This window comes from Leptidea sinapis, chromosome 33, assembly GCF_905404315.1.
Source record: "Leptidea sinapis chromosome 33, ilLepSina1.1, whole genome shotgun sequence".
NCBI lineage: Eukaryota > Metazoa > Arthropoda > Insecta > Lepidoptera > Pieridae > Leptidea > Leptidea sinapis.
In genome coordinates this window covers 10,222,642-10,353,635 of record NC_066297.1, presented here as the reverse complement: position 1 = coordinate 10,353,635, position 130,994 = coordinate 10,222,642, and the positions used below count along the sequence as shown (strand labels likewise).

General features: G+C 35.1%; 2 protein-coding genes across 9 annotated transcripts; one reads left to right on the top strand and one right to left on the bottom strand.

Annotated features, from left to right (window-relative positions):
* The first annotated feature begins 37,551 nt into the window (after positions 1 to 37,551).
* On the top strand, positions 37,552 to 107,073 carry LOC126974633 (synaptotagmin-5-like). 3 transcript variants are annotated; one of them, XM_050822145.1, is made up of 9 exons: positions 60,731 to 60,828; positions 67,186 to 67,476; positions 73,031 to 73,174; positions 78,620 to 78,846; positions 89,042 to 89,274; positions 93,977 to 94,184; positions 100,374 to 100,600; positions 103,175 to 103,320; positions 104,009 to 107,073. In XM_050822145.1, the coding sequence occupies exons 2-9, from the start codon at positions 67,321 to 67,323 to the stop codon at positions 104,153 to 104,155; spliced, it is 1,488 nt and encodes a 495-aa protein (XP_050678102.1). In that variant the 5' UTR covers positions 60,731 to 60,828; positions 67,186 to 67,320; the 3' UTR covers positions 104,156 to 107,073. The 3 variants fall into 3 exon arrangements, with proteins under 3 accessions (XP_050678101.1, XP_050678102.1, XP_050678103.1); XM_050822146.1 differs by having other exon boundaries at positions 60,792 to 60,915; XM_050822144.1 differs by lacking the exons at positions 60,731 to 60,828; positions 67,186 to 67,476 and adding an exon at positions 37,552 to 37,860.
* A 5,411-nt stretch (positions 107,074 to 112,484) lies between these two features.
* Positions 112,485 to 123,828, bottom strand: LOC126974629 (uncharacterized). 6 transcript variants are annotated; one of them, XM_050822135.1, is made up of 9 exons: positions 123,710 to 123,828; positions 123,287 to 123,505; positions 122,026 to 122,127; positions 114,395 to 115,818; positions 114,113 to 114,312; positions 113,811 to 114,005; positions 113,367 to 113,738; positions 112,928 to 113,167; positions 112,485 to 112,662 (listed from the first exon to the last, which is right to left on the bottom strand). In XM_050822135.1, the coding sequence occupies exons 2-8, from the start codon at positions 123,480 to 123,482 to the stop codon at positions 113,068 to 113,070; spliced, it is 2,589 nt and encodes an 862-aa protein (XP_050678092.1). In that variant the 5' UTR covers positions 123,483 to 123,505; positions 123,710 to 123,828; the 3' UTR covers positions 112,485 to 112,662; positions 112,928 to 113,067. The 6 variants fall into 6 exon arrangements, with proteins under 6 accessions (XP_050678092.1, XP_050678093.1, XP_050678090.1 ...); XM_050822136.1 differs by having other exon boundaries at positions 123,738 to 123,757; XM_050822133.1 differs by having other exon boundaries at positions 123,287 to 123,809.
* Between the last annotated feature and the right edge of the window lie 7,166 nt (positions 123,829 to 130,994).

Below are 130,994 nucleotides of genomic sequence, written 5' to 3'. Positions count from 1 at the left end.
CGTATTTATAATATATTTTGATAATATCCAAACAAAACAATCGCCTTGGGTCTGTCCAATTACGGAACTGAAAAGACTTTTTCATCTTAGTAGATCTATTGATAAGAATCATTGAGAGCAAAATTCAAAGAAATTAACATCTTGACGGTTGCTTCTCAATATATTCTTGATAATATAATGTATGTTCATAGGCACATATGTGAATTTGCCAGAAACTGTCATAACCATAATGTTATAACACCAGGATTAGACATAAACTTATAATGCCTACTACTCGGCTCCGTCGGGCTAGTAAGTCTTTTGTGGGGCGATGTATATGTTTTTACAACAAGATCCCAGAAAATGTTCAAAACAAAAGGATTACGACATTCGAAAAAATTGTTAAAAACGTTAGTGTGGTAAAGGTTACTATAACATAAATGACTCTTTTAATGACACCACAGATTGGGAATGGAGCGACCGCCTTGAGGCTATTAAATAATAAGTTTAATTGTACAATATTACTTTGTAAACATATTTATTCGATGAAAATAAAAAACCCGCTGAGTTTGTTGCGCCCATTCTTCTCAGGTCTGATTGAGGCATTGATTTTGGAATGAGTGGTAGTTTTTGACTTTCAATAAGTTATGTCATATCCTATTTTGAATTAAAATATTTGAATTTGAATTTATTTTATTTAATTAGTACTACCAAAAATTGTTACATCAAAAAAAATACTTAAATATCCAAATACACATTATAAGACGTACAACTTATTATAGGAGTCACATCATTTTCCAAAATAAAAAATGAGTAAAAATTTAATAAAAAATTACAGTATTAAAAATAAAACTTAGTAGGTAATACTTAACAAAAGTGAAAAACTATGAATATAGGTATAAAAATAATATACATCGGTATTATTACTGCAAAGTTATTACATTTTATAATTTAAGGCCTTAACAATCTTTATTGAACCTACTCTACCTAGTTTTAGAAGTTAGATGAATATAAATCATGATAAAATGTGTTAGTGTAAAAATCTTTATAATTTGTCATCAAGCTAGGCAGATACTCGTAGATAGGCATCGTATAGGATAACTTACTAGGGATGCCACGGCAATGGCATATGGATATGTAATATATACATCAATATCTACAAGATGGCAAAAAGTTGTCGAACAAAATAGCACATATTATTAAGTAATTAAATATAAATAAACTTGGCAAGATAATGCGAAGAATCTTTTTCTCCAACCTATTAAAAAGGCATAAAAGGCATTAATTTTCTCAAAATTGATTCCTTTAGAATTCTTGTTGATGTCATTTCTAATATACTGAGACTAATAAGAATATAATAATTGCGAAGCGAATTTCCAAATTTGAATAATGCTAATATTTAATTGCTGTTGTTAACTGTGTCTCTAAATTTTTCAAAATATACACTCAATACAAATTTCCATCTCTGTGCTAAGTTCTGAGTAAACCTTAAACCTCACAACTTGAATAAGTACAGGCGAAGATTATTCTCATTTCTATTTCCGACATAACTTGCTGCCAAAGCCTCGTACCCTCTAATATCCTGTGTTTTCAATCTCCTTTTCAATTACTTTAAACATGACAGCTAGTTCCTTGTCCCTAGGGACAAAGGACAAAGGACTAGTCCTTTATCCTTTTGAGTAAATGTTTTCAAACTTGACATAAGGGGCATTTAATTTACTCACACAAAAATACGGAATCACTACATAATATTATAAAACAAAGTCCTCCGCCGCGTCTATCTGTCTGTCTGTTCGCAATAAACTCATAAATTACTGCATCGATTTTCATGTTGATTTCACCAATGTATAACGTAGTTCTCGAGGAAGGTTAAAGTATATGATTTGTTAAGTTTTAAATAAACAAATTTGTATACATGAACGATATTTGTTGGTGGTGTCGGAAAACAATAACCCGTCTGGGGGCTTTCAATGGAAACGCTGTCTAAACCCTTAGAGATATAACAAAATGATGTATCTTGGACGTACATATGTCTACTGTGGTAGAAGTGTGTATCTAATATAGCTCTACAGAAAAGTTCGTGATGGCATATTTCTATCTCTTAAGGATAACATATCATACCAAATTTAATATTTAAAAAAAATGGCAATTATAAAGCGGTAATGTAAAAGCTTATTAAATATTATAAAATCATTCAGAAATACGTTTTTGTTTCATTTTTGACTCATTTACTTTGATTTCACATTTCCGATGGCTTTAGACTACAATGTTGTTCCCGAATACCTATATCATTTCTTTTCTATTTACAGAACAGCGTCTGTCGGATCCGCTAGTTTATAAATAAAATTTCAACTTAATTATAATTTAATAATGTCTTTCGTTTATTTAAATAAAAGTCATTTAAATGGATTAACCTGTCAGTATCATCATTATCATAAGTTTTTTTTTTATGGAATAGGAGGACAAACGAGCGTACGGGTCACCTGTTGTTAAGTGATCACCGCCGCCCATACTCTCTTGCAACACCAGAGGAATCACAGGAGCGTTGCCGGCCTTTAAGGAAGGCGTACGCGCTTTTTTTGAAGGTACCCATGTCGTATCGTCCCGGAAACACCGCACAAGGAAGTTCATTCCACAGCTTTGTAGTACGTGGAAGAAAGCTCCTTGTAAACCGCACTGTGGAGGACCGCCACACATCCAGAAGGTGAGGATGATATCCTAACTTGTGGCGTGTCGTGCGAAAGTGGAATTCGGCGGCAGGAATTAGGTAAAACAGCTCTTCGGAACACTCCCCGTGATAAATGCGGTAGAAGACACACAATGAAGCGACGTCTCTACGCAACGCCAAGTGATCCAGCCGTTCACAGAGTACTGGGTCCCCGACAATTCGCGCTGGTCTGCGTTGCACGCGGTCAAATGGATCGAGCTGATACTGGGGTGCGCCAGACCAGAGATGACAGCAATACTCCATGTGTGGCCGGACCTGCGGTTTGTGCAGCGCTAGAATGTGGGCCGGCTTGAAGTATTGCCGTGCTCTATTAATGACGCCCAGTTTCTTTGAAGCCAATTTGGCTTTGCCCTCCAGATGGCCACGGAATTGGCAATCGCTCGAGATTTCGAGACCCAGTATTCCGATACTAGGCGAGGCTTTTAGGGAAGTGTTGTCGAAGAGCGGTGATGCGACAAATGGGGTTTTTTTAGTGGTAAACGCGCAAACTTGAGTCTTCTGGGGGTTAAATTGGACAAGGTTCAATAAGTCCATCAGTCTCATTCCCAGGACAGTTTCCAGGATGATACGTCACAGGGTATCTTCAAAAAAGGGCTCGAAACACCTGAAAAGTTGAAAGTGCAAAGTCTTGTCTCAAGCGACTGCTAAAAGTCTCCTTCAGTTTTATTCCTTCGATTTGAGAACACTTCACTATTATATGGCGGTATATCGAGTAATGTCCGGTAGTAAGAAGTTAGAAGTTAACTAGATATTTCGAATCCCGGTAGATGCAAACATTTATATGATGAATATGAATGTTTGTTTCCGAGTCATGGATGTTTATAAGTATTTATGTATGTTTAAGTATGTATATATAATTTTATATATATAGAGACATGTTTCTTTATTTTACTTAGAATAAAATTTATTATTCAAACAAAACAAATCTTATAAATAGTTATACACAACAATATATTAAGACAACGATATTTAATACAATATACATAGCGCTGGCATCTATTTCGGTCAACGGATCAGCCTTGCTATCCAACGCGGTAATGCTGCCAGTATTCTTGGTACGCTTCCACGTAATGATAGTTTTAATTTTATGTAGTCGTAGTATTGTAAATCTATATTTACAATATTTTTACTTGTACCCATAGTACAGGCTATGCCAAGTTTGGGGCAAAATTATTTATTATTATTTATATGTTCAATTCCATTGACTTGGAAGAGAAGGCCAAGGTGGCTCTTCTAAATAGCTCGGTGTATTCATCACACCACCGCCTGAAACTATATAAGGCGTAAGACCTTCTCGAATTATAATATAGTCCAGTAAGTTTATTATGTAAAATAAGGATAGAGAGTCAAATAATCGGAAATTAGCTTGCAGGGGTTTTTAAAACAATAAAAACTACCCCCGAAACAGCTTTTTGGCGAATTGAATCGATAGATAATAAAAAAATCTACAAATTTGTTTATTATCACTTTCCTCGTAAATGCAATAGAAAAAGAGATATTTGCATCTAAAACTTTGGGACTCGGAATAATTCATCTCTGTCACTCCTATTATGCATAAACTGTCTGTTACTCCTACAGAAGTTGTATTGGACTGATGCGCATACATATTTTGTGTATATTTTTACACTCTATTGTTGACTATAACCACGTTTTTTTTCTAATATTGCTGATATCGTGTTGTTATTCTTGTTTATGAACTCCAAAAATTATTGTAATAACGCAGTCAAGTATTTAAATATTTCGTACAGGAAAGTTTTTTTTTTAATTTTTGAAGTGTGTGTTATTGAAACATAAAATGGAAACTGAGGATCATGTTGATTTATTTTGTAACTAAGAATTTTTTTTAAAACTAAAGTCTTAATATTCATACTAATACATTTTTTTTTGAAAATCATGATTTTTTCATAATAAAATCATGATTATTTAAGTAGAGCATGTTGGTACTGATATTATAAACTAAATTAACAATATATCACCAGAAGTTGAATGTTAATAATACGTCTACTTATTAATTTATTTTTTACATGAATTTCCTATTAACTGATAAGAACTAAGCAAGGATATGATCTATTCTATTAAAATACATGGAAAATTATTTATAATAAAAGAAGTAATAAAAATGTTACAAAACCTTCCATTTGAGTCTACTTCATTCTTTCAAAAATCAAAAACTGTTGAAATCAAGTACGGTACCATCAATATCTTCTAGTTCTTCTTCGGAATCATCATTAAATAACATTTCACGGATCTCCAGGTATCTTCTCTCTCGTTGTAATCGTTCGCGCTCCTAAAACACATCATCACTATCTGAACTGAATTCATTATCGCTGTGGTAATCAAAATTATCTTCATTTTCATTGGGTTTATCGTTTGCTTAAAGCTTATCACTATCATCTTCAATAGGAAGATCAGAAGTTTCTTCATTATGAAGAGTTTTGACAGGAACATGCTCATGATCTTCTGCATCAGACTGCTTAGAAATGTCCGATGCATTGCTACAAGTGATTCCATAACAATTAAGACAAGAATTGGAACAGCGTATACCAGCTTTTCGACATGTACTACGCTTTTTGCACAATTACCGGTGCAGCCAATAGTTATTCGTCTTCGATCAGCTTGACTCTATGTCTCCCTACATCTTCTTATATTCTACCACATATTTTTTTATTAAAATAAGGGACGAGATGAGCAGGACGTTCATTTGACGGTAATTGATACGCCTTGCTGAATTCACCACCGAATATTACGTCTAAATGTAAAATTTCATCCGCATCACTTTGGTGTTCGGCAGTTCACAACCGCGGATTACGCAATTTTATTTCATGCCTTCCATGCCATCCACAGCCTTTGTGGAATGTGGGTCGCATAAAACATATGTATTTTAATCTTACATCTCATCACGCATCTCTTGAGCTCTGGTATTGAAGACGTCCATGAGCGACTGCTTTTAAAAACGGACTACTAAATATAGCGGTAATTACCGTTCATTATGCGGTAGTTCCATTTTCATCATCATCATCATCAGCCGGAACACCACTGCTGGACAAAGGCCTCCCCCGAAGATTTCCCACGACGATCGGTCCTGCGTTGCCCTCATTGTAATTCAATGTATTCCGGTAATCTTGACCATATCGTCGGTCCATCTTGTGGGGGACCTACCAACACTGCGTCTTCCGGTACGTGGTCACCATTCGAGGACCTTACAGTCCCAACGGCCATCTGTCCGTCGAACTATGTGCCCTGCCCAATGCCACTTCAGTTTTGCAATTATTTGGGCCATGTCGATGACTTTGGTTCTCCTACTGATCTCCTTTTTCTGATTATCCCATTTCTGATTCGATCTCGCAGGGAAACTCCGAGCATAGCCCTCTCCATTGCCCTCTGAGCGACTATGAGCTTTCTCATAAGGCCCATAGCTAGCGACCACGTCTGCGTAGTTCCATGTAAATATTACAAAAAAAAATTAGTGAAGTAGGCGTTACTGTTAATTCCGCCAATATTTGTCTTTAAACAATTCGACATGTGTTTCGCCTCTACACTAGGCATCCTCAGGACGTGTTGTCTCGCCAAAATATGGCACGAGATTGAATCAAATGAGCCGGAATCCATTGGCTCATTTGATTCGATGACTATACACTATAATAATATAACACTAAAGAAAACTCAAATCATTTGTATAATTACAAAAAATGCCATGGAATGTCATCAAGTTTTTCTACCTATTCTATTTTGAAAGAAAACAGATTAATTATTTAATGGAATATGACACAGTTAAGTAACAGAAATCACGTCTATGTAATAAAATACTCAACATTTACTACTCACGGAGACTGTCATCACGACAACACTCACTGGAATATATTATATATACCTACTGAACCGATTTTTGAATTCTGTTAAAATTCTGTTACCATTAAACAGTCACATTTTTGTCAGTGTTAGATGAATCGGAAAATAGAAAATATGTTTTCCTGGTAGTCTGATTTGCAAATTCAGAGAAAAAATGGTCGAACAAAACCATTTTTTAATGAACACTGCCTTAACTATGGTAGATATATGATTGTTTTGTAAATGAATGTGGTAGATTTGGAACACCAACTAATATGGTAACAATGGTAATATACTAGCACTGGCAATAGCATTAACTTTACGCTTAAAAGACTTCATATTTATTATATTTAATCTTAAACGAATCTCGGAAACGCCTCCAAAGATTATCATAAAAATTTGGTATACAGGGAATTTCGGACACGATAAATCAATCTAGCTAGGTTTCAACTAAAAAAAAAATAGTTTTATAAGAGGTAAATTTCGCCACTATATAGCACAAGACTATAATAGCTCATTGCGCGATCCGGAAAGCAGAAGACCCCGGTTCGAATTCAGGTGTCCTTTTAGTTTTTTTACATTCTTAAAAATCCGAGCAAGGCTCGGACATCCGGATATTATATTAAATACGAGATGTTAATTAAAATTCGTTAATAATATATATTTTAGACATGTTGATACTATATGTAGCATCCCTCATTTGTCCACACTAGGGTTAATACTCATAAATAAAATTTTATGAACGGACAAAGATTAGGATATATTTATTCTTTTTTATACAAAGCTACAATTTTGTAATAGAGGTTGAACCATATTTCCCGTAAAATCTAATTCTAAATAAAACATGAAATAAAAACAATGGCATTAATCCGTGCCCCGGGGAGTCCCTAATTGTTCCTTCCGAAACTTGTACTGAACAATCAAGTTACGCAGACTTTTCTTAAAAGGAAAGTAAATGTTGCCACTTTGTTTCACCAAGTTTCTTTTTATTTTATTTTGTTTCTTTTGCTACTGATTTAAGTTAATCATTTTTTAATATATTAATGTTGAACCAAATATATCTTGTACTGTCATATTATAAGACATTTATTGCTTAAAATTGATTCCTTTCGAATTCTTTTTGATGTCACTGCAAACACTACCGTCGCTTTAGAAACAAATGGTGCCCTAAAAGAGAAGAAATGGCGCACGAAATTCTTCCAGCTTTCTTTTTTGGATTTTTAAAATAAACAATATTGTACTGTGATTGCTATTGCTATAAAATATTCTAGTCCCAGCCTGTGTGATCACTTAGAAATTCAGCTATGGAGAAGTAGGATTTATGGCAGAGACATTTTATAATAAAAAATGTCAATTTATTTATAGATAATACCTGAACAGTTGCTGGGACTTTATAATAAAATATATTATGAATCATTATCCTTTTTATATTTATAAATATTAATCAGCAAAGTAGCAGCAAAAATATGGATGACAATTATGTTATCCATATTTTTGCTGCTACGAAATAACAGGTATGAATGAAATGCCTTTTGATGGGCCTAAATTTTCCGAACATTCACCATTGTAATGTATAGTTTTTTTTACACCATCGGAAAGATTATAACGAACAGAAAACACTCCAACTTTTTGAAAAAAAGCTGATATTTTTACGGGTGAATTTTCGACTGAAAATAAGGGTTCTTTTTTCGATATTTGAGTCAAAATAAGGTGAAAAAATAAATATTTCAATTCAAACGAATTACAATATTTGTTTTTCGTAAAAGTTAAAAATAAAAAGCCAAAATCTTGGTTTTATGTATTTTTCACATAAATTTTGAGGTTATCTGAAAAAAGTTGTAGATCTTTTCATTACCTACAACTTTGCTTTTTGACTGATGTTGTATTTATTTAATTTTACTATTTTCTTTAGACAGAACTCTGTCCGGGCAGCGAGTAAATCTATAATGCTATCTTGTCGATGTGAACGTTTCAGTAATTTAATTTGGACGACGAAGAATCTAACAAGATCCAGAGGCAGACAACTAAGATGAACATCGTACCGTCGTAATCAGATTAAGAGCTGATTTCATTTTGGGCCACAACCACTCCGTGACTTGAATCGTGATTTATCGCGAATGGACACATTTTCACGAGCTTTCTATTTACTTCGCCTGCATGTGTAAGGTCTGCATTATTTTATGTCTCAACGTATTATTTTAAATTTGTAATATTTTCGAAAGTATTCATATACCTTTGTTTTACCTGTCATTACATACCTTTTTAAATGGTACAATACTGTAGTACATTATTTTGAGCTATCTCGTAAGGTTCAGCCAGCGTTTACAATGTAAGCGCAAAAAAAATGTGTCCATTTACGACATCTTAATAGAAACCTCTACATTATGCATGTATTATACATGTAAACCTTCCTTTTGAATCACTCATCTATGAAAAAAAAAACCGCATCAAAATCCGTGGCGTAGTTTTAAAGATCTTAGCGTACATAAGGCGGCACAGCGGTAAGCGACTTTGTTTTATATTGTAAAATAAATAATTAATAAGCCTGAGATTTAAATGAAAATGTACAAAACAAATCTGTTAGGAAATTTAAAAGAATTGTTAAAAAACGTTTGTGTGGGAAAGGTTACTATAGCATAAACGATTTTCTTAATGACACCACAGACTGAGAATGCAACGAACACCCTCAGGCTCTCATTTTATTGTACGATATCACATTGTAATCCATATTTTATATAAAAAAAAGCCCGCTAAGTTTCTTGCGCCCATTCTTCTCAGGTCTGAGGCAGTCTTTTTTTTGAATGGGTGGTAGTTTTTGACTTCAATAAGTGATTTTGAATCCTATTTTTAATAAAAATATTTGAATTTGAATTTGAATATAAAACATACAAAGACATTGCTCAGACTTAAAACACGTAAAACTAAGCTATAAGTGTAAGCTTAGTATAATCTTTAATTTTGTTTTTATCGTCACTTGATAACTGAAATTATGCTGAGCTTAACTTAAACCTAAAAAATCATAAGTCTAAGTAAGCTCTATACATAGCTTTGGTGTCTACGTAGGTTAAAGAAAGTCTTGAATTTAATTTTCACCCCTATTAAGACTTCCTATTGAAATAAAAATTTGCACTATCAAAGACCGACGATAACACACTATTTTACTTTCGACTTTACTGCAACACAATTTTGTTACATTTATTTTATAGAAGAGAGAGCCAGACGAACGTACGAGTTATGTTAAGTAATTCTCTTGTAACACCAGAGGGATAACAGGAGCGTTGCCTGCCTTTTAGAAAAGTATACGCGCTTTTTTTGAAAGTACCCATGTGTTCTGGAAACACCGCACAAGGAAGGTCATTCTACAGCTTGGTTGTACGTGGAAGAATGTTGCTTAATTATCGCACCATGGAGGAATACCACAAATCGGTAGGGATGATATCCTAACTTGTGGCGTGTATTGCGAAAGTGGAATTGTATGGCAGGAATCACGTCAAACAGCTCTTCGGAACACTCCCCGTGATAAATGCAGTAGAAGACACACAAAGAAGCGACGTCTCTTCGCAACGCCAAGTGATCTAGAAGTTAGAGCACTGAACATTGACTTGAATTTCTTTTTTTTTAATTCTGAGCGGTTTGCAATTGAGACATAAGATGTTAAGTCTCATTTGCCCAGTAATTTCACTAGCTACAGCGCCCTTCAGACTTAAATACAATAATGCTTACACATCACTGCTTCACGGCAGAAAAAGGTGCCTTTGTACCCATAATCTAGCCGGCATCCTGTGTAAAGAAGCCTCTCAATTGTAAGTTATTACTTATTCAAGTCAAGTAAAGACACCCTTCTGGTATCCCACTTCCTACTCCAATCCTCCAAATTGCATCGCAAAAAAAAATTACATTTAAAAAAAACCGACTTCAAAAACTGAAAAGTATCAAATAACTAAACATTTAATTGAATACACCTCTTATGCAAACCTTTACCTTTAATATTAATAAAATACTATTATTTATATGTGCTACTTATTGATAGGTTTTGAGTCAATGCCAAGCCCTAAACAAAATAAAACTTAATATTATAAACAGTTTACTTACTGTAATTATTTAGGTTGTCTGGCCACCCGTATCTGTCCGCTTGGGTTGTTTTGTTCTAGACGAAGCTATCCCGCTCGAAGTCACGCGTGGCGAGTGTAGGTACTTACTTATTACATTTGGCTTGGCACTGACTTCAAAGCTATCAATATGTAGCACATACAAATGTAAGCCAAATAAGCTATATTTTATTAATATTAAAGGTAAAGGTTTGCATAGAAGGTGTATTAAATTAAATTTTTAGTTATTTAATAATTTTCAGTTTTTGAAGTCAGTTTTTATTTTATTTTTTACGTTTTAGTATGAGTTTATCGACTTGAATGAAAACTCGAAAAAAAAGCCGTACACAGAAAACAATTATGTCATCCAGGTAGACGAAAATTTTCTAATAAATGTTCATAAAACGAAAACTACTGGGCCAAACTATGTAAAGTTTTATGGGACATTATGGTTTGGGAAGAATTACGTAAATCGGATCATAAATCTCAGAACAATCGGTGTACATACATAAAAAAATACCGATCGAATTGATAACCTCCTCCTTTTGTGAAGTCGGTTAAAAAGAAAACGCATTTCCCTCTCCATTAAGAAACTACAGCTCGGTATAAATGAGCATCAACAGTCTATAATGAATCCAACAGACATTGATAATATAGGTTAAAAAGCACATTGTATTCTCCGTATTGTCTGCGCTTCAGATAATATTACGTATGACATTATCATTGTTCTGTTTCCAAGTGTGTTCCCTTATAACTGAAACAGAAGCGTACGGTCCAAATTCAAAATGTTAATTTTTATTTTTAAAATGAAATCCAAAAAGAAAATTTAAGAAATGACATGACTACATTTTCCTTTACATAATAATATGCTGGACTTTATACAATTCAAGGCCGGTACGCATTACCGCGGCGCTGCGCAGCGCTGCACTGGGCGGCACTGAGCGTCAAAATATTATTTCAACCATTTTGTATGGAGCATGTCGCACTAGAGCGGTGCTGCATGCGCCGCGACGCGCTCTTCAGTATGCATACTATTAATTGTTAAGTTTATAGAATTTTGTCTTATAAATTATTTTAATAACTAAATAAAAATTATTAAATTATTATTTAAATTTAATTAATTATTAATTTTCTTTTATTCATATATTGGATGCATACCTATACAAATATATTTAATATATTACAGCCATTGTAAAATACTCTATTGATTAAAATGAGTGGCCGTTGTATTTCTTGTAGGTTCTTCTCAAGAGCTCAACAGCTTGAACATTATGGTAGATTCAGTAAGCTGAAATAAAGATTTATAATGACGATACAAAAGCGCTAAGTTTAAGCCTAACTGAATAAAGTTTATTTGACTTTAACATCTTATTTTGACTTATTTTTTTTCTCTTTCATAATAGGTTCTTCTTCTGCACACAATAAAGAAATAATGATCAATTCCTCGTCACTGTCACGTAATGTTGCTCGCACGCGAACTGATAAAGAAATGACGCGAGCTGCCGCTTACTGCAGTTGTAATGCGATCTGCACTCATCTAGCGACGTGAAGCGATGTGCAGCTGTAATGCGGTCCGGCCTTTATATCACGTAATACGTACATCCACGTTGTTATCCAATGATATTATAAAGTATACATCACCCCCACGTCAACAACATGTATACGGGTCATCTGATGGTATGAGGCGTGTGAACATGAAACGGGGGGTCCCATGGTGAAAGTCATAGGTTTAACCTGTTGCGCCACCGTTGCTAATGATATTACTGGGCAAATGTGTCTCAAAGTGTCATGTGATCTTATATCTCAAAGTGAATTGAGAATTTTCTGAGCGGGTCCTGAGCGGCACTTCATTTTAATAGGTGAAAAAAACTACAAGAACGAAATAAATAAGAAGGCTTTATATTATTTATATTTAGTTGAATTACGTTAAGCAGCAAATTAAATAGTTTATCACATAATACTTCAGTGTACCAAAGAATACTATTATAAAACAATAACATTGTTATATAATGAACGTCACAGCTCACAGGTACCTTAACGAGCACACAAAAGAAATTGCATCTTGCATACAAAAGTGATACAAGGTGCTCTCTCACAGCCAGGCTCCGTTATTTCCTTGACACAATATTCATATTAATGTTTACTTGATCGTAATTTGTTTACGTGACCAAATTAACTATAACTTATAAAAATACAACTGAAAACAACATTTTATGAACGATACGGGACTCGTATCCGCGACCTTGATGTCGAGATGACTGTTTAGATTGTTTAGATTTAGAAGAGCGACATCTCAAGTCAAATTCCTAATATGCAAATATTTGGGTTGAACAGGTCATCAACTTTAAATCAGATCGTGTAGATGAAGCCACAACCTGAGAGTTCAACAAAACATACAAAATTTTATAATTATCAACGATACGTCACTCGAACGGTTGGCTCAGTTGGAAAGAGCGTTCGCACAGAACGCGAGAGGTCGCGGGTTTGAGTCCCGCGTCGTTTATAAAATTTTGTTTTCAGTTTTATTTATGCAATTAATTTCAAAAGTGAGGGTTATCACTTTAAAAACATAAAAAAATGCAAATAACTTAATATTGAACCTTGGTTTGCCGCCAAGCAGTATTTCTGTTCTAGTGAAAATACTGGCCTAATGAAACGTTAATATCTTATGTCTACATTGAGACAATTGCGATGCCGCTAACAATTTTGGTTTGAATCAAGAATCCCATTTCATTTCAGCCCATTAGGGCAGGCCGTATCAATATGTAAATAATAATAAAAAATTAACAAAAAACAACCGACTTCAATAACACTATTCCAAAACAATAGATATAATATGCACTAAAAAGTATAAAAATAATTGCGTATTTTTATACTAGGTGCGTGCGTGCGTACGTAGGTCATCCTGCACCTGTAGGACCTACTTTGCGCACTTGTATCGTAAACTATTTTTCCTATTAAGTTGCTCAAAGTTCGTCCACTATAATTATTTTCAAACATTCCCGCACGCTCAGCTACTATACCGCACGCTCTTGTCAACGTGTGGGAAAGTAGTACTTTGCGAACGCAAATGCATGCGCAAAATCAAACTTTGCGCACGATAATAGGTATATATATATATATATACTCATAATACATACAATTTTCATGCAATTTACCGCTATATATAAGGCTAACAAAAATTTATAATTCTATTAGTAAAGAGGTTGACATATTTCACGATACATTACCCAAATTAAAAAAACACGTATTACGATTGTTAAGGCCTTAAATTATAAATTGTAATAACTCCACGAATAACACAGATGTTTATTATTTTAATACCTTTATTCATAGTTTACCACTTTTGTTAAATATTATTAAGTTTTCGTTTTGAATACTGTAATTTTTTTAATTATTTTTTGGAAAGTGTTGTAACTCCTGTAATAAGTGTACATCTTAAAATGTGTGTTTGTATATATTTAAGTATTATTTTTTGGATGTAACGTCTTTTGGTAATCCTAATAAAATACAAATAAAATAAAAAGCAAACACTTACAAAGTTCTATCATACTCTATCATGTTTCCGACCGCATTATATCAATACTAATTTATTTTTGACGTCAGCTGAATCTTTTTAAGTAATCTAATTTTCTTTTCATGTCTTCTTTTCTTTGAATAAAGATTTTAATTAAGCTTCTGTCGCAAAAAGGGCACCTTATTTATATGTATGTAATTTGACTGTCAAGGCCAGACAGCTAATTAGGTTATTAATATTGGTTTATAAATAAACATAGAATATATTTCCCTCGCCGTATTTAATACCATTTAAACATAAACAAAACATAATCCTTAAATCCTGATAATCATGAAATATATTCAGGTAATCAAATTTTAATATTCAAAATAGGATATAAAATCACTTATTGAACGTTAAAAACGAACTCCCATTCATAATAATATATGCCTAAGACCTGAGAACTATGGGAAAAGAGACGAGAAAACCAGAGAGCTTCTTTACAAACAAAGTAACATTTACAAAGTAACAAAGTAATATTGTACAATCAAACTTATTATTTAATAGCCTGAAGGCGGTCGCTCCATTCCCAATCTGTGGTATAATTAGGAAAGTCGTTTACGTTATAGTAACCTTTACCACACAAACGTTTTTTAATAACGTAATACTTTTGTTTGGAACATTTTCTGAGATCCTGTTGCAATAGTTATTTATGCAACTGTTGTGTAATAAGGGGTATTAAAACACGAATGTGGATTTATCTCACGAGGCGAAGCCGAGTGTGATAATAGTATCACATGAGTGTTTTAATACCTAATTATCAACAGTTGCATACAAGACTTTATCTACACCCAGAATTTGAATCAGCCAGTCCTAGTAGTAACCTAATATCATCCATCACTGATTATAAAAAAAATAACTAAGTATTAAGAAAAAAATATTTTTTTGTAGTAATTTACATTTTGTATAGTGCAATAATTAAAATTCACTTGAATATTATGTTCATTTGCAGCGTTTAAAATGAATCGGCCATTTTTTGTAAACAAAACAATAAAAATATCGAAGAAAAATAGCGGGGAGTCGAATAACCTACTTTTTTTTACGGCGCGCGACGTTCTGGTAGTGTGGAACGCGCGTAAACTAAAATGTTCTTTTTTTGAAATTCATACAGATACCACGCATCGAGCAATAAGAATGTGGCTGTCTGCTAAAACTCTTTGAGCGTGAAGGGATAGAAAAAAAAACATAGGAGTGTTGTTATGAAATTCAGTACAACATTACAACACTCGTTTGGATGATGTAATGGTTATTAGAACATTGGGAGTTTTAATGTTGGCAATAAGCTAACTGTTTCAGAATCTTTAATAGAGGATTTAAAGCACGAGTGTAGATAAAAGCATATACATCGTCCCACAAAAGACTTGCTAACTCGACTTAGCCGAGTAGTAGGCATTATAAGCTTATGTCTGTTCCTGGTGTTAACATTATTGTTATGACAGTTTCTCGCAAATTCACTTATGTGCCCTATTAACATACATTACATTATCAAGAATATATTGAGATGCAGTCAAGATGTTAATTTCTTTGAATTTTGCTCTCAATGATTTCTTAGGGCCTAGGTTATAAATAGCGCGAATAGCCCTCTTCTCCAGCACAAATATTGTATTAATATCGGCAGCGCTGCCCTACAGCAATATGCCAAAGGACATAATACTATGTAAGTAACTAAAACATACAAGTCGCGCCGTATCTATGTCAGTTAATTGTCTAATCTTTTTAAACGCGTATGCTGCAGAACTAAGTCTGTTTGCCAATCTTTCAATATTGGAGCCCCATTGTAAATTGAAATCCAGAGTAATGCCATGAAATTTTGCAGATTCCACCAGTTTTATCACCTCTTCGTTCAACAAAACTCTTGCATCAACATTTTTGACATTTGGTACGGTAAATTTTATATATTTCGTTTTCTTGCTATTTCACAATAGGTTATTAGCGCTAAACCAGTACACGGTGTCAGATAGAATATCGTTCACTTCGTCATACATAGCTTGGTTTCTCTTCTCTTTGAAAATCAGTGAAGTGTCGTCCGCAAACTACTATACTACCTATACTACCTTATGTTTTTTAAGATTAGGAACATCATTTATATGGATAAGGAAGAGAAACGGTCCGAGAATAGACCCTCGTGGTACCCCATAAAGTATACACTCATATACTTTTGTTATTTCTTTAAATTTTTCTCTTAATGATTCGAATCAATATTGAATTCAAAGTAACTAGTATTTCCTTTGATTAACGCGAGTGTTACACATTTAAATAAAACACTTTTAAAGGATTAAAACGCGTGTAATTGTAACTGTTTTTACAGTAGATTTTTCTATGTATAAAATGTAATTATTACGCAATAATGTAATGTTACAATTACACGCATCTTAATCCTTTAAAAGTGTTTTATTTCAAAGTAACTAATTATCTTTTCGAAACAAATACACAGCGCACATATAATACATGTTTGCAGAGATCACGGCCAGAGATAGCTAAGACACTTGAACACTACAATCATAAGTAGCATGGCAATTAAAGTAATTATGCTGAACACATGATACATTAATGAATGAACTCATAACGTAATCATATTAGCTTTATAACGGTATGAATCTTATCACTGTAAAACTAGATGACTGCTAGCTAAGCGATATTAGTACTGAAGACGAATATGTAACGTCAAATTTGAAAACAAAATTTTGTGAACGATATCGTCATAATATCTTGTATGCTTTGTTCAACTCTCAGGTTGTGGCTTCATCTACAGGATCTACTTTACAGTTGATAACCTGCCCAACCTTAATATTTGCATATTAGGAAATTGACTTGAGATATTGCTCTTGCTAATCTAAACAATTTGTTATGTTTTTTAAAGTGATAACCCTCACTTCTGGGATTAATACACAAATAAAATTTAAGTAAATAATCTATGAACGATGCGGGACTCGAACCCACGACCTCTTGCGTTCGGTCATAAAATTTTGTTTTCAAATTTTATACGTGTAGAGTGAGGGTTATCAATTTTAAAAACATAACAAATTGTTTAAAAATGTAACGTCAATTTCTTCCATCATGCTGAGAACGTATACGCCTGAGTCGACTCCGAAATGGCTCCCGGACTCATCAGTCCGCCCTTGTACATCCGATCCTAAAGAAAATGGCAGTTCGGATTCTGTTATTGTCAGACTGTCACCTCCCTGCACTCATAAATAATGGAAAAGATCATTGACGACCATCTATTGGAGTATATAAGAGGTCACCAGTTGATCAATGACGGCGTTCTTCTGGTATACCTAACACATAAACCGGCGGCGGCTATAATTGGTAACAAGGGAGCAAGCATGGCAGTCTGTCTGGATACATTAAAGGTCTTCAATCACGTATGGCACTTCTCTTAAAAATTTCCATCCAGCTTCTTCCACTTCCACTGGACACAGAATACATACAAGCCTGTTATTGATAGAGTTTCCAAAGCAGTGTGATGTTTCTCTTGTATCAATCATTATTATGCCATATGTCTCTAGCATGCATTGACAGTTCTGGAGATGCGTAGGTATGTCGACGAATGCGGGAAGAATGTTGTATTTCTTCTATCGAGTGCTCTGTGGAAGAAGTAGAAGGTGATGGAATGGGGTAAAATGAGCCATGTTCATTTAAACCCCCGAAAGATGTTTGGGAATTTACAAAAAAAAACAATTGTCGTATTACCTCTCCTTGCCATTGCTTAATGCCTATCCATCCTAATAACCTCGGATCGGAAGACTAGGTCTCAAAATATAGAGCATTTGCCAATTCCGCCGTCATCTGGAAGGCAAAGCCAAATTTGATTCGATGAAACTGGTACTCATAAATACCAAGAGGACGGCAATACTTCAAGCCGGTCCACATTCTAGGGCTTGGCAAAGCAGAGGTCCAGCTGCTATACAGTATGGAGTATCAACTCGAATAATTTGATTGCGTACAACGCAGAGCTGCTCGAATAGTCGAAGAGAAGTACTCTGAGAACGGCTCGATTACTTGACGTTGCTAGAGAGCTCACTTTTTGTGTACACCGCATTTATCACGGGGAGTGTTCCGAAGAGCTGTTTAACCTGATTCCTGCCGCCGAATTCCACCTTCGCACGACACGCCACAAGTTAGGATATCATCCCCACCGTGAATGTGTGGCGATCTCCACAGTGCGGTTTTCAAGGAGCTTTCTTCGACGTACTACAAAGCTATGGAATGAGCTTCTTTGTGCGGTGTTTCCGGGACGATACGACATAGGTACCTTCAATAAAATGCGCTTTCCTTAAACGCCGTCACCGGTTCTGTGATTTCTCTGGTGTTGCAAGAGAATGTGGACGGCGATCATCACTTAACACCAGGTGACCCGTACGCTCGTTTGTCCTCCTTTCCATAAAAAAAAACTTCACCATCATCCCCACCATCTGGGTATGTGGCATTCCTCTGCAGTATGGTTTTCAAGGAACTCGTGTACATAATATTATTTGTAACAGGCTGGTAACGCGCCTGCGATTCCTCTAACCTTGCAAGAAAGTGTGAGTGATGGTGACCACATCCGGATCACCTCTTAGTTCCCGTCCCTCTCCCGTAAAAAAATAAGTCGACAAAGTTTCATCGCAATCAGATAAATCGTATGACAGCGCAATTAACATGAACAAACAAGTATAATTTTTATACATTTGTTGGTATTATTTATGCACAAGTATTTGCTATAAATTATGAGTGACGTTACCAATGAAAAATAAACCTTTGTTAAAATTACATTGAACCAGCCAGTCACGGCGAATGAATAGTCTTATAAATCAGTAAATTATTGTTCATTTGCTAATGAAAAACATAGTCCTTCAAGGCTTCGCTTTCTTTAGCATTGTAAAATTCAATGGTATTGCATTAAATGGTTTCACATAAGATTTCTTTTCATATTGTACTGCAATGCATTCAATAACATAAAAAGGTAGGGTTAGAACTGTTACCACACATTGCCGGAAACCGTTTACAAATCGGGCACGTACAGAAAGAGTGAATCGAACCTTAACAGCTGTCCTGTGGCTATGTATTACGTAGTATATTGCAAGGAGGTCAAGATATTATAGTGGATAGGGCTGCCACTCGTACTATTCATTTTTTAATGAAAATAAGGTAATTGATACGCCCTGCCCATTACATTGCAGTGCCGCTCCGGATTCTTGACAAACCCAAAAATTCTAAGCGGCACTACAATTGCGTTTGTCACCTTGAGACATAAGATGTTAAATCCCATTTGCCCAGTAGTTTCACTAGCTAAGGCGCCCTTCAGACCAAACGGTACAAATAGGCGCCGTTGTGGTACCTATCCATAATCTAGCCGGCATCCAGTGCAAAGGAGCCTCCCACTGGTAAGTAAGCTTAACATTGTTTTGGGGAAATGTTAAATTTTTCATTAAATATTTTTCTTGTCTGTTAATGTTTTTAAAAGAAAAGAGTTTTAGATTACTAAAATAAGGTAATTTGATATAATCATCATTATCATAGATAATATTTGTTCAAGTAAGCTATATCCTAATAAAAATAAGAAACTTAGGCGTCATCAGAAGAATGAAAATGTAATAACTAAGTATAAATAATATAGAAACAACAGGAAATGCGGAAAGAATCCCTAATAGGACTGCATGACAAACAGACGAGATCTCCTACATGTTACATACATATATCATGTTTAATTATTATCCCTAAAGGTGCTGTTGTGGGTATTTAAATAGCTATTTGAACAAAAATGTGATAGCCCTATTAATGTAAGTTATATCATTGGTTTAACGTAACTACCGTTTTACAACTTCACGTACAGCCTGCCAACATGAAGCGCTTAGACAAGATCAAGTTACTTACATATGAATAGAGCCTACAACTTAGGCATACAATAATCAAAATACTCAGGAGCTAACTCCAATGCCTGGCTGACTTTTTACGACTTATCAATCAAAAACGGTTACAATAACAATAGATTCGCTTACCTTTTCTATCTTGCTGTATCACCGTTAGAGAAGCCGTTATCTCTTCCACGCTTTGATAATGAACTATCAAAAATTAAATATACAAAAATTGAGAATACATAACAAGCAAGAAGCGGCCTTTTCGCTTAAGAGCGATTTCTTCCAGGCAACCTGTAGTGAAATAGTTTTAGTTGATCAAATAACAGTAGGTGGTGTTATTGATATATATATAATTTTAACATACACATTATAATAATAAGAAAAGAACTAATGAATTTATCGCAGTAATAAAGAATAAAAATTAAGGTGCATTGTATTCAAAGATTGGAGAGTTTGAGCCTTTCTGATTTCAGTGGGAAAATAATTCCAGGGGAATTACAACAGCTAGCACAGTGAGAAGGAAGTTTTATGAACGGGAGTACAAAGCAAGAGGTTATGGACAGACCGAAGATATTTTTATTGAAAAGAGCGCAAAAAAAAAGAATGCTGGGAGAGTTTCTTGCGCCGCTTCTTCTCTCTCAGAGCGCCATTTGTTTCCGAAGCGGTAGTAGTATCTAGTAGCATAAGAAATGACATCAAAAAGAATTCCAAAGGAATCAATTTTGAGAAAATAAATGCCTTTGATGCCTTTTTATAGTTGGTGAGTACTTAATGCTGAAAATTTTTCCTTGAGATATAAATGAGGTTTAGGATCAAATAGGACACGATAGAGTATAAGTACGTATATGGAAATTCCTAAGCGGATAGGGAGCCATTTGAGCTTTTGTTGGTCTGCACCCTATATTCAAAGTAAATGTTTATAGAAATAGTCAAAGTTTAAGTAAAAAACTAATCTCTTTATATCTTAATATATAAATTACGCGGCACGTTGCTTGTCCGCGATGGACTCGTAAACTAATGAACGGATTTAAATGAGGATTACTCCATGGAGTGCAGATTGGTCAAACTTGAGAGATAGGATAGATTTTATTTCGATTTGGGACCGATAATTGTTTTTACTTTCAATATTTGTTTCGTATGGACATATTTTGTCTGAGAGAATTTAGTGACGCACGGTTTGACAACAACGCTGTGAAACAATTTCATTATAACAACAGGCAGCATTTTTTACGAAATCATTCTTGATGTTTGGAAATATTATTGGCAAATTCCTATAAAACAGTATTTTTTTATTATCTACAGAACAACGTCTGTCTTGTCAGCTAGTACTTATATAAGTATTTCGTGTCACGTTGTTTGTCCGCAATGAACTCCTAAACTACTGACCCGATTTTAATCAAATTTTGCGCACTATGTGCAGTTTGATCCAACTTGAGTGATAGAATAGTTTCTATTACGATACGTGACCCTTAATATTTCAATTTCAAATTTTCTTTCTGTATAAATAATTCTATGACAATTTTTTTTAAGTAGCTACAGTTCTGCTGTGACATTATTTCGTTACAAGGACATGGAAAAACGATATAAATATTGTAATGATTGAACTTTAACAAATTTGGTGAGTAACTTAAAAGATTTTGAGCTTTGTTATGAATCTTTGTACATAAATACAATTGTTTTTATGAAGCGAAGGTTTTTCAAGAGGTAGTAATAAGATATATTTTTGTTTATATATTCATCAAAAAGTGGTTCAAGAACTTAATTATATAAATTAGTCTCGCACACAATACAAATTCAAATATTTTTATTCAAAATGGGATGTGACACCACTTATTGAAATTCAAAAAACTACCACCCATTCCAAAATGAATGCCTCAGGCCTGAGAAGAACGGGCTCAACAAACTCAGTGGGCTTTTTTTTTTCATCAATAAATATGTTTACAAAGTAACATTGTATAATTAAACTTATTATTTAATAGCCTGAGGGCGATCATTTATTTTATAGTAACCTTTACCACACAAACGTTTTTTTACAATTCTTTTGAGTAACGTAATACTTTTGTTTTGAACATTTTCTGGGATCCTGTTGTAAAAGCATATACCGACATCGCCCCACAACTCGACTTAGCCGAGTAGTAGGCATTATAAGCTTATGTCTGTTTCTGGTGTTAACATTATGGTTATGACAGTTTCTAGCAAATTCACTTATGTGCCTATGAACATACATTACATTATCAAGAATATATTGAGATGCAACAGTCAAGATGTTAATTTCATTGAATTTTGCTCTCAATGATTCCTTAGGGCCTAGGTTATAAATAGCGCGAATAGCCCTTTTCTGCAGCACAAATATCGTATTTATATCGGCGGCGCTGCCCCACAGCAATATACCATAGGACATAATACTATGGAAATAACTAAAGTATACAAGTCTCGCCGTATCTATGTCAGTTAATTGTCTAATCTTTTTAGTTATACGCGATGCTGCAGAACTAAGTCTGTTCAATATGGGGGCCCATTGTTATTTGGAATCCAGAGTAATGCCAAGAAATTTAGCAGATTCCACCGGTTTTATCACCTCTCCGTTCAACAAAACTCTTGCATCAACATTTTAGATATTTGGTACGATAAATTTTATATATTTAGTTTTCTTGCTATTTAACAATAGGTTATTAGCGCTAAAGTACACGATGTCAGATAGAATATCGTTCCTTCGTCATACATACCTTGGTTTCTTTTCTCTTTGAAAATCAGTGAAGTGTCGTCCGCAAACAATAGAAGAGGAACGGTCCGAGACCCTTGTTGTACCCCCATACTGAGAGGAGTCCCAGGAGATCTCCTGCCATTCACGTCGACCTTCTGAATTCTATTTTTTAGATATGAAATCAGAAGATCGAGCACAGTTCCTTTTATGCCATAGTGACATAGCTTCCTGAGTAGCGTTGAATGTTGAACACAATCAAAAGCTTTAGATAAATCACAGAAGATGCCAAGTGCATTCTGCGATTCCTCCCAGGCATCAAAAATCTTCTTGATAAGCTCAACACCTGCATCCGTTGTGGAACGTCCCCTAGTAAATCTAAATTGTTTCAAATGAAGTAACGTTTGAGAGTTAAAGTAAGTAAGCATTTAAGGCTTAAAATTATTTTTTCAAAAACTTTATTAAGGGTCGGCAAAACCGACACAGGACGATAGTTATTCGGGTCAGAAGAGCATCCCGACTTAAATATTGGTGAACATTTCCTTAAAAGAGGCCATCTGTAAATAACGTCACAGAAATTTTATGGCTTTTGCAGTATCAGCATTTACGTTTTGATTATTGTGTAAGTTAAAAAAAAAGCAGTAAAGTAACAATTGCAGTGAATATAAGTACCGGGCCCACGACGCCACCACGAGAAGTGCCGCGAGCGTGACATGCCCTATTCCGGGGAATCACTGATTACGCACTCTTAGTTCAATTGAGCACAAAAAGTTGCCGACCAGAATTTCAAAGCCTCAAGAAATATTTCACTTCAAATATTTAAAGCCCTACGTAATATGCAATGATATGTGATACAATAGGTGAAACCGAAATGTGAAACCTGGATGTGCGACTAGTATAATAGTAAATATACTAATTTACCGTACCAAATGTCAAAAAAGTTCTGCAGCATACGCGCTTAAAAAAATTAGACAATTAACTGACATAGATACGGCGCGACTAGTATACTTTAGTTATTTCCATAGTATTATGTCCTATGGTATATTGCTATGGGGCAACGCTGCTGATATTAATACAATATTTGTGCTGCAGAAGAGGGCTATTCGCGCTATTTATAACCTAGGTCCAAGAGAATCATTGAGAGCAAAATTCAAAGAAATTAACATCTTGACTGTTGCTTCTCAATATATTCTTGATAATGTAATGTATGTTCATAGGCACATAAGTGAATTTGCCAGAAACTGTCATAACCATAATGTTAACACCAGGAACAGACATAAACTGATGATGCCTACTACTCGGCTTAGTCGAGTTAGTAAGTCTTTTGTGGGGCGATGTATATGCTTTTACAACAAGATCCCAGAAAATGTTCAAAACAACGGTGTTACGTTATTCAAAAGAATTGTTAAAAAACGTTTGTGTGGTAAAGGTTACTATAACATAAATGACTTTCTTAATGATACCACAGATTGGGAATGGAGCGACTGCCCTCAGGCTATTAAATAATAAGTTTAATTGTACAATGTTACTTTGTAAATGTTACTTTAATTGTAAAACATATTTTTGATGAAAAAAAAAGCCCGCTGAGTTTGTTGCGCCCATTCTTCTCAGGCCTGAGGCATTCACTTTGGAATGGGTGGTAGTTTTTTTTGACTTTCAATAAGTGATTTCACATCCTATCTTGAATAAAAATATTTGAATTTGAATTTGAATTATTATTATTATTATTAACGTGTATATATACATACATACATACATACGGGTCACCTGATGGTTTGTGATCTCAGTGGCCCATACTCTATTGTAACACCAGAGGATTACAAAAATACTGAACTTATAAAGCGATGAGTAAACGTACTAACATAATATATGATATTGTCTCATTTTATGTTATAAAACTATTAGTTTTTGTAAATTAATCAAAGTTTAAAAAAAATTACTTGACGACTTGGTTTCTTGAGGATTTGAGGATTTGCGGGCACTCTATAAATATTAAACACACACATTATTATCTATCCATAGTGTAGTCATGGTCAATAATATTGTATTATAAAAAAGCGGCCAAGTGCGAGGTGGACTCGCCCATGAAGGTTTGCGTAGCAGCAAGAAACATTGAAGAAAAGGTGATTTGACTTACGATTTATGACGAATTAAAAAAACTACTTACTAAATCTCGTTCAATCCAAATTTCGGAATGTACATTTTAGTTTTATCATTCTCTTATTTTAGATGTTACGGGGTGGGGAGGGGGGTTACCACTTTAGAAGTGCCCCTCGCGCAAACTAAAAGTATGGGTTTCACAAATTTTTGAGTTTCAGTTCTACGCATGGGGAATCCCCAAACTTTGTTGTTTTTTCTGTTTTTGTGTGAAAATCTTAATGCGGTTCACACGTTCTGTGAACCTATCAAGTTTCAATAGTGTATTTCTTATAGTTTCGGAAAAAAAAATGACTGTGACATACAGACGGACAGGCAGTCAAGTGGTAAGGAAGATGAGAATACGAGACAAAGACAAGCCAAAAAGACAAATAGTCGGTTTAATTTCTTATTCACTTCTCATGCTCTGAAAGTGCTTATTTGTGCACTATATAGGCTCTGTGCACAATATCGATTTTTGTGCACAAGTGCATTAACGTATATACTCATAAATGTATCTTTTTTTTTTATGGAATAGGAGGACAAACGAGCGTACGGGTCACCTGGTGTTAAGTGATCACCGCCGCCCACATTCTCTTGCAACACCAGAGGAATCACAAGAGCGTTGCCGGCCTTTAAGGAAGCTGTACGCGCTTTTTTTGAAGGTACCCATGTCGTATCGTCCCGGAAACACCGCACAAGGAAGCTCATTCCACAACTTTGTAGTACGAAGGAGAAAGTTTCTTGAAAACCGCACTGTGGAGGACCGCCACACATCCAGATGGTGGGGATGATATCCTAACTTGTGGCGTGTCGTGCGAAGGTGAAATTCGGCGGAAGGAATCAAGTTAAACAGCTCTTCGGAACACTCCCCGTGAAAAATGCGGTAGAAGCCACACAATGAAGCGACGTCTCTACGCAACGCCAAGTGATCCAGCCGTTCACAGAGCACTGAGTCCCCGACAATTCGAGCTGCTCTACGTTGCACGCGGTCAAATGGATCGAGCAGATACTGGGGTGCACCAGACCAGAGATGACAGCAATACTCCATGTGTGGCCGGACCTGCGCTTTGTAGAGCGCTAGAATGTGGGCCGGCTTGAAGTATTGCCGTGCTCTATTGATGACGCCCAGCTTCTTCGAAGCCAATTTGGCTTTGCCCTCCAGATGGCCACGGAATTGGCAATCGCTCGAGATTTCGAGACCCAGTATTCCGATACTAGGCGCGGCTTTAAGAGAAGTGTTCTCGAAGAGCGGTGATATATATATATATATGATATCTATAATAAGGCAAAGAAAATGAACCATACAGCCAAACACACTAAAAAGTTCAGAGATAGAATTTGTTAATTTATAATATTTACTTTAATTTTTTTGCGTCATGTCTTTTTTAAGACATAAAAGATATTAAATTTTAAATTAAAACACGGTAGGTTATTTAATTAATTAAAAAAATATATATATTACAAAATTAATTTAATAGAAGGCTGTATAGGTCTGGAGCCCAAACCTAATATCAATGTCGTAAGATTAAAAAAAAAAGCGGCGGGAAACAGGTCTTGTTTCTTCGTGCGTTTATTAATTTCTTCAAATTTGCTCTAATTGTTAAAAATGTCCATGTTATGCTATTGTTTTATTTCCTCGCAATCGAAATGAAAAGCAGAGTTTATAACTCGTCCACAAAACCATTTTATCCTCGACATTACGTACTATCAGTTATTAGTTGGTCATTGATGTTAATTTTAAATTTCAACCGTTATCTTTAACTTTATTTACTTTTATTTATTAACTTTATCTAATACTAGGATATCGTCGAATACCAAAGAGAATTTTTTGCTCATTATCGAGTTTTTTAGTTCATTTAAACTAGTATTATTTATAATTATTACTTCAAGGATGCTGATAAGATGTCTGGATTTAAATTTTTTAAGCGACTGGTGGCGCTAACACTCATTTGATTTTCTTGAGCGGCTTTAAATATTTAATATCCGGACAACCGAGCCTTGCTCGGATTTTTAAGAGTGTACAAACTTGAATTAAAAAAAAAAAACTAATAGGGCATCTGGATTCGAACCGGGTCTTCTGCTTTCCGGATCACCCAATGTCCCATCTGAGCTACTATAGTCTTGTATATAGTGTCGAAATTTACCTTTGTATTCTAAAGTTATTGAAGCTGTTTCTCATTAAAACGGATAAAACTACATTTTTTTAAATTGAAACCTAGCTAGATCGATTTATCACTCCCGAAACCCCCTATATACTAAATTTTATGAAAATCGTTGGAGCCGATTCCGGGATTCCAATTATATATATATATATATATAATTGGAATCCCGGAAATATATATATACAAGAATTGCTCATATAAGATAATGGTAATATAACATCGATTCATAATATCCGCTACTTTTTATATCGAGGGGGAAAACGGACAAGGGACTCACGTGATAGTGAGTGGTGAGGTATTCATATATTTTTTCTTAAAAACAGCAAATAAAGTCTTGTATTTATAAACAGTATAAAAATAATACTTACTTTTAATAACACTTGGAAGTGGATGCCGAGTAAAACATATAAACAAACGGTAATATAAAGTCTAACATATTTCGTATTTAATGTTACTCGGTATTACTTAAGTACCTTTACCAGTATCATAACATATGAGCACTGAGAATAATAATTTTTATGTGTAACTTGAGACAGACTTCATAAAAGTTATATGTTTCCCTGTTTAAATTATAAGTATATTTTGCCGTGAAGCAGTAATGTGTAAGCGTTTCTGTGTTTCGGTCTGAAGGGCACCGTAGCTAGTGAAATTATTGGGCAAATGAGACTTAACATCTTATGTCTCAAGGTGACGAGCGCAACTGTATTGCCGCTCAGAGCAAGAATCTGGACCGGCACTGCAATGTAATGGTCAGGGCGTATCAATTGCTATCAGCTGAACGTCTTGCTCGTCTCGTCCCGTATTTTCATAAAAAATAAAAAAAAAATAACATATAAACAACCGACTTCAAAAACACTATTCCAAAACACTAGATATAATATGCAATAAAAAGTATAAAAATAATTGCGTATTTTTATACAATCTAATTAATTAATCTAATTCTAGTTAAAATTTTTGTTATGTTTGCAAAAATTGGAAAAATTATCAAAATCGGTTCACCCAGTCGAAAGTTTTGAGGTAACAAACATAAAAAAATACCGACGAATTGAGAACCTCCTCCTTTTTTGAAGTCGGTTAAAATGAAGAATTTACGAAATCGATTAGCTGCCAAAATTACAATATTTTATTATGATCACGGATTGGTTGTAAGACCCAACTGTGTAAACAATAAATTTCTTATTACTGTTATTAAATAGTCAAGAACGTTAAACTCACAAAAGAATTTGTTTTATGCTTATTATTTAATTACACAATCCTTAGCAGTTATTTCATTCAGCAACATGTTAATAAATATTAAAAACTTACCAGAAATATAAATCCTATTTAAAGTTACATTTACACTTATTATTTAAGTAACTACCACATTAACAACACTCATTTATTCTAGTATATGCATCTCAACACTTTTGTCCTTAAAACAATACTTATAAACAATGTTTAATTAATCATTCATTTCGCCTTAATATTTGTAAACAAATACATTGTTTGTTTACTCGTAGTGAGGAGCGATTCTGAATCTGCGAGCGATCTACTCCACAATCACTTAGTAACTGCGAAGTGTGAACTTGACTTGAGACTGAAAGGTAAGGCGCTAGGTTTTCCATTTTACTGATAAAGTTTGTTATTAAAGTCTTAAGATATAGCATTCAACACCTGGTCTTCAAAATTTTCGCTCGTAAACATTACTATTTTATTTTAAGCTTTCGAGAGCACCTAAAATATTTATATCACACATTTTAACGTAAAATCTCATGGTGATGACAAAAAATATCAGAGTTATCAATTTGATAAATTAGTGTTTCGATTTTATAAATAGAACAGATAGTTTTATAAATTCAACTTGCCAACATTTAAAATCATTTCAACTCAATTTTGAGTGAAATAAATAAAATAGAAAACATTTCATTTTGTAGATTCTCTGCGAGCTGATCAGATATTTTTCTAAATATGTATTAAAATAACATGACGACCAGGACGTTCAGCTGATATTATGATTAGCCCTGCCCATTACAATGCAGTGCCGCTCAAGATTTTTGAAAAACCCAAAAATTCTGTGCGGCACTATAATTGCGCTCGTCACCTTGAGACATAAGCTGTTAAGTCTCATTTGCCCAGTAATTTCAATAGCTACAGCGCCCTTCAGACCGAAACGAAGTAATGCTTTAAACATTACTGCTTCACGGCAGAAATAGGCGCCGTTGTATATAATCTACGCGGCATCCTGTGCAAAGGAGCCTCTGACTGGTAAAGTATTTAGTTTATTGTATAAATTGAAGTCTGTTTTTTATTGTTAACTAGCTGACCCGACAGACGTTGTTCTGTATATAATAAATAAAATAATGTTTTTATATGAATTGTCAATAATATATCATAACATCAAAAATTACTTCGTAAAATATACACCCTGCTGTCATAATGTAATTGTTTCACAGCAGAACTGTCAAACCGTGCGTCAATAAATTCTCTCATAGAAATTATGTATGGACACATCAAAGGAAAAACAAATTTGTTGATTTTAGTTAATTTAACAGCGTTTTCCTATTTATTCACCTTTTAAACCTTCTCTTGACTTCCACAAATAATTCAAGACCAAAATTAGCCAAATCGGTCCAGCAGTTCTCGAGTTTTAGCGAGACTAACGAACAGCAATTCATTTTTATATATATAGGTGTCAGTAATAAAAGCAATTATCTTTCGTTTCTTAAATAGTGATCTAAAACTCATAAAGGTTGACAGCGCCACTAAGAATAAGAAATTACTTTTGCTTTTGTTCATGTTATCATAAATGGCAGCACTTTAAAAACAAAATTTTAGATTCCAAGTTTGTACAAATACTTCACAGTATATATTTAAAAGCGTGGCATTTGAGATTCTTGTATTCTTCATTGTCGCTACTTCATCTTATACTTTAAATAACTGTCATCATTACCATTGTATGCGGCATGCATCAACTTTGGGGAAACCCCTTGCAATGATGAATACTATCAATCAAATAAAACCCCCGGGGACTCCCTTTGGTAAAACTGGTATTTTATGACCATTATACTTCAAATATATTTTAAATTCCTTAAATAAAATGGTATGGTAAATATATTTAAATGTTAGGACCATCTGGACTTATGAATCAAGTTTTTGATAAATTCATGTTGAACCCGCGACATATCCACACATATCTATCGATCGCTCGCGGATTCTACCACTGGGTTGACTTTTTTGTCTCTCAAAGACGTATTGCAATGGCACTCACAAGGTACTATCAAGTGAATTAGTGATCTGATCACCTCTGCCCGTCACATTAGCGATAATCCGTCACCAATCGAATTTTTATATTTACACCACGTAATAGTTACCTTTTTTATGGAAAAGAAGAACAAACGAGTGTACGGGTCACCTGGTGTTAAGTGATCACCGCAGCCCATATTATCTTTCAACACCAGAGGAATCACATGAGCTTTGCCAGCCTGTAATGAAGGTGTACGTGGTTAGTAAGGTTAGTGGTTAGTTTCACAAGGTGAAGCTGAAAGGTACATTACGCACTTCATTCATGAATTTAGGTATCTTACAACCCGAAGTATAATCGAGTTACAACACAAACACGAGTTCAAAAGGTAATTTTGTAGCATTGATAGGCAGACATTATAATTACCGCACTATGGAACGCTATAAATAAGATGATGTTAAAAGGTTCACTTTTATTTTCTCAAAATTGATTCCCTTAGAATTCTTTTTAATGTCATTTCTAACGCTACAACCGCTTCAGAAACAAATGGCGTTCGGAGAGAGATGAAGCGGCGCAAGAAACTCTCCCAGTATACTTTTCAGCAGTCTTTTTAAAAAATATACACTATTTTACTGTTTGTCGTTATGCTATAAAATAATCATAATCTAGTCCCAGGCTGTCGGATCACTTAGATATTCAGCTGTGGAGTAGTAGGATTTACGACAGAGCCATTTTAATAAAACATTTATATATTTATAGACAATGCCTGAACAGTAGCTGGGACTTTATTATAAAAGTGTATACATTTACCCATAAAGCTATTATGTATTTTATGAACCATACAAGAATTAGTTAAAAGCAATCCCTTATTTCTAGTGTTATAATAATGAAAATCATTATTTAAAGCAGAAAGCTGACGATTTCTTGTGAACGTATATTAAATTTTCATAATGTTTTGACAACAATGCTGAGCTATACCTTCTGTTAATAGAAAAATAACCAATTAGTGTTGTCATTCGATTGTCCGTTCAATTATAGTCACATTGTAACCGACGTACACGCGCGCGGAGACCGGGTCGGAAATAATATTAAACATAAGGCGAGAGCAAACCCACGAGGCGCACTATGTATAGACCTTCAGATGGATTGTTAAAATTGATAACAAGTGCAGATCACGTTCTAAGTTACAGTTTACGATATTACGTAAGGCTAAAGAGAAACTAGGCGGTCGGAATGAATATAGCACTCATTTATATACACTAGATGTGATTAACGATTGTCCCCAAAGTGGTGAATATCCCACTTTCAACATCTCTTTTATCGACCTATTCGGTTCGAATTTGGTTTCCCAGGTAATAAATGAAAACTTATTTTGCGGATCGAAGATTTCTAAGAATCGATTTTTATAAAAAAAAGTGAGAGACGAGCAAGTTGTTCACTCATTGGACTCAATTTTGTTGTCTCTCGTTGAGACATAAGCTGTCTTATTAATAAACGCAATGTAAAGTTACTCGAAGTTTAAAATTACTTCTCCCTGTCATGTAATTCTGTAGTGACCTAGGTAATGACAAAAAGTTTTAAATTTTACTAGTTACGGCGCCCTCCAAATTAGAGCACAATAGGTAATTCTTGCACAATACTGACAAAAAGGTGGTGTGGTACTTAGCAGCTCGCATCATGTGCAACGAAGCCTCCACTGGTATTAAATTATATTTTATTTTATTGTTTTTTTTGCAAGAAATTTCTTGCGTCGCACAGCCATTTTGTGGAATCAATTACCAGCCGCGGTTTTTCCCGGACCGATACGACTTCGGGGCCTTCAATAAATGTGCCTAAACACCTTAAAGACAGGCAATGCATCTCTAGACCCTGGAGTTCTGGATGTCCATGGGCGGCTGCCTCACCACTTCTCATCACGTGAGTCTCTTGCCCTTTTACCCCCTCTTATATATAAAAAAAATTATTAACTGTATTAAAATTTCGCTTTTTTTCAACCAACTTCACAAACGAGACGGTTGAAAGTAGCTGACGTCACGAAGCCAATATAAGGTGCAGATTTTCTCAACAGCCATCAACACTCATCGTTGATTTAAAAAATCAAAGATTGATTGAAGCCATCACATATCTTAAAATCATCGCTAACAACGTCAACAACCCTATCCACAGTACGTAGTATCGATTTACAGGCCCATGCCACGTGATACAGGCCCAATCCCCCGATACCACGAGGATAACTGCGATGCAATGATCGCCTAAGATTAACGTGGAACAATAAAATCAAATACAAGGCGTACCAATACAAAGCCGTGCTCGTCCTATACCATCTCATCTAAATTAAAAATAAATATCGCAGGCATAGTACCTAGGTAACACTGAAAATGATTAGAAAATGAAAAACGGCTTAATGTAGGAAGTTGCCAATACTTTTATTGTTTTTCGAAGTAATCTCCGTTCCTCTCTACACACCTCTGAGAAAAGCAGTGGGCCCATTCTTCTATGACATTTTCGTACGCTTTCACCGCATGTTCGGGGCTCGAACAAATCAAAGCGAACACCTCGAATTTTATCATTAGTTCTTGGAAATAAATAAAAGTTGCAGGGCGCCATGTCAGGACTGTATGGCGTATGACTCATTATCTCAAAACCTGCCATAGTCAAATATTCAACAGTCCGTTTTGCGGAGTGCGCTGAAGCATTGTCGTGGTAAAGTAGGATCCTGCTTCTAGGGCGCTGCTGTGGATTTTTTTCCAATACAACAGGCAAATAGCGATATGTTCTCTGCACCCTCGAGAACCTCGGATACGATATCCATATTGTTGAAATCATAAATTTTTGGGCGGCCATCTTGTATTTCAAAAATTATCCCAAATTCGTTCTCTGCACCCTCGAGAACCTCGGATACGATATCCATATTGTTGAAATCATAATCTTGCACGGCCGCAATCTTGGATTTAATAAATGATGCCAAATTCGTTATCTGCACGCTCGAGAACCTCGTATACGATATCCATATTGTTGAAATCATAATCTTGCACGGCGGCCATCTTGGATTTCAAAAATAATCTCAAATTCGTTCTCTGCACCCTCGAGAATCTTTGATACGATATCCATACTGCTGTAATCATAATTTTGCACAGCGGCAATCTTGGATTTAAAAAATGATGCCAAATTCGTTCTCTGCACCCTCGAGAACTTCGGAACGAAACGTATTGAGAATTTCCTCCTTTTTTGAAGTCGGTTAAAAAGAGTGGCCGTTAATGTTCTCACGATCTCAACTTTTTCCAAATATATGGTAAATTCAGTAATTTAAAAGAAATATTTATAGTGACTATTCAAAGCGCCGATTTGACTCGGGACTTGAGGAACTCGGGGTATACAGTACTTTCATAGCTGGCAGCATAATATTTTTAATGGCGTCTGTTTGGTTTACAAAATATTTTGCTGTTTTGACGAATCTATAAGCTTAAATAAAAGTTGTGAAATAGTATTTAGGTGTAAATTGTGATTTTCTTATCATAATTTTTATTATAAGTCGCTTTGTGACACCCTTTTACTGCACACTAAGCCATTTTTCAATTAAATCCCGCGCACTTATTGTTCTGGAAGTTGACAGAATGACGCTGACGCGGCGGGAACCGTATGTGGTCATAAACGACCACATTGAAACTGCTTCATTTAGCTTGGGCCTACTCACGTTCTAAGAGTTATTATTTATCATGACTGATCCCCTCATACACAACATATTATACATCGTCGACATATCTGACAAATATTAACTATATGTGAAGGGCGCCAGCCAGTTACCCTTAGTTACCGTAATCATGTCATGCAGTAAGTAACATATATATATAAGTAGTATAACAGTAAGAATGAACCTAAATGATAAATGGGCCAGATATTGTGATTAAGTAACAAATGAATTATGAAATAAATTAAACATTGTGGTAGAAGCTCATTTCAAGTTAAGACATAATAGTTGAACTGAAATATAATATGACATATAGGCACAGATTATTTTTTTATGGGCTTGAAGCATACAATATGAGTCCGATGATCATCAGAAATGGTAACTGATATTGATGAACCCACACTGTCCTGCATCACTAGCACCAGTGACAGAATTTTAGGTTTGCAATTTTACAATAATAAATTGTAGCTGTGAAATAAACGACTTAATTCTAATGTTCCAATAAAATATTTTTGTAATTATTGCAGCGAAGATGTTTCTGAAAGGCATGCAAGATAATGTAAATTGCAATGTTATCCATATTTAATTTTTGAAAAAATTTCAAATACTGTGCAATATTATAAATAATTTTAATGATTTTGTTTACAGCATTTTGTAGCCTTGCAGTATCAAGATATAAACAAGAATTTCCATTTGAAAAGAAAGAGGAAAAAAGCTAGAGATTTAATTGACAGAAGAAAAAGTGTTTATTGTAGATAATAAAATTAATGCAATTTAAGTTATAATGAATATAAATAAATGTAAATATTAAAGTTTTCATAGTTATTGTATTTGAAATATAGAAATAGCGCCATCTATTATTGTATTCTTGTAACATTTTATGCTTTTGAAGCTGCTTAAGAATAAAGGTGCCCCAATACACATATGCTAGTAGTGCTTATGAAATTACAGAGATGGCATTTTATTAAAATTACTACCATAATTATTAAAGTAAAACTATTTGTAATTTTTGCTTTAAACTAGTTTAAGTAACAGATTGTTAATAATCATTTAATGTATGTAATCATACATGTGTAATATAATATTGTTTAAAAAGCACTTTAAGAACACTCAGTATTTTGAATACCCCATTTATTTTTCATATAAACCCTATGTGTTATTTGTAATATCCTATTCCATAGTGAAGACCCTGTTAAACTAAGACCACTAACTAGTAACTGGCTGTATCTTACTGATTGAGCCATTGTACGTGTTGGTTTATCATCTTACTCAAACCATTCCAAACTGCTGGCTGGTGGAGATAGTATTCATGTCAATTGTTCGGCCACACCCCTGGCTGTGGTGAATTTATGCTTGTTGAAGTGACAGTGGCCCGTTATAATACATTGCTTATTTTGTCCCTGTGTAGTGTGATCAAGTTGACAGCAATCCTCTTTGATGCAGCCAGTACTATGTTTTTAGTTTTTCCTTTTTTTGGCGGCAGGAATCACATCAAGTAGCACTTCATAAAACTCCCCGTAATAGATTCGGTAAAAGACTCACAATTTCAACCGTTTACAGAGCACTAGATCCCCGACAATTCTAACAGCAACTTTTTTTAAACTCAGAAATGCTTAAATCAATTTTTCACCGCGGCCCCGCTCTCGCCTCTCACCTCCTCACGTCGCTGGTGCGATTAAAGCACATCTCACATATAACTATGTATGCAGTTATAAACTTACATTGTAGTTCCAAAAGTAACAATAATAATTGTAACTTACATTATATTGTCATTTTACTTAGGAGAACTCTACAAAATAAGATAATTATTAGGTTATAGAGGAATACGCATTTATTGTTTACTTTTTAGTGTATAAATTATATTTTTTAGGAATCGTTTTTTTAAAGTCGTTGCTATTTTGTTAATATTTTTTTCGATCTTGAGTGAATCTGAAGTACCTACACTAACAAGTTTTTCTGAATGTATGTAGACCTACTAAGCGTGCTGCTTATATGAGACAGTGCCGTTTAATGAAACAAATGAAGTCAGGGTGTAACGCCTACCTCAGCAGAGAAAATCTACCAGAAGATAATTTCAAAAGAGACTTTCGAATAGCGCAAGAATAGATAGAACAGTTAGTATTTACATTGCTATGTTGAAATGCAGCAACGAGCGTAAGCGAGTTGCAATTTGATTATAACACCCTTACTGTAACCCGTTAAGGAATATTCATATTCATATATCGACTACGAGAATTACTTGAACATAGCGATGTTAGGGTGGTAGGTAGGTAGGTAGGTAGCTTAAATATCCGGGTAGCATATCAGGGTTTTTGAAAAACCCAAAAATTCTGAGTAGCATTACAACTGCGCTCGTCATCTTGAGACATAAGATGTTAAGTCTCATTTGCCCAGTAATTTCACTAGCTACGGCGCCCTTCAGACCGAAACACAGTAACGTTTACACATTACTGCTTTACGGCAGAAATAGGCGCCGTTGTGGTACCCATAATCTAGCCGGCTTCCTGTGCAAAGGAGCCTCCCACTGGTAAATCCAAATTCTATCCAAACTCATCATTTAGGTATCCTTGTAGTATACTTATTTACCCTTTTCAATAAAAAAATAATCATCGAATTCGATTGGTTTGATATTGAGTTATTCGTCCACTTATTGCGCACATACTTACTTAATACAAATTTAAAAATTATGTGGTTTTCCCATTCACAGAATAGGACTTAATTGAAATGGGACCACACAGGATGCTTCCTGGCTGATGCTCAGCTTTCAAATAAAAGAGAATCATCAAAATCGGTTCACCCAGTCGAAAGTTCTGAGGTAAAAAACATTGAATTGAGAACGTCCTCCTTTTTTAAAGTCGGTTAAAGAGTGAAAATTTTGTAAATAACAATCAAAATCCTGCCGATAAACGTAACGTCTGCATATACATACAAATAAAAAAAATACTATAATCTTCATTACTGTCACCCGTATTACAATAATTAGAGACATCAGATTTTATAACTCCATAAAAAGATTCTTTCAATCTAAAAATCACACCCATAAATAACATAATATTATGTAAGCTATCCTTACATTATATTTGAATAAACAGAACCGAACAATCTGTCCATAATCACAAATTGCAGAACAAATTACTTTGCCCCATATCTATCAGCGTTGACAGTAAACAAGCACGTCTTAAACACAATAATAGCATAACAGGATTACGGCGACGCAATATAGTCAGATCAAGCTCTCGCCGATGCTGTAGTAAACAAGTTTAATGATAAGACGACGCGGTCGAGGGCAGACGTGTCCCTACGCCCTCCGTAAAAAAAATCTACAATAAATACAAAAAAAAAAAAAAACAGAATTCAAATTTAACAATAACCGCATTTACATATGGGTAAGTTTATTTTTATAACTTTTCTATAAACCTTCACTGTTGAATAACGAACCATATGTTTGAGTGCAATTAGGCAAATGAAAACTGAACTTTACAATGTTTTCGCCGTTAAATTTATAGCTGCTGTATGCAAAATGATGGAAAATTTTCTTCCAATACACACGCCTTGAATTACGTTGTGTTGGTATATCTCATTATTGTAGGATAGTCGAGTTATCTATTCGTGGAGAGTTTGGATCGATTCAGTAACGTTAATGTTGTTATCTGTAGATAAGTGGGCTGGCAGAAAGCTCAGTGGGGATCCGTGGGCGGAGAGGGAATACGCAATTATGGATGAGTATCATAAAAATTGGAATGAAGCATCTAAAGTGGATAGGGGCTTATTGGGGAACAGTGCACCGTGGCAAGGCAATGTATGGAGTGCATTACTTGGAGCCATGTGCGGCGCTGGTACTGTTCTGATTATTGCAGCTCTGTTTATTGTGGTTCGAAAGCCAAAGAAACCTGAAGCACCCTTGCTGGCTCCACTGGAAGTTGGACAAAATGTAAGTAATTCAATATAATTACTAACTAATATGTTATTCAGTCGCAAGTTTTGCATTCGTAACCCGTAGCGCTCTAGGACGAACGCTAACGCTCTCAGTTTAAAACGAGAATCTTCTAGATAAGAACTGTGTTGCAATTCAATAATACCTTTATCTATTTCGTCTCTGTTATTTAAATTATAAAAATACCAATCACTTATGGATATAACTATATTTGGATATACTGTAATTAGTTTAAATCTATTGCTTTTGGGACTTTCATAGAATTGGTACTTTTACAACTTTACATACATTATAACATAGTATAACTTAGTATTTATTTCCTTATTATGATGATAAAAGTTCAATCATTTTATCCAAATACAACGTACAAATGTGCAAGTGAATGTTTGTGCCTTCAAAAGTCAAATAAACTTTATTCAATAAGGCTTAAATTAAGTGCTTTTGAATCGTCAATATAAATATTTCTTTTAAATTACTGATTTTACCATATGTTCGGAAAAAGTTGAGCTCGTGAGAAGAAAATACAAGAAACTCAACGGCCACTCTTTTCAATCAAATAAAGTATTTTTACAATAGCTGTAATTAGTAATATTCAAAACAAATTCGTTTGATAGAATAGCATCGTATGATATATAATACATGATGTTGATTATATTATGATATATGTACATACTTTTTTTACCGACTTCAAAAAAGGAAAAGCTTTCAATTTTGTGCATGTTTCATTTTACTTTTTTGAATAAGTTCTTTGATAGTTTTAATTTTACCTAACTTCCCCCAAAGATGAAAATAAGGGAAAATAATTTTTATATATTTCTGTCGTGTTTCTTAAATATTCAATTTATTATTACAATCTGATCGTTAAGCAATTTAAACAAAACAAAAAGTCATGAGCATTTGAGAAATAGGTAATATCCTATATAGTTATTGATAAAGTTACTTTAGCAAGATAAAAGGGAGTACTTTGTCAATAAAAATAAGTTAAGCCGGTCTAATTCAATATTCTCCGTGAGTAAGGGCTGCCCGTTTTCCGGAATCGGTAAAATCTCACTGTAGATATTTTTATTCATTTATGGGTCAAGCCGATGAATGAAGCCTGTGTACGGAATATTTTCAATTGAAAATTGAAAGCAGTGCATTTTCTTTGCAATCGCTTTGAAATTACAAGCGTAAATATGTTGTACTTTCTTTGGTTAACAAGAGATATTTAAAACCTCTTTTAAGCCATCTCCCTCACGTCTGGGATAAATATATGAATTTAATTTCATATTTTATATTATTAAGTCAATTTCTTAATTACACATTCACTACACAGTCACATTAAGAAATTGACTTAATAATATAAAATATTTTTCTTAACGGATTCATACGCGTGTAATTTACAGAATTAAATAACTGAATGACAAGTGTGACTCCTCGCTTATGGCAACGCTTTTTTAAAGAATGCACAAAACTTCGGGATACTCTTCTAATATATAAAATTCTCGTGTCATGGTGTTAAACATTGAACTCCTCCGTAACGGCTTGACCGATTCTCATGAAATTTTGAGTGCATATTGGGTAGGTCTGAGAATCGGACAACATCTATTTTTCATCCCCCTAAATGTTAAGGGTGGTCCACACGATTTTTTTATTTTTTGACATTTTTTTTTAAATTTGTTTGATTAAGAGTCAGCATTAAAAATACATACAGTTTCAAATTTTCACCCATCAACGACAACTACTTCAAAAACTATCAACAGTTACTTATGTATCGCGATTTTAATATCGGCAATACAACGTTTGCTGGGTCAGCTAGTATATAAATAAGTAATAATAATACAGCCTTTATTGATATTTTAACAATAGTACATTATTCCAAAGGCCGGGAAATAGGAAATTGCAGGTCGTGTATGAGTTTGAAGGCCGAGCCGTAGGCGAGGACTTCACTAAATACGAGACAGGAATTGGCAATTGCCAATTCCCGCCGAGGCATATATAGTGCTTTTCTCAAAAGAATGCAGGGAAATGAAAACATTTTTTTATATTATACATTCTATTTAATTTACCTTTGACTTCGCTGGATGCAGGTTTTCCATTGCCAATTAGGGTTCTTAAATCTGGTGAAGTACAATGAATCTCCATTTCACTCTCTGAACCATTGGAACTCATTTTAATTATTATTAAATTTATATTTTCTATGTAGGTATGTAAATAACAAATCAAGGCGAATTTTCAGCTTTGCCGCCAATTTTTTTTATCATCTGTGCCGACAGTCCAACGCATTTATGGCTATACAGCCACATATATGGTATGCCAAGAATGACAAAAGAGATCGATCAAAGAGTAGGTATTATTAAATACTACTAAATACCTCAGCACGCCGGTTCATACAACATTGCAGGAGCGTTGTAATGTTCCAAATTCAAAAAACGCTCCTGCAATGGATTTTATTTTCTTTGTCCGAAAATTCGATACTTGTGTTACACTACACACACTACACACTACACTACACAATTCGATACTTGATACACTACTACGCGTGTTCTCTTTTCGAAAATAATGACAATATTTCCATGCATGTTTGAAGAAAGTATCTTACATTACTCCAAAAAATCGTAAAATTTTAAAATCTTATAACTTATTGTAATAGTTATATTTATTTTATTTTCTGTCTGATCTGTTTGTCAATCGGCAAAGGCCTCCTCCAACCGATTTCAGCAGGAAGAGGTCCACTGCTGGACAAAGGCCTATGTGAAAAATAATTTCAATCATCTATAAATCTTAACTAATTGATTTTATCTATAACCATAATTCAATTAATTTCTAAGTTTGATCTTGATAAGGGTTTATTTGTCAAAGCCTATATGTATGTGTCTATAATGTATGTGTGTCATTCAAACAGTAGTGTGTTTAATATATATGTTAATTAATTAAATGTATACAACGACCATGCAATAGCTAGTCAATAGCTTATTGTTGGTTAAATTAACTACCTAAGACTATATTAATTACCATTGAACCTTAATATATTATTGCTTACAAGTTTTATTTTGTGAAAACGCCATAATTTTTTTATCAAATTCAATCAATCAAACACAAGCTTAATATTTAACTTCTGCTGCTATTGAATAATAAAGATAAATATAGACAGATAATACAATTTGAATTTAAATGATTTGTATTGTTAACATGGATTCATATACAATTTTCTTTCTTATTCTTTCTTTATGACGGCTCAGGTCGATCGAAGTATCATTATAAAACTAGCGAACTCGACAGACGTCCTGTACACACCTTAAATTCCAAAAATTGGTCCAGCCGTTTTGGAGGTAGTTCAGTTGTGAATCTAAACCATCCTCGAATCCACTTGAACATACACAAAAAATTCATTCAAGTCGGTCCAGCCGTTTAGGAGGAGTTCACTGTCAACACACGTACAGAAGAATTATATATAAAGATAATCATATACTTCACATTATAGGACGTTATTTAAAGTCCGAAGCTGTTGCTTCTTAAAAGAAGTAAACAATTTGGTATTTATTGAGTTATCGTGGAAAATTACGTTTCCCTTCGCCGTATCTTTAAACAAACGTGACCTCACTGTAGATGACTTACAACGTCGCTTCGTTATTACTTCGTCTACTACGAAATTAAATGACCCTTCCACTGAATCATAGCAACAGCCAACCAATAATATTAAACATTGAATTGATCGAACACAATAGGCATTACTTCAATAAACTATAAAAACATTTCGTATTTTAGAATTCTTACTACAAATTTAATTAGACTACAAATTTATTTTCTTAAGGCAAATAAAATATGGTGTATATACACAGAACAGTAAAAGACGTATATAGGACTCGATTTTAAGCATATAATTTATTTTTATATTATTAAAGATGTTATACTTTAGCCGAAACACAATAAAATAAATTTTTCCGGTGGAAAACCAAAGAAGACATTTAAGGGAGTTTCACTCCTGTCGGCAGTATCTACAACTGCCAATTTTTTTAAATTAATTTTTAGTTCATCAATAAAAGAAAAAGAAAAATTAAAATCTAAAAAATTGTAGTGTATTTGGAATATGAAAAGGATACTTTTCACCAAATTTCGTGGAAAAAAATATTTTGTAAAAGATAAAAAACCAAAAACTTGGTTATTTGAATTTGTCGCATAAATTTTGAGGTTATGTAAAGAAGTGTGAAAACAAAAGTTGTAGATCTTTTTATTACAACTTTGCTATTTAATTTTTTCTATAGGACATGTAGTTTCGGAAATCGAGATAAACCGTTTTCTACCCTTAAACACCCTCCGAATTCCATTTCCCGAGCTCGAATCGCCCGTAATTTATTTTTTCTTTAATTTTTGTTATATTATTTTCCTCTTCCAATGGGTTTAATCCTACTATTATTTTTTTGGTTTCAATAATTATCAACCCTGGTCTATTAATTTACTAACAACTTAAACAATGCAAAAAATTGTAATATATTTTCTGATTGGAGAATATAAATAGTAAAGGACAAACTACAAATCTCTTACTATAAGAGCCTGCCTTCAGATATACCGTTTAATTTGTTTTGTGTGGTCTAGTGACATATTTTTCAATATTGGTACTATTTTAAAATGTTGCAGAACCTGTTAAAACTCGATAGAAATCATTCTTATTATGTCTTTTTCTATTTCTGTTCTTATTGATACTCAAGATTTTGATAAGTTTCATTCTCTATCACGATGGTAAATAAATAAAAAGAGGAAAATATTTAAAAAACCAAACATTCAAAGAAACCTCAATATCCTTTAAAAAAAAATTAAGTTTCAGTTCTAAATATTGTTTTATTATTAAAATTATATTATTATTATTTCTAAAATTTATTGTTTTTTTTTCTATTTTTGTTTGAAAATCTAAATGCGGTTCACAGAATACATCTACTTACCAAGTTTTAACAGTAAAGTTCTTATACTTTCGGAAAAAAATGTGACATACGGACGGATAGACAGACAGACACACGTGACGAATCTATAAGAGTGCCGTTTTTTGCCATTTGGCTGCGGAACCCTAAAAACCAAATACTGATTTCCATCGTTCTCAATTTTCTTTCTATTTATTGTATCATATTTTCGCTTAAATTTCATTTCCCAAGAGAATAGTGTAGGCTGAAGACGGGCCCGAGTTTGTGACAAGTTCTGACAATCATATTAGAAATTGTGCCAAGACACACTTTGAACCATTTATGGATTTATTCCACGCAGTGATAAGTCCTAGACATTAACGATCTCATTGGGGCATCTGTTTAGAAATAAAGGCTACAAATAAATAAATGTTATTATCATTATCACTCAAAACTGAAATATTATTGGAAATTAAATTAAAAAAAAACTAGAATCAGAAACAGAATGCCGGCTAGATTATGGGTACCACAACGGCACCTATTTCTGCCGTGAAGCAGTAATGTGTAAACTTTACTGTGTTTCCGTAGCTAGTGAAATTACTGGACAAATGAGACAACATCTTATGAATTTCAAACTGGACACCATAAGCAGAATACATTTCAATAGGTTTGAGGCGCGATTGAAAATATTTTATTTTTATACTTTCACTTTTCGGCGATGCAAAAATTCATGAAGGGTAGTGATTTGACTTCGGATATTATTAATTAAAATTAATTAAATCAAATCATAAAAATGACAGTTGTCAATGTCAAAGCTTAATTACTAGCAATAGCTTATTGCCACTCACTTCGTTATTTTTTTTAATAACAAACTATGCAATGTGATACAACGAAAACACTTGTAAATATTAACTTACTTCAGTTAAAATTTAAATAAAATCACAAAATCCTCATTATTACACACACACTGTAAATAAGTAGAGAGTAGTAAATGGCGAATATTTTATAAACGCATTTTGATTGGATTTGATTTAAAAACAAATATTTGGAAAAATGGTTAGCAGAAAACAAACTGGAAACCTTTTGGCGAAACTTTTTCAGTAAGGAAAAATATATACAGATTTAATGTAAAATTTTATCATAATATTCTGAAATACTGCTATTGGACCTAGCTACACAAAATCAAGATTAGTTCTTTTCTGTAAACAGCTCCACCTTTTGACGGCCTTGCGAAACATTACATTGTATTGTACTGAAAGTAATCGTAGTAGGTGTTAGTACGTAGTAATTCCGTAGCTGTTTGTAGAGTTCAGTGAAACGCAAAAAAGTGTCACAATATTAAAATTAAAAGGATGGATAATTGTAAAGATAGAAATACATCGATTATGTAGTACAAACGTAGTATTATTTATATTCTTAACTTCTGAAACATTCTATAACCTTGTTTCAAGCAGAACGTTGAAACAATATCTTTAGAAATATGAAAAATGCAATATCATTGATAAAACTGATTATAATTATTTGAATGCCAATCAAATACTAGAGGTATATTCGCTTAAAATAAAGCGCTTCACAGGTTAAAGAAAAAGTTTCGAGAGATGATAATAATAAATCAGCTTTTGGGGGTGTTAGGTTTGAGGGGTGGGGGCGCGTTTCGTGGGGAGAGTGGAGAGAGAGTTCGTGTCTGATCGATGCAGCACTTGTTGCGACGCTCAACAGGCAGCGCCGCGAACGAATATATCTCGAAGAAAGATACAAACCTATTCGTACAATAAAGATTAACGCAAGCTTCGTGTTCTTATGAATAGTACAGATTCTTAAAGCACTCGCTATCTTATTAATAAACGCAATGTAAAGTTACTCCAAGTTTAAAATTACATCTTCGTGTCATGTAATTCACAGTAAGATAATGACAAAAGTTTTAAATTTGGAATAACTTTACTTATAAAAGTGTTTATAAATACACAGTCAGTAGACGATTACAATTCTAAATAAATATCATGCAATATTATTTCATTGTGCATATTGTTTGTTACTTTTACATGTTCGAATTCGAATATTTTTATAAAAATAGTATATGAAATCACTTATTTAAAGTCAAAAATGACCACCTATTCGAAAAAGTATGCCTCAGACCTGTGTAGAACGGGCGCAAGAAACTCAGCGGCCTTCTTTTTTTTTCATAAAAAATAACGTAACGCAGTATCGAGTAATAAAATTTATTATTAATAGCCTGAGGGTATTAGCTCTATTCCCAGTCTTTTATTAAGAAAGTCATTTATGTTATAGTAACCTTTATCGCACAAACGTTTTTTAACAATTCAATTAAATATCGTAATACTTTTGTTTCAACATTTTCTGGGATCTTGTTGTAAAAGCATATATATGATAGTGTTATTTTAATTTTTGTAGCGGTAATTTTTTTAAAGAAGGAATATATCTAAATTCATTGTGTTCTTACAGAAGACAAAAAAAATATGGTTAGATATGGAAACAAAAGCGGTGGTTATTGTTTGAATTAAAGTGTTTACATTGAATATACCGTTTTATGGGAAGTAATGATAGAGTTTACTAAAAGCGGGGCGTATTCCTGTAAATAGACGCATAATATGTGATAATGATTCCCATAACGATACAGCTTAACTAATGTATTGTAGCGTTGCGACTATTTAAATTCACGAACGGTCGAGAGTTATCACTAATAATAAATATAATATTTATTTTATGACAAAATTCATAATAAAAGAATAGACAGATACATTACCGATTATAACTCGACAATCAAAAAACACATCAAAGTCAAATCATTTAAGGAAAGATATCTCTTCTTAATATCAGATCGATAATAATTTAGAATTGAAAAGACTTACAACCATACAACCACTCATCTTATCCTCTTAGAGGAAATTTCCAAATATCTCTTTGTTCTTACTTATGTCATATGAAACATTTTTATAAAATTTATAAGTGCTTTTAGGGTCTGCATTGATTAGTTATCCAGGTTAAGTATAATTATCTATGTACAGATATAATATGGTTTCAAGTAAAGTCCAATATCTTAGATATCCTTAATTATTAACATTAAAGAAACATGAGGAATTTTCAAACGGCATATTAAAAAAGTATAAATAAGTACAACAAAAACTGAATGAACTATTTTCCAAATTTTATTTCTCTTGTTTTGATGTCTCTTGGAATGACTTAGCTACCAAGGTGCCTGTACTTTTTAATTATGTCTACGATGCGGGCATTGAACCGTTTAGCCAGTGTATATTTTAAAACATGATACTTAAGGCTACCTAAACATTAAAACATTCTACGTCATAAACTATGCTTTTACACCGACGTTATAAAAATGCGCCTCATAAAACGGGGAGTGTTATATTATTTAAGTACCTTTTAAAGTTTTCGCCACAATTATTAAAGGTTAGCTATGTATTCTATAGTTAATAATATAAGATGAAAAAAAAAGCATACATATTGAAACTTATCTCTTTTGGCTTTACAATTCTTTTTTTATAAGGAGGATGCAAGCAGTGGGAGGCTCCTTTGCACAGGATGCCGGCTAGGTTATGGGTAACACAACGGCGCCTATTTCTGCCGTGAATCAGTAATGTTTAAACATTTCTGTCTTTCGGTCTGAAGGGCGCCGTAGCGTGTGAAATTAGCAAATGAGACTTAACATCTTATGTCTCAAGGTAACGAGCGCTGAAGTTGAAGTCCGAAAATTGCAGCCGGTAATTGATTTCACAAAGTGGCTGTGTGAGGCAAGAAATTTCAGGCAAAACGCGCGGGTTTGTGTGGATCACACACTTATTGTATGGGAAAAGTCTTTACAGCAACGTTTTGAATAGTTTTAGGGACACTAAATTATCATTTCGTTTAAAGCTTGCCATAGTCCTTAGTACTAAGATCTTTTATATATTTATATTTTCATGGTCCGGTAACAGGTACATATATAGACCTATACTAGTTATATATCTTACAAAGCTTACATATAGGTACACCCAATGACAGGCAAACATAGCGTGCAATTTAAGTTATGAAAGTAACTTTACGGTATCTTACAACCACTCTTTACCGATATTAATACAAGCCGACGTTTTATCCAATAATTGCAATTCTGCTAAAATAATATTTCAGAAAGGCACTTTCTTTGTTCGCTGGACTATTTGTTCTACGGATTCAAGCTCATTGATTCTTTTATTACGAAAGTCTCTAAGGCAAGCGTGTTTTTGTTCGTACAAAAACTTATGAGTTATCAATTTTTATAAACTCTTTTAAGCTAGCTTGGCCTTTAAGCATCCTATTTGTGTTTCAATAATGAGTTTTTAAATTAGTTATAATAATTCAAATGAGCATGCCTTTTTGTATTTAAATTATTTATTCCACACCAGCTGTCCACTGCAGTTAAATATGTTTTTGCTATAAAATACTTATTGTAGGCAATTAATAAGAAATAGGCGTATGGTGTTGTAGATTTTTGTAAATGTAGGTACTAAGGAATAATACGATATTGACCAGTTTTGTCCTGCAAAACAATTTTTGTAGGACATTGTATTTACGTATCACTAAACATTAGCGCACACGGATTAAGAAGCTCGTGAACGCTTTTTCTTCCAACTTCACTAAAATCATGACGCGTCTGTGGTTCAATCCACACCCACCAAGTCAGTCAACGGGTTTTGACTTCATATTATATACATTTATTCGCTACTTAATTAAGTCGACAACGCTCTTGGGATTCTTCTGGAGTTGTATTGTTAGTTGTTGGGTCTGGTGATAACCCGTATGTACGTTCGTTTGTCCACCTCCTCCAATAAATAACTTAATAAAGTTTTAATTTCATACACGTCTTATGCAAACCTTAATATAAATAAAATACTTCTTATTGATAGGGTTTAAGTCGGTGCCTGCTCGCTTGGGTTGCTTTGTACTAGACGAAGCTATCCCTCTCAAAGTCACGCGTGGCGAGTGTAGGTACGTACCTGCTTTTACATTTATCTTGGCACCGACTTCAAACCAATGAAAAGGTAGTATTTTATTAATATTAATAGTATTTGGTTTGCATAAGAAATAAATTAAATCTTTATTGAGTTTTATAATAATAGTAATTATATTTTTTATATTTGTAATATTGTTTTTATAAATTTAGAAAATAATATGATATTATAATAAAGAGAATAATAATTAATTTTATACTAATTTTACAATCTTTTCTTTTCAGGCTTTGAAGTCGGTTTATTTCAACGTAGTTTTTTTATTTTTTACTTTTTAGTGTCTGTAATAGGTTGTTCTGTAATTTATAATATTAAGATTAGGTTACTTTATTACCGTCATATATTGAAACATTGCGCATCAAACTAAAGAAGAATCATGTAAATCGGATTATAAATCTCAGTGTAATCGGTGTACATACATAAAAAAATACCGATTGAATTCAGAACCTCCTCCTTTTTGAGCTACTGCTTTTTAACTAAGCTGATAAAGATACTCGTATATGTTTGGCTCGGTGCAGATTCACCTTAGATCATTAAGATCCTTACACTGAGAGCATACTCTCACCACAATGGCTGACACCGACCAAACTTACAATTTTTCGTGTAAAATTTTCTGAATTTGGCTCATACCAATCCCCAATATTCCTCGAATTGTCTCATAGGTAAACCGCGGGTTTTCTTCAATAAGCCGCTTAACAGTAGTCACATTGTTTTCGTTGACGGCAGTTGAAGGCCGCCCTTCACAAAATTCGTCATGTAAAGAAACCCGACCTCTCTCAAATTCAGCAAACCATCGCCTCACGGTGCTCAAGCAAGGTGCTTCTCTCCCAAAAGCATTTTGAAGACGAGCGGCACAGTCTTCCGGAAAGAGAGAACTTATAAAATCATAAAAAATCATCGCTCTTTTCGACTTAATTCCATTTTCGTTGCGTAGGTACAACTTTGATGTGTGATAAAAACAATTGACAAATGATTTCACGCCAACTGTTTTTTTTATTACATTTAAGAAGGTTGCAATGTTTAAAAAAATTCAACATTCGAAATTCAAATAGTTCCGATTAGCTAGAAGAGCAAAACTTTTAGCATGCCCCATGTAGGTACTGTAAAAATAAACTTTCTCCCTTCAGCAATCACAAAAGAACAGTTATTTGCCAGCTTTTTTTATAATGTTAGTTACTCTACACCTTTGCCTTTAAAATAACACCAACATTGAGCCCGCACAGGACGTTGAAATTAATCTGCCGTTATTTTACAAATTAAGGTGAATTTTGTTAAAATAAAAATAAATTAGCTACAGACTGTAGGGTTAGGGTATTGGAGTAGGGTTTTGGAATTAACTGTCGGGTATTTTCGTCGATAAAATAGTTTATAGTTACTATTCCTAAATTTTTAATATTACATACACATTATATATTTGGCGAGGTATATAATATGAGCATTAATTATTACCTACCAATGAGGTTGAGATTTATACAGCGTACTTAGACTTTGCTCAGACTTTACTTAAGTAAAACTTACCTTTTAGACCAGGGTCGATAATTTTTGAAACCAAAAATTACAGTAGGATGAAACCCATTCGTAGAGGACGAGAATATAACAAAAATTAAGGGAAAAAGAAATTACGGGCGATCTGAGGTCAGGAAGTGGAAAAGGTATATATTTTTGCTGCTACGAAACAACAGGTATGAATTCTTTATGAAATGCCTTTTGTTGGACTTAAATTTTCCGAACATTTACAATTGTAATTTATATTTTTTTTACACGCCCCCAAACTTTTTGAAAAAAGCTGATATTTTGACGTCAGAATTTTCGTTTGAAAATTAGGGTGCTTTTTTGATATTAAGTTAAAATAAGGCGAAAAAATAAATATTTTAAATCAAATAAAATACAGTGTATTTGGGACATAATAAAATAAGTTTTCACCAAATTTCGTAGAATTTTTTTTTTTTTGAAAAAGATATAAATAAAAAACCAAAAACTTTGTTTTTTAAATTTTTCACCTAAATTTTGAGGTTATGTGAAAAAAGTGTAATTACAAAAGTTGTAGATCTCTTTATTACCTACAACTTTGCCAATTAACTTTTTTCAATAGGCCGAAAATCAAGATAAACCATTTCTTACCCTAAACCCCCCCCCCCCCCTTTTCCACTTCCCGACCTCATATCGCCCGTAATTTATTTTTCCATTAATTTTTGTTATATTCTTGTGATTTTCCAATGGGTTTCAACCTACTATTATTTTGTTTCACTTTTTATAATTTTCAAAGGCTTCGGCACTGGTCTATTTGTGTAATGCGAACTTGTCGTTTTGCATTGAACTGTCTCAGCTTAAGCTCAGTATAATTTCAGCTGTCAAAGTCAATGCATATTAGAGAAATAATTAAAAATGCTTCAAATAAAATAAAAATTACTTGGAAAGTTATTAACTGGGAATCTGGAAGAGCGAAAGACTGCAAGTTTGAATATAATCTAATAATAAACAACACAAAAATCCACTCTGAGCAGGAAGTAGCTTCTGCTTTTGAGAGATTTTTTTCTGACATTCCAGTTTCCATCTCAAGCACCCTTGTCTCCTCCATTAGTGTTGCCGCGACACTTCTTTCGGAAAATGTTAAGGAATGTAAACAAAATTTCAAATTCAGTGTTGTTAGCCCAGCAGAAATAATTAAAACTTTCAGATCCTTAGAAATGAAAAAAACTGCTGATATATGGGGCATATCTGTAAAAATAATAAGTTCTGTTATTGACGTCATAGCACCATATCTAGCACTAGTTTTTAATAGCTGTATTAAACATGGAGTGTTTCCTGAACTTCTGGAGTATAGTAAAATTACACCAATATTTAAATCGGGACTCACTTCTGACCCGAATAACTATCGCCCTGTTTCAGTGTTGCCGACCCTAAGTAAAATTTTTGAAAAAATTATTTTAAGCCTAATGCTTACTCACTTTAACACTTATAAGTTACTTCATATAAAACAATTTGGCTTAACTAGGGGACGCTCGACCACGGATGCAGGTGTTGAACTCATCAGAAATATTTTTGAGGCCTGGGAGGAATCACAGAATGCACTTGGTATCTTCTATGATTTATCTAAGGCTTTTGATTGTGTTCAACATTCAACGCTGGTCAGGAAGCTATGTCACTATGGTATAAGAGGATCTGCACTCGATCTTCTGATCTCATATTTAAATATATATATTATATATATATATAATATATATATATATATTATATATAAATATAATAATATAAATATAAATAATATTCAGAGGGTCGAGGTGAATGGCAGGAGATCTCCTGGGACTCCTCTCGGTATGGGGGTACCACAAGGGTCTATTCTTGGACCCTTCCTCTTCCTAAATGATCTACCTAACCTTGTAGAAAAAAAAACACACGATGGTATTGTTTGCGGATGAAACTTCACTTATATTCAAAGTGAAACGAAGCCAAGTTTTATATGACGAAGTAAACAATGCTATATCTGTCATCGTGTACTGCTTTAGCGCCAACAACTTATTGTTAAATAGTCATACAACCAAATATATTAAATTCACCGCGCCAAACGTCAAAAATGTAGATGCGATAATTTTATTAAATGGAGAGGTGGTAAAACCAGTGGAATCTGCTGTATTTCTTGCATTCACGACTCGTGGTCAGACCAGTTTGTCACACCAGTGTGACTACGAGTAATATTTATTCCTCGTGGTCACACCAAGGGTTTTACTACACCCTGTTGGTAATTGATATAAGTGATGTGTCAATTTCAATTCTCATGATATCGACATTCTCGATAGTTTAGATAACGAATGATTAAGGATAGAAATTGTTTTTTCCTCGTCTTCACACGATGGGTTTAACTACACTATTTTATTAAGATATTAAATTAGTTAAAACGTTAGTGGTGTAATAAGTACCATATGTCGAAATAGGCAAAGATGCTTAACTTTTGTACATAGGTATATAATTAACGAAGTATTTCCATAAAATGGCCTAAAGAAATATTATTATTAATAAGTTTTGTTTGGGTGTTAATGATCAAATTATCTTTCTCAATTTGTCTCTTTTTCCTTGGGCTTTTTTCAATGATTATTTCCATATCCTCTTTTAAGACAGTTAATAATTTATTAACTGTCTCATAATAATTGTTAATTATTTTGTTAAGTGAATAGTGCCAACTTTGGCAAACATTATTTGTTCTGCGTCGTTTCGTGTGATCGAAAACGTTCCATTCTGCAATGAAACTTTCATGTTTGAGCCAGTATTTCTTCATGTACTCTAAAAAGTCTTTTACTTTGGCAACTGAGGCACCCAAATCTTTGGCTTCATTTTTTATATAATCCCATTCTTCAGTGATAAAATCTGGAGGCACGAGAGGTAGCACTGTGCATAAACCAACAATTCGTCTGTGTAACTTTCCATTTATACCAATCGATTTTGCTTTGCGCCTCAAACTGTTGCAGAAATGAAAGTAGCATTTTTTTTATAACTACATCAGAGAAAATACTTTTTTTTGAGTGGGCGGGAATATGGAGGATATTGAAGGATTGTCGAATAGGCTTAGTTCTGCAGCATATGCGGTTAAGAAAATTAGACAGTTAACTGACATAGATACGGCGAGATTAGTATTTTTCTTTAGTTATTTTCATTGTATTATGTCCTATGGTATATTGTTATGGGGCAGTGCGGCCGATATTAATACCATCTTTATGCTGCAGAAGAGGGCTATTCGCGCGATTTATAACCTAGGTCCTAAAGAATCATTAAGAGAAAAATTTAAAGAAATAAACATTTTGACTGTTGCTTCTCAATACATTTTTGATAATGTTCTGTATGTTCATAAGCACATTGAGGAACTTTCTAGAAACTGTGACATTCATTATGTTAACACGAGGAACAAACATAAACTTGTTATGCCTACTACTCGGTTGGGTCGAGTTAGTAAGTCTTTTGTTGGGCGATGTATATGCTTCTACAATATGATCCCAGAAAATGTACAAAACAAATGTGTTACAAAATTTTAAAGAATTGTTAAAAACCGTTTGTGTGGGATAGGTTATTATAGCATAAATGATTTTCTTAATGACACCACGGACTGGGAATAAAGCGAGGCTTCAGGCCTCAGGCTCTTTAATTATAAATGTTTATTGTACGATATGACATTGTAATACATATTTTATATAAAAAAAGCCCGCTGAGTTTCTTGCGCTCATTCTTCTCAGGTCTGAGGTCTCTTTTGAATAGGTGGTAGTTTTTGACGTTCAATACGTGATTTTAAATCCTATTTTGAATAAAAATATTTGAATTTGAATCAAATAATCAATAAATTTTGCTAAGCTTCCACTCAGTTAAGTATTACGTATGTAATGACTAAGAACGCTCTATAAATCTAACTCAGTAACTAATAAATTATAATTCATTCGTAGCTTATTTTGTTTTCAGGAATTTATAAACTTACCGTCTGGTAATGTTATAAATTTCTGTGTTGAGGTAAATTAAAAGCTTGTAAAATGATTCTCATTTAAACGATGGAAACGTACTTACGGCGAACAGCACTTAGCACTTTAGTAACTATTTGCATAAATATCCTTGGTAATTTCACAAAGTAGGATTTACTTAACCCTTCACAGCTAATCCATGAACTAAACCCGAGTTTTGCAATGTCGCTTTTTTCACTATGTTATCATTATAGTATTTTATATGCTGATAGCATTGTGATATTTCCATTAGATTTTGAATCTCTTTAATATTTTTGAAGTGTTTTTTTTTTCCACCAGACATTCGAAGGATATCCACCCGGTGCCAGAGCGTTTCCGGCGCCAGCTGGATATTCTCGAGCCTCTTTTTAGGGTTCCGTACTTCAAAAGGAAAAAACGGAACACTTTGATGTCCGCCGATCGGTCCGACCGTCCGTCCGTCTGTCTGTCAAGATCCTTTATCTAGGGAACGCGTGGAGGTCCACTGCTGGACAAAGGCCTCCCCCCTTCGAGGTATCAAGCTTACATTAAAATATACTCAAGTCTGAAGTATTTATAGGGTGTTTTCCGATGACCTAAAACTATGAAAATTGGCAAGTAATACCGTCTTATGCTACAAGTGTAGGGAAAAGTCTGAAAACTTTAAATTTGTAATTGAATCATAAAAAACAGGGTCCTTATGCAAGGAATAGCGGTCCAAAATTGAATTACTTTAACCGTGTCACGTGGAGTTTGTATGAGGAGGCTTCATTGGCACTAGCTTAAACTTTCAAATTATTTTTTAATGAAGGATGACATAAAAACCTTTGCCGTTTCATAAGTAAGTACCTAATAGTACGGAACCCTCGGTATGCTATTCACAATTACATTTTCCGCACAAAACGTTTTTTAATAATTGATTTGAATCTCACGGAACATGTATCTAATTTGTACATTTCCCGGTATTTTTAAAACCATATAATAATTCCCATAACATAAGACTTTTTTAGTTCATAGTAAAGTATAGAACAGAACGCATGAGTTATAATGTTCAGCATACAGAGGCTTGGCTAAACAAAGGCATGGTAACTACGCCGCCATACCTATTAGCGAGTAAAATGTATGAGCAAAGCTCTGTAGAAGAGTGCTTGGTTAAATTGAGTTCTTTTTTACTAAAGGGGTGCAGGTTCTATTACTTATTGCAGGTTCTATTAAAATTGTTAAAAGTCGTTTATTTATCATATATTGTACCGATTTTCACGCTGTTTTCACCAATAGGTGGCGTGGTTCTTGAGGAAGGTTTCAGCATATAATTTATTTTTTAAAGTTTTTGTTTACATAACGATATTTGATGAGGTATTGAAAAAAAAATGCTGTCTGAGAGCTTTCAACGAAAACGCTGTCTAAAGCCTTTGAGATATTATAACAAATTAATGTATGGTGGAATTGTGTATCTTATATAGGTCTACAGAATAGCTCGCAATGGCATAATAATATCTATCTCTTTACGAAAATATTATATTTTACACTTTTATACCATATTCATTCATTCCCTCCCCCGCACCGTCTTGCCTACTATAAACAAGGAACGGTAGTTGATAGGTATGATTCGGAAATACATTTTTGTTTCATTTTTAACTAATTATATATAAGTGCACATTTCCGATGGCTTTAAACTATGTTATTCCGGAATACCTACATCAACACCATAAGATGCAGCGTGAAAGGTTTTAGTATATATGTTGGCAATTACATATCCGTTCTCTGGAACCTTAATTTTTTTGACTTAGATATACAAATACGAGTACATTCCCAATACAAATAATTCATTCAACGACATTTCATTGCGTGTGACAATTGGACATAGTTCCTGAAAAACGTTCCAAGCCACAAACATCACATTTTAGGGAGTTTGTGTATAGTTTAATAAATATTAGTGTATTCCATACATGTGGGTTGGGCTACTAAGTCATGATGTCATTTAAAGAGTGACAGTAGGGCTGCCATTTTAGTCATGAATCACGTGACCAGTTTTGTGTTCTTAACTTCATTTCGACATGATTGTGGTTTGGAACGTTTTTCTGGAATTACGTCCAATTAATACAATAAGCGGGCACGGGGTACTTAATATAAATGGCAAAAAACCTTTACCGTCAGTACTTGTAAAAAATAAACGCCTATTTATAAAATCTGACAGTTGATTAAGAACGATATTTCATTTGACATGAGGATGCGATAAACAGTGTTACCTTTCTTACATATACATAAATATGTACGGCCTTACAAATAAACTTAGTATAAAGTTATGCGTGAGAATAAACTAAGAATATGCAAAATATTTACCAATACTATCTAATATATAAAATTCTCGTGTCGCGGTGTTTGTAGTTAAAGTTCTCCGAAACGGCTTGACCGATTCTGATGAAATTTTGTTTGCATATCGGGTATGTCTGAGAATCGAACAACATCTATTTTTCATTCCCGTAAATGTTATGGTGGACCCTATTTTTTTTATATTTAGATAAATATTTTAATTTTTTATGATACAACATTAAAAATACATGCAACCTTAAATTTTCAACCCTCTACGATCAACACCTATTTTTGTATCGCGATTTTTATAATATACTATTGCATCCACAGATCCGCGATAAGTTTGCAAAATGGCAATTGCATACAATAAATGTAGTACGATAAATTTTATGTATCTACGATATATTTGGTAGGTCTGAGAAACAGACGTCATCTAATTTATATACCCCAAAATTTTAATCATTGAATTTCTTTTTAATTACTTTATATGGCAATACAACGTTTGCTAGGCAGCTAGTATTGTATATATGTTGACTATATTGTAATAGATAATTCATTTGGTTATGATTGGTTGTTGCAAGAGAATGTGGGCGGCGGTGATAACTTAACATCAAGTGATCACGTTTGTCCTCCTCTTCCATAAAATAACAAAGTTAGAATGACTGATAATAGCCTGATGAACTTGGCATCAACTTGGCTATGACCATTATCATCATAATGGGTGGCGTTCTTCGATCCCAAACTAATTATAATAATAATAATAAAGACATTTTATTCCGAACTAAAAAACATTTAACATTTGAATAACCAATCATCTTAAGCTATAAAGTATAAACTATACAATGTCTCTTAAATATGTCTTTTGGCAAAGGCCTCCTCCTACGATTTCCAATCTTTTCTGTTTTAGGCAACTCTTCTCCACTTAGGTCCTGCTGTCAATTTTATTTCATTTTCCCACCTTGTATGCTGTCTTCCTCGCTTTCTTTTGCCATCTCTTGGGTACCATTCTGTAAGTCTTTTGCTCCATTTGCCCACTTTAGCTCGCATCATGTGCCTTGCCCATCTCCACTTTTGTTGGTTGATTCGTTTGAGTACGTCGGTAAGTTTTGTAATTTTCCTTTAGAAACTAAGACTTACCTTTACGACAAAGTAAGACAAATACATTCCAGGCCAGGAACTATATTGATTCCTCTGGTGTTGCAAGAAAATGTGGGCGCCCTTCAAAAATCAATAAAAAAATGGCAGTTGTAGCGACTGGTTATAGAAGTATTTGAATTAAAATTATCAACACCAATCTGGTTTTCACATCTATTGACACTCCTTGCAACAATTATATCCATCTTTATGTGGTTTTTTATTATTCATATATATTACGGGCTGTACAAGATTATGACAAAATATAAATAAAATTCAATTGAAATAACAATTAATATATAATCATATTATCTATGAATAGTACTTGTATAATTACATTAAATTCAATGAACTTAATTTTTAACATTATTTTAATTATTTGCATTATTATTATCATAAATTTCAACAATACTTAGACTCTTTATACTTTCAACTATCTCATTGTGTTCTTAAAAAGATACAAAAGGCTTCTGTTAACTAAAGTAATAAATGAAAATTTGATTGAAATTAATCTATAAATATAAGTATCGCTTGAATACCGCATTGATCGTCGTGTTATATTTTTAGTACTGAATTTTCAATCATGGGATATATTAAAATTAATTGTTTCTTTTAGAAATGCAATTAATAGTAGATTTTTATTTTAAAATAATATTAAATTTTCAGATGTCAATAGAAATACGAGGATTTAAAATGATTTTCTGTTATTTCTTCTTCTTATATCTTATTTATTTAGTACTCACTATTGCACTTCACAATGATTTATGGTGAACACTTTTTCAACAATGCACACTTTACTCATTGAGCTTTTCACTAAATGCATTCAATTTCACTTATAAGATATACACAGCAATAATGTTGCACAATACGCAGCTGTATAGCTACAGATATACTGTCAAGAGCATGTCGTGACGCGACCCAATAAGATTTTCCAAAAAGTGCACACGCCTTAAAAAGTTTTCACTTTCAAATATGTCATGAATATTTTTATACCAAACTCTGTAGTACCCATCGGTCGCAGATCACAGCCCTGGTTCGAAGCGTCAGTTAAAGCAGCATCTGACTGCAAAAAACATGCGTATCGAACTTGGGTTGCGGCGCTGGGCACAAAGGATCTGAACTGCACAGTTCTTAAGAGGAAATACAACCGTGCCTCCAGATTTTTTAAGCGGCAAATCGCCCGTGCAAAGTCAAAACACGTCGTCAAAATCGGCGAGCAGCTTTCCAGTTACCCGACCGGAACACGCAAGTTCTGGTCGTTGTCGAAAGCTGCTCTTGGTAACTTCAACCAGCCGTCCGTGCTGCCGTTGCACATAAGGAATGACACCCTGGCCCATACGGCAAAAGAGAAAGTCGATCTCTTGTGCACTCTTTTCGCCTCCAACTCGACTCTTGACGACAACGGAAAAACACCGCCGACCATCCCGCGGTGTCAGAGCTCTATGCCTGAAGTACAGTTCAGACAGAAAACTTAGGCGAGCTCTGTTTTCGTTGGACGTCAGGAAGTCGAGCGGGCCGGTTGGCATTTCTCCAATCGTGCTTAGAACGTGTGCCCCTGAGTTGACGCCGGTGCTAATGCGTTTATTCCGGCACTCTTATTCTAAAGGCGTAGTCCCTGACTCATGGAAGTCTGCCCTTGTCCATCCGATCCAAAAAAAAGGAGACAGTTCGGATCCGGCAAACTACAGGCCTATTGCTATTACCTCCCTGCTCTCCAAAATCATGTAGAGGATAATTAGCCGTCAGCTCTTGGTATACCTAGAGGGTCACCAGTTGATCAACGACCGACAATACGGGTTTCGCCATGGTTGGTCGGCAGGTAAACTTCTGGTATACCTGACACATAGATGGGCTGCGGCTATTGAAAGCAAGGGGGAAGGCCTGGCAGTTAGCCTGGATATAGTGAAGGCCTTTGATCGTGTATGGCACAAGGCGCTCCTCTCCAAACTTCCATCATTTGGGCTTCCCGAGAGCTTGTGCAATCGGACCTCCAGCTTCCTCACTGGGTGTAGCATACAAGTCGTTGTCGACGGATATTGCTCGAATCCGAAGCCCGTGAATGCTGGAGTGCCCCAAGGCTGTGTGCTGTCTCCCACGCTGTTTCTTCTGCATATCAATGATATGTTGGACACCTCCAACATTCATTGCTATGCAGATGACAGCACTGGTGATGCCGTATACACGGGCCATGCACGTCTCTCTCGGGAAATCGTCGACCAGTGCCGGGAGAAACTTGTGTCTTCTATCGAGTCCTCTCTTGAGTAGGTCGCGGAATGGGGAAAATTGAATCTTGTCCAAATTGACCCCCAGAAGACTCATGTTTGCGCGTTTACCACTAAAAAACCCCATTTGTCGTATCACCGCTCTTCGACAACACTTCCCTCAAAGCCTCGCCTAGTATCGGAATACTGGGTCTCGAAATCTCGAGCGATTGCCAATTTCGTGGTCATCTGGAAGGCAAAGCCAAATTGGCTTCAAAGAAACTGGGCGTCATTAATAGAGCACGGCAATACTTCAAGCCGGCCCACATACTAGCGCTCTACAAAGCGCAGGTCCGGCCACACATGGAGTATTGCTGTCATCTCTGGTCTGGCGCACCCCAGTATCAGCTCGATCCATTTGACCACGTGCAACGCAGAGCAGCTCGAATTGTCGGGGACCCAGTGCTCTGTGAACGGCTGGATCACTTGACGTTGCGTAGAGACGTCGCTTCATTGTGTGTCTTCTGCCACATTTATCACTGGGAGTGTTCCGAAGAGCTGTTTAACCTGATTCCTGCCGCCGAATTCCAGCTTCGCACGACACGCCACAAGTTAGGATATCATCCTCACCATCTGGATGTGTGGCGCTCCTCCACAGTGCGGTTTTCAAGGAGCTTTCTTCCACGTACTACAAAGCTGTGGAATGAGCTTCCTTGTGCGGTGTTTCAGGGACGATACGACATGGGTACCTTCAAAAAAAGCGCGTACACCTTCCTTAAAGGACGGCAACGCTCCTGTGATTCCTCTGGTATTGCAAGAGATTGTGGGCGGCGGTGATCACTTAACAACAGATGACCCGTACGCTCGTTTGTCCTCCTATTCCATAAAAAAAAAATATAATATCTATAGCTATATGTATCGTAAAAATATCGATGATCTACCCAAATGTTTTTCACCACGGACCTAAAGAACAACTTAAAAAAAATTGTTACCATCCATAAACTTGAACAAATTTTATTCATATATGATTGGAAAAGATAATTACGAATTCTATCAAATGATAAGCGACCTTGCTCTGTCGGATGAAAGAATATTCGGTCTCGTGAGATACTCGTGTGACCTTCTTACCTGTTGCTTGGCTCAAGATGACTTAGAACGACTCGCCACCGCCCTGCGCGTCGTATTAGAAAAATACGCCCCAAAACTGGGAAATTCGGGACAACTTTACCTTTTCATAGACACAAGGGACTACATATATTTACTCCGTAATCGTACGTATCTTAAATACAGTATTAAACTTGTTATTGTGAATAAATGTTATATTTCCTTAACAAGGGAATTTTTAATATAGACGTAATAATCGGGTATTACGCTGTTGTACCTAATATAAAGCACTGGCTTAAAATTTGTGTAACTTTTTGGTATTTACTATTTTTTGCTTTTTCATCTTTTTCTTCCACATTTCCTTTTTCTTCCACAATATTTTGTCGGCTGTTGATCGGTTTCAGATTACCTACTCCTTCAAAGGAAATTATTTCGTCGATCCATCTGGTGGTAGCAGACCTACCTCTTTTATTTAGCGTTCCTCGGATACCATGATGTGATCATATTACTCCAGCTATTGCTAGCTTCTTTATGTATCCCTGCCCAGTTCCAATCCATTCAATTCTTTCGTTATTCTTGCTACATCTTGTAATTTATTTATCTATCTTATATTTTTATTTGGTATCTGTTTAAATATATAATTGTGTATAGCATAGACGAAACCTTGAAATCATTGGCAGTGAAGTAGAACAATTTCACGGGTGGCCACATTAGAAACTGAATTGATACGGAGGTAGTGAGGGTGGCAACACACTCCAGGACGGCGCGGCACTCGGCAGTGCTCGCGAGGAGCCGCGGCGACCGGCCGCTTGTCGCTTGACTCCACCGCGCATTTAAAGTGCCCCTAATATTTCTTCCAAAACTGTGCTCAATAATTCAATAAGTACCTACATCAATTTTTAATCCACACTTACCAACACTTGATTCAAGAATCCAACCCCAAAAAATCGTTAATCTTACGACCGCTGCCGTACGTACTGAAAGCTTACAATTGTATATTTAAAAACATTCGCGGTAGAAATAAATTAGGCGAGGTCCCGGCAATCTCGTGCAAATTTGTCGCCTGAAATTGGCTTAATTTAACGCTAGCTAATAAAATCACAGGTCCGAGAACTACTTGCGAAGTGCTAAATAAATTTTATCTCAAGGGATGATCTGTCCCCAGATATATTTACGCGCAACAGTTAGCCACCGACATTTACGACGTACGCCCTATTCTGTACTACAATAACCGTCTTTCTACGGCTCAATTGTAATCTCTCATAATCACACGATGATACATAGTTTATTAATGTCGATATTAGACATGGTTTGAATTGTGAAATACCAGCGCTTGAAACCAACCGAGCTCCCAATGTACATTGTTGTAATGATGGAAAGGATATACAAAACTAAATATATTATAATGAAAAATAATTAAATTAAGAATAATGAGATGTATAATACGGAGGTTGTGCAATTGTATGTATTATGTCTTTCACTTACTACGTCACAATACGGGTAATTATAGTATAGTATAGGCAGGTAAACATACGCCTACGGATTACGAGGCGTTGTCTGTAGTACGTTTGGTCGAGTCAGGAAGGCGCCCACGCAGACCGTCTGGCAACTAGATACTGTTACCTACTCTTGTGTTTGAACGTAAGTTGATCGCGGGTCGAATTGATTAAATAAAAAATATATTTTATTACCTATCGCCAATGTCATTCACAAACATTGATAAGTATCAATTAATACCTAAATTCATTTAATACTACAGCACACAATTATTAAACTTACACTTTTTTCGATTTGATAAATGCAACAAGCTATTCAATAAATTGTAAAATTATTTGATTATTGAAAAAATTTATCAAAATTCTTACTTGGATGGCGACAATAACTTCAAACTACAGATAGCATAAAAATATCAAACCAAAATGTAATTATAATGCGTAGACACCCGTCGCCTTAATTCCAAATGATATAATTTTTTGAAAATGAGTTCATGTTTAACTATCTCAAATGGCTATTGTTGGAAAAGAATATATTCTCTAACTATTAAATAACCAGTGTAATATTACTATAAGGATGTACTAACTAAATCTTTCGATAATTAAAAAGAACGTACTACTAATTAATCAAAGTAATTATTATTAATTCAAGTTAACTCAAGATCTTTTCATTGTGGAATTCCCCAAGGCTGCTCAATAATTCCGTATGTGTCTGGCGGAGACTTCACGTACAGAGCTTCCAATTAGAAATATGATTGAAAATTTACTAGTTAATGAAAGTCTTAAAATATTGCTAAACACACAATTTCGCTTCTAGAGCTTTGATAATATGTTAAGCTTCAACAATTAATAAGCTTAGACTTCAATAAGCTTAGACGAAGCTAATTTAAATTTTAAAACACATTGTTATATTAATATTAACCTAGGCTAGTTAACAAGTTTAAAAACGTGTTAATTCTTGACAAAACCTTAATTAATTAATTAATCCATTAATATTATGCGGTTCGGAATGACGTCTAGTGAAATGTATCGAAATTATCTATTTCACATGATATAAACCATTTAAATTTTTTATTAACAAATAAAAATGATAAACAGAAATCAATTAGGTTTTCGGTAATAACTCAAAATCTTTAATTATTTAAGGATTTTTGAAAAACATTAGTTACTTGAGTTATGAATACTTTACAATTTATCATTCAGGGTTGTCTGTTCTGAGGAAGCGTAAATAAAAGTTTTTAATTTCATCCGTGAGATAAAACACAGCGCTCTTTGAACTGTCGACGATCCAGCACTGTCTGATCGACTCGGGCATTTCATCGTGTGTTTTATACCTCACTTGTTATATTGTGATCTTAACCCCGCCGCCGAACTCCACAATCACATCATATGCCACAAATTAAGATATCATCTGAATGTGTCGCATTTCTTTAAAGTGCGCTTTTCAATTAAGTTTCTTCGTGGAATGAGTTGCCTTGCGCGGTGATCCAGGTCGATACGACATGGGTACAGTTACCTAAGAGGCCTGGAACATTCTCGTGATTCCTGACACTCCTGTGATTGACTGTAGAAGGGCAAGAAGAGTAGGGTTATCACATATCCTCAAATGACCCGTAAAATAATAAAGTTGGCGTTAAATTTATTAAAATTTCAAATAAAGAAGTATTTTTTAACTGACTTCAAATAAGGAGGAGGTTCGAAATTCGTCGGTATGTTTTTTTATGTTTGTTACCTCAAAACTTTCGACTGGGTGAACCGATTTTGATAATTCTTTTTTTATTTGATTCACATGTGGTCCCATTGTAATTTTTGGAGTCGGTATCATCCAAGATAGGTTTGTAACTACATACATAGTTATAGGTGAGATGTGCTTGAGTCGCACGCGTAATGATGCGAGAGGCGAGAGCGGGTCGCGGCGGAAGTACACCGATTCCAAAAATAACAATAATCGTAACTAGAATAAGATTAATTAATTAGATTGTATAAAAATATTGGCCATTCTTTCGATTGGCATCATAAGAATAGGGATGTTTTTTTTTACATTTAAGTCGGTTCGATTCCCAGACGAGGCAAGTAATTTTTAGAAAATCTTTGAATGCAGAATTACTAACTTTTAAAAATAACATAAAGTCTTCTTTCTCTGGGCCCCACGGACCAAGTGTCTCGACATCAAACGGCACAAAGATGTATGACTCACAGAGACCAATATATTTGCGACGCTTGCTGTCTTCGGCAGTCGAAGCAGCAGCCCCAGCACCAACTGACGTAACTTTGACATGAGAAGGAGCCAGAGTGTCGACGCAAGTAGAGTTCCACACCAGCGCCCTTCTCCGTGCCCAAGCCACCAGCGTCATTTCATCAGTACGCTTGCCATAGCGGCGGGTAATACTATTTGGCTCTAAAACAGCTGGTATATTAAGGCAAATGCCCTGCGGATAACTTCATTAATGCTGGCGTGACGACTGATACGGCCTACCGATTTTAGGCAGGATAACCCGTGACACCCAAGAGCATCTACCTAAACGCCACATCTACATTGATGTGGTTCATTCAGTTTTATACCTAGCCGGAGTGATACGCATATTGACAATATCATATTGTCAAGTAGCGTTCCAATCGGCGCAGAAGGCAAGGCTTGTAACCAAAAGCCCGACTCATTTTGTGTCACGGCCAAAAGACGAGCATGCTGTGTTCTGTCAGTAGATGAGATCAAAAGATCATCAAAGGCTGACTTACAAAAAATCGTCTGGAAAATTTTGAATGTTTGCATTAATTTTTTGTATTAATTTCAAATTAAATTGCAGGATGTTTTATTTATTCGTACGATACTTTGAAACATAGGCTCATAACTCAAATACAGTTAAAAAATCCTCAAGCATCTTAAGGGTTTTGTTTAAATTTAAAACGAAGTTTAATTGTAAAGTTATATCATAGACAAAAAGAATTAGAATTTGTTAAGGTCTTGCTAATGATAAAACTTGCTGCAAATGATAAAACATTAACGGATTTTTACAAAGGGCACGTTAGGGACTTCGAAAATGTAAGAACATACTTAAATACTAACCCAGTAATGATGGTACAAAAATTAATTCTATTACGTCCGAATGATATCTGAAGAAAATATAAAATTATGACTATCACTAGAAAAAAACACTTCTTTTGTGGTGTCGTCCGCACTCAAGAAGGAAATAAAAATGAAGAATAATAAACTAATACATAATCAGGATTAATAATTATTTTTTCAATAATTATTAACAGGCAAGTCTCATACACTAACTATAAAAAGGGAGCGGTCTTACCAGTGGCAGGCCTTTGCACACGATGCCGGCTAGATTATGGGTACCACAATGGTGCCTTTTTCTACCGTGAAGCAGTAATGTGTAAGCGTTACTGTGTTTCGGTCTGAAGGACGCCGTAGCTAGTGAAATTACTGGGCAAATGAGACTTAACATCTTATGTCTCAAGGTGACGAGCGCAATCGTAATACCGCTCAGAGTTTTTTAAGTTTTTCAATAATCCTAATCGGCACTGCGTTGTAATAGGCAGGATGTATCAATTACCATCAGCTGAACGTCCTGCTCGTCTCGTCCCTTATTTTCATAAAAAAATACCAAAATATAAAAAAAAGAATTATAGAAGTCTTAGAAAATGCTCTAGCATTTGTTTCATCCAGCTTATAGCTCCTCCTTATAATATCAAGGTATATTTTATGTGTGTAGTTAGACTTTTCTTATAATTACTACAATCAATCAATACACCTAAAGCCTTCAAATTATTAATACAAAGCTTTTATTTTCCAAAACTGTCAGGCGCAGGCTAATTCAATAACGACTTTTTATTGAAGTAGGCGTCACCCTGCTGAAATCCATAATTATCCAAATGATTTGTGTTTTATTTTAGTGTTAATTCCGCCAATATTTGTCTTTGACGAGACTATGCTCTATACTCGTGCCAGAATTTGGCGAGTCAAGATGTCCTGAGGATGCCTCGTGTAGAGGCGAAACACATGTGGAATTGTTTAAAGACAAATATTAGCGTAATTAACACTAAAGAAAACTCAAATCATTTGGATCAATAAAGACTAGTGACGACCTTGTTTCGTATCGGTCATCAAAATAAAACACAGGCTGTATTTTATATGTATTATCAATAGATTTCAAACCGCACGACCAATAATGACATTTTCAGGCAAAATTTTAATACCCCGGCTTTCCTTACTACAATTTTAATAAAATATAGCCCATCTTAAATGCTATTAACGACGTATTCAGCAGGGGAAGGAATTTTTAATTGAGTGTTTTTGAGCTTATCCCTCTGTTTAAATCTATAAAATACTAACCGTTGCCACCCGCTTAGCTGGCGATAAACCATCTAGGATATGTTTCGCATCGAATGGTGTCATTTTCATGTCGATACGATTAGTAGTTTAGGCGTGATTCAGCCTCAAACAATGACCATTTAGTTTAGGCGTGATTCAGCCTCAAACAATGACCATTTTCTTAAATGCTATTAACGACGTATTCAGCAGGGGAAGGAATTTTTAATTGAGTGTTTTTGAGCTTATCCCTCTGTTTAAATCTATAAAATACTAACCGTTGCCACCCGCTTAGCTGGCGATAAACCATCTAGGATATGTTTCGCATCGAATGGTGTCATTTTCATGTCGATACGATTAGTAGTTTAGGCGTGATTCAGCCTCAAACAATGACCATTTTCATTGAATATCTATAAAATATTTAGCTTTAATATATTAGACGTTCTATAAATTCTGATCATAGTGGTTTTCATGTGCAATATACACAACTCATATCGCTCTAATATTAATCGAAAGTGTACAATGGCCTCTTGTTATTCGCCGATGCTATCGACCGACGAGTAAACAAATGTATTATTTTATAGTTCATTCGATATTGCTCGTCTAGCCCGAGTATCTAATGTACTTATCAAACTTTACTAATATGAATACATCTCACCACAAACTTTGCCATTCGAGTCATTAAAAGGACAATGACTGGTCTTACTATTTAAATTATAAACGAAGTTTCTCTCCCATGGCACTAAAGCAGATTAATTTGAATTTGTATAAAATATTTTAAGTGAAGAGTTTCTTTTAAATAATTTAATGGTAATCAGAGATGAGTTTTCAAAGTATACTTATTGAAGTTTATGCACTTTGTTCAATGGCGCAAGACTCTATTACAGTATAGATAAACCGAAGTATAGCCATCTTAGTTGTATCAATACTTTAATTTGAATTTGGTCTTCTTTGGTCATCCATCTATAGATCTTGGCTTCTTCAACAATGAGATTTCCCTTCCCAAGCTTCTTCAGGTATTCTTTGACAGAGTCCACTTACTCTCCTGAAAAAAGGAAATGCATTTATCTTCTCTAAATTCATTCTGTAAGAATTATTTCTGTTGTATTGACATAAATCTTTAATATAATCAAAAATTGAATTTAAAAATTGAAGAAGCACTCAGCTTCGGACCGCTTTAAGAGAGAAGAAACTCCCCAAATCTAATGAAGATAAAAATATTGTACAATTTTTTACATATAGTCGTTCAATATAGTCAAAGAAAAGATGAAAGGTCAAAGAAAGATTAGTGACTTAAGGAAACGTATATAAGATACCTGTGTCCTTGTTTTGTCATATTAATACAGTCTAATTCTCACAAACATACACTAATACTAATCTCGCCTTAACACAATCTTGTTCAACATCCAATCACAAGTTATTTATCTCACAGCTATGGATCAATAGCTACATCGACAACGAACGGCGACCTAAGGAAGCAAAATATCATTTATATTTTAGACGTTTATGACCTGATACTCGTGTGCAAAATAATGTGCTGTGTTCAAGTGTGAGTAAGGCTGTGAATATGAGTGGGTTAGGGCCTCCAAGTGTGTGGGCAGCTCAAAAGAGATTGGAGTCGTGGGCCAGGGCTGCAAGGGAGAGGACCTCGAGTGCTAGCAGTGGACAAAGCCATAACTCTACTGATAGTTTTGGTGATGACAAGTCACATGGGAGCCCTAGTGTAAGTGAATACAGTTAGTCTATCTTTGTATGAGTTAACAAACAATAACACGATGTAAATTAGAATAAAGTATACAATTATACAATAAAATATTATTGATAGTAGCATCTATACCGTTAACCACAGTTAACTAAGAGAGGTTATATTTACAAGCTGATCGAAAGCTAAACATACCACCAATATGTAACGACTAATTTTAATTATATAATATTATTCAGCTGTTCTTAGGTGCGGGAAGGCTCTGCATAAACTTAAACAGGAGTAATTTATGAAACCAAACAGTTTTCCTCTCTGGACGCTGCAAACTAAAGGCCACTTGGTAAAAATAGGCCTGAGCCCAGACTATGTAGATTTGGACAAGAGGCCTGCACAGACCCTAAATATGAAAATAAGAATAATTTATTGAAATCGATCTTTTTACATATGCATTGTCTATCCTACTGGAGTGTGATTCCATCACCACACTGAGGATTGGAAGCCTCAAAGCCTTCAAACTCCAGGTAGAGGACCTACCCCATTTGTGCCCCTTTAAGCGCTTATACTGCGCCTCTTAAAGGTCATAGGCCTGAAGGATGTGATTTAGATACAATTAATTATAATAATAATTTATCTAAACGTTTTCCCAACTATCTCATCACAACGAACATAGCCATCACTAAGGCATGCATCCGAGTGCCTAATAGACCTACAAATTTAAGTGTTAATGTCTCGAAAAATTACAGGTCGGGGACCTGTAAATGCAGACAAACTAGCCAAAAGCTGAGAAAAATAATCAAATATAAAAATAATACAAAAAGTTACCTAAGTATGTAATTCGTGAATGACATTCAAGAAGACTATCCGAGATCAACTTTTTGAAAACTTAGTGCAAAAAAAAACAATATGGATAAAAAGATAGTTGTAAATATCCGCATCCGCTATCCGCTTGCATAGGCGAGCGTATTCCTGCATTCGTTCGAATTGTCATTAAAGAGAATAAGTATAATATAAATAAGTTGTAATAATCGAATTATATCTTATTATAGGGATTAAATTTTAATGTACACACTTCAGACGCTAATATATCTTTGTGCTGCAGAAGTACAACAAAAAGAATATATTATAATAATAATAATAATAATAATAATAATTTATTTCTCTTAAAATCATAGTTTACAGCAGCTAGTGGCCGGAGTCACCTTTTAAGCAAATAATGCCTGTACCAGGTGTCTCCGCTCTTCCAATTCAGCAATGTGTTATATTTAACAAAAGTTTTATTGACATGGTGGTGAAATAATAATAAAGTTATGAAATGAATATAAATTTAAAAAGGTTATGAAATGAATATAAATTAACAATTTAAGTATTTGGAAAGTTACTTTTGAACACCTTAACAATTACAGCGACAAAGATTTACAATTACGATTATGATTTTTAATTCTTATCGAACATGTAAGTCACTTTTTATTATTATAAACATAAATGATAAATATGTGTAACTATGTGTGAGTGTGTGTGTGCGTGCGATAATGTGTGTTTTTGTGAGTGTTGTGTGCGTGTATATATGTTAAGTGCGTGTGGAATATTTTCTGTCTGATCTATGTAAACATTGGATAAGTTATTATACTCTGTACATTATTTAAGTTGTTTAAGTAAAATCTCCGTTGCCTCATAGTCGAGAGACTTTAACCACTTCTCTACGATTTTTTTACAATCGTTATATTGTTTTGAGTGGATATGTAGTTTTTTATTTACTCTAAGGAGAGTACATCTTATTTACTTGAGATGTCGCTATTCCAATTTCCAGAAGTAAGTTATATTACTGTAAAAAAAATAACAAACTGTTAAGATCCGAAAGGGCGACATCAAGGCAATTTACTAATATACAAAATTGAGATCAAGGCAATTTACTAATATACAAATATTGGGGTTGAGCAGGTTATTAAGCTTCCAGTAGCTATCCCCATAATCTAAAACTAATTCCATCTATAACAAGCTACCAGAGAATCAGATCGGACACGCTGGGAATAGATTACAATAAGAGAATAGTAATGACGCAAGACAATATTGTTATAATTGTATTTTTCTTAAAACAATGAAAAAAAAATTGAAGAGTTTCTTGCACAGTTTATTTCCGAATCGAATTTATAAAAATGTTCTCGAAAGAAATCAGTTTTGGAAAAATAAATGCCTTTTATTAAATTAAATATTATACCATTGTGGTATCGTAACTAGGGTATAAGCATTAGAATTCAAAACCAAGAACTGAAGATAAAAGAAAGGCTATCGTCGACTGTGCAACTACGAATTTTGAAGTTTTTTGGTCACATCTACAGAAATGAAGGATCGATTGAGCGGTTGATAGTGCAGGGCCAGGAGGAGGGGAAAATGATCAAAGGAGTGACTCAGACAACTGTGGTGGAGTGCTCCCGCAATGCTATAAACCGTCAAAAGTGGAGGAACATCGTGCGGGAGGCAGTGCGACTCAAAACTAAGGAGACCAACGACGACTACAGTCGCATCATCTTAGCAGCCACGACCACTCTGACATGAGTGACCGATTGAGAAGAAGAAGTTTTATAGAAGAACCGCTTACCAGACAGAAATAGCCGTTAAAGAAATCATTCGAAATTGGGGTACCTCAATAGATGACTTCTTTGTGGCACTCAAATAGTATCCCCTCCCCCTCTCCATGTGGATGTTTATTTTTATCTTCCTTGTCATCTTGGCATCCTCTAGGTTGTTTCTTACAAAGGTTTCCCAGGTGAATTGATATACGTTACCATCACATAAGTTTGATCTCATATCATCAGGAAAACATGCAGCATGTACTCAGACCATACAGTATATTAGACTTGTTTTCAGATATATAACTTAACTTTATAGAGTGTATCGGATGATTTTGGCTTAATGGAATATTCAAAACAAAATTCATTAAATAATGGATCGAGATTGCATGATGAGTGCACGGCTAACCCGGGTTGCCGGTGTGGTTTTACTGACCTTTGGCCTTGTGGTCGTAAGTTCATATGGGTTATGCTACAATTTATACTATGCATTGTGTTATAAGTTATTTCTACGCTTCTTATTTTATCTGTCAATTATACCACGATTGACATTCTACCATTTAATTATAATAACGCTAGTGAAGTTGTGATATCACGTCTTTGATAATAAACCTACGACATATACAAAGGCAATTTACTAGTAGTTTTACCAGTGGAAGGATTCTTTGCACAGGATGCCGGCTAAATTATGAGTACCACAATGGCGCCGTTTTCTGCCGTGAAGCAGTAATGTGTAAACATTATTGTGTTTCGGTCTGAAGGGCGCCGTAAGTGTAATTAATGGGCAATTTAGACTTGACATCTTATGTCTCAAGGTGACGAGCGCAATTGTAGTGCCCCTCAGAGATTTTGGGTTTTTCAAGAATTTTGAGGGGCACTGCATTATAATGGGCAAGATGGGTCAATTACCATCAGCTGAACGTCCTGCTCGTCTCGTCCCTTACTGTCATAAAAAAGAGGTTTCCTTGCTCTCAAAAACCATAAATACATCATGTTAAATATCCTAAGGGTATACGAGGTAGACACATTTTGGTGGTCCATGGAAGATTGCCCCACCACTTCCCATCACGTTAGCCTCTCGTCCAATTGTCCCATCTAATAAAAATACGATGATAATTTTTAAACATGAAATAATAAAAATAACTTAACGATTGTGACTTACACAATACAGACCTGTTTGTGTTTGTGAATAACCTAGCCTAGGTCATAGGTTCTTCACAAACAGGGAGTTTACTATTATTTTTATTGCTTTCCGTTTCTAGAGAAACTTTGATCCTCTTATTTGACTTCGTACTTTTACTTTTTTACATTCTTGGCGAAATTGCGTTGGCCTGATTGTCGGTATAATAGGTTAGTTTTATCGTCGGATATAAATTCTAGATTTGATGTTCTGATAACCTTGCTTTAGGGGTTAGCTTTGGCATATTGTAAGAATGTGCAAGGTCTTTCATTTTATTTTTTTATTCAATAATCTATGCTGACGCCAATTCTTCAGTAATAATATTATTTCTTTAAATAATTATCGCATTACTTTCCACGAAATTATTTGTCCTGTAATATTAATACATTTTATTATTCGTCCCTTGTTAGGTTTTTAGGGCAGCTAATTAGACAAAACAATCCTTAAATTCGTTTATATACCTAACTAAGTAATTCAAAAATATTTATATAAGTTGCTTGTGTTCGAAAGCTGGAATTTCCATGCAGAATTCTGGAGTAATTCAAATTCAAATATGTTTTATTCAAAATAGGATTCAAAATCACTTATTGAACGTGAAAAACTACCACCCATTCAAAATAGACTACCTCAGGCCTGAGAAGAACGGGCGCAAGAAACTCAGCGAGCTTTTTTTATATAAAAATATGGATTACAATGTGATATCGTACAATAAACATTTATAATTAAAGAGCTTGAGGGTGGTCGCTTCATTCCCAGTCCGTAGTGTCATTAAGAAAATCGTTTATGCTATCATTTGCTATGCTATGTTATGCTAGTAACCTTTCCCACACAAACCTTTTTTATCAATTCTTTTAAATTTCGTAACACATTTGTTGTGTACATTTTCTGGGATGATATTGTAGAAGCATATATAAATTAAAGTAGTGGGCTTTATACAGAATTGGAAGGTAGCTTGGAGCAATTTTTTGGCAATACGGTGTTCGGTCAGATATTACGCCTCTTCCTTCTCAGGTGTTTACTTTTTTTTTTAAATAAATCAATTAACATGGTTCTTGCCAATTTGTATATCCTTAGATGTAGAAGAAATTTACAGGAAGATAAAATAACTTAAATTAAGCCTTATGCTACATCTAAAGAACTCAGTTAGCGTCTAAAATTCACCTGTTTGCCATGATAACATATATATGAGGCTTCCAACCTTAAGTCTCGGGGGACAGGCGTAGACCAACGTGCTCGGGGTCGTACCACTTTACGCTACCCCTTAGCTTTATGATGATGTAATGTGTGTGGAAATGCCAAAATTCAAACAATTCGTTGGTATTGCAATCTGATCTCTGAATTGTGCTCACAATTACAAAAATTTGTGCGTTTATATAAACAAAAAGACGTACAAAAATATCAAAATAAATAATTTTACTTTTTCTTTGTTTGAAAATTTGTGTAATTTAAAAATAAATATATGCATTTCGTAAAAAGCTATTATTGACTTCATAGACAGAGACTTCGATAATTTTAGTTTTAAGCATTTATATATTAATATATTTTTCCTATTATTGTGTGCAAAGTTCGATTTTGTGCATGCATTTGCGTTCGCAAAGTACCACATTCCCACACGTTGACAAGAGCGTGCGTGAATGTAGCTGAGCGTGCGGGAATAACGCTGAGCGTGCGGGAATTTGGTGAGCGTGCGGGTGAGCGTGGGAATATTTGAAAATAATTATAGCGGTCGAACTTTGCGCAACTTAATAGGAAAAATAGTATACGATACAAGTGCGCAATTGTATCGTAATGAACTATCCTAGTAATATCTTATAAATACTTTTCGCAGGAAATGTTGATTGCTAAGGAGCACTGTCGTGTTCAGCCTCTGTCTGAAACCAGGACTGCCTCGTCGTTGCCTCACGCGAGGCTCGCCCGGACACCTTCCATATCCTCACAGAGCAGTCTGGACAGTGGAACCTCGAGAGCAACTGTGAGTAACCCTATGCTTGCTAATTAGTACATGACCTTCATATTCGACCGTGGAGTGTGCGGTATGCTGTCACCAAGCGAATAATCAAAAGAAGGAAATCGTATTTGAAGTTGCACTATCACGGTCACCTGGTGTTAAGTGATCACTGCCGCCCACATTCTTTGGCAACACCAGAGGAATCACAGTAGCATAGCTTTGTTGTACGTTCGAGAAAGTTCATTGAAGACTGTGGAGGCCACACATCCAGGTGGTGGGGATGATATCCTAATTTGTAAAGACAAATAATTTTAATTTCTGAAAATCTTTTTTACTTCTGTAAAGACACTAACATGTTCCTTGTGCCTTATTCTTTCTGATATCTGCTTTAATCGAATGATAAATTTTTCTAAATCGGTGTTTGTACTTTTGTTCAGAATTCTTAGAAGTATTAGTATCATTTAAAAAAGGCTCATAATCGTGCATGCGAAAAGTTTCCCAATTTGTACACTTAAATAAATGAAATACAATCAATTATTTAAATTGACAATGGATCTTTATTTTCAGAATATTTCCCAGAGTTCCATTTTAAAATCTTTACTTTGTGAGCAATTTCATATCGCAATTACAATTAATTTACTTCGATAAAGTTCTATGCTATTACTTATTATGATTATAGCTGTTACACGTGGTAGTACCAGAGTTGCCTTGAAAATTTTGATTAGCATTGTTTGTATTGGGCTAGTTCTGTTAGTTTAGAAATTGTTTCCATTGAATCTTCGTGGCGAATATAATACCAGAAGTTAGATATATTGTTGATACCTGTTATATTAGTGCAAGAATTTTACATGTGAAGTTGAAATTATAATTTCTTTTTCCACTTTATGTATAGCGCATGATTTTATTTCCTAAAACGACTGCGTCTAGAGTGACGTCATAAAATTATTCTTGCGAGAGCAATCAAGGGTTGTCTATATTTATATTACATGTCATTAGTTCAGAAAAGAAGTCAATGCGGCGAGTAAGGTTTGAAATTTTGTCATTGTAAGTTGAATGGGGGCATTTAATAGGTTCTATCATCTAGCTATGTATACATAGGCTATGTAACATTGTGTTAGAGGTTTCCTTGCGCATGGAGTGTCTCATGTACCACCAATTCTTAGCCCACCGGAACAATCGCCAGCTTGTCAATGATTGACATTAAGGCTTCAGTCATGTACAGCAAGGTATATAAGGTATAATCTTATGGGCTTCCGGACAGATATTACATGTGGACCATTAGATTCCTCACTGAGATCAGTATAGGCGTTGTCGGCGCGTTGATGATATTGTCTGGATGCTAAGACTATGATCGTTGGAGTCTCTCTCGCTTGAAGAAACTTGTTTCCCTGTAGTTCAAATTGGATTCTAAGAAAGGGGGATCTTGAATAATCTGTGTAAAAACTTGAAGCACAGTTTCTAAAGACGAAGGTTTTTAACCAGTGTGTGTTGCCAGTGATGACATACGGAACGCAGACGTTGTCGCTAACTATGGACCTTATGAGGAAGTTCATGGTCATTCAGAGGGCAATAGAGTAGTTAACGTAGTTTTCCTGCTAGATGGATCGATCAAAATCCGTAGCAGAAACAAAGTCAGCGACATAGATCAGATGGTTGCGAAACTGAAGTGGCAATGGGCAGGGCATAGTGACAGTGGCTGGTGATAGCTCGACGGACAAATGACATTGGGGCAGTAAAGTCCTCGAATGGCGACCACATAACGGAAGACGTAGTGTTGGTTGGTCCCCTACAAGTTAGACAGATGATGTGGTCAAGATCAAACCGGAATAGGTTGGATGAGGACAGCGCAGGTTCGATCGTCATGGAGATCTTTGGGGGAGGCTTTTGTTAAACAGTGGACGTCTTCCGGCTAAATTGATTACGATGATACTTGAAGCTAGCTCAAAGAATAGTATTCTAGGTACAAGTACAGTAATATGTAGTATTGCTCTGATCTCAACAAAAAAACAACAGAACGTGTTAGTCTTACCTATGTCTTACGACTTACCCGATTAGAAATACCTATCAAAATACCTCTTCAGAAACATAATGCAACAAGAGTTTAATATTTTTGAGTAGCTCAGACTTTATAAATTAATTATCGTTTCTAATTCAGAAGAAATATTTTACAAATTTTGTATTAATAAATAAATAAAGCATAATAAAGCTTGTCATTATTTGCCAAAATTGTAATCCTTTTGGATTGCACATTCAAAATTGTATACAGTAAAATTAGTTATATCAATAAGTAAACAAGGTTAAAGCTTGCTAGCTCCATAGTGCCCTGTCACTGATGTAGACGTACTGACAGAGAATATTTAATCACAAGCAAAATAGGTCAACTAGACGCGCGTTTTAGATATTAAATCAGTTTGGGTTTCATTAATAATAATTTGGGTTCAAATTCCATTAATGGCCTATATTTCAATGTTGATAAAAATAATTAATAAAACTAATTTAAGAGCCTCAGATGAATAAAAGACATAATTACCAGTGGGAGGCTACATTGCACAGAAGGCCGGCAAGGTCCATGAAGCAGTACCACATGAGTAAATAAAACAGGTGCTAAGAGAAAGCTTCATACAACACTACTACAATGATCTGGGGCATGTGTGAGTGTCCACTGGCCACACTTGTTAGTTGTTGCTTACGCGGCGAAACTGGTTATAACCGGCTGACGATCGCACAGCCAGTTATTTTATTTTATTTTTCTTATTCTTAAAGCGATGTCCCTGACTTCTGGGAATAATTTTACAAATTAAATTTGTAACCAACTTTATACCTATATAATCTAAAAAAGAGACAGTTAAACGCCAATGCTCAATACGATAAAATCAAGTTTGACCACCAGTCATACTAAAATTTGTTGCAGAATTGACTGAATATAAATAAAACTATTTCCTTATTTTCTGTGGCATATAAACCTATTTGAAAATGCAACAAGTGTATTAAAAACGTAACTGCACAATGCAAGTAATATAACAGTAGTGTAACACGGCGGTGTCCTTGAAATTTATACGTACGTCTGGGTGGTTCACTAGGGTTGGTACCACAGAACAGTTAAAAGAGACTAGAATGGCCTTGTGGGCGGGGCAGGCGCGCCTCGTATATGAGCGACGGAACATATTTTGAACGAAATTAGCTTCACCGGCTAACAGTCGCGCTCTTATTGTGATAACGTATGAAACTCCGCGAAAATGATGAAATTTGCCGTCTTGCACTAATACCGCGTCGAAAAAGAAGCCTGGTGTGTAGTGTAGCCCGAGAAGGAAGTTTCTTTTGATCGGAAATTCCAAAAACCTTCAAATACAAGAGATATTTGTAATCATTGAATATATCAAAGTTTGAATCCATGCGTATCGATAGGGCTGTACCTAATTATAAATAATGTCGATATTAAGCATGTGTATACATTTGTACATACACGGAATAGGTAAAAAAGGCTGAAAAGGCAATGTGGACGTAAAAGCCGCGCCTTAACTTAACCAACTTAACGAAAATATATAATAACAAATACTATACAATACCTACATTGACATAAAAATTACGTTTAACATCTTTTAAATGTATTTATAATGTTACTTGCTAAGTAAAGTATTTTTATGTTATTAACAAATATTATATAATTTATTTTAATACATTGATCTAAATTATCGACAAAAATATCGATAGATAGCCTTTTTTTTATTTGTCAACCACTATGGTCTGACAAATATAGTTTGATACTTTTGACAATTCACTAGGTATGGGGGTAGTGTTTAATCGTTGAATGTATTCGATTATTATTCTCATAGAAGAATTTCATTATCATTGACGTACTATAAACAAATAGACTCCCAATCGACTATTAAAAGGTCATCAAAAATGTCCTAGCGGCGTTGTATATACGTATACATTAACTAATACAGATAATATTCAAACATTCATTCAAATTAACGCCAAATTTCGTGTAAGTAATGTTCAAAGTCGCATATCACTATCGGTATTGTTTACACTCATAAGATTGTGTGTAAATTACATTTTTCGGCGATGGATTTTTTTAACAATTGGAATGTAATTATTTAGCAAAATTATTATAAACGTAATTTGTTACATTATTTTGTTAATTTAAAGGGACACTTACCTGAAATAATAGTCATTCTTTTTAAGTTTGGATATGCTGTTATATGGACAGTTTTTCACTGAACACTGCGTGGCGTTGTATTTAAAGCGCGGTCAAACACAACTGAACGAAATTTCTGCCTTACAGACGCGTAGACAGAATTTTGCTTCAGACAGTTTATGTTATTTATTGTACGTCAATTATTTGTATTAAATATTTATCTATTTTCTTATAAATTATCTTTAAAATAAAATAAAGCTCAGGTTGTTTTCTCTTAAAGCCTACATAAAACCTAGATAGCTGATCAACCGAAAAATAAGGTGGTCAATAATGAAATTAGAGAATCCTATTTTTAGATGACCCTTTTAAGAGCACGTTAAGGGATTTGGTTGGTAAAAACCCTTTTATGCCCTAACGAGATTCTATTTATTTTTAATCAACTTCGAAAACAAATATGGGCTAATCTGCTTAAAGGCAGTGTATGGATTTGGATTTTGGATTATGTTTTAAGCTTGGCTTATATCTATCTATTTAACGGAATGTGTCCAATTATTAATTGCACATCATAGGAATTTTTCAAGGTCAACGATTCGCCATCTTTGCTACCAAACTAAAATAATTTATACGTCTAAATAGAGCCTCTTGCTGTTACGCAACACATAACAACAGGCCAGATTTATTACTTTAGTGTGCATGACAGCTACGTGTTACACTCGCGATACGTCAGTCACTTTGTTTTATTGTGGTCAAGTTGACTCCATCTATCTGACTTCCAAAATGCTTTTGATACATCATAGAATATTGGCCTGTAAATTAGAGACTATGGGTCTACATGGTTGCCTCTTACGTTGGATAAAATCTTATACCTAGTCTTGCCATAAATACTGAAACAAGGAACAAAAAAGTTTCTATTGCAAATAACACTTATTAGTTTTATAGTGTGTTAGTTTAATACATAAATATAAAACAATTTAAAATATATTCGAAGTGGTCTCCATTGCCTGCAATAACAGTCCTTTAAACGTTGAGGCCTGTTATCAATAGAAGCACGCACTCTTTCCATGGGAAAATTCTTCACTGCCAAGTTTTAGGGACTCCAAATTATCATGGCGCTTAGAGCAAGCCGTACTCTCTAAAACTGACCATAAATCCAGCGGATTAAGATCGGGACTAGACGACGGAAAGTCTTCAGCTCTGATGAAGTCCTACCTTTATGACCCGGCGCCGAGTATGTCATACTTCATTGAAGTTTCGCGGAAGAATGTTTACTCCCTAATTTGATTATAAACATAATTTATATAAATTTATTTATATTCCGTATTGTGTAGAGTCACCGCGGATCATCACCAGCTATCCGCACTTTTGCACCGGACGGGCGCACGCTAGAGGCTGGTGGCATGAGTATGGCCCGCTCGCCGAGTCCGCTCCGCGCGGCCTCGCTCGACGTCCGTGCCGCTCCGCTTGGCTCGCTCGCCTCACTTGCAGACTCACCGGCTCCACCCAGTCCAAGGCATGCACCACCAAGATGCTTATCGCCGCTTCTGGTACCACCCAGGTAATAATACCTTTACAACATTAATAACAGAATGTGATAGCAGTTTTAGAAAGTTAATATTCAGCTTGCCATACATAAATTTTCTGTTGTTTTTTAATATTATATTATTTTCAACTGTAGATTGCACTGTTATATTCCGCTTTAAATTCTTCTCTGCTCGGGTGTATTGAGGCCCTAAGCTTCGCCTTGTGCAAAATGCACCTTCACACGAATCGCTAACATCTTCCAATTGGTGAACAAATTCATCTAACTTTGACAAACTCGAACTAAATTCGATGATATCAAATTCAGATTGGTTGCCAATTTACTTGTCTACTTAATATAAACCTTATTAAAATGTTCACAAAATTTTAAATTTATGGTCATACTTTGAACAGAATCAATCTACATTGTCGAGCAGTCACCGCTTCTGCACTCCGTAAATTGGACCAAACTCAATTTACGTAGGCTCCCCCCTCTCACCCCGCAAGCGTCCCCTCTTCCCCGAGCATCATCTCTTCCGATACACTTGACATTAGATAGAGTAAACGTGTCTTCAAGGGAATACGAGTTTTATCGCGACATATCACTACGGCGTACATCGGCGCGTTATCAATAGGTACTCTGTGCCTGTACTAATAATATATTAAATTAGAACAAAATAAAATGAATTTGTTCATTTGCAAAAATTCGCCAGATTGATCGGTTTACTAATATTTAATTAAAACATAATATTATAGTATAAATGTGAATTTATTATGATTATTGGAAACGTCCAGAAAAATATACTGGCGACAGTGGTATGAGTTTAGAAAACAAATAGGGCATTGAATTATGAATTCAGAAAACAAAACAGGCGATAGTGGTATGAATTTAGAAAACAAATAGGGCATTGAATTATGATTTCTGAAAACACAACAGGCGACAGTGGCATGAGTTTAGAAAACAAATAGGGCATTTAATTATGAATTCAGAAAACAAAACAGGCGATAGTGGTATGAATTTAGAAAACAAATAGGGCATTTAATTATGAATTCAGAAAACAAAACAGGCGACAGTGGTATGAGTTTAGAAAACAAATAGGTGACATACACATCGCGAGTGTAAGACGTATCTTGTCACGCACACTAAAGTAATAAACCTGGCCTGTTTTCATCGGTTTGTCTTAACACTAGAGGCTCTATCTAGACGTATAGATTATCTAAGTATTGAAGTATTAATTCAGAAACCAAACAGGCGATTGAAGTATGAATTCAGAAAACAAAACAAGCGATTGAGGTATGAACTACTCGTAAAAAACGTACGTAATTCTTACTTCTCTTTTACTAGTCGCGCCGCACATAAATTATTTTTGTTTTTGTGCTTTTTTCATCGAATTCGTTATTATAAGTGGAAGGCTCACGCTCGTGAACGGGCCCTGCCTAACTGGTCGATTGTGTCTTACTTTTCCGATGACTTTTACATTAATACGTTATTATTTTAAAATAAGAGCTCCCTCCCTAGGCAGTACTTTTATAATAATTGAGTTATAAGCAATGATATTATAGTATTAAAAGAGGTAGATATGTCACTAGCGCGCCAAAAATCAATCCCCTAAATTGAGTCAATTGGTTCCTTTGGTCGTAGTCGCTCCTCGATACGAAAACGGTACACACGCGTCTGTTGTTGACAGAATTGCTTACAATTGGATATAGGTACAACATTAAAATGCCGTCTTGTGTTATGGGAAGATGCACTAATTACGAAAGTAAAATAAATCATAGAATTACATACCACAGTTAAGAAATCATGAATTATAACATTTTATTTGATTTCATTATTTATCTAACAAAATAAATATGTTGCCATGACAACGCCGATCGCTGCCAAGCCGATCATACATTAACGTACAGAAATGACAAAATATTGATGCTGTCTGTTACGGGATGATCGAGGTAGAATATTTTAGGAAATGATTTAAAGTCATTGTTGCAGTGAATGTAATAATTTTTAATAAACAAGTGCGTATATAGGTAGCTGAACTATCAAACTACTAAAACAAGTTTTAGGGTAGGTAGCGGATGTATACAGTGAGTGCTATTTGTTTACCTGAGAGTTTTTTCAGTACATCCCTTGCTAACTGCAGGAGAATCAATGGATCATTTTCTTCTTCTCCCATTACCTTATTGTAATAAACCCTCAACAAAAAGACATTCATAAATAATATTAGATACAAAAAATAATAATTGTAATCTTAAAACTTTCTGGAAGCAGTTGTTAGTAAAATTGTAAAAATGGGACCCTTACTGTAGATACCTTTCGATTTTGTTTTGGTGTCTGTATGTTTTTTATTATTTTATATATAAATAATTAAAATCATCAATGTGGCTATATATTATAATCAATATTAAATTATTTTTTTATAAAATCAATCACACATTATCTACCTAATTTCAATGCAGTTTTACTACTTTATAGCTTTTACTACATGAATGAATCGTAATTTAGGTATAAATCACGGTATACGATAAAAAATCATATCTGATGAATTAACTGTATTTTCTCTATACAAATACGAAGCAATTAGCAAATTAGAGTTATCTCTTTTTCGCTTGCGATAATAGCATTTACTATCCTTCTTTGACGTGTAATTGTAATGTCGTGTGCTATTGCAATGTTAAATTATTCATGTGTGCGTTAGTGTATCATTTTCAAACACCGAATGTTGTCTACGTAACCTATCTATACTTTTAAATATCATTGATTATAAGGTTATTTAATGAATGCATTATACCCCAATTTAACTATGTATGTTCACGCGGACGAAGTAGTGAGTTGAAACTAGTGTAAAAGGAGACAGTTCGGATCCGGCAAACAACAGGCCCATTGCTATTTCCTCCCTGCTCTCCAAAATCATGGAGAGCATAATTAGCCGTCAGCTCTTGGTATACCTAGAGGGTCACCAGTTGATCAACGACCGCCAATACGGGTTTCGCCATGGTCGGTCGACAGGTGATCTTCTGGTATACCTAACACATAGATGGGCTGCGGCTATTGAAAGCAAGGGGGAAGGCCTGGCAGTTAGCCTGAATATAGCGAAGGCCTTTGATCGTGTATGGCACAAGGCGCTCCTCTCTAAACTTCCATCATTTGGGCTTCCCGAGAGCTTGTACAAGTGGACCTCCAGCTTCCTCACTGAGCGCAGTATACAGGTCGTTGTCGACGGACATTGCTCGAACCCGAAGCCTTTGAATGCTGGAGTGCCCCAAGGCTGTGTGCTATCTCCTACGCTGGTTCTTCTGCATATCAATGATATGTTGGACACCTCCAACATTCATTGCTATGCAGAGGACAGCACTGGTGATGCCGTATACACGGCCATGCACGTCTCTCTCGGGAAATCGTCGACCAGTGCCGGGAGAAACTTGTGTCTTCTATCGAGTCCTCTCTTGAGAAGGTTGCGGAATGGGGTAAATTGAACCTTGTCCAATTTAACCCCCAGAAGACTCTAGTTTGCGCGTTTACCACTAAAAAAACCCCATTTGTCGCATCACCGCTCTTCGACAACACTTCCCTAAAAGCCTCGCCTAGTATCGGAATACTGGGTCTCGAAATCTCGAGCGATTGCCAATTCCGTGGCCATCTGGAGGGCAATGCCAAATTGGCTTCAAAAAAACTGGGCGTCATTAATAGAGCACGGCAATACTTCAAGCCGGCCCACATTCTAGCGCTGTACAAAGCGCAGGTCCGGCCACACATGGAGTATTGCTGTCATCTCTGGTCTGGCGCACCCCAGTATCAGCTCGATCCATTTGACCGCGTGCAACGCAGAGCAGCTCGAATTGTCGGGGACCCAGTACTCTGTGAACGGCTGGATCACTTGGCGTTGCGTAGAGTCGTCGCTTCATTGTGTATCTTCTACCGCATTTATCACGGGGAGTGTTCCGAAGAGCTGTTTTTCCTAATTCCTGCCGCCGAATTCCACCTTCGCACGACACGCCACAAGTTAGGATATCATCCTCACCATCTGGATGTGTGGCGGTCCTCCACAGTGCGGTTTACAAAGAGCTTTCTTCCACGTACTACAAAGCTGTGGAATGAACTTCCTTGTGCGGTGTTTCCGGGACGATACGACATGGGTACCTTCAAAAAAAGCGCGTACACCTTCCTTAAAGGCTGGCAACGCTCCTGTGATTCCTCTGGTGTTGCAAGAGAGTGTGGGCGGCGGTGATAACTTAACAACAGGTGACCCGTACGCTCGTTTGTCCTCCTATTCCATAAAAAAAAAAGTGTATTTTGTGTTCATTTAAACGAGAAATGCACGTTGTTTTTCACTGAAACGTGACAACATGGTTTTTTGTTGCTGTAATAAAGCACATTCGTTAAAATATTGTGACTTCTATTGACGACAGCGAATGAATGAATGAATTCTAAATAAAGCTAGTACCGTAATATCTCCGTGGTATACAAGTGTGTGTATTGAGGTCGTGGGTTCGATTCAATTGAAACTTTTAGTTTCATTTATTTTGTCGTGTATGATTTATTTCTTTTTCGAGTAATTTAATTATTATGTCGATTATTTTAGGTACAGCTAATAAGCGTTAATATTTTATTAAGAATTGGCACGAATACGCCAAATATGAGTAAATTAGCTGCAAACTTTATTTATTTATACTTTAATAAAACGTCGTGAGCCCATTACAATATTAAAATAAGTAATTTATTTCAAACAAATAATATTAATTTATATACACCTGTTTAATAAATAAACCTCCAAATACCGTTCATCCATCCCTCTCACAAAAACGCAAGCACTCTGCTAAAATCGTCTGCCATCCATCCGCAAATATAGCTAGTCCAGTCATAAGTTCTGTTACAAATGAAAATGCAGTTTTTTTAAATGAGGTAATGTAATATTATTGAACTTTATACCAACATTTTTAATAACGTCTCCAATGGCCACCTTTGGCTTTTATACCGGCCTTGAATCTGTTTGGCCACGAATCTATGGATTTACGTACTGTTTCCATGGGAAATTTCGCCACTGCTTGCTCCAAAGATTTTTTTAAGAGACTCAGATCAGGGTTTAGCAGGCCATGTCCTCTAAAACTGACCATAATTTGAAGTCTAAAGGGTTGAAGTCTGGGCCAGATGAGGGCCAGTCTTCAACTCTTATAAAGTCCGGAACGTTGGTTACAAGCCAGGCTTGGGTAGTTCGTGCCTTGTGACCAGGAGCAGAGTCCTGCTGGAAAGTCCACGGTATATTTTTTTAAAAGTGTATTGCTGAGAGGTTTCACAACATGATCCAAGACTGTATCTTGATACACTTTGGCTGAAGTTTTTACACTTTATTCACAAAAATTTAGTTTTGTAACTCCTTGATAAGATACGCCCCACCAAACCATCACTGACGCAGGATGATGACCACGTTGTATCTTTCCGACAACTTGAGCAGCTTCTTTAGAACTGTGAGCGTACTCTTTATAATTTTGCTTATTGTAGTGTTCTTCAATCGTGAAAATTTTTTCATCGGTAAAGAGGATATTTCTGTGCCTTTCACATGTGTATCGCGACAGAAGGCGATTTGATCGATCCACTCTCTTTAATTCTCAAGATTGATTTAGGGCATGTCCTGTATATTGGCGATAAGCACCAAGCTTCAGGTCTTATTTTATAATACGCGACAGATTCATAGCGGGAATCTTCATTTCTCGCGATAAGGTTTTTTGCTTCCTAATGGGGTTTCGACGAACTCTGGCTTTAACAGCATTAACAGCCTTTGTAGTTTTAACAACACGCGTCCGCCTCGATGTTTTCTGGTCTTCGACAGACGAAGTGTTGCTGTATCTGTTGATAGTACGATATACGAATGATGAACGATGGCTGCTTCCACGCTTTTGAAGTGTCTGGAATATGATCGACGGCTCCATACCCACTTTGTGCAAGGCGATCACTGCAATCCTATTTTCTTTAACACCCCATTCCATATTGTATTTTGATAGTGAACACGAAAAAATATGTGAAATGGCACAAGATCGAAATAAGTTTTTAAAATAATATATCCAATTTCAAAATAATAAAATTGAAAAAAAGAAAATTTTTATGTAACAGTATTTATGGCCAGACTAGTTATATAAGAATCCGCATCATAATATAAGGATGATGGCTAACGTCATATTTTAAGAAATAACTATTGATTAACGAATTAACAATAAAAATAAGAATATAACATATTATTAAATATGAGCTTTGCTATAGATAGCTATTGCCAACACAGGACCTAATATATTAGGGGTTAAAGATGAAATTGCCGATTTGTACTGAAAAATTGAAATTAGTATTTTTTTTAATTTAACATATTTATTTAATCAATATAATTACCATTTTTATCTATAAGTTGCTGTCATCTACGAGTAATTAGTAATATAAGGTCAATGCCTTTGTGATAGAACTGTAGCTGATTTAGATTTGACAAACTGTGTGAAAGCATTTTGTACTGCCTCCTGAGAAGAAAACTTTTTATCACGTAGAAAATTGTCCAAATCGCGAAGAAAATGAGAGTCCGTTGGAGCAAAGTCTGGCGAATACGGAGGGTGACGAATGTTTTCTAATTGCACTTCATGTAGAATTAAAACGGTTTCTCGTGCTGTATTAGGTCTCGCGTTATCATGGAGCAATAATGGTGAAGATCGATTCATGAGTGGGGGCTGTTTCACTAAGTTTGGTAGTGTCAATTCGATGTACCTATTACAATAAAACGGCAATTTCATACTTTAACCCCTATTATATGAGGCTTTCTACGAGACCGTTCAGGAACAAGTAAAAGATAGTCGCCTAGAAAAAACTTCAGTAGAATAATTGACAGATTTATTTCGAATACGAGACAGATATGTCACATTAGCTTTTATTAGTTGGCAGAAGTAAAGAATCAGTCTTCACAAATGTAGGAGCATTGTTTCATATTAAGAGGATTGTTTTTTTTCCTAATTATTACCTAATGCTCAAAACCATCAATCTATCGGTAGGGTTTCATAGGTGAGCTTTGGTGATTAGCCATACATCATCCACCAAGACTTCTGCTCCGTCTTCCTTCTTAGGTTCTATTAGACAGAAAATGTAGGCTCGCACAGTATTTTGACTGCATTAGATAGGTAGCATAAGAGTCCTCTTATGCTACCCTCATCCTCAAGCAAAATGTCACGGTATGAGTTACTCGTCGTAAATACATGAGCGTCAGTGCTGCGACCCTCCCACTCCTCCACAGCTTCTTCACATTATATATATATATATGTGTATGATCATAATTGTTATTCACTATCTCTAAATTTTTGCAAAAAAAATGAACATAGAATATTGTCGTATTTTCAAAATATTTGATAGGTTGTTTAAAATAAATCAATCTGTATGTCACAATCACTGCCAGCTACAGATTTTATTAGCAAAACGATCATCCGAAACGTGACACGGAATTTTAACAATATTTCGCTCCACTCGAGATAAATTGAGGACGAAGTATCGATTGTCGCTCACGTTTGACAATCCCGGTTCGGACATCCGGAGTCTCAGTTCCACTAAGGCCATTAATTGCATTTGCGATAACGTGTCGATATGTATCAACTCTGATATAAATTATTGGGTGTGGCTCTTGTGTGTAGTTCAGTTCATTTATTTTCAATAGAATTTTAAAATTTTGCATTAATCCTTCTGTTTCGGTATTCCAGAAAATCAAGATGAAATGAAATTAAATGTAATGAAATGAAATTTTATTTGCATCTGTACTTAAGACGTTAACATAATATTATTGATAATCAAATATATTTCATTAATTGACACGCAAAATATGTTATAAAATTGTCTAAATACCAACACACTACTGTTATACTGAAACATGTCGGATTTCACAAAGCTATAATTATTAATATTTCTAAAATTTAAATTTAATGATATTATAATAAAAGACGTAAATAATTTAATAATTAATTTAGGATCTATGTATAATGTTAACTAATTCAATGTCATAAAAGTATAAAATTGACATATATTATTATCAAACAGACTTGTTCATAATAATAATTCATTTTGTATTGAAAAGTTTATTTAAGCTGTAGAGGTACTAATTTATTAACCACTGATGCAGTCTTTTTTTAAAAACATTGAAAGGTAAATCTTTCAATTTATTAGGCAAATGAAGTGTTTTTATCGTGTTGAAATCTTTATATTCCTTAATACTCTTTACATTTTTTTTTCATATCACGAACTAATTCACTTCAAGCAAACACATTTCATAATTATGTTATGTTATGAGAATCTAAAGATTGAGCCCTCATTCTTGTCCACATTTCCTAAGAGCTAAAATACTTTGACACTATTTTCTTTTTTGTAAAACCAACACAGTGCATCTTTATCATCATTGTTTAGTTCGTTGTAACTTGAGACATTTCCTTAATTTGTAAGAATAATTCGACATATTCTGTTTACATTTATAGTTTGTAGGATACTAATTCTACAAAGAGATAGATATTTCGGTTAATTCAATGATCTTTGTTTCATTTCCAAAGCAACAAAATGTATGTCAAACATTATTCACTTCACTAATTAAATTAAGACTGTAACATCAATCGAAGAGTGAGTAGGGAATGTAGTAAATTTTCATCTGAGACAGATCTCGTTCTTAGCAAGGCTGTATACAACCATTACCATGATCCTTCACTAAAAACAAAACAAAGTTCATAAATCCCATAGCTTATATCGTCAGGCTAGCTTGTCAACGGTTTACATAATTGATACTGAATTATTAAACGATAGAAGGACGTACCCAACTCTCTAAAATATGGATTGGACGCCATTCCCAAGGCCGGATTTAATATTTCATACTGAATTTTGTAAGAGAATTGCAAATTTAACGATTTAATCAAACAATATTTATTAATATTGTGATATTTTACTTAGTATATAAATTAATGTTATTATATTTAAATATGCAACAACATTTTGTTTAATTATCTATTAATACGGCTTTTCTCACGTTTTTGTCGGTGTCGGTACCGACTAGTTTCAGACCATTCGGAGGTCCTTCATCAGGGTAAGTGTGGTGGGTTTGCGATAATGAAGGACCTCCGAATGGTCCGAAACTAGTCGGTACCGACACCGACAAAAACGTGAGTAAAGCCGTATTAATAGATAATTGAATAATGACTCACGAAAGTTTAAATAATTTAACATTTAGTTTTGTGTTTCTTGTGACACTATCATTTGGTCACAAGATTTTCATAGTTTCTTCTTATTGCACTCTGGAAATTTGCTCAACAACAATCTTACTACCACCTACCTACTAACTACCATCACAAATTAAGAAAATATACTTATAAAGATTCTTTGTCGATGAAAGGAATGAAGTACTTATTAATCATCTTATCTACGTGTCCTTTTACGGACGAACCTACACGAGCTTATTCTTCTAAATTTGTATGCCATTCAAAAAACCTAACTTGTACAAAAAACAAGTCTCGCAACTCAGTTCTTGTACCTAAGCTCGGAAACTAACTGTAACAGATGTTATTATCAACAAAGAAAAAAATAAAGAATTTGGAATGATAAAATGGACATGAACTATTTAATAAAATAACACCCCCAAATGTTGACATCATCTGTACTAATAATTGTCCTGTAGGTACACTTTTCACAACCTTACTATTTATATCTCTTTTCACTGGCTTTTTTTTTTCAAACAGAAACATAAAATTAAGCAATACCGGGCTACTACATACGTGATCAAATTTCCAGAGATTACCAAAACTATTTCGTCTTGTAAACCACTTGCTACGTTTTTCGATTTTTGATAAATTGCCTGCTTACAGCTTTAATTAAATAGAATATATTCATCATATAAATCTTTGTAACCACCGGGATTCGAACCCGGGATATCTAGCTCAGTAGGCAGGGTCACTAACCACTGGACTATATGGGTAATATACTATATACTCGTAAGTAAAAGTAATCCATAAGCATCAGGGTGCGTAAAATATACATATTATATTCCTTTGAGTCGTACTTTTGATTCTTGCGTAACAGAATTGTTTGATAGAGCATTCTTCTACAGGCACAGGTAAATATTAACAACTAAAAACGGATATATACTAAGAGGTTTTCTTAGACGGTTACCTTCCCAAAACACATTAAGGTATTTAATTTCTTTTTAAAACTTATCTTACTACATCATATGCTTTATTTTTTACAGAAGAATAGATCGCAGCAATTCCTTAGTCGAAAACAGCAGCGGCGCTGGCCCTTTGAGTCCTGGAGGTGGTGCCACCATTAGCTCCCTCGGGGCCCTGCAGCCAGATCTCTACACGAAGCGGGAGGCTCCGCTCGTTATTGAACTCGAAGGCTCAGGTCCCTCTTTAGGAAGGATACATTTACGACTGAAGTACGATTTCGATCGATCGGATTTAGAAATTCATTTAATTGAAGGTAAGTAGTATTTCTATTATACTTCAACAATTCATTCATCATAATATTATGTAACTAATGAAATAGATATCATTATAATTATCAGTATAACATCTACGTAATCCAACTTTAAAAATAATGATAAAAATAGATGTACAGATATCGACTGAGTTGAGTGCAGAGTTCAGGAATGCGATAGTGATGTGAACTAATTATAATTGATGATCATAATGATGAGTGTGTCGATAAATTTAAACAATGCTTGAAGTACTCCATTTTACACTAGGTTAAAATTAAAACTCAAACTTTGTTCTGCCTTTCTTCAACACACGTCATGTCTAAAACATTTTTCGCCATTTCTCGTGCTTGGTGATGAATAATAACTCGTTTTTTTTAAAACGAAGCCTGATGATCACAACTTTAGTATTAAAGCGATAACACGATACGCGAAAACTATGGCACAGCCCTAAAAAGTAGGCGCGCGAGGCGAAGCGTGCGGACAGCGCGGCGGGGGAGATGCTCCTGTTTTTTATTCCAGACCCCGACTGTATTCAACTCGCGTGCTACCTGTGTAGGTGCTGTCTGAACTTAATTATTATAAGATATAAATTTCTCATGAAAAAATCAAAGTTGGGCCGTTTTTCTGTTTAACTGTAAATTTTAGGCCATTATCTATTTTATGAGGTTTCAAGCTCCGCCGATCTTTTTCTAGGTTGAGTCGCTCGAACCTGCTACAGTAGAATAGAGTTAAAGTGATGATTTACAAAAACTGACACAATATACCTGTTATTATGCTAAGGCGTCACTCGATATCTACCAGATGCTGGACGGTAGTAAATATACAGTATGGAAACAGCTTATATGAAATAAATGAAAATACAAGTCATGCTGGTCCGTAGAAGTATAGTAAAATTAATAATTAAATTAAAATCCCTAAATTATAAAAAAAAAATTCAAAGAAAGTAATTATCAAAATTGAATTAGAAAAAAGAAAACAGTCTGTTTAGACTACGTACTTTGACCCTGAGGAGCGACAACGTAGCACACGGCGGCGAATTGGCTGTTAGTTCTCTTCTCGTAAACAAGCTCTTAACAATAACATAATTATGAGCGAAGAAATGAAAATTTATTGAAACATTTCACTTGAACTTTAAGAAAGTTAAATTAATAAATACAACTTTAACTTTTTCAACAAAAACTTTAAACAATCGCGGGCGTAAAGCACTCGCTTGGACACTCCAGACATCGTACACATATTCCGAAAGTTCGCGTTAAACTGAATAACAAATTACAAATACTTAAATAAAATGGCGAAAATAAATAAAGGCGTAAATAGGGCATACCCCACAATTCTAGTTTATCGATACTTTATTTACCATTACTAACCAACAATCTAAACAAGGCATTAAAAACTAGTAGTTTTGTGTTATTAGTATGTTTTAATATTTTTAACAATTAATAAATTAATGAATGGATAAGCTTTGTAAGAAATAGTTTATTTTTGTAAGTTTAATACTTACGAAACCACTGTTTTCTGAGTGATTTTCTGAGCAGCGAACTAGTGGGAGGCTCCTTTGCACAGGATGCTTTTGATTGATTTTTGCCGTGAAGCAGTAATGTGTTAGCATTACTGTGTTTCGGTTTGAAGGGCGCTGTAGCTAGTGAAATTACTGGGCAAATGAGACCTAACATCTTATGTCTCAAGATGACGAGCGCAGTTGTAGTGCCGCTCAGAATTTTTGGGGTTTTTCAAGAATCCTGAGCGACACTTCATTGTAATGGGCAGGACGTATCCATTACCATCAGCTGTGCGTCCTGCTCGTCTCATCCCTTGTTTTGATCAAAAAAGTAAGTTGGTACGATTTTTAATAGGTTGCTTTCAAATTACAAACAAGTAATAAATTGTTATTGTTTAGTTCTTCCTTATTCACAACCATTATCTCTAAACTATAATTATAAAAATTATAATCTATAAAAATAAAAATTCTGACGCTGCTTAGTTTTATGTGATTTTATGCAACATAGATCCAAACTTGAAAATAAAAATTCAATCTTGTATTTGTGGTGCACATTGTGTAGACTAAATTGCCATCTATTTATTGACGTAATTTTTAATAATATCATCTATTTTATTTAAAAGGCCATCTGAGTAATATTAGCGGTAGCTATAGTTTTTCGACTTTGTAACTTTTCGATTTCCTTATATAGGTAACGCTCAAATTAGTTAGAATAATGAAATGAACACTTTACTGCATATAGTTAACTTATCTCACCTCAATCTGCTACCGTAGCCACCACGAGCGGGGCTAATATACGAAATATCTGTTATTTTGTAAATAAATATGAGTATTTATATATAAAGTAAACCATGAAACAGTAAGGATGAACCTAGAACGTATTTCAATACATATTCGATATTGTATAATATGCTTGTTAATATCACATCTTAATAGATAGATATAATTAATATTTTGGTTTTATAACTTTTTAATGGTCAATAATTAGGTCTGTTAACGAAAATATGTTCCTGAATAAAAACGGCAAAAAACTCTGCATTACATTGAGTTATTATGAAAAAGACAACGCTTAGCTTATAGCTTTGCATATTATAGGAATTTTAATAAAAAGGGCTATTCGACGATAGAATTCAGGTCAACCCTGCTTAAACCCGTCAATAAAATTGTCGAATTTAGCAAGTTCATCTATATTTTTTCTCTTTTTTGTCGCCTGATTTCAATAAGAAGAGATTCTCAATTCGTCTATATGTTTGTTTTTCTTGTTTGTTTGGTACACCATTACTCCGCCGATAGTCAAACGATCGTTATGTTTTGTTATATCACCTTTCTTATATTTTTATTATATTTTATGTCTTTCAATAAAAAAAGGCATAAAAAGGCATTTATTTTCTCAAAAGTGTTTCGAAGGAATTCTACAGTGAATTTTATTTTGATGTCATTTCTAATATACTAGGTACTACTACCGTCTCGGTAACAAATGGCGCTCTGAGAGAGAAATTAAATGAAATTAAATGTATACAAATGATTTAAGTTTTCTTTAGTGTTCATTCCGCCAATACTTGTTTTTAAAACAATTCGACACGTGTTTCGCCTCTACACGAGGCATCCTCAGGACGTGTTGGTTCGCCAAAATCTGGCACGAGACCAAAGTAAGTAATTTAATAATCCATTCAGTACCTATGTATAATGTTAACAAATTCCATGTCATAAAAGTAAATAATTTACATATATTATTATCAAATAGACTAGAGAAGAAGCGGCGCAAGAAACTCTCCCAGAATTCTTTTTTGCGCTCTTTTTAATGTAATATACAATATTGTACTGTCATTGCTATTTCTGTAAAATATTAATATGGTTAATTCTATTATATCCTCCGCTTCCAACCATATAAAATATGGTTGGAAGCGGAGGTAGTCCTTGAAACAGTTTTAAAAAGCATCAATTTGGAGAAAAAAAAGTCCTGTTAAGCTATTGCATAGCTTCTATCGCGGGCATTGAGCGTGGAGACCGAATCCAGAAATTCCGTAACGAAAATAACCTAACTCCCCACTTACTAGACTATATAGATATTTCGCCACCATTATTACGGTTGCTGTCTAACAGCGGTTATCATGTAAGCTTTTTGTGCAGAAGGTCCCAAGTTCGAGCCTATAGTACGTACGTCTTGATTTTTTTTAATTTCTTAATTTTTTTATCACGTTTTTTTAATTTTTATCATTATTTTCATTTCTCCAAATCCAAAGTTGGACGAGGTAGAGCATTTTATTCATCGAACTTTACTGGAGTACACTGAAGAAGGGTCGAAAATACTTGGTACAAATGGTAAAAAATTTCCACTTATTTTGCTATCGATATCGACATCAACTTCGCTGATAAAAAATCAGAGCGGTTGACAACTTTTCTTTCGAAAATATTGAATTAGAAAATGAATAATGATCCACAAGAATCCACAACAAAATATGGAACCACCATTGACGCGGTATTTTCCAGATACTTAGAAGATATCAAGTCTGAAACTTATGTTTCTTATTTCAGTTACCTATAGTTTCAATGATAAATATTCCTGAATAACCTACATGTATTGTAAGATAATAAAAATATTTTGATATAAATATTTTTTCTCATTTATTTAATAAAAGAAAAAAATTTGTTTTCTTATCGGTCACCACGCTCAAAAAGTGTAACTTAAATTAATATCAAAGAAAAAAAACAAAGGAAAAAAATACTGCATAAATAAAATAAATAAATAATTATAATTGCATAAGTTGATAAAAAATGCTATGCAATAGCTTTACCGCGACAGTCCCCGAGTGGCACACGTCTTTTTTTATAATCTCAAGAGTGGACATTTGATATATATACTAGCAGAGCCGGGTTTTTTTGTTCGGTTATGCTGAGAAAACTACTAAACCGATCGGAATAAAACTTATACAGTAAGATGCAGTGTGATTCTTAGAAAGTTTTTGTATATAATGATATGTTGGTGATGACATATCCGGAACATATATTTTTGGTTTTAGAAATACCTTTAAATTCGCAATACAATTCATCTACTGTGATGAACGGTTGTAATAGGTAATACCACAGAGTATGGAAAGATACTTACGTTTAAAATAATACAAAATTGCAAATGATACTTGAACATACTGTACATTTCTGTTAGCGTTTTTTTTTAATTATAATATCATTAATTATTTATGTTCCAGCTCACGACCTTGCAGGCTATGACGCCGGTGGATTCAACGACCCTTACGTGCGCGTTACCCTCATACCCGAAGTGGACACGAGGGTCCGACAGACCCCTGTGCACAGGAACGAGGCTAACCCGTTCTTTGATCAACACTTCAAGTTCCCAGTGTCCCATGACGAACTCAGCGATAAGACGTTGTTGCTTCAAGTTTTTGATTACGACAGGTAAAGTTTGCGACGAAATGTTTTGGAAAATATTTTTAAACTTTGACTCTTAGATAATTTATACGTCTCATATAGAACCCCTTGCTGCGAGACAATCGACGAAAATAGGCCAGGTTTATTACATAAGCGTTTACACATTACTGCTTCACGGCAGAAAAAGGCGCCGTTGTGGTACCCATAATCTAGCCGGCATCCTGTGCCAAGGAGTCTCCAACTAGTAAATGCCTTAAGTCGCCTCTAAATACACCTTTGGGTCTGGGACTTCACTATTCTTTTCATGACCCGTGGAAGCACAGGGCAATTACATAAAGACACGCCTGCCTTAAGGTCCGGGTAATGGTTATGGTTGCTAAAGCGGGTTAATACAGTATTGGTTTGTATTGCTCTGGGTGGTGGCAACACTGTTGTACTTCCATCTAGTGTGGCCAGAGGGCATAGACTGCGGTGATTACTGTTGAAAATGTAATTCTCCTTTAATCCTTAAAGTGATGGATCAAACTAATACGCAAACTTTTATAACCTTTATTTAAATTGGCTTAAACTGCTTATATTATGCACTTTTGAATCATTGGAACATACTTTCTAAAAATTTTAGTGCAATAATTCTAGTATTTACTAGGTCTAGTCAATATTGAAGACTTTTGATGGTTCATTTATTAATCGTCACTAAAAACCAACTACTTTTACAGCAATTTCGGGTACTTTAAAAAATAATGTGGAGTATTGACACCCATTTTCAGAAGGAAGTAATTTTTATACCGGAATAGCAATCTGGAAGAATTATGGCACAAGAGAAGCTTTACAATATATAAAGTAAAGTTAGCATTCATTTATAACACAACACATAAAATATATACATAGTAAATTAACAAAAAAAATATGATGTTATGTTATGATGTTAAAAATATGATGCACCCACTCAGCATTTTTGGAATTGAAATAGGATCACCCCAATTCCAACAATGATTTTCAGTAGGTTCCTACCAAGTCGACCTGTTGACAGCAGCCGTAGACAATACGGTTCCTTTTGTTATAGATCCTAAAAATGACCATTATAAAAATAGTAGAAAAAGAGAAAAAAAATAAAAAGTTTGAGTTTTAGTTGGAGTTTTAAAAGATTTATTTTATTTTATGAAATAGTACATACTATTATGAGTTTTTCTAATAGTAAAGATTTGAGTTCGTTTTTGAAAGAGAAGAAACTTGTTTGATAATAGGGGGCGGCAAATCATTCCAGCATTAAGAGGCGCTGATAACTTTCATTTGAGTCCAACAGTCACTTAAGCCTTTTATATAGTTAGTAGTTTAATAATGGTATTCTATATTTTACCACGCTAAAAAGTAACGAGGCAAAAAACACCAGTGGGAGTCTCTTTTGCACAAGATGCCGGCTAGATTATGGCTACCGCAACGGCGCCTATTTCTGCCGTGAAGCAGTAATATGTAAATATTACTGTGTTTCAGTCTGAAGGGCGCCGTAGCTAGTAAAATTACTGGGCAAATGAGACTTAACATCTTATGTCTCAAGGTAACGAGTGCAATTGTAGTGTCGTTCAGAATTTTTGGATTTTTCGAGAATCCTGAGCGGCACTACATTGTAATGGGCAGGGCGTATCAGTTACTATCAGCTGATAACGTCCTGATCGTCTCGTCCCTTATTATCATAAAAAAAGGCAAAATGTAATTGCCTACGAAACTCCATCTTCATTATGTTATTGGTGTTCAAAAAGGGTGTTACGTGTGCACGGTAAGGAATATCATAGCAAAATCCTGTGCAAGCATTTTGTACCCTTTGTATAAGTTTTTTTGAAGGCACCAACAACCTAGGCCCAATCACAGTATTTGAGTAGTTCAATTTAGGGAGAATCAGTGAATCACTTATTTCTTTGCGAACGCAAACGCTTAGCAAATTTCTGATGCGATAAAGTAACTTTAACCTATAATAACTATTTTTGGTTACACCGAAAATATACTTTTTAAACACAAGGTTTGTCTCTCTAGACTTGATATGTACTCCATTTATAAAAAAAATGGATTCGTTGTCTGATATTATGTTAATTTGATGAATACTTCCTAATATCATATATTTTGTTTTGTTTTTGAGTTTAATTCATGATAGTTATTTTTTGATCATATAGAAATGCTATTTAGGTCTTCATAATATATACCTAAATAACACTGAAAATGTTTAAAAAATGAAAAACGGCTTAATGTAGAAAGTTGTCAATACTTTTATTGTTTTTCGAAGTAATCTCCGTCACTCTCTTATCTTCCTCTATCATGCGTCGCACAGCACTGATGTTATCTTCAGTAGTCACTGTTAAAGGACGTCCCTCACGCGGATGATCACTGAGATTGCCACGACCACGTTTATCTCGCTAAACCAATTGTTAATAGTGGCACGAGATGGGGCTTCATTATGAAATGCTAATAGCAGCCTATCATAGCTTTGTTGTTGAGTAAGCCCACAACGAAAGTCATAATAAATCATTGACCGAACATTGTCTCGCGTTGGGTTTCACGTGTAACAATAGTTATTTATGCAACTGTTGTGTAATAAGGGGTATTAAAACACGAATGTGGGTTTATCGCACGAGGCGAAGCCGAGTGTGATAATAGTATCACATGAGTGTTTTAATACCTGATTATCAACAGTTGCATACAAGACTTTATCTACACCCCGCATATGAATCCTTTAAGGCGAGGTTTTCCCAACATTTTAGGTAAAAATTGCGCGAACGTTAGATTCGATAGGTACGCATGGACACGGGTGTCGGGCATGGCTGAGAACGAGCCGAGCGATACGGGTCAACGACCGCCGACCCAGAAGGACCGCGTAATATTTTTTAAAACTTACTCACAGCACAACTGCTAGAGTACGGAATTACTGTGATAATAGTTTTTATGCATTTTTGAAGTAAATCTTTTTTATCGACGTATGAGAGAAATGTTATATTATGCGCAAAATTATAATTACAACATTATGGATATTTATATATTCTCAATATATCTCGGATATTATATATATATATATTCTCGAAGGTGCAGAGAACTAATTTGGGATCATTTTTGAAATCCAAGATGGCCGCCGCGCAAAATTATGATTTCAACAATATGGGTATTGTATCCGAGTTTCTCGAGGGTGCAGACAACGAATTCGGGATCATTTTTGAAATCCAAGTTGGCCGCTGCGCAAAAATATGATTTCAACAATATGGGTATCGTATCCAAGGTTCTCGAGGATGCAGAGAACGAAATCATAATTATGAGCGGCGGCCATCTTTGAATTCAAAAATAATCACACAATCGTTCTCTGCACCCTCGAGAACCTCGGACACGATATCCATATTGCTGAAATCATAATTTTGTGCGGCGGCCATCTTGGATTTCAAATATGATCACACAATCGTTCTCTGCACCCTCGAGAACCTCGGACACGATATCCATATTGCTGAAGTCATAATTTTTTGCGGCGGTCATCTTGGATTTATCTAACTTTCCTAAATTACATATATACAAAAATCCCGCGTGGCATAATATTCAAAATAATATTACGTAAATTTTATTTTAGTACTTTCCGACTTACATTTACCTATATATTTCAACAAATAAGCCGTCGCATCATCATTATATTTTTACTATGATTTCCGCTTTGTACTTGTTTGCTAAAATCTTACGTAATGTGAGCCCGAGAGACACGAACACAGTTCTTGACAGTGGTCACGGGCGTACTGCTGGCTTGAGCAAGCATGCAACCAAGGCGTCGCGTTTGGTTTATTATGAAAAAAATTAATATGAAATAATTCATTAAGCGTATTGATAAATCCCACAGTGAAAACTTATAAATACTAATAAACTATCGAATAAAATAAGTTTTGTGTTTATAGCCATCATAGTTTTATAATAATATAAACAATTTAAATAAAAAAGACTATTTTTCAAAAAATAAATCTATCGAGATTTTTTTCCGTAATTGTGTTTTCGAAACAGCGATATTTTAGATAAAGAAATGAAGATAAACGTGTCAAAAAATTGGAACCGTAGTATTTGTGGAAGTATTTTAAGTAGATTTTTAAAAATGTTACTTTTTAGGACTATAACGCCTTAAAAGATTCTGAAACAGGTTTCAGCCGTCCTAGTAGTAACCGTATATAATAAAAGTTTTTATCTACACCCATGCTTTAAATCCTCTATTTAAGATTATGAAACAGTTAGCTTATTGCCAACATTAAAACACCCAATGTTCTAATAACCATTACATCATCCAAAAGAGTGTTGTAATGTTGTACTGAATTACATAACAACACTCCTATGTTTTTTTTATCCCTTCATGCGCATAGAGTTTCAATAGACATCCACATTCTTATTGCTCGATGCGTGGTTGGTATCTGTATGAATTTCAAAAAAAGAACATTTTCGTTTACGCGCGCTCCACACTACCAGAACGTCGCGCGCCGTAAAAAAAGTGGGTTATTCGAATCCCCGCCATTTTTCTTCGATACTTTTATTGTTTTGTTACAAAAAATTAGCGATTCATTTTAAACGCTGCAAAAGAACATTATATTCGAGTGAATTTTAATTATTGCACTATACAAAATTTAAATTACTGCTAAAATAAATAATTGTTTAATTAAAACTTACTTTATTTGTATATAATCAGTAATGGATGATATTAGGTTACTTCTAGGACTAACTGTTTCAGGATCTTTTAGAGGATTCATATTTTGGGTGTACATAAAGTCTTGTATGCAACTGTTGATAATTAGGTATTAAAACAGTTGTTACACAACAGTTGCATAAATAACTATAAATTTGCCGCCAATTCACTAAAACAAATGAAAGCAATATACTACATTAGGTTACCAAAGAATTCTAAAATTGAAATTCAAAATAGTTTTCATTAGCAATGTTTCTAACTGGTCAGTTTTTAACTTTTTCAGTATTACCCACGTATATTTTTTCACTTTGTTTGTAAAATGTGCGTGCATAAAAAAAAGGAAACATTTGGATCATTAGGAATAATCTATGCATTAATAGCAATTGGTTTATTGGGATTCATTATTTTGAGATCATCATATATTTACTGTAGGAATAGAAGCATTACCATAAAATATTCCTCTTTTAAATTTAATTATTAAGAGGAATTAAAGAACCTTAACCCTTACGAAAGAACTTGTCCGTAAGTAGTCTTTTAATAATTTTATTTTTTTAAACTTTATAATTGAAAGTTTTTTACGTTTAGCCTTCCAGTCTATCTTTATTTGATGATTTAAATAATTTTAAACACCTGCGTTTTCTCATAAAAAAAATTTGAAAATCGCTATCTAGAAGTATAATTTTTTATGATTATTTTAGTGTGTATTGGATGAATTTATTGTTTTACTATAAAATAACATTTACTCGATTTTTTTTCATTAACATTAATGGTTTTATTTTATTTTAAAATAAATAAACATTATTTTTGCAAGTATCGCCTTTGTACATTCTAGCAATAAAGATACGTAGTATCTCTCAGTAGTCTGAGCAGTACACTATAGGTACATACACATATTTTTATTTTTTATTTTTGGAATTAAAAAATAAAAATATGTTGACACTTGAAAGGTAAAGCTTTGGACACACTTTGGAGCTTTATCTTTGAAGTGTCAGTCAAATGTCAAATTGAGATTAGGTCTCTCTTACAGTCGTAGATGTATTATGAACACTCTTCTATCTACGCTGTTTGCTTGACAGTTGAAGGCAGTTAACATAAACATTATGTTGACATAAGGCTAGTATTAAGACTATATATTTTTGTTTGTAATGTTGCTGTTATAAAAAAAACGTTGATATTTAATTTAACAAAAACCCAGGTGTTTAAAATGATTGCCGTAGCTTTTTATACTACTTAATTTAATGTTTCATAGGACATCACAGTTTGGTTTTGCTTAGTGACCAGAAAAAAAGAACCACAATCCATACAATACGGGACATGTATTTTGTCAAATGCTATATCAATCAATCGGATGATGGAAACCATAAGATAAAGGTGACACTAACTGACTTAATGTAGATAATACGCTTACGGTTTTACACATCTTCCGAGCCATTCCTATGAACCCGCGTCCTCTCTTAAGACAAAATGGACGTAAATAGACATAATTATATTGTATGAATGAAAAATTAAAACTTCTATACTGTTTCGTACAGGTTTTCACGAAATGAAGTAATGGGTTCAGCAAGAGTGCCATTGTCTAAAGTGGAAGTAGCAGGTGGAGCCGAAGTGTGGGCAGAACTATCTCGAGAGCGACGGCCGCCAGAAGAGCTGCAAGAGCTGTTGCTGTCTCTGTCTTACCTGCCGTCAGCTGAACGTCTCACCGTCGTGGTCTTGAAGGCACGGAATCTTCTGCCGCCGCAAGAAGGGAAAGATGCTCTAGGTTGGTATGATAATAATAAGCCTTGAATTGATCCAACAATCTTCGAATACATAATATTATAATCTTAAGACTACGCGTATTATATAAAAGTTAAGTTATTGGAACCCCACTCTGGGTATAGAACTCCTCCAGCTTCCTCCATGTATCCCTCTTCTTTGCTTTTGCTCTCCATTCTTTTCCTGCCATTACTATTATTGGGCGGCCTCTTTTTTTTGGCAGATGGTCCTTCCCAAATTGTCGTTTTAACCGTCCATCTTTTGTCCATGAATCTCGCCACATGACCTGCTCATCGCCACTTTTTTGTTGAGCATCTATCAATTTTGTCCTTTTCCATCGCTAGTTTTGTTTTTATTTTTGTATTGCATGTCCACATGTTTGTTTGACAGCCGTGTGTGAGAGAGAGTATAATGCACTTCTTACTAGGTTGGTATACGCTTTCCTAAGTAGAGAATATTATTATTATTAGTTACCATTGACCGTATACCGGCTAGATGAATAGTAGTCAACCTGAGAGCTACCAACATTTACGTACCATGTGTCACTCGAATGAGAGGTCACGGGTTCGAGTCCCGCATCGTTCATAAATATTGGTAACTAATTGAATTAATCCCAGAAGTGAGGGATATCGCTTTGAAAATAACCAAATTGATTTTTATGAAAAAGGAGGACAACCGAGTCTATGGGTCACTTGGTGTTAAGTGATCACCGCCGTCCACATACTCATGCAACACCAGAGGAATCACCGCGCAAGGAAGCTCATCCCACAGCTTTGTTGCGCGTGGAAGAAAGTTCCTTGAAAACAGCACTGTGGTGGAGCGCCAGCTGCCACACATCCAGGTGGTGGGGATGATTTAAAGTTTGTTTGAATAGTATTATAGTAGTGTGCGAATATTTTTTGTGTTGAGGTTTGAAGACTGCCGGAGCTACTAACGCTGTTTTGTATTTATTTTCCCAAACATGCATGAAAATTTGAGAATTATTTTGACAACCTTCTTCGAGATAAATCGAAAATGCTGTACTGTAAATACATGCAAGCAGCGGCCGGCAAAAGTTAGTTGTATTAATAAATTACAGAGTAAACTCCTATCTGTCGTGTAGAAATGGAACGATCTTTTACTGAAAAACAAGGCGACCAAGAAGGTAACTTATCAAAGATTTTATTTAAAATTGAAACTGGCAAACAGCAACGCAACTTTTCAAATTTAAGAGGCGGCAAGAGCCGGTTAGTTTAATTTACGCGCATTATTTGAGAAAAGTACTTTAATAATATATGATGGACTTCGTTTCCACGTCTGTCCATCAAAGCCTCATTTGCTGGCTGCTGCTGTAATGTTATTCTAAAACAAACGTAGGTATACAATACGGTGTAGATACTATTATATACTTGAGGTTTTATCTTGATAAGGTATCGCATACGATTGCTACGAGTATGTTAAACAACATTAAAACAAACAGTGATATTCGTTTTTGAGAGGTGTAGGGGACTCGTATCTAAGTAAACTTTTTATGATTAAATAAGGGGTCCGAGGGTAAGAGGTAGGTACCTACCATCATGTGAACTGTAATATATAATGTGAACTATGGTTCTATGAATACTTAATAATTATTATACAGTGTGGCGCTACTTACTAAACCATGATCATAAAAAAAAAACGCAAAAATAAAAATACATAATAAACCAATTTAGCTTAACATCATTTCGGAACATGTAAGTAATCTAGTAGCCGCGAGCTATCGTAGGCACTGACACCAACATCTTCCACGCCGTGCCGTAGCCGTCAGAACTCGTAGGTGAATAGCGTTCACGTATGATTAAAAATTTGTTATCGAAATGTATAATTTCTTTGTTTGAAAATTTCAAATTTTCAATTATTTACCTACTTTATATATTTAAATAAATATTTTTTCTTATGATTAAGGTTAAGTAGTTCAACCCGTGCGTTCATTTAATGTCACCAATGTAAGACATTTTTGTTTTCGTTTAAAATTATAGTCGTATTCAAAATACTAGGCGAGCTAATGCCAAACAGTAACAGTAACAAAAGATTATCTTGTATCTCCGTTAGAGATGTTTTTTACTTTTTTTCCGCTTAATTTGTTTTTATTCGCACTTTGTTTGTCTATACGGTAGTAAATTTTAAGTCCATGGTAGAAACCTGAAAACCAGTTAACCATAGGTACTTAAGTGAGGTAGCTCATTGTCGCTCAAAGGGAAATGGAAAAGGCTCGGAGTTTCCTTGCGAGATTGAACCAGATATAAGGAGATCCGCAGGAGAACCAAAGTCACCGACATATCCACGACCACGTTCCAGAAGAGGTAGTGTTGGTAGTCCCCCCACAAGATGAACCGACGATCTCGTCAAGATCGCCGGAATACGTTGGATGAGGGCAGCGAAGGACCGATCGAGATCGTCATGGCGATATTTTAGGAAGGCCTTTGTTCAGCAGAGGACGTCTTCCGGCTGAAATGATGATGATGATAGGTACTTCAATAGTACAAATATCATAACTTACGACTTAGCCCTTGTCAAATCAATTAAATTATTGTTAGTTTGTTGTTATTTTATCTTACAGATGTCTGCGTTAAGGTGTATCTGCTCGTGAATGGGAAACGTGTGAAGAAAAAGAAAACAAATAGAAAGGAGATCAGTAATCCAGTGTGGAACGAGGCTCTGTCCTTCAGCCTACCGTCTGCTAACTTACACGAGGCTTCGGTCGAGGTACATCACTAATTAGTACTTCATTTGAATAACGCGAGTGTTAATCATTTCAATAAAACACTTTTTAAAGGATTAAAATTAATTTTAATAGGATTTTTTTTAAATGTTGAAGGAAAGGAATATGTTTTTTTTTTTCGAAATCGTCTCTTTTACCCTCACCTCTTCGGAAGTGGTGGTAGACATAGGTATAACTTTTATATTACAACTAGATTTAGAAAATTAAAAAAAATACTTTTTTAGGATTAAAACGCGTGTGATTGTATCTGTGTTTTATATTAGTTTACCACGTTTTTAGGGACTGCGTGCTCTGAAAATATCACAAAAAGTCGCCTTAGATAAAATAATACTAAAAACGTAACTTTAACGCAAAATCTAATGTTAAATCACAGTTAAAATTACACGCGTTTTATTCCCTTAAAAAAGTTGTTTATTGAAATATGTAGGTAACACTCGCGTTAATCAAAGAGAATACATTAAGCAAATTAAAACGAATTATTATAATAGTAATATCTACGACATGAAGTAAATTGCACTTAAGTATATTATGTAGACCCAGTTTTATTTTTCTTCTCAAAAATTGTGTGTCGCTGAAATACCGGATTTATGTTAAAACATATCGCTAAAGCCCAATTTGTTATAAATAATGGCGATCTTCCGTAGGTACTATATATAACTGTATTGTCTACAGATTTGTGTGGTGACGGGCGGTAGTAACAATCTGGTGGTAGGATGGTGCTGCGTGGGAGCTGCAGAACCGGCCGCCGAAGGTCGCCACTGGGCTCAGATGTCCCAAGAAACGCGCAAAGCTGTCGCCATGTGGCACACCCTTAGATAAACCATCGTTAACTATCATCAAAAATTTCTAAGTCAAGATCAAATTAAACAATAACCTTCCTTCCAACCGCGCTGTAGTTCTATTTTTCAAGTACCAAAATGGTCGGCAGTTGCAATTGACGTACAATTAACAAATACTCCCAATCGTCTATTAAAGGGTCGTCAAAAAATGGTCAAACGGCATTACAATGGCCTACAAATTAATTTATACTTACAGATAATATTTAAACATTAATTTAAATTAACACCTTATTTTGTGGTAGTTATGTTCAAAGTTTACGAAATCACGCGCGAGACGGACGCGAACATGATGCAAGAACATTTTGTTTCAGCGGTTGAAATGTAATTATTTAGCAAAATGATTAAAAATGTCAAGTTAATTACATAATTTATCGTTGCGTGGCGTTGTATTCAAAGCGCAGTCGAAACACAACTGAACGAAAAGTTGTAGGCAGAGTTTTGCTTCAGACATTTTTTGAGCGTGATTGTGAGTCTAGTTGTTTATTATAGGGGAAGTTGAAACAATTTTCACATTTATCAAATATTTGATAAATGTGAAGTTGTAACTCAACTTGTTTCAACCTCATACCGAGGTAAGATGAAGCAGAGGTCGAAGAGAGTTGAAACATATGATTTTTAAAAAAGTATTAAAGACTGTAAATTGAAAGTGGTGATATAATTTGGTGGTATTTATTAAAATTAAACTTTTCAAGTACGAAACACACTTTGTTCAGTTTGTAACTCGACGAAGTGATTCAAAAGCGATGCTACCAACTCGATAACTGTTCTCAGAAATCGGTACAGTTTCAAATCACCTTTGTTTCATATCTCCTCGGTTACTCCCCTACGTCAATGGCGGTTGCAGAGATATTGACACTTGTTGAAACGTCAGTTGAACTGTTTACTAGATTCTTTCATTCGCTATATTTTCTTGGTACCAACCCTATCATACGCTATTTTATTCTTGGTAAACTGGGCTATTTTAGCAGTATTCTCTAATCAACGTGAAATATACATACGCACAGATCCATCTTTCACTAAACCTGTGAAATTTTTCTCCATAAACTGGTGCAACCAATTTTATTTATACTTTAAAATGTATGTTTGGAAATTCCTCTTCGACGACTCCGCAACGTCTAATGCAAATGGGCTGTTTGGTGGACAAACACGTGGAGATAACTCTTGAAATTTCATTATTTTATTGCCAACGGTCATTGTTCCATTCCTCTCAGTAAATATAAGATCAGTCGAAGTGACAATTGTTAATATTTTAAATAAAGTTTTTAATATGATCCGCCATGAGTTGGGGGAACAACCTACCAAGAAAATGCCCACATATAAATACGTCAATATGATACAATCATAAACTAGCTTATAACATTTAAAGTTCGCTCTAGAATAAATCAGATTTAAATAAGAAAGATGTACGCTCTTCATATAATAGTATTGATTTAATGTGTTTCTTTTCAAGATGCTATGTTGTAGAGTCTAGACTTTTCCCGAATCCGGACTATAATCAAAGTTCTTTATCAGAATGTATCTACTGTTGTTCAGTACCATTTAGGGGCGGATTTATATGAGGACTAATAAAGCTTTGTGGATATAAAGGGCCTCAAATGCCATTAAATTGTACAAATTAAGAAAAATATGTACAGAAAACCACCAATTGATTTACGCATATATTTTGCAACCATATGTACCCTACTAACTGCTGGGCATTTACTTGTCTGAGTCATACATATAAGTAAGTAAGTAGGTAGTATCTACTACCCTAGGGCCCTACAAACCAGGGTATTGGTCCACCCCTGGTACCATCCAAAATTTATAAGGTCATATTTCAGGTGATATATTATCATGTAGTAGTTGTATCAGGCTATTAATGTCTCTTTGTAGTTCAAGTGTTTGAAGAATATTGCAATAGTTATAAGCCTGTGTGTATCCTTCTTAAATCCTGACTGTGGGTAATTAATGTTGTTGTAATAATATTATTGAATTACTAAATGTTTATGAATGGGCTAGTATCGAGAGATGATAATACCATCAGTCATAAAAACTTAAAAATAGCATGTCCATTTTATCATAGGTTAACTAATACGGTTCCACGCGCACCTGTCTAGTGGATTGAATTATTGTGAACTGTTTCTACGATGTCTCCTGGTGATAATGTCATGAGATCTTCCAAAGATAACGCGAACTCCTGAGGGACATTCCAAGTAGGTTATTCGTCCGAAAAGCGGCATGCTTCGTAAGCTCGAAAGGTAACTGAACTAAACCTTATAGAAAAGCTTACGCGTCTAAGCAGTGAAAGACAAAAAATAATAGATTCATATCTAATGATAAGAATTTTTGTCTTTCACTGCTATTCAGGACATAACCTAAAAGGCGGTCTCTTTTGTGTAGGTACTTATAATATGTATGTTTATGAATGAAGTTAATTCCAAACTTTAGATGTTAATAAAAAATTATAAATGTGCTCACAATTCGTTAATTTAATAATGAGTTAAATGGGACTTTTAAAAACATGTTTATGATAGACGTCTGAACTAGGTATTTGGTACCTACCTAATATATGTATTATGATTTTTAATGATTTAAATATTAAGACAGAGCTTTTATGACACCAATTAAATCTTATGAAGTTATAGATTTCTATGAGAGTTTATTGTTAAAATGGGTTTAAAACACATATTTTTCAAGTAGAAGATTCTAGATGTACCCTCTACCCACAGTCGCTGTCTTGTCACAACGTGTACCTTATTGTGTCTAGTTATTATGTGATCTCTTTACTTTTTAAGATTTCTATAAATATATCGAATTTGATTCCAAATTATACGTATTTTTGTCTAAATGTGTATCAATGTGAATGAATATTTTCTTGGTATTTTCTTTTACAATGTCTGAATAAAGTATCTTGTAAGACTGCTTGTTTTATTTGCACCGTAAAATTAGATGAGGGACTCACGGACGAGAAAAAAAAATAAGGACTCCGTGTCACCTTACATAACAGTAAGGCACCAAAACAAGCCGGTAAACGTGTAAATAGATAACCCCACGCACACACACTAATACAAATCGATTGGCCGCCATTATGAGATTGGCCATCGTCTGTGACAGATGAGTTTGCGTCGCAATAAAATATTTTAAAAATGCCGTCGTGTTTGTGAAAAACTGATATACCCCGTAACCGCACACACACTAGCATAAAGGTGCTTCACTTGCTATTATCACGGCGTGTGTCCTTCTTTTTTTACTAGTCCGTGGAGGTACTTAGTCTTTTGGTTTTTTTGTCTCGTAAATTAATTTAGTTTAATAAAATATTTATTAGGGACACTAGATATAAATAAAAGCCTTCAAAATGTTGTGTCGCGTGAAAAAGACTAAGAGTCCGGGAGAGTTTAGCAGGTGGGAGACAATAGCCACTGCTCATAGAATTTTTGTGGAACTGGATATTACCACACTTCTTAGACTCCATACACGCCCATTTCACTCACGCGGCGCCTTTGCTATCGGCTGTTTGATTTAGGAGTGAGCTGAGAGAGCTATTTCTGCTTCTTACATGTGAATAGACTCGAGCATGTCATTTATATACACCGTAACTGTAGTTATCCTAGTTACATTTATGGCAGACAGCTTTTACTTAAGTTTCAAAGTTTTTTATAAAAATGTACTAAATGACAGTTTGGCATGGGGTGGGAGGTATTACCCTGCTGTCGGGAGGAGACTTTATCCAGGGTAATCTCTACCGTTCTCCCGCACTAATATTTTTTTCTTCCTACAACTGCACACGGAATGATTGGTTCAGAGGCAAGAAACTCTGAACTAAGTTTAACAAACCCAGAACCAGCTTATCTAGATCAACCAGGTTTAATAGAAAAAAAAGTTTCTGATTTCTTCGAAAACCTCAAAGAATTTCAAGTTGTCAAATACGCAAAATTAATTATAATAAATAAAATACTAGATATAATTCAGTCATTAATGGATGGATGGTAAAAACCCAAAATGATATGTTAAGATCTACAATATACCCATTTATAAGTACAATAATTTCGCAGGCTTTAGGCCGACATCTTTACAGATGAAGGTTTTTAAGCTCCGCGGTAACAGACCGAGAAATGAGTAGTGAACTTCAAGAGGTAGATTTTTCTTCAATTGCTTTGCCCTCAGGAGCTGCAGAACTAGTTCCAGATGAGACCTAGATCGAATTATCTTCATCATCTACTGTAAAACGTCAGTGAGAGTCTTCAACATCAGCATCAAGTATCAACATTCATAAATGAAACTGCGGCGCCTAGAGCCAATTCACCATAAATTTTGACGCAGGAGTCGGAGCAATAACTATACTACTTCTCAAGATCTGGATATCCAGAATAGTCAAATGACAACGGTAGATTCTTAGTCACGACAACAACCAAACATAGTTTCTACCTAAATTAAATGATTCGGCCATTTCCAAAAGCTGCAACTAGAAATATTCTTCATCCTGTTAGATATCCCGGAAAAACTAAAAGTAGAACTAAAATAAAAGTTTGTGGTAAATATGTCCATGAAATTTGCCTGAAATAGTTATTGTCTCATTAATTTAATATTAAAGATGTCTTGGAACCCTTTACGTAGTAGCGGTAGATTCAATAAGAAAAATATTTTTTTTTGACATTCATAAGTGTCATTTCCGTGACCTACTTGAATAAACTGATTTTGATTTGATTTGATGGTTGATAGCAATGCAAAATTTATAGGTTGTTAAAAATATATTCCTACGTCCTCCTTAATAATGTTAATCAATTTATATCAGTCAACATAAACATGCTGATTTTGCGATTTAAAAACGCGTGAGCAAGTCACGCAGAGTTGGCCGTAGGAAAAACATGACATGCCCAAATGTATGCCTGCTTCTTTAAGGTTGCCCTGCGACTTGTTAATAGCCATTGAAAATGAAAATTAATAGGAACTGCAGGCGTTTCAAATTAATAACCCCTCCACCCGTATCCGTCCGAACGCCCGCAAGCCCGTCCCACCGGACCGCACCACAATATCGCGCACTCGGTATTGTTTAAGGCCGGAACGCATCAGAGCGGCGCGTCGCTTCACGTCGCTCGACGGTACCTATCGCACTACAACTGCAGTAAGCAGCAGCTCGCGTCATTTTCTAGTTCTATCTACCCGCATGCGAGCAACATTACAAGATGAGCGATAGTGACGAGGATTAGTTAGTTATTTAGTAGATACCTACTTCTTTGGAAACCCAGAAGTCAGGGCTGAGATTTTCACAGGTCCATACATTCAGACATCCATACATTCTTACAAACTATCGTATAATTATAATATTAATAGATACTTCTTTGGAAAGCCAGAAGGTAGGGCTGAGATTTTCACAGGGTATATTAGATTAAGTTTACTATGAATCGATGTACCTACCTATTTATTATGTCTGACCTAAATGACTTGTCGTTCTCACTCTTTGCCTAGAGTGGAAATGATGTGCGTCACACACACCTGATTTAATATTAATGACGCTATGTTGAGCTATGTTTTTGTAGTGTTTTACTTTCCTGCGGAAACTCGTCTCTTTTATGGGATTTTTAAACCCACGGGAACTCTTTAATTTTCCTGGATGTAAAGTATCTAAGATGTTGAACGGCAATAAAGGTGCCAAATTTTATTGAATTATGTGCATAAGTTGTTATACAGGGTGTCCCAAAGTTTTGGGACATGAAGGGAAAGTACCTTAAATATCGAAGATAGGCTATTTTACTGAAAGAATACTTTATGTTATTTTTAAAAGTTGGTAATTCTGCATTCAAAGATTTTCTAAAAATTACTTGCCGCATCTGGGAATCGAACCGACATAAATGTAAAAAAAAACATCCCTACTCTTATGATGCCAATCGAAAGAATGGCCAAAAACTAATAACTCTTCTTAAGTTACATAGTATTTTAAAAGAAAGTAGTCAATTAAGTGGGTATTTTTTTGTAAACTAATTAATTAAATGCTCAAAATGTGATCCCTCTTGTCTTACGCAAATCGCCAATCTTTTAATGAGTCCGCTGCCTGTTGATTTTCTTATCATTTTATGGTGAATACTCGATATGGCCGGCAACGGTATTGTGATTCCTCTGGTGTTGCAAGAGAATGTGGGCGGCGGTGATCACTTAACACCAGGTGACCCGTATGCTCGTTTGTCCTCCTATTCCATAAAAAAAAATATGATATGGCACAATTCTGTTTGTAACTCGCCCACGTTCTCGTATCGTTTTTTGTATAGCATATCTTTCACATATGTCCAAAAGAAGAAATCTAATGGTGTAAGCTCCGGGGATCTGGCCGGCCATCTAATCGGTCCATTCGTACCAATCCAAGTAGGAAAACATTCATTTTACGTTGTTCCTTTCTTTTAAAATACTATGTTAAGAGTTATTAGTTTTTGGCCATTATTTCGATTGGTATTATAAAAGTAGGGGTGTTTTTTTTTACATTTCAGTCAGTTCGATTCCCAGACGAGGCAAGTAATTTTTAGAAAATCTTTGAATGCAGAAGTACTTACTTTTAAAAATAACATAAAGACTTCTTTCAGTAAAATAGCCTATCATCGATATTTTCCCTTCATGTCCCATAACTTTGGGACACCCTGTATACTACGCTATATAAGTACAGGTTTTTAACTGTCCCACGGGAACTCTTTTATTTTCTGGGATAAAAAGTATCTAAGATGTTGTCCGGGTATAAAAGGTATCATCATGCAAAATTTTAATCATATCGGTCCAATCAATAGTTTCAGAGATTAGCCCGTACAAACAGACAAGAGAAACAAAAATTCCAAAAAAATCGGGACTTGTTCTATTTCTTTTACATCCCCCTGACTCGGTTTTAATTATTATTTTTTTCTTTGTACAGAAATTTGCTCTCTACAGATTTATTATAAGTATATAGATTATATTGCTATAAATCAGGGGCGTGCATTGGTTTTCCAGCAAGGTAGGCATGAAGATCGAACTAGTTGTAGTTGAGGTTAGTCCGACAGCGCTCCCGAGGTTCTCCATTGTAATGCCCTGCAAAGACCCCGGAGAACCTCTCCAAAAGGGGAACTCTCTGATCTCGAGGAGGTTTTAGTGGGTATTACCAAACTTGGCCAGCTTCTATCTACGTAGAAGATGGTCTAAGTGGTTGAGTCCCACACTCCCTGTGCCACATAGTACGCAGGGGTAGTACGTAAATGTATTTCCTCCTAGTAACCAAAAAAAAATAGGCCGGCAGTGCTAGGTTTTGAGGTCAAAATATTTTTGTTGTAAAGTTGTTTGTGTTTCGGTTATAGTTTCGGGACCATTAATTGGTCAACCTAATATTTGCGTTTTTATCACTCTAGGTACTCTACTCTAATAATATGAAACTATGTAGTTAATAATATAGGTATTGCACAGCACAATTTTAATTTAATTAATTATTCATCATATATTTTCTACAAAATAATTTTATATTGATACTAGCTGACCCAGCAAACGTTGTACTGCCATATAAAACAAATTAAAAAAAAATTGGGGTATAAAAAGTTCTCAGACCTACCAAATTTATCGTACTACATTATTCTTGTATTCGATTGCCATCTTGCAACCCTGCGCACCTTCTTCTGTAGTCGTATAACTTTCGACGAACACTATTGCTAAATAATTTCTATGTAAGGGAGCCGCTTCTAATAGGCGTTTGTAAAACTGTCTGCCTTAGCGTAAGGTCATTAATACCTTGGTAAAACTTACAGGTGGGTGTTTAGTGGAAGTTTGGTTATAGAACAATAGAACCAAATTAAACTAAATAAACTATAACGTTAGTGCTATATAATTTTAATTTCGGTTTTTATTGAGGTAGGCTATGCCTATATTGAATGCACGCCCCTGGCCTATAAATTATCTACCACGTGAATGAAAGAAAATTGAATTAATCGGTAGTACGGATTTCGAACATCTTTTATTTTATGGAGCTTTGGTTTATTTTTATGAAGTGCCATTAAAAATTAAAACAAAAAAAAATATCAGTCATTAACAGTTTTCTCGTTTATACGAATTTTCTTCAGAGTACTGTAGATCTGCAGACAGTTCGTAGCAGAGCCAGAATTTCATCAATAGGTAATGAAGCATGGCTCAGTTTATTAGGTAGGTACCCATGTAAGCGAATAGCTTTGCGTCCTTGCTCTGATAATGATAATGTAATGTAACGTAATGATTCGCATACCGAGGGTTTAATATACCAACCTAAATTTTGTTTGACTAGGTGACCCACAACCTCATTTTCTTAAGGAAAATAGGTATTAAATATTAATAAGGATAAAATTAAACACCAATTTACAAATATACTTTTATTCATTAGCTTTTTACAAATCTTTATATTTTTTAAATCCTAAACAACACTTTTACCATCAGCAGTCCAGGCTGCATCTACAGCATGTACGTCCTTAGCTTAATCACTATAAAACCACTAACTTACCCTCAGGAAGAAAAGCTGCCTCATCAGGACACCAACTAGAAATAGTATTAATAACAAATAAAAAAGACATTGTGGCAGTATAAGCGGATAGTTTAAAATTGTTAGGTAAATTTAAGAAAGACTACGAACAAAAAATTAGAAAAATCAAAATTTAAATAAGATATAAAATGATAATTACGAACAAAAAATCAAAATTTAAATAAGATATAAAATGATAATTACGAACAAAGAAGAAAAATAGTAATGGAAAAAGGGACATGACATTAAATAACATTCTGAAATGGAACAACATATGTATACATTACGCATCACACTCCTTCAACTCAGCAAATGGTAGGCAGCACGGTCTGGCACTTTATGGAGGTCGTCAACAGTTAAAGTGTTGTATATTTGTGTGATATGTTGTCTGTGGCTAGGTGTTGCTGTGGTTTAAGTATGTGTTATGTTAGTGTGTTTAAGTGTAAGAATCTGCAGTCAGAATCCCTGCAACTGCCGCCGGCTTCGTATGGGCACAGGAAAGCATTGGGATCTTCCTTCCAACTGAAACATAACCAGATTAGAATACTTTAGGTCATGGCGCCGAGCATAGTTCCAATGCATACTTACATCGCAGAAGCCAAACGCGATGTTTGTACGCATTATTCATCCGCAACGTAAATTGCACTTTTTCATTAATTGCTAATTTGGTCACATTCAACATTGGACATTTGTAAATTCAATATTTTCATAGATTACTTACTCAGTTCGTTGAATTGCATCTAATGGTGATATATATTTTTCTATGTCACATTCTTTATTTTCACCCTCCTCTTTTATTACCTCAGTACAATTTTTTTCACTATTACTAACATTTTTCCTTTCAGTCTCTTGAATATTTATAACCCTCTCATTATCTGCCTTTATTAAATTAACAGATTTCTCATTATTTGCTAGATTTTGTTTTGTGTGTATAATATTTGTATTCAAATTATTCACAAAACTAACTTTAACTGTTTTTAATAAACTTGGGTTATTGTGGTCCTTAATTGATGGATGATTTTCTTTTTGCAGTTTTCTTAGTGCCGTTGCATTTAATGAGGTTGTTGTATTATTATGTTTGTAATTTGATGAACTGTAATCAAACAAGCGCTTAAAATGAATATTTTGATTATATGCTACATAGTATACCTCCAATATAACATACCTCTTGAGAAGCATTTGATGTTGAAGTCTTATTTTGGATAAACTATTCTGTACAAATCTCTGTTGTTTTTTGTTCAAAGTGATAGCAGTAGTAATATTTTTTAGTTCAGTAGAAACAATTTTGTAGCGTTGAGATAACTTTTTAGCTTCTTCTTTCAATTTTAACATTTTTGCTGATTCTTCAGCAATCATTTTCCTGGAAGTAAAGATTGCAAAATTAATTTAAGTACAATATAACAAGCACATACATGTGTTTGGTTGAGTCATGTTGTAACTATTCATTGATTTAAATATAATAATCACCTTGATGATGCAATTTTTCCTTCCAATTTATTATTTATCATTTCTGTTGAGCTAATCGACACATTTCGTGGTTTAAGGGTATCCTTATCTGGAACTTTCTTACTGAGCAACCTCGCTTGTTTTATTTTTTCGAGTTCTGCCATTCTTTTAACCAACCTGTTGTATTCCATCTGTTCTGATGTTGGTAAATGTTGCATTTTCTAGAACAAAAGCATATTAACATACTAAAGCATTTAATTAGATATAGATTAAATTTCCATTCAAATCTATAACTTTCTATACCTTTGGCACAAATTTTTGAATCGGTTTTGTCAGAGTTTGCAGTTGCCCTGTATCTGGAACTGTGTTCTTTTCTACTTGCATTCGGGTTGATTTTAAGAATAAATCAAGCTTTTGCTGAAACTCCGTTTGTTCCGCTAATTTCATATGCATTTTGGTCAAATTCCTTGTTGCTTCATTCTCTGTTTCTGAATCTGAATTACCCAGCTGAATGATAAATTTCTTTTCTTCTGGTAGTTTTATTGATTTTTTTGGTTCTATTTTAGAGTTATCAATGTCATGATCAACTACATTTTGTAGAGGATTAAAATCAATAAGGTTTGGAAGGTTTTTACTTAATGATGTTAATAGCCTAGCGCGTAGTAAATCTTCATCCTCTTCTATTTCATCTTGTTTGTTTTCTTTGTATTCAGGGATATTAGTGTCGTTCGGATTACAATTATGGTCATTAACACATAACTGAGGCTTCTCATCCATATCAGAACCAATATCCATATCAACATTCTCAACATCAGTATGACTATCATTATTATTGTCGGCATCCAACTCTTTGTACTTATCTTCATCTTGTACAATGGAACTTTGTGATAGTCTCTTTTGTAATTTTTGTTTCTTTTTCAGCTCCATGGCTCTCTTTAGTAGAGACGACCTTAGGCAAATCAATCTCAGCTCAGCTGTATCACTGTCCTCATCATCTGATCCTACCTTATTGTCAATAACAGATGGTTCATTACTTGTAGGCATATTTTGTTTGTCAGATTTTGTTTTAAGAGCATGCTGTCTTAATGACTCTAAATCTTCATCAGAACTACTGACAATGTGGATTGCATTTTTTGTTTCATTATCAATTGAGTCAACAGTATCACATGACCCTAAAGAGGTACTTATTCTCGCATTATTATCAATTGATATATCTGGCTGATTTTGGCTGACAACTTGTGTGGTATTCCCAAAATTGACATTTATATCTTCAGTTTTACTATTACATAAACCATCAGTCTTATTGTCGTGACTAATTTCTTTCTCTGGTGTACAACCCACAATAACTAATGAGTTTCGTATTATATATGACTCTTTCTGATTAAACTTAGAACTACGGAGCATCTTTGCTATTCGATCCTTCAGACATGCATCAGATTTATTACTTTTCTTAAATGTCACTGCATCAGCTAGTCGTCGCCTTTTATTTTTATATTCATCATCAGCAGAATCTTCACTTGATTCACTTACAATTTTTACGTCGGGTTTCTTACCTCTGACCTGTTTACGTCTAGTATTTCTAGGACGATTTACAAACTTAGAACTTTGTTCTTTTTTTCTTATATTACCACTTTTAAATTTTTCATTTTTTGGGTTATTCACTATTTGTGGCTTTGTAGAACCTTTCTTCATTGGAGGCAATCTTGGACTTATATATGTGGAATTACCTAAAACAGATTGACAGTATCTAACTACCACAATACGAATAATGTAGCTTAAGAGACACAGCGACTCTAAATGTTCTAGATAAGAGATATGTGATCAGACCCCAGCAGTCAATATAAGAAACTAAATGAGATAGAAAAATCATTATACCTACTATCAGATAAGTTTTTGTGTTTTGTAAATTTACCCTTTATAAAAACATTCCTGATATGAACATTTCCCGAACACTCCCAAAGTGAACCTCAGAGTTCATAAATCAGTTTTTATCTTTTAATTTTGGGGAGTAATTAGGTTGGAAAATCTTTTACTATTCCCTAATTTACTTTAATTTTCAGATGTTCACATCAAAACATTCTTTGGTAAATTATCTTCCAGTTTTTGGCTTAGCTTTTGGAGGACAAACGAGCGTACGGGTCACCTGGTGTTAAGTGATCACCGCCGCCCACATTCTCTTGCAACACCAGAGGAATCACATGGGCGATGCCGGCCTTTAAGGAAGGTGTACGCGCTTGGCTAAAAGTTGGTTTGACTTCAACAAAATCAAAAGATAACAGAAATTGTATAAGTGCTAATTTCTTGTGGGACGACTATTGCCTATATAAACATATACCAGCTTTTACCCGTGACTTTAACTACGATACACACTCAGGAGCTATAAAAAATGGTTTAAAATTTTATGTGCAAAACGCTTAAGACTCACATTTCCATTTATTATATTACTAAGGTTATATAAAAGCTCCACTACTTTACGGTTGGCTACGCAGATGACCTAACTATATTGATATGCGGAAAGTTTACCAGTACTATATGTGAAGTAACAAACGCAGCATTGAAAATTGTGGAAAGATGGTGCATAGACAACGACCTATCAGTCAACCCATCAAAAACGGAACTGGTAATGTTCACAAATAAAAGAGTTCTGGGTAACTATAAACTGTCGAAACTGTTTAACACCGAACTCCTATTAAACAGCGAAGTGAACTATTTAGGAATAATACTTGACAGCAAGTTAAACTTGGAGTCAAAAATAAATACAGCCAAAGTGGCTGTATTTATTTAACCTCTGAGAACTGAAAGAGGATTTCAGTATAAAAGAACTCCGGATTTTCACAAATGGCTCAAAGACAAGGTCGGGCACGGGATACGGAGTGTTCTCGAAAGACCTAAATATAAAAATAGCTGCATCACTAGGAGCTCATAACACTGTCTTTCAAGCAGAATGCACGGATATAATAGAAGCAGTCACAGCTACTTTGAATCGAAAGGTAAAAGACTATTCAATCCGCATCCTTTCAGATAGCAAATCAGTACTACAAGCCCTACAAAGCAACACTTTCACCTCAAAGCTAATATACAACTGTCACCAGTGTCTGAGGGAGTTATGCGATAGCAACAACCAAGTAACTCTTCAATGGATAAAGGGTCACAGTAACTTACGAGGGAACGATGCCGCTGATGAATTGGCCAGGAGGGGCTCAGCGATGACAGCAAAAGGACCAGAACCAACTATCCCTCTACCGTCTAGCTGGCCTGCAACGGTCATACGTCAACACACCAAGGAACTACATAATAAGTACTGGATGGTAGTGAGTGTAGACAAGCAAAAGAAGTTCAACCTCAAATAGACCCCAAACTCTCTCGCAAGCTAGTAAAACTTCCACGACCTAGGTTACGAAAAATAACTCATATACTAACGGGTCACGGCCCTTTCAACAAGCATCTGTTTAATATAGTTGTCACCGACAATCCACTGTGTAGAGCCTGCATGGAGGCAGATGAAACAGCCGCACACATCATTTTAGAGTGTAGGAGTGTGGCCACATACCGGGCCAAACACCTGGGGTTACCGAGGACTCTCCCCGAGGTCATGGGTGTCATCACAGGTTTGATACAATACCTTGAGGAGCTGGGATGGCAGGATTAGCCGCCCACCTCACCACGCAAAATAGGCGCGCTGTAGTCGTCGAGTTGCGGATAAGTAGCCTGTGATAACCTATATATAACCTATAGAGAAAAGCTCCAACCGCTGAAGATGTCAATCGCTGTTTGCCTGTTGTCTTGGAAAAAATTCGACAGCAGCGCCCTCGAAGCAGGATCCTCCTTCACCACGACAATGCTTCAGCGCACTCCGCAAAACGGACTGTTGAATATTTGAGTATGGCAGGTGTCGAGATAATGAGTCATCCGCCATACAGTCGTGACCTGGCGCCCGCGAGGTATTCGCTTTACAAGCCCTGAAGATACGGTGAAAGCGTACGAAAATGCCATAGAAGAGACCCCTAAGGAAGAATGGGCCCACTGCTTTTCTCAGTGGTTCCATCGAATGCGACCATGTGTAGAGAGGGACATGGATTACTTCGAAAATCAATAAAAGTATTGGCAACTTTCTACATCAAGCCGTTTTTCATTTTCTAAACATTTTCAGTGTTACGAGGTATACATGTAATATAAGTAATTTCCAAACTTAACATCACCTAACAACATTGATATACTAGGCCACTGGGTCTCCGACAACCTAAGTGATAACCTAGACTTAGAGAGGGAACGTAGGGCGTTGGCTGTCCGTTGTAATATGCTGGCCCGAAGGTTTGCGCGTTGTAGTGAACAAGTCAAAATAACTCTGTTTAAGGCTTATTGCCAATCATTTTACACGTGCAGCCTTTGGATCGGCTATACGAAGAGGGCATACAACGCGCTGCGAGTGCAATATAATGACGCGTTTAGGATAGTGATGGGGCTGCCTAGGTTTTGAAGTGCATCCGGCATATTTGCGGAGGCGCGCGTTGATGTTGTTTGCGCGATCATTAGAAAAAGATGCGCATCATTAATGAACAGGCTCCAGGCTAGCCCCAACACTGTCCTAAGCGCGTTGGCATGCAGGTGGGACTCCCCACTGCTGAGGCATTGGATAGGTTTGCATGCGCCTCTAGCTAGGTGCAACTTATTGTGAAATAACTAGCCTTACTAACACAATTTTTAAGAAAAATTGTTACTAATATACAATTACTAACACTACCACTAACAGTACTAACTTAGTCTAAGAAAAATTGTTACTAACTAAATAACTAATACTTATGGATGTATAGTGTCCGAAATAAATTATTACACTCTTACGAATTTATCTGAGTACAACAATCTATCAAACTCAAAGTTAAATTTGATAGATTGCAGAGTCCGTTGTCCTCTTCATAATTCGGTTGATTTCGTGTAAAAGTGTGTAGAAAGTGCGCGTAAGTGTATCTATGCGTATTATTTTAAAATAATACATAAGCATAGCAACTATACCAGCAACTATAAAGTTAGGATAATTTCATTGAAAGTATCTCAAAGTTATAGATGCAAGCTATAAGACTATACATAAATTATTCATATTGTGTTTTTTTTTTATTATCACACTTGACACAGCTAAAAACCATTATACTTAAGAATAAATCAATATTTTCAATGAAAACAATTGGTTTTATTTATTTATCTACACCCATGCTTTAAAACCTCTATTATAGATTCTGAAACAGTTAGCTTATTGCCAACATTAAAACACCCAATGTTCTAATAACCATTACATCATCCAAACGAGTGTTGTTATGTTGTACTGAATTTCATAACAACACCCCTGTTTTTTTTTTCGATCCTTTCATGCGCAAAGAGTTTCAATAGACAGCCACATTCTTATTGCTCGATGTGTGCTATCTGTATGAATTTCAAAAAAATAACATTTTCGTTTACGCGCGTTCCACACTACCAGAACGCCGCGGGCCGTAAAAAAAAAGTAGATTATTCGAATCCCCGCCATTTTTCTTCGATTTTTTTATTGTTTTGTTTACAAAAAATGAGCGATTCATTTTAAAAGCTGAATATTCGAGTAAATTTTAATTATTGCACTGTACAAAATGTAAATTACTACTAAAATATATAATTGTTTCATTAATACTTAGTTTATTTGTATATAATCAGTAATTAATGATATTAGGTTACTACTAGGACTGGTGTTTTAATGTTAGCAGTAAGCTAACTGTTCCAGAATCTTTTAGAGGATTCATATTCTGGGTGTAGATAAAGTCTTGTATGCAACTGTTGATAGTTAGGTATTAAAACACTCATGTGATACTATTATCACACTCGGCTTCGCCTCGTGACAAAATCCACATTCGTGTTTTAATACCCCTTATTACACAACAGTTGCATAAATAACTATAGTGTTTATGGTTTTATAATAAACTTTATATATTCCTCCTAAAACAAAACTAAAATATACAAAAACTATCTGAGCCAGCAAATGTTGTATTGCCACACAAATTAATAAAAAAAAAAATGGGGCTATAAAAAAGGATGTTGGCCGATTCTCAGACCCTGCACTAAAAATTTCATACGAATCGGTTCAGCCATTTCGGAGGAGTTTGGTAACAATCACTGTGACACGAGATTTTTATATACTTGGGCCTTTTATATACAAGGCCTTTGATCGTGTATGGCACAAGGCGCTCCTCTCCAAACTTCCATCATTTGGGCTTCCCGAGAGCTTGTGCAAGTGGACCTCCAGCTTCCTCACTGGGCGCAGCATACAGGTCGTTGTCGACGGATATTGCTCGAACCCGAAGCCCGTGAATGCTGGAGTGCCCCAAGGCTGTGTGCTGTCTCCCACGCTGTTTCTTCTGCATATCAATGATATGTTGGACACCTCCAACATTCATTGCTATGCAGACGACAGCACTGGTGATGCCGTATACACTGGCCATGCAGGTCTCTCTCGGGAAATCGTCGACCAGTGCCGGGAGAAACTTCTTCTATCGAGTCCTCTCTTGAGAAGGTCGCGGAATGGGAAAAATTGAACCTTGTCCAATTTAACCCCCAGAAGACTCAAGTTTGCGCGTTTACCACTAAAAAAACCCCATTTGTCGTATCACCGCTCTTCGACAACACTTCCCTCAAAGCCTCGCCTAGTATCGGAATACTGAGTCTCGAAATCTCGAGCGATTGCCAATTTCGTGGTCATCTGGAAGGCAAAGCCAAATTGGCTTCAAAGAAACTGGGCGTCATTAATAGAGCACGGCAATACTTCAAGCCGGCCCACATACTAGCGCTCTACAAAGCGCAGGTTCGGCCACACATGGAGTATTGCTGTCATCTCTGGTCTGGCGCACCCCAGTATCAGCTCGATCCATTTGACCGCGTGCAACGCAGAGCAGCTCGAATTGTCGGGGACACAGTGCTCTGTGAACGGCTGGATCACTTGGCGTTGCGTAGAGACGTCGCTTCATCGTGTGTCTTCTACCGCATTTATCACGGGGAGTGTTGCGAAGAGCTGTTTAACCTGATTCCTGCCGCCGAATTCCACCTTCGCACGACACGCCACAAGTTAGGATATCATCCTCACCATCTGGATGTGTGGCGGTCCTCCACAGTGCGGTTTTCAAGGAGCTTTCTTCCACGTACTACAAAGCTGTGGAATGAGCTTCCTTGTGCGGTGTTTCCGGGACGATACGACATGGGTACCTTCAAAAAAAGCGCGCACACCTTCCTTAAAGGCCGGCAACGCTCCTGTGATTCCTCTGGTGTTGCAAGAGATTGTGGGCGGCGGTGATCACTTAACAACAGGTGACCCGTACGCTCGTTTGTCCTCCTATTCCATAAAAAAAAAAACTTATTAGATATTTCATAGTAATAATTTGAGATATTCATTCCAAAAGACTTAGAAAAATCCCTTGACCGACCTTGAAGTGAGAGATCACTTTTGAATGATATAAATTGTTACTATGCTATATTTAGACAACACAAAAATTTAAATATATTTAACAATAATTTTTCAAGTAAATTAAACAATTTTCAACATATTACAAAATAAATAAAAAATAAAAAAAAGACAAAGGAAATGATGCTACATAACATACTATACACATATTATAATTATACTAATGTCTTGGATATATAGTCTAGACTCTAGATCTAGTAAAAAAATAGGAACTTACCAAATATTGAGTTTTACCCAAAAACAAACAAAATTTAAAGCTAAAGCTCTGGGTGCATAATATAAAGATTGTATAACCTTAAGAATTTAAGATGAATATTATATATTCTTTTGTTTAATATAGAATCCACAGTAATTGCATTATATGGAATCATTTGTGGGCTTGCTTTGTGAGCATTAATATTTAGTTATCATGCATAGGTATGCTTTAACATGATTTGTCATGCTCACGAAATGGAATTACTTGCTGCGGTGTTGTGTGCCGGGCATCTCCTTCCCTCAAATATGTGCACAGGACTCCATGTGTCAACTCGTGAACGGTTGATGCTTGTGGTGCCAGGACAACCTGTTATAGTTAATGGATCATTGTATTTGATGTATGTAATTACTAAATGTGACAGTAATTACGACAATCATGTTCACCAAGCATCCTTACACAAACAATGAGTTCAAGCTCTAAAGGTTGATGCATCCAATATACAATAATTTATATTTATGCATTTAATTCTTTTCATGAAATAATTTATGTTGTTCAAACGGGACTCATATATTGGATGCAGCATCTTACAAACAAATTTGTTATGTATATTACAGTTATTGTAATATACTCTATTTGATTGAAAGGAGTGGCCATTGAGTTTCTTATATGTTCTTCTCATGGGCTCAACTTTTTACAAACATAATATGGTATATTTAGTAATTTATAAGAAATATTTATAGTGATCATTCAAAAGCCCTTAGTTTAAGTATAATTGAATAAAGTTTATTTGAATTTGATCTCACTTTCATGTCGGAAGCTAATAAAGACTGCAGTCTTCACAGCCTTTTTCCTTTAACATTTGTAGGCTAACATCCCATTGCCTTTGTTCTAATTTGAACAGAATTAAAAGGACTTGGATTATTTTTTAATTCCAAAGTAAAATAGTAATTCGTAACAACAAAAGCAGCCCAGAAATACAATAATGATGACAAAATCTACACAAGCGATTTTGTCATTAGGTCATAATATGAACTATTGGTATCTCATTTTCATTACTACATTTCGTACAAATGGCATATAAATAAATTAAATTATTCTTGTTAAGTAAATTAACTTCTCTAACCCCTCGTTTACACCAAGAGACAAGTCAAACACTTGTTTTATATAAAACTTTGTAGAATACTTGTCAAAACACAATTATTTGTTTTCAAAATACATTGCAATTGTCTGAAACATTCTTGCGTTCACTCTGTGTTGCCAACATAACATAGTAGTTTAGAGCAATTTTATGCTCATTAAAATATTATACTTATATAAAACTTTTTGGTGTCATAAGATTTTGGAGATAAGGTTGACAATTTGCTCACATGATGGTAATAGATCACAACAACCCAGTTGTCTCTTCAACATTAGAGGTGTTTCAACAAGTCTTAGCGAACAATTTATCATTACAAAGTATGAGGTACCATATCATAAGTCTAACAATGTTGTTTAATTGACAAAATATAGTCAATTAAGTACTTACCAGTTCTAATAGAGGATGTTTTAGCTTTCTTTCGCTCCAGAACATCATTATAATTCTCTAACATAGTGAGTCGTTGAAGCATTAAATATTCTTCTTCTGAGGAAATATCTGATAATTGATCAACACTATCATCCACTATTTCTCCTTCTTCTCTTTCCGATTCCGGGTTTTCTGGCTGCATTTCTAGACAGGCCATGACTAGTTAATATCTCCCAATACCTGTAATAATTTCGTATAGTACCGAATACAAATTGAGGAAATTAGAATTCTCTGATCAATGTGACTTGTGAGTTGTGACAAATAAGTTACTAAAAACCGCGACTTCACTAGGATGTGTGCGACTGATGACCGTGAGGCAATGAATTTTGCACAAAGTTAAAATAATAACGATATTTTAGAATGATAATAACTAAGAATGCAAACCAAATTATTTAAATCTCGTAGTCAGTACTTAGGGTTTGTTCGAGTAATCAGTAAATATAAATTAAAATAATTTAAACGATTAAGTATTTAGAAATACGTATCCAACTATCCAAAGACAAAATACATGACATCAAAGAGAATATAATGATAATCAGTACGTTTTACATGACATCGTGATGACAGCTGTCACCTGAGAGTTGAGACATGAGTTGATTCGACCTTGAGACCTTAGAATATTGACACTATAGAAGTAGGTCCCGCGTGCCCCTTTTAGAAAGCAATGTTAGTTTTGACAGAAGTTGTAACAGGTGTTGTTTTTATTATTGTGACTAAAATTTCCCCTCACGAAATTAAATCGTATGATGATGATGTCACATACTCAACAGATGACTGGGAATATATCAATGAATGTAATGAATTTGTAGCTGTACCTACAACCAATAACATCAATTAATACAAATGTCTAATATCTAACTTGTAACGTAATACCTTCATAGCATTATAGATCGTAGAAATATAAATCATGTATATTAACTGTAATAAGTGGTGAAGCAGCTCATTGTATAGTTCATTAAAATATTAATGTTTCATTTATGTGGATAAATTATGACGGCATCTGATGCATTGGGCCTTCTGCTAACTTGAAATTGTATTTAGTTACGCATGAAAGGTCTAGATTGCGCTAGTTGTCGCGCATGCGCGCTGAATACGTGCGAATAATCGACTCGCGCGCCATAAAACAGTAACACAGTTGTCTTCGAGTTGTCTGCCTGCCGTGATTGATTCTATAACTTTAAGAGTCTTGTGTGCCACGTGTCCGCTACATATATTTTGAAGACTTCCTTGTGACATCAACCTAGTTCCCGAATATACCGTGGATGCTTCTTGATTGCTGTTTTTATCCGCTCTGCTGCGACAACGACAAGCCACGAATCAAGACTGATCTGCGAGTATTCCTCCTTAGGAAACTCTAGATTCAATACAGGTTAGTGGATTGGTTTTTGTATTAGTTGTCGCCATAATTAGATTCGCGGTAGACTGTCTATTTACACGACAGCCTACCAACATTTATGTGTAGGGTTTAAATGCCCTACCAATAAGCGTATGCCGAAAGATTCCTTCTTAAAAGAACATATTATTTTATATACCGTAGTAGTTCTTATAAGAACCATTTCATAATGCTGTACATCAAGTCATAGAATCATGCAGATCACCAGTACTCATCTCATCGACGTACAAGCATCGTCACGTTCTCTCGATGACCGCAGATATACTCACGTGACCAGTCATATGCTCCGCGTTACACAACCTCACAGCAAGGCCGAGCGTACTCTACTAAAGCACGTCGCGGCGTCAATCACTATTCATTCAATTTTAATCAATGAGCGGCAGAGTGGGTGCTCATTCACATTCACTGATCTAGCATCGACGCGAGTTTACACAAGCGCTCGCTGGCCGGCTTACTGCGATAGCATTAGTTTTAGGGCGAGATAGAACACATAATATTAGTCTCAATTCTTATTGAATGAAACGTTTGACTATTGGTCAAAATATAAGCTTTAGTATTGGTGTGTAATTTATAAACATGTAAATATTTTTTAAGTAACAATTGTAATTGGTTTACTACTTTTAAGGATTTTGTATAAATATCGTGTAACTGAAGTAAAATATATATGCCACATATTCCTCACAGTCTTCATACAACTCAAGCAGTTGTTTTATTTAATCTCCAAACGCTCAGTCTCTAAAGTGGTGACCCGAACAAGAACACCGACGGAAGGAAGCCAGGAAGCCCGAACAAGAACACCGATGGAAGGAAGCCAGGAAGCCCGAACAAGAACACCGAAGGAAGCAAGCCAGGAAGCCTGAACAGAAGAACACCGAACCTCTGCCCGGCTACACATCGAAGAACAGCTTCACCAGCTCTCCGAAACGACGAATTTCTGTTCATCGAAGTTCTGCTCGAGGAATATCCACCCGACGTTGAAATGAAAGACACAAACCAGGCTCAGCCACTCACTTGTGGTATCACAGCTTTGAAGCCGCCACCGATGACCTCAAGAGGAGTCAAGCCCAGCTGACACAGATGGTGCTCGTCCAATTAGAAAAGGCTGACATTGAACAAATCTCCGACATCCTATTTAACATACCGAGAGACAAACAATATTCAGCAATCTAGGAACGTCTCATGTCGGTGTATGAAGAATCCAACAGCCGCAAGTTCCAGAATTCCTTATTAACGAGATACGAAAACTATCACTAGAAGTCCTCAAACTTGTCAATTCAAGTCAAGGCCATCTCAACACTATAATCGCCACCGATTTCGCTCGTCATCTCGCAATAGAAGCTCGTCACAACACCGTTCCCGCACACTCAATAGCTCACCAACACCTTACTGCTATTACCATCGCCGATTTGGTAGTGAAGCACGACGTTGCGTTACTACGCCCTGCAACTTCAAGAAAGAATCATCGGGAAACTAGAACGGACGTTAGCTGCGGCGGAACCCGGCGTCCTTCACACATTATACAGCCTTTTTGTCACAGACAAGAAAACAAAGATGTCATTCTTAGTAGATACCGGTGCTAATATATCCGTCCTACCAAGAAAACTAGGCCTGAAAGCAATGCCTCTACCATTTAAATTGCACGCTGCAAACAACACAACAATATTTGCTTATGGTGAGAAAACATTAGAACTCGATCTCAACCTCCGTCGACCATACAAGTGGAAGTTTATTGTAGCTGACGTCACGAAACCAATATTAGGTGCCGATATTCTCAACCACCATCTACTCATCGTAGATTTAAAAAATCGAAGATTAATTGATGTCGTCACAAATCTTAAAATCAACGCGCCAGTAAAGTCAACGACCCTACCCACAGTACGAAGTATCGATATACGGGCCCCGTACCACGCGATACTCGCCGAATTCCCGGTACCACGAGATTAACGACGATGCAATTATCGCCTAAAATTAACATGCAACACCCAAGGACCTCCATTACATTGCCGTGCTCGTTGCATTCCACTTCATCGTTATGAAATAGTGAAGAAAGAATTTTAAAACATGATGCAACAAGGACTCTGCAGACCGAGTAAAAGTCCATGGTCTTCACCACTCCATATAGTACCTAAGAAGAATGGCGATATACGGGTATGCGGTGATTATAGACGATTGAACAGCATTACCAAACCCGAACGTTATCCAGTGCCGAGAGTCAAGGACTTCACCCATCATCTGTCTGGCAAAACAATATTCTCCACAATCGACCTCAACCGCGCTTACCAACAATTGAAGACCAGGGAACAGGACATAAAGAAAATAGATATCATCACACCAATGGGTTTATTTGAATTTCCTCGCATGTGTCCTGGTCTGAAGAATGCGGGACAAACATTTCGGCGATTTATTCACCAAGTGCTCCGTGGATTAGACTATGTTTTCCCATTCATCGACGATTTAATCATAGCCTCAGCAAACGAGACTGAGCATCGCGATCACCTAAGAACAGTTCTTAGAAGATTGGATGAAAACGGTATCACTATCAACCCCGCAAAATGTAACTTAGGCCAGACGGAAGTCAAATTTCTTGGATACATCGTATCAAAAAATGGTATGCAGCCACCAGAAGAGAAGATTAAAGCCATTACTGAATATTCAAAACCGAAAACCATAAAAGGTTTAAGACGATTTCTAGGCATGTTATATTTCTATCGTGACCACATACCGAATACTGCATCAATACAAGCTCCGCTAAACGCTTACCTACACAATTTCAAGAAACGTGATAAAACAATAATGGAATAGACCGACGAAGCATCGCAAGCTTTCGAAGAGTGCAAGAATAGTATATCTGAAGCTACCTTACTCGCTCACCCATCACATGATGCCCCTATCGCAATAGTCTGCGATGCGTCTGACAATGTAGTCGGTGCCGTCCTACAACTATACATCGAAAATAATTGGCAACCACTCGGTAACTTCTCAAAGAAATTCTCATAGGCGGAGAAGAAATACTCAGCGTATGACAGAGAACTCTCAGCCGTCTATAAGTCAGTGAAACATTTCCGTAAGATGTTTGAAGGACGTGAATTAATTATATTCACAGACCACAAACCCCTGATATTCGCTATGAATAAAACACATACTGCAAACGAAACGCCACGCCGAACGCGCCAATATTATTCATCAGTGAATTCACAACCGATATTATAATTGCCGACGCATTAAGCCGCATAGAAACAATAGCAGTATCACCTACGATCGATTACAGCGAGATAGCGTACGCACAAGAGCGAGACAGCAGCATAACACAACTCATTCAACAACCAAACTTAACCTTCAAGAAAATAAATGTACCTAACACGAACCTAGAATTATATTGCGAAACATGAACAAGTCATGTACGTCTTTACATAACTACAGAATTCCGCAAACAAATTTTTAATAGTGTACATAATAAACTCACCCAGGAATACGAACATCACGTAAATTAATATCTCAAAAATTCTATTGGCCTTCAATGAATATCGACATCGGGAAGTGGAGTAAAACTTGTATAAATTGTCAGAAAAGTAAAATACAACGCCACACAGTCAGCAAAATTCAAAGTTTTGACGCAACCGATCGCTTTCAGCATATACACATAGATATTGTTGGACCTATACCTACCTATGCTCAAGGACATCGTTATCTGATAACAATGATCGACAGACATACTGGATGGCCTGAGGGAATCCTTAGCGACAATATTACAGCCGAGACAATTGCAGATACCATCTGCAATTTTCTCAATGCCCAGTGACACTAACTAGTGATCAAGGTCTACAATTCGAAAGCACTCTGTTTACCAACCTCATGAAAACTATGGGAGTTAAGCGGATACGAAGTACTAGCTATAACCCAAAGAGTAACGGAAAGGTAGAACTTTCATCGTTGCTTGAAGACAGCCCTTCGTTCAAGGTTAACAAACACCTGTTCATGGATAAATGAACTACCAACCGTATTATTAGGCCTGCGCGCAGTTCTACGATCGGACACAGGCGTTAGCGCCGCTGAACTAACATACGGCTATAAACTTCGTCTACCAAGTGATTTCTTCGACATAAACACACAAACATCATCTACCTCATTGGATCATACCTACGTTTATAAATTACGTACCCATATCGCAGCTAATAAGCCACACTCACCTACTTCACATCGTAATAACAAACACATATTTGTTCATCAAGACTTACATACATGCAGTCATGTGTTTATTAGAATAGATTCAGTAAAACCACCATTACAAACACCATATTAAGGACCGTACCGTGTTATCAAACGAAGTGGTAAAGTTTATACCATTCAGTTACCAGGTCGACAAACAAACATATCGATCGACCGTTTAAAACCTGCATATTTATTAAATGAAACTGAAGAAAACAATATATTATATGCATTACCTTTACCTGTACAAATTACCAATAACTTTACCGATACCATACCTGACAAACATACCACCAAAAGCCAAGATACTAAGTTACCAGACCTAACGAACAACTTGACAAACATACCACCAAAAGCCAAGATACTAAGTTACCAGACCTAACGAACAACTTGACGTCCCAGCCTATCAAAATGTCAAGGACAGGCCGACACATCAAGTTGCCGGTGCGTTTCACTTGAAGGGGACTCCTGTAGCTGTACCTACAACCAATAACATCAATTAATACAAATGTCTTATATCTAACTTGTAACGTAATACCTTCGTAGCATTATAAATCGTGCATATTAACTGTAATAAGCGTATGCCGAAAGATTCGTTCTTAAGGCGCAATAGTCCTAAAAAGTAACATTTTTGGAAATCTACTTAAAATACTTCTACAAATACTACGGTTCCAATTTTTTGACATGTTTATCTTCATTTCTTTATCTAAATTATCGCAGTTTCTAAAACACGATTACGACAAAAAATCTCGATAGATTTATTTTTTGAAAAATAGTCTGTTTTATTTGAATTGTTTTATATTATCATAAAACTATGATAGCTAGAAACATAAAACTTATTTTATTCGATAGTTTATTAGTTAGTATTTATAAATTTTCCTTCTGGGTTTTATCAATACGCTTTGTGAATTATTTTAATTTTTTTCGTAATAAACCGAACGCTACGCCTTGGTTGCATGCTCGCTCATGCCAGCAGTACCACTGTACCGTGACCACTGTCAAGGAAGGTACTGTGTTCGTGTCTCTCGGGCTCACATTACGTAAGATTTTAGCAACCAAGTACAAAGCAGGAATCATAGTAAAAAAATAATGATGATGCGACAGCGTATTTGTTAAAATATATAGGTAAATGGAAGTCGGAAAGTACTAAAATAAAATTTACGTAATATTATTTTGAATATTATGCCACGCGAGATTTTTGTATGTATGTACTTTAGGGAAGTTAGAAATCCAAGATGGCCACCGCGTCGGCGGTCGTGGACCGGCATCGCTCGGTTCGTTCTCAGCCATGCCCGTGTCCATGCGTACCTATCGAGTCTTATAGATATACGTTCGAGCGATTTTTGCCTAAAGTGTTGGGAAAACCTCGCCTTAAAAGAACATATTATTTTATATACCGTAATTTTAGCTCTTATAAGAACCATTTCATAATGCTGTACATCAAGTCATAGAATCATGCAGATCACCAGTAGTCATCTGATCGAAGTACAAGCATCGTCACGTTCTCTCAAAGACCGCAGATATACTCACGTGACCAGTCATATGCTCCGCGTTACACAACCTCACAGCAAGGCCGAGCGTACTCTACTAAAGCGCGTCGCGGCGTCGATCACTATTCATTCAATTTTAATCAATGAGCGACAGAGTGGGTGCTCATTCACATCCGCTGATCGAGCATCGACGCGAGCTTACACAAGCGCTCGTTGGCCGGCTTACTGCGATAGCATTAGTTTTAGAGCGAGATAGAACACATAATATTAGTCTCAATTCTTATTGAATGAAACGTTTAACTATTGTTCAAAATGTAAGCTTTAGTATTGGTGTGTAATTTCTAAACTTGTAAATATCTTTTAAGTAACAATTGTAATTGGTTAACTAGTTTTAAGGATTTTGTAACTGAAGTAAAATATATATTCCACATATTCCTCACAGTCTTCAAACTACTCAAGCATTATTATTACTTATTTAATCTCCAAACGCTTAGTCTCTAAAAATAAAACATAATAATTAAAGCATGTAATGATAATTATTTATATATTATAGTACAATAACATAACAAAAATAATTTCA

Excerpts from the sequence above, each read along its gene's own strand:
- LOC126974633 (XM_050822144.1), top strand. The coding sequence starts at position 37,570 with ATGTTGTTATCTGTAGATAAGTGGGCTGGCAGAAAGCTCAGTGGGGAT. Across the intron at positions 37,861-73,030 it reads CACTGGAAGTTGGACAAAAT|GAAATGTTGATTGCTAAGGA; the intron begins GTAAGTAATTCA and ends TACTTTTCGCAG. Across the intron at positions 100,601-103,174 it reads AGAAGGGAAAGATGCTCTAG|ATGTCTGCGTTAAGGTGTAT; the intron begins GTTGGTATGATA and ends TTTATCTTACAG.
- LOC126974629 (XM_050822135.1), bottom strand. The coding sequence starts at position 123,482 with ATGGCCTGTCTAGAAATGCAGCCAGAAAACCCGGAATCGGAAAGAGAA. Across the intron at positions 122,128-123,286 it reads AACATCCTCTATTAGAACTG|GTTGTCCTGGCACCACAAGC; the intron begins GTAAGTACTTAA and ends TAACTATAACAG. Across the intron at positions 114,006-114,112 it reads GGAAAAATTGCATCATCAAG|GAAAATGATTGCTGAAGAAT; the intron begins GTGATTATTATA and ends CTTTACTTCCAG.